This window comes from Saccopteryx bilineata, chromosome 6, assembly GCF_036850765.1.
Source record: "Saccopteryx bilineata isolate mSacBil1 chromosome 6, mSacBil1_pri_phased_curated, whole genome shotgun sequence".
NCBI classification, from domain to species: Eukaryota; Metazoa; Chordata; class Mammalia; order Chiroptera; family Emballonuridae; genus Saccopteryx; species Saccopteryx bilineata.
In genome coordinates, this window is record NC_089495.1 from 72,221,082 (window position 1) to 72,365,260 (window position 144,179).

Consider the following 144,179-nt stretch of genomic DNA (forward strand, 5'->3'; position numbering starts at 1 on the left):
TGTTGTCTTTGCTTGGTTTTGGAATCAGAATTATGCTTGCATCATAAAAGAAGCTTGGAAGTCTTCCTTCCTCTTGAATTTTTTGAAATAGCTTGAGAAGGATAGGAGTTAGTTCTTCTTTGAATAGTTTGTAGAATTCACTTGTGAAGCCATCAGACCCAGGACTTTTCTTTTTTGGGAGTTTTTTGATAACTGTTTCAATCTCATTTGTTGTAATTAGTCTGTTTAGGATTTCTGATTCTTCCAGATTGATTTTTGGAAGATTATATGTTTTAAGGAATTTGTCCATTTTATGTAGGTTGTCTAGTTTTTTGGTATACAGTTCTTCATAGTATTTTCTTACAATCCTTTGTATTTCTGTTTTGTCAGTTGTTTCTCCACTCTCATTTCTAATTTTATTTATTTGAGTCCTCTCTCTTTTTTTCTTGGTGATTCTAGTTAAAGGTTCATCATTCTTGTTTACCTTTTCAAAGAACCAGCTCCTGGTTTCTTTGATCCTCTGTATCATTTCTTTAGCCTCTATGTCATTTATTTCCACTCTGATCTTTATTATTTCCTTCCTTCTACTACATTTGGGCTTTACTTGCTGTTCTTTTTCTAGTTCTTTTAGATGTAGGGTTAAGTTGTTTATTTGAGCTTTTTCTAGTTTCTTAAAGTATGCCTGTAGTGCTATGAACTTCCCTCTCAGTACTGCTTTTGCTGTGTCCCATAAATTTTGAGTTGTTTTAAGCTCATTATCATTTGTTTGTAAAATTTTTTTTATTTCTTCTTTGATCTCATTGTCAATCCATTTGTTATTTAACAACTTGCTATTTATTTTTTATATGTTTGAGAATTTTTTAGTTTTTCTGTTTTGGTTGATTTCTACTTTCATGCCATTGTGATCAGAGAAAGTGCTTGATATGATTTCAATCTTCTTAAATTTGGTGAGACCACTGTTGTGTCCTAACATGTGGTCTGTCCTAGAGAATGTAACATAAGCACTTGAAAAGAATGTATATTCTGCTGCTTTAGGGTGAAAGGTTCTGAAGATATCTATTAAATCCAGTTGTTCTGTGTGTCCTTTAAGTCTGCTGTTTTTTTGTTAATATTCTTTCTTGAGGATCTATCTAGTGATGTTAGTGGGGTATTGAAATCCCCTACTATTATAGTATTGCTGTTGATCTTACCCTTTATATCCACCAAAGTCTGCTTTATATATTTAGGTGCTCCTATCTTAGGTGCATAGATATTTATTATAGTTATATCTTCCTGTTGGATTGCTCTTTTTATCATTATGTAGTGGTCTTTTTTATCTCTTACTATAGCCTTTGTTTTAAAGTCCATTTTGTCTGATATAAGTATTACTACCCCAGCTTTTTTTTTCATTTCCATTTGCATGAAATATTTTTTTTCATCCTTTTACCAGTCTATGTGCATCTTTTGTTTTAAGGTGTGTCTCTTGTAGACAGCATATATATGGGTCCTGTTTTCTTATCCATGCAGCTACCCTATGTCTTTTGATGGGATCATTTAATCCATTTACATTTAAGGTTATTATTGATATGTAGTTGTTTATTTCAATTTTATTCTTTAAAGCTGTATGCCTCTTTTGCTATAATCTTTTCCCACTTTAATGTGTTTACAACAGGTGGCTTTACATTTCCTGCAGCTTTGGTTTGGTTGTAGTGAATTCCTTGAGGTTTTTTTGTTTTTTGTTTTTTTTTTGTCTGGGAAGCTTTTTTTTTCTTTTTCAATTTTATATGATAGCCTTGCTGGATAAAATAGTCTTGGTTGTAGGTTCTTGTTCTGCATTACTTTGGATATTTCTTGCCATTCCCTTCTGGCCTAAGTGTTTCTGTTGAGAAGTCAGATGTCATCCTTATGGGGGCTCCTTTGTAGGTGATAGCCTTTTTTTCTCTAGCAGCTTTTAATATTTTCTCTTTATCACTTAGCTTTGGTATTTTAATTATGATGTGTCTTGGTGTAAATTTCTTTAGGTTTCTCTTTAATGAAGTTCTCTGTGCTTCTTGAACTTGTGAGAGTTATTCTTGCATTAATTTAGGGAAGTTTTCAGCTATGATGTGATTGAACAAAGTCTCTATCCCTTGTTCTCTCTCTTCTTCTTCAGGAACCCCTGTGATACGGATATTATTTCTCTTTATGTTGTCACAGAGCTCTCTAAGAGTTTCCTCAGACTTTTTGAGTCTCTTTTCTTCTTTCTGCTCTGCTTTTATGCCTTCATTCAACTTGTCCTCCAACTCGCTGATTTGATGCTCAGCTTCATCCATCTTGTTTTTAATTCCTTCCATTGTTGTCTTCATTTCTGATATTGTATTTGTCATCTCCAACTGATTCTTTTTTAATATTTCAATGTCCTTTTTTATACTTGCTATTTCTTTATTTAGGTGTTTGTAATGACCATCCATTCTTGTTCTAAGATCCCTAAGCATCCTTACAATCATTATTTTAAACTCTGTATCCAGAAGTTTGGTTATTTCCATATCACTCAGTTCCTTTCCTGGAGATTTCTCTTGTGGTTTCATTTAGATTGAACTTCTCTGTCTTCTCATTATGTCTGTGTGTTTGGGTATATTGTTTGTAGAGCTGATTGAGTCTAGGCTTGGTGTTGTCTGCCTCTCAAAAGTACTTTCTAAGGCAAGAGAAAATAGAGGGAGCAAAAGACCTGGAATAATTGAGACTTGCTATAAATTTTATAGAAAATACTGGTTCTGAGGACCAATATCTCATGTACAGCATGGTGACTACAGTTACTAATACAACATTGTATACTTCAGAGTTTGCTGAAAGTAGATCTTAAACATTCTTAACACACATAGAAAAATAGTTAAGTATTTGAGGTAATAAATGTGTTATCTCAATCTTGAATGTGGTAATCATTCCACAATATACACGTATATCAAATTATCACATTGTATACTTTAAATATAAAAAATATATATATTTGTCAACTAGTTCTCAATAAAGTTAAAAAACATAAATTTTGGTAAGTATTTATTGAAAGAATGAAAGCATTCTGAGGTAAGAGTAGTCACATTAACAATCTAAACCTATATAATACTCTCTAGTTTAAAATCTATGTTCAAATTATCCAACATTGGGAACTCTTCTTAAAAGACCAGGAAAATTTTATAAGTCTTGAAAATTAAGTAGAATTCTGTGATTCAGAAGAAGATTTGGGAATTTCAGGGGGTAGAATTTTACCAGAAGCAATTTCCTGGTAATGTTGCCATTCCACAAGATAACTGGCCTTTTCTTTATCTCTGCTTAACCTTAAATAGAAATACTTTTCTTGGCTTCTTCCTCGAGCTTCCTCTCTTGATAAATACACATTCTCAGTTTCCATATGTTCTTGACAGCGAAATCTATATGTCTAGGGTAAACATCTCTCACTCACATGAATACTTACGAAATGCATCGATTTAATGGTGGATATAAAAACTAGAATGAATATCACTGATTCAAAAAAATCTACAAGAAATATTTTCTGACCTAAAGAAAGATCTGAGAAAATACCTTGCTAGGGCCTTCTGACTGCCAAATAGGAGGAATTGAAAAAGACTACGACTAAACATTTGGGATGTCAGGCTTTCAAAGATGACAATAATCTCTTAAATCTTCCAGAGAGATAAATAATTGTTAATAGAGTAATAAAAATTAAGTTGACATAAAGTTATTGACATAAAAACAATACTTGAGAGTGGAAGAAGAAAAGAACACTTTTCTGCCACTAAAGTTTTGAGAGAAAATGTTTTTGAACCTAGACAGAGTTATGGCCTCTAAAGAAATTCACAGCCTAAGCCCTGGATGGTTGGCTCAGTGGTAGAGTGTTGGGCAGGCGTGTGCAAGTCCCAGGTTTGATTCCATCCAGGACACACAGAAGAAGCAGCTAGCTGCTTCTCTACCCCTTCTGCTCCCCTTTTTTAAATCTCTCTCTTGCTATGTCTCCCTCTCTCTTCTCCCACAGCATGGCTTAAATGGTTTGAACAAATTAGCCCCAGGCACTGAGGATGGCTTCATGGCCTCACCTAAGTCACTAAAATAGCTCTGTTGCTGAGTAATACAGCAACATGGCCCCAAATGGGCAGAACTTCACCTGGTAGGGGGCTTGCGGGGATGGATCCTGGTTGGGCTGCATATGAGTGTCTGTCTCTGCCTCCCTGCCTCTCATTTAATAAAAAAATAAATAAATAAGAAGAAATAAAAAGAAAGAAAGAAAGAAAGAAAGAAAGAAAGAAAGAAAGAAAGAAAGAAATTCACAGCTTAAAATCCCAAACCTGTGAGTGTATTACATTATATCACTTAAGGGACTGTGAAGATGTGATAAGTTTTTAGACCTTGAGATGGGGAGATTATCCTGGAATAGCCACATGTTCACCACTTGTGTAGAAGGACTTTTTCTGGCTGCATCAAAGAGACCTGTGGCAATAGAAGGGTCAGAGAGATGTGATGTGGACATTTGGCCCAACATTGTTGGCTTTGCAGGCGGGCAAAAAGCCAAGGAATATCATGGTCTCTGAACTCTGGAAACAGTTCACAGTTTACAGCCAGGAAAAAAATAAAAGGCAGCTCAGTTTTATCAGTGCAAGGAACTGAATTCTGCCAACAGCCTGAATGAACAGGAAACAAATTCTCCCTGAGATCCTCTGCAAAGGAACATAATCCCAGTGCCTCCTCCAATGAGGTCTGTGTTGGACATATGACCTGCAGAACTGTAAGTTAAGTAAGTTAGTGTTGTTTTAGGCCAAGTTTAATCATTTTCTATAGTTACAAATTAGTACAAATTTTATGCCTAGAGTGTCATTTAGTTTGAAGGACAAGTAAAGTGTTTCCTGACATGTACAGAATTAGGATATTTACCTTCCAATTACCCTTCCGGAAATATTCAGTGGAGAAATACCATAGAAAAAAATACATGGAGACTAATAAGAAGACTTTACAAACAATGGGACTAACTCAACAGATGTGAGAAGTAAAATTTCAGAATGGCAGCTATGCCATTCAGTCCACATGAAAGCATTGACAATGTTTAAATGTTAAGGCAAATAGAATATATTTCTTATGAAGAGGATAAAGGACAACTGAAAGAGTTTAGAAATAGTATGAACCAATGATATGATTTTTCCCACATAAAGAAGTCCGAGCAGTGATAAAAAAAAAAAAAACTGCAAGAAGAAAACACTTCCTAAAAGATGTAATAACATGTTAGAAGTAAATTGAATTTGACATGATATTGAATAATCTATGGTATGTAAGGAAATCCGGACATAACCATATTATTGGCATCCTTCACCTTTAATGAATGCTGATGGTGAGCCAAGGATGCTGATGGTGAATTTGTGAAATCTTTACCCATGACTTGCCTTTTTTTTGTTGTTGTATTTCCCCAGAGGTTAGAAGCAGGAAGGCAATCAGACTCCTGCATGTGCCCGACCGGGATCCACCCAGCATGCCCACCAGGGGGTGATGCTCTGCCCATCTGGGGCATTGCCCTGCTGTGGCCAGAGCCATTCTAGAACCTGAAGAGGTGGCCATGGAGCCATCCTCAACGCCCGGGCCAACTTTGCTCCCATGGAGCCTTGGCTGTGGGAGGAGAAGAGAGAGACAGAGAGGAAGAAAAGGGAGAAGGGTGGAGAAGCAGATGGGTGCTTCTCCTGTGTTCCCTGGTTGGGATCAAATTTGGGACTTCCACACTCCAGGCCGACGCTCTACCGCTGAGCCAACCAGCCAGGGCATGACTTGCCTTTGAAGCTACCATTATTAAATATAATCCTGATAATGTAAATATCTGTAATTGGCTTTTAACTTTTAGAATTAGCTGTAGACTAGGCAGAGGAGACCACATTATGGCCCCAGAATGGCATTTAAATGTTATCCATCTTGACAAATTAGGTTAAATGTATATGTAACAAAACTCAGCAGGTGGGATGTAGGTGGAGAAAAAGGAAGAATAGGAGTGAGTTGATAATGTCCTTTGTCCTACAAATTGGGCAGGGGGGTCAATAAATACTGATGAGTGTATAAATATAATAGAGAAATAGCTAAACAGTTACATCTGCAAAGTGAGATGACTATAAGGAAAAATGAAAAAAAGCCTTTTTTGTTGTTGACAACTTCAGGGCCATTTTATTTATTGTATTATTATGAATAACATTATTACTATTATTTTCTCGTGTGTGTACCAACTCTATATTTTGTAAACCTACTTATTACTGAAAACTTAGCTTAATTCCATCTCCTCTGTGAAGCCTTTCTTACCTGGCCAGAGTAAATATTCCCACCTCTCTACTATAATATTATAATTTGATTTAGCACCTTATGAAATTTTTTTATTTACATAAGTCTTCATTGTAAACTCTAAGCTCCTGGAAGATAAAATACTTTAATAATTAGTTCACAGTCTGAAACATAATAGTCTTTTTTCTTCTTAACTTTTTCTTTCTAAACATCACATTCTCTTTCAAATAAATAAATACATATGTACATAAATTGCATTGGGTGAATAAATGCCAACTGAAGCCTCAGTGTTCATGTCATTTGCAAAATTGCATTCCTGAAAGCATATAAAAAAGATAATATAGTAAATTTGGGGACTGTTTTATTTTTAGTAGTCTGCTATTTAATTGGAAAACCCTAACCTTAGAAGACACTTCAAGCAACTCAGGTCAATTGATTCACTTTATTTCTTTATTTCAGAATTTCAGTCATGTCTAGACCTGATACCAAATATTTACAACCATATGAATATATGTTTCATATTTTTTACAAACCAATTTTAACAAAATGAATCAATTTATATCCTAGTAAAAAGTAGGATTACATTAATCTGAAAGGAGACTATTCTAGTCTGCTATTGCTCTTGACTACATTTAGTTTGTGCATTAATATTCAAATACTAAATTATAAAAAGACTGAAAAGATGGTTGTTCACCTAACAGAACAGAACATGTTATGCATCTTCTACTTCCTGGAAAGTTAGTAGATACAGTTTTTAAGCAAAATGTCAAATCTAATCACAAGGAATAGCTGTACTATAACTCTTTTCTCGTCTATCTTTGTAGTGCATCAATCAAATACTAGATATTGTAGAGAAAGATATATTTCCTTTCTGGGTCTAAAGAGATCGAGAGTTCTCAAGAATAAAAGGGGGGCTAGTAACCCACTAGGTGCTGCATTTTTGAGGCTTCCATCCAACTAATTATCATCTAAGGATTAAAGTATAATCTCACAGAGAAAGCTCTGACATGATGTCACATGACGTGCCACTTCTTATGAAGATCATCTCTAAGTGGGAGAGGTGCCAAGGTACAATCTGCCTTGTGGCATCTGGCTGAGACTTCTTGTTTATTGAATTTTTTTACACCATTTGATAGTGGAGCCAAATTGTATTTTTGACTGGAAATAACTTTCTTTTGGAGAACATCATTGATTTAATGAAGACACACTTGCAAGTGTTCTGCAGTACTGCTGAAATTTCACTTACCTTTTTAGCTTTAGGCCATTGGTTTAAGTCCAAGTTGACAATTTCAGCTTGTTAAATCCCTGGTGGACAGATATCTACAACATGAACACCCTGTACATAATCTTGTAATTCTGCAGTCCATGCATTGGAAGAGCCTGGAAAGAGGACCATGCAGAATACATTACTCCGAACAAAAGGAAAGGCGATGAGTGAGAAAGACATAAACTCTCGATAAGCAAAAAACCACAATGACTCTGATCTCTTTTTTTCCACAGTTACAATACTTTCTTTTTTAATATCCACATTTTTTCATTAAAAGGGAAAAATTTTACTTTAATTCTCATTTTATACCACAAGTAATTACTAATAAATGGATATGAAAGAATGATTACAAAAAAGTCTACACATTATATGCAAACATTTTTAAGACCACTGATGGAAAGTTTGTCTACATAAATTAAAATATAATTTTCACATTAATAACACTTGTCAACAAAATCACATAAAGCCACAAAAATTAACTAAATTACAGATAGGAGGAAATATAAATTTGGCGACAAATGCAGTAGTAAAATCAACAGTAAAAAGTGGTAAAATTAAAGTACAAAGATGTTTATTTTGAATAAATGAATTGTAGATATATCAATAAATTAATATTCATTGAAAAATTAATAAGACTAATAAATTTTCTACTTTAAAATCTAGAAGTCTCATTTAAAAAGAGAGCTGAAAATAGCAATTTTTATTTTTTAGCAAAATATTTTTTAAAAATTTAATGGGAAAACTTTAAGTTTAATGGGAAACAAGTTTAGATCACTACTTTAGTGCAGGACTGGTTTGATAATCAGAAATTCAGCTATTACCAATTGTCAGAGAATCTGCTAACAAACAACTATGTTACACCTTGCGTTGAGATTTGACTGAAAGGTATAATGAAAAGTATCCTGAAGCTCTAGTTGCAAACCAACTTACACACTCCAATCACAGTTTTTTGACAGGTGACCTTGGGCAAATCATTGAAACTCACTGGGTTTCAATCTCTTTAACAGTAATATTCAAGTTTCATGCAAAGTAATGGAAATGTAAGAGCAGGAGCATGCCCATGAATGTAGTCATTATTTACTTTTTTCAAGAGAGAGACTGTGTTTGTGTGTGTGTGTGTGTGTGTGTGTGTGAGAGAGAGAGAGAGAGAGAGAGAGAGAGAGAGTGTCAGGGATGCTGGATACTTCAAAAGCTCTTTGCTGGTCTCTGTATGTGTACCATTGTGTAAACATACATTTTCTCTTCCTTGTTTAATAAAATATAGCTATGATCATTTTAATATTTTCTATCTGCAAACTTTTTTACTAAATATGGAAGAAACCTAAGTATTTTCAGAAGGCATCATAGTTGAGAGGTAAGCTCCTGTCATGCTTCTCTCTTAATTCTTGTAGCCCCTTATGTTACCGCCATGAACAAGCTTTCATTTTTAATGTCTTTTCATGCTTGCTATTTCTTCAGTAGATTTCAGAGAATCTGCTTTTTATGGCAGAGTTATTACCCTAACATTATTATGTTGAAATTGCTAAATGACTTTTTAAATGATGTCTGTGGTTTTAGAAACTTTCAGGGTAGGAATTTTTAATGGCTCTCAGGCTGACTGCAAAACCCAAGTGAATCTAAGTACCAAAGGAATCAGACTCGGAAAACTCCTTTCCTAGGAAAAAGTCCTTCTTTTATAGAACTCGCAGCTTCTTTTTTAAAATCTAACTTAGGTATAATTACCAAACATGAGTAAGCATTTTATTCAAAACAACAACAATAACATATATACCAAAGGTAATTTAACTTATTTTAAGTCATCACCTAATAGAGTTCAAAGGCTTTTATTTGCTTCACTGTCACCTTTGTCAATCATAAGTTATGATTATTACACTTCTGTTTTGCTTATTTTCCTTTGTTTTCTAAATAAGTTTTGTCTCTGTTATAAGAGGTCATTTAATATTTATTAAGTATACAGTGTATTAACATTTGAAGTGACTTAACACTTTATAAATTCTGGTAGGAGAATCTTGCCAAACTTGTTGAAATAACAATGATTTATCATACTTGATGTGTCAACAGTAAAATCTAGTAATCCAGTTGTTGAAATGGAATCTATTTGTAACACTGGAAAACTCCGCATTAAGCCCAAATTGAGTAGACTGTACCTCGTCATCCCTAATTGGATAGAGGTGATTTGAACTTATGCAACTTGTCATATTTACCTCACTAAAGGAGAAATGTCATTGTACCACTTTCCTATTTTAAAAGACTTCATTGCTGTTTCTGTAAAAACACCCAAATTATATTCCGAGAAATAGTCCACATTGGAACAAATGATGCAAAGGATGTAAGGTAAAACTAAAAGTTTTGAGAATAAAAATGGTGAGAAAGGGTAAATTAAATGATTAGATGGCTTTTTTTTAATTTTTTATTTATTTATTCATTTTTTAGAAAGGAGAGAAAGAGAGAGAGAAGGGGGGAGGAGCAGGAAGCATCAACTCCCATATGTGCCTTGACCAGGCAAGCCCAGGGTTTCGAACCGGCAACCTCAGCATTTCCAGGTCGACGCTTTATCCACTGCGCCACCACTGGTCAGGCTAGATGGCATTTTTTAATAGCATATCTTAGAGTTCTTGACAAGCTAATGTGCACAGAAATTTTCAGGAGGGGGCTAGCATTGGCCGGTTTCTTCCAATTATTTAACCAAAGATTTTTATTCCTAATAAGGTTTGGTGTGCAGAGGGGCATTTTGAGAGATGCTGATCTGTAGGAATCAAATCCACAGTTTTTTGTTGGCATTCCATATATGTTACTGTTGCTTCAAAATTAACTTCAGCTACTTCCTTATGGATTCTCCATGAAAGCCAGATCGGCCAACTCACACCTCCTCAAACCTAGCTCATGCTTTGCAACTCAAAGTCTTTGTACATGTTTATCCCTAGCCTAAAATTTAGGCTTCTCTTTTCTCCACTTACCAAATTCTAACTATCTTTCAAAAGTTATCTACTTTCTGACTTCCTCTGGTGATTAGGATATTTATGACGTATTTAATGCAGTTGTATCTTGCTTTTTTATATTTTAATTTGACTGTGTGTATGTATTTTCCTAATAAGATGGTTAATTCTTTGAGGCCAAGGACCATATGCCTTATATTTTCTTTGGAGTTCTACCTGAAGCTGATGCAACATTTTATGAAAATAGCCATTATTTAGTTTGTTTATGAACTGATACTCCTCACAGCTAGGAAGAAGTATAGCCATTCTCTCGAGATGATAGGCAAATTTGAGAGTTTCAGAAATACCATATTTCCCCATGTGTAAGACACATTTTTTTTTAAAAAAACCTGGGTGTGTCTTATACAGTGGTTGTAGTTTTATTTACTTGCATTTCTTGCTTTTTTGCACTTGTTTTTGTGCTCATTGTTGAAGACAGTGATTCATCATCAGACACAGATGAAGACAAACTCATGGATGGGAGTTTTGTCAGTGATGAGGAGTTGTATGAAATTTATGATGAATAAAACTTGAGTTCAATAACTTTATATAATATATTTTTTTTCAAATTTCGGGCCCCAAAATTAAGGTATATCTTATGCATGGGAGCATCTTATACATGGAGAAATATGGTACTATTTATTTAAATTATTTAGATTTGTTTTCTACTCAGAAGGTATCTGAATATTTCTCACTACTTTGTTCAGATTATTTTCTATTTGTTAGAGAATAAAAAAATAGAGTAAAAACAGAGATAAAACAAAACCACAAATTTCAACATGAAAGAAAAGCAAAAAATTATTCATTCACTTTTAACTAATTCATGCTTGGTTTCAAGTGGTTTTACCTTACCTTTAGTCCTGTGCCCTAGTTCCTCAATATACGAAGTCTATCAATGCAGTGGAGTTGAGGGGGAGCTGGGAAGCATGTGTCGGTTCTCTCAGTGTCATCGAAAAGAACAATTGAAATAATAGAACAAATTCTTCTCTGCTAAAAGATTACTTGGAAAATTAATTTTTAAAAATAAATAATAATACGAATTGGTGTAAAAAGAAACATTGAACAAGTGTCAGGATTTGAATTTTGTACAGACACACTTCTTTCTTATTACCTAGGTCAGTGACCTCAGGCAAGTATGAAGGCCACTGAGGCTCAGGTTCCTTTATGATCTCTCAAAGGTTTTCTGGTACTGAAATTTCTGTGATTTCATAAATAAGAGGAATCCTTGCTTCCATATATTAGAGAGTGTGCTCATTTGCATATTAAAATTATTATACTATCATTAAAATTCCAAAGGATAATTAATATGTTCAATCTGATTACAGCATGCAGTCAATAGTGAATAAAATGGGCCCATGGTATGAAAAATCACCCTTTCCACTACCTTCATGCCATACCTGCAGATGGCAAGCCAGAGGAAGGCAGGTATATGTCTGGTCAAGTAGATGCAGAGAAGGAGCTCCACATTATATTTCACAAAATACTCAAATACACTTGAGGAGCTTGGGCATTTCTGCCATGTTCCTATCTCCATTTGTAAATTAATTCTAATTAGTGCTGTTTTGAATTTCACTATTCTTAAACATTTTACAACAATACAAATGAATAGCGACTTTTTAAATTTTAAAATAAACCTTTCATATGTGTTTTTAAAAATCAGCCTGTAGTGTGATCTCAAAGATCAAGGCAAAACCCCACACTCCCCCCTAGTGATCAAAGTTTGATGACCTCCAAATAACAGAAAACACAATAAGTGGACTTTAGATCACAAGAACAAAAAAATGCCCAGAAGCTACACAAGTCACTGCTGGTGTTCTTTACTTAGGATCCTTTTTATGATAGAAGAATAAAGCACAGGCTGTCAAGAGGCAGCAACTTCCAATCCTTGGTCTGAAGCCTCTGTCTGAGTAACCAAACAAATAGGCTATATATACATACTCAGGAGAAAAGATATAAAACCACAGAGGGTGGGGCAAGCCTCAAGGAATAAGATTTGAAGACAAAAATAAAACAACAGGTCAGAAGCCGAGATTCAGACTTAAAATTATTAGCCAAGTAGCTCACCCAATTCAGCTAGCTTGAATAAAGTTGGAGTCATGGAAAAGGTTTTCCCTAATAATTTGGTGTTTCAGTGATATAGACAGAATATTGTTATAGAGAACATAATTGGTGAATTATGAAAGAGTTTTTTATTCTCAGACTTGAAAAAAATCATGTTATTTCCAAATTAACAGGATCAGAACAGATCAAAACAACATACATTAAAGTCCCTTATTCACATTCACTCAAAAACAAAACAAAAAAACACATATATTCACCCCCTTTAGAAAAATCATTACATTTAAATAAAATAAATCCCTCCAGTGAAAGAAATAATGTATCTGTGAGTTATTAATGTTTTGTGTTACTCTTCTTACAAAAATAAAAAGTAAAAAAGGGCTCAGAGAAATAATCTTGTCCTGCTTTGGAAGCATTTTAAGAGTTTTCAGGATAAGATTTGATATAAATCTGGCCTTATTATTGTTATTTTATCCCCTCATGAACTTCCTGTGCTCACATTGAAATATTATAGATGCTAATGGCAAGCCACTAAAATGAAATGTATCCAGGGACCAACTTCTCATTCTGTGCTCTTCTAACAGAAACCTCCTGCCTTCTCATTGAAAGATGAGAACCTTGAGTGTGGAGGTATAATACCAGCTAACACCTTGTCAACAGGGTGATAATGTGAGGTAATATGCAACCAGAAGTGAGAGCTAAACACACTTTCAGCCTCTGCTCTGAAGTGTTATTTACAAACATCCCTTGGGAATAATGAGAATTATATGCATAACCCCTAAAGATACAAATTAATAATTAGTGCTGAATTGTGAAAATGGCACCCATCAATAAACACATACAGAAACCTAATTGCTTACAAAGGTAAAGGGATAATTCTTCTTTTCAAATATATCCTTTGCTTGCAATCAGACAAATGGGACTTGCTTTATTTGTTTTTATATAGAGAGCTATGTATATATCTTTCTATACATATATATGTGTGTATATATATATTATGTTCATGGCTGATAATTTTCTTTGTGACATATGAAGTCACATGAATGTAAAAGTTTGAAAAATAAAAACATATGCATATTTATGCTCATTTTAAGTCAGCATATTTTTGAAGGTAAAATTTGCCTTTGCTTGGTATTTATATGGGATACTAGTTGCCTTTTAACATAAAGGAACAAATACTATTTAAATATCTATAACAAGTTCAATGTAGATTTCTAAGAATTCCTACTTTCCAGCAAATATTTACTATTATTGATGTAATATTTTTTACTGATGTAGAAATTTTAGATTAAAACAACATACCTAAAACATGAATTTACTTATATAAGTAAACTTCGCTTTCTACCATAAAATTCAGAGTACCTAAACCTCTCTCACCTGAGGGATAGGATGTATGTTCTGGATAAAACTGTGAGGCACATTCATTAAGGTTGTTATAAATTTACAACAGTTTATCTAAAGGACTATTGTATTTCAATATGCTATTTTTGTTCTTGTTAATATTATTGTTACCATTACCACCATTATTTATTTCCTAATAACCCTACCTTATGTTTTTACTATACTTTATTTCAAAATAGACAGTACAAAAATTATTAGTTTCATTTCACAGGTAAGAAAATCAAAGTTAAAAGAGGTGAGACTTGCCCAAGTTGGCTCTTACGAAGTGACAGGATTAGGCTTCGAACTCAGCTCTTGTGAGGTCTCATTTCACTCTTTACTTACCTTTTCCACCATTTCCATATTTACTGGGATGGCGAAACAGATTATATCTTTGTCTGATGGGAAAGCCCCAACAGCGGCACACAGTTCTTTCAAGAATAGATTTCTCAGGGTCTTCCTTCCCAGAATAAATATTTAAGCCAGTATCATACTAACATTATTAAAGTATGGCTTAGACCCCTGTATCATTAGCATAGAGGAGTCAGGGCTGACTCTGTGGTTGTGAGCACCCTGTTCTTGGCTTAATGTTCTGCTGTTAGTTTTAATTCTTAGTTGTGTTTGAGCGAGCAACCTTGCATTTTTATTTTGCACTGACCCTCAAAATAATGTAATTAGTTCTGCCAAGAAGCAGTCATCTGTTTCTCTAAAACCGGAAGTAAAATAAGATAGAATACATCAAATGACATAAAACAGTGTTATACTATTCTAATGGTTTTATTAAATTCTTTCAGTGGACAACTTGTTTGAAATGTATCCGTTGTGACTTTCCTGTGACACATGTTCCTTGAAGAGTGACTAAAGCCAATGTTAGTAGGCATCTGAGGGACAGTTTTAGATGATAAACATGTGATTGTACCAGAGCCCTTCTCTAGATTAAGAGAAACTTCATTGTCAGTCACATGACCCTAACATGTATGGATAATCTGTATTATTATTATTTTCTATCACAAAATATATAGTCTAGATAGAAAACTAATTATACAAGGAAACCAGAAGAACAAAAGAGTTTTCCCCTCTCATTTCATAATGGATACTTTACATTTTCTTGGATATTCATGACCAAGTAAAGACCATAAAGAAAACTGGTTATCACCATTTATTAAAAGCTTATGGTTTTATCTTCTTTTTAATGTTTGTGTGACTCCACTTTATCTTCTACATTTTAGAAGAAGATTATTTGTTGTTTGTTAATTTTCAGTACTATAATATTATTTTTTTGTGTCTTTTGAATATATTTTGACTCAGGTAAATATTTTTGGCTATTAAGTCTGAACATCTCAAATTAGATATAAAAATAAAATTCCTGTAAATCGATGGAATATTCTGTGTTATTTCTATTTATCCAATCATAATTTCAATTTATCAGCTCTTTTTTTAGCCTCTATCTGTGGATGCATAATCTTCAGACTTATGTAGAATTTTATGTGCCACTTTATTTTGTACAGTGTCTTTATTGATGACTTTCAGATCATTGAACTACATACTCTATTGTACTCACTCTTCCTTCTGTTGCGATCATCCTTCACTGTCCTGCAGCGTGAACGTCCATCTTGTCCTTTGACTTCCACGTGTTTCTCAGATTTAGGCTCAGTTTAGATGTCAGCATTCCTGAAAGGCATCCTGGACATCAAAGACCAGATTAAGTGTCTCTAAAAACACTGACCTTTCTTTTATCCATTGCACTTACCACACTACACTTAATTATTTGTATAGGTATCTTTCTTCCTACTTATACTCATTTACTTTTGAATTTTTTTTAAACCTACTTTTTTATCTTGTTTAATAGTAAGTATATTTGAGAACACATTTGTTGAATAGGATATAAGTAAATGAGTCTTTAAAACATTTCCCAGAAAACTAGTCCACTGCTTATCATATGATACTATCTAATTAAAAGTTAAATCAACTCTATTTCTCATATAATTGGCTTTGGCTTAATTCTGTATTTATTCATTTATTAATTTATCAAAAACATATTGTCAAAGTGCCTGCTGTTGACTAAGCACCTAGTGTTGCTAAACACTGAATTCAAGAGGTCTGATCCCTACCTACCCTGGGACACTTAAACTGCATGGACCTTTTAAATACTATACAAACTATGATCCATCCACCCAGTTAATAGATCAAGATAAATATTTGAAAAGATTGTTTTAAACTTTGGTAAGATTATATAAACCACTTATGAGCACATATCACAGTTTTGATATCTTGAATTTAACTATTCATACAAATACATTTAAATTTCTTACTCATAAAATATTATCATAGAAAATAGATGCTTTTTGGATGAAATAGTAAGGAAAATTAAGAAATCCTTACGGAGAACAAATAAATAAAATTAGAACTTTCCTTAATCTAATGTGTGCCTGAGGTTTTCGTGACTCATAAGTAGCATTAAATAAAACATAGTTAATGGCATTCGTAGACTATCAAGAAATTCTGTTTATATTAGAATCATTTTTCAGACATTGGAAAAGCAAACAGGACCAGATCGGAGCCCTGCTATGTGGCACATACCTCCATAGATACTCAGGCTCAGTACTGTACATCTAGCTACTCTGCCCTTGTGAACTGCTACTCTAACAACTGGATTAATGTTCATTTTGTGTCCTAAGTTTCTGGTTTTCCTCTATTCTGCATTGAGAACTGAACAAAACTGTTTTTTATATTTTTCACATGTTCCTTGTTATGGCAAGGCAACCTACACTTTGGACAAAAAATATCTAAGACAACTCCAAATGGAAAACAGAATCAAAGTAACTAGTTAATTTATTATTATATTCTTTATAAATGATTATTATTACATAGTTACTTTATTAATTATCCATGAAAATATGCTCAGATATCATGTATACATGTATTCATCTACTAACAATAAATTGAGTGTGTCATAGTAACAAAATAATAGAATTAATAGTAAGAAGACACAGGTTAATTTTGGGTTTCACTCTTTAAAAGTAGCTGGAGTTTTTGTTTAGTTTTGTTTTTGTTTTTTGATTGTGATTAGTAAACATAAAAAAGAACTCTAAACCGCTATGGATATTTTAAATATTACAGATGAACTAATGTCACTTTAGTTCTCACTTTACTCAATACTCAGTCCTCAGTAGTCTTTTGCATTTACTCTTCAACTTTCTTAATTTATCTGTTAATTAATCTAACCCTGTTGTCAATAAATAATGCTACTTATTTTGTTTAAAAGAAACCCTATAGAACATATTTTGTGCAAAAGTGATTGAAGCAATGATAGAGGTTTATCCACTTCTGGATAGAAACGTAGGAGGTATTCAAAAGTACCAGCAACTTGTTATGCAAAATTTAGACCAATAAATGAAGAATGCTAAATCAAAGTGAAACTGAAAAAGAATGGAAGGATACAATTATCCAAACTGGGATACTGATAGGACACCAGTACTCTTTTTAAACCCTTCAAAGTAGCTTTAGCAATTAAAATCTGTCTGTTTGAACATTTCACCCCAACCTAGCATATCCAAAGGGAAGTGCCCCTCCCCACCCAGGGAACTAGACTCAGTAGGCCCTCAAGCCAGGGAAGGAGCGCCATCTGCTGCAACCTCATCAAAGTCCTTTCCATACTGTGAGTTGTTTTTTTTTGTTTGTTTTGTTTTGTTTTTGCGGGGATCTGCTGACCAATTGTGCATTGGAAAAGTACGTTTCCTTTCTATTTTAGCTCCATCATCTTTAGAATATAGCTACAGAGAATGCATAACAGTCGCAAAACAGCAATAGCAAAACTAATATCATATCAGTCACAATATTTAAAGCTTTACAGTACAATAACATGGCAAAAATATATTTTGTTTAATGCTTTTTCCTCCTTGGAGTTCTAGCTTTATCATCCTACATTTCTAACTGACATGAATTTATTTCTCCATATCATCTGAGTAACTTCACCATGTGATTTGTTTGTCTTCTTCCCATCATGAAGAAGCAACTCTTCCTTGGGCTGACTTCATTTTCAGATGTTGGGGACAAAGGGTTTTTTACATTTTGAAGATCGGAGTCTAGTGGATCTTAAATGACATTTGCTCAGCAAATCAATAAAACACATTGTAAAGTGAACTCACATCACCTCCTTGGCTTCTGGTTTGTCCACTTGGAGCTGAACGCAGAATATACACCACCTGACAGCCTGAAGGAGGTTAGCTGTCTTTCCGAAGAGTTGTAGATTAAGGAAGAGGTTAATTGGATATTAGCAGATACCTCAAAATGATGTTTCTCCTTCAGTTTGAGCCTCCAAAGGGTATAGAAGGAAGGATCTGAGTGTCAATTTCTTTTCTGTGAAAGAATGATGTTTGAGTTAGAAAATGTCAGAAGTATCTTCCAATATATAAGGCCTTAAAAATGAAACTACCCTAAAAAGTTCCATGGTGCCTGAGCCTTAGTTAGGGCACTTTTAGGCTAGTGTCACCCATGACTGAAAAATGGAGACAAGAGCACAGAGAAAATTTAACATTTAGCTTTAATTTACACTCTGAGGATTACATTCTTTATGAATGCTGATGTTTCCGGTTGAAAATGAAAATTAAGCATTACCGACCAGCATGTGAACAGATTCATAAAAAGCCTTTTTGATTAGACCTCCTCAAGTTGAGACTTTAGAAAGAGCCCTATTTTGCTCTTGATTTTTGTGACAAAAAATCTGAAAACATGAAATTTAGTGACACCAGTCACATTATGCTATTAACAGTTACACAAAATATCTTTGTTTAGGGACCTAATAAAACTGGTCATATAAAGAGGAAATGAGATTTTTAATGCAAAATGAAGCTGACAGTGCTCTTCTATTACCAGGGTCTTATTAGGGAAAAATTCTCTGACATCTGTTTATCCCCTGCAGCCAACCTTGTATTCAGAATACAGTAATTGATTCACAGCATCCACTGGGGATCTAACTGGCTCACTTTTCCACACCGCACTACACAGGTATCTCTGCAGCTAATTCTGAATGTACATCTACATCGTTATCTCCTGGTGAACTGTGACCCTAAACACTTTGGAGGCCCAGATGAAAGTGCTTCCTCCACCCTCCAGTGCTAGGGGTGTAGCGGATTCTGCAGCATGGCAATTCACACAGGACATCCAATCAGAACCATCCCCTTTGAAGCCCTTCTCAGCTGGGAGACCATGAATGATTCATAGCTTCTCTACACAGACTAAAGAGGAAGAGCAAAGCTAGTGTGTATTATTCAGGACTGCATCCTCAATAAGTCTCCATGTTCAGCAAATTGCTACAATGTTTTCTTGCTTAGTCTTTACTTCCATACAACATCTCTTTTGTGTACAAGTTTTAACAAAGAAGGGTCGTCTGTTTAAACAAACTTGTTGATTGGGTTATTTCCCTCCCCTTTAATGAACATTAGCATGGCCACAGATTTAATGCTTAGGAAAGTGGCTGGTAGGGACCCAGTTTCCAAGGAAGATTCCCAAGATCCCAACTTCACAATTAACTTCGAAAGTATATTTGATGCCAGCTTTCCATTTCTTCATGATTAGGGTCAAAATACTAATTTTGCAGTCTACTCACGTGCAAAACCTAGCTTCATCATGCCACGTGTAACACCAAGTGAAATATTTTACCCACTGGAAAATGCGTCGTGCCAGCCAGGACCGCTGCGCTGCGTAGGAGGCCTGAGCCAGGCTCTCTCCTTCAACAGCCAAACCCAGTGTCCTCACGGTAACGATTACTAAGCATTTTTTCCATCTCGGGATTTTGCCGAGACAATAACTGAATATTACCCCCAAAAGAAACATCAGTTCTGGAAGTTTCACTATTAAGCAAGCAGGATTTTCCTTGTGTCATCATTCACAGAGGATTTATTTTCCAAGCTGAAATATGAGAGCCAGGAGAAAACTGCAGAAATCTTACCTGAAAGGGTAGTGTGTTCAATATCCTGGAGAGCGGGTCTAGAAATAACAGTTTCTTTTACTTGTGACCAAATCTAAGGATCTGATGTTAGTATTCACACCTATAACCTTGATATTTTAAAGCATTTTAAAAAATTAATCCTGAATTTTAGAGTTTTCTAAATATGTTTAATGTTATTGCTTTCACATATATAGGAATGTTTCCAGAAATAATGAATGGTGAGAATTTTTTAAAATCAATTTAACCACAGAGTATTATCTGGTAGTTGGAAGTACGTTAACTGAGCCAGATAACTTGAAGAAAATACACAAAGAATAAAACTAAAGTTCCAAAATTGTATGAGAAAAATTATTAGAAGATGAGAAACTGTATTTGTTTAAACATCTAAGTTGCCAATATTCAAACAACACAATATGCTTTTTTGAAAAATATTGCCTTAAAAATGGAAGGTTTTATCCATCTTAGATCACCTTGCATTTTTTTCTTTGGCCCAAGTTCCCATGTGGGCTACCTGACTTGCTCATTGCTGGAGCTGATTGACAGGTATGGGGACCAAAATGCAAATGATATGCAAATAGACACATTAGGGCAGTTCTTTGTAAATAGAATGGCTGGTTATGTACATAAGATACTTTTTAACAATGGGCTTTTATCTTTGTAAATGCAAAACACTAAATTTCCACAAACTATATAAAATGCTCAAGTTTTGGTCTACTGTTTTGAAAGCAGAATGCAAGGTAACCAGATTTCTAGATATTAATCATGGGAACATCTTCAATATTTAGATTTCCTTATCCATAATTATATACACTTAAAATGTCTTCACTTCTTTTATTGTTTTTTTATTTTTTAATTGAATTTATTGACATTAATTAACATAATTGTACAAGTTTCAGGTGCCCAATTCTACAACACATCTCTGTACACCATATCGTGTGTTCCTTTATTATAACTATGTATTGTGTGTGTGTGTGTGTGTGTGTGTGTGTGTGTATATAGTGCTTATGGCCCTGTCTTAAGAAACAGTTAAATATATGGGCCTGTTAGGATAAATTTATACCTCTGTATACTGCCTATGGAATTGCTTAGTTTTTGTGATTGTATTTCTTGGTTCTAAAATTAAGGGTTGATTCTTCTTGGCATCTTTCATGCCTTTGCTAAATTTCTATTTTTTCATTGGCTTCAACAGTATTCACGATTGCTTGAAGCAATGTTGGTATAACAGCTGCTTTAAAGTCCACGTCAGATCATTTCAACATCCGTGTTTGTCAGCATTGGTGTGTGCTGACTGCCTGGTTCCTGAGATCTGAGATTCTTCTGGTTCTTTATGTGTTGCACAGTTTGGGATTATGCTTGAGATGCTTTGAACATTATTTTATGAGACACTGTTTTAATTAATACTGTGGGTAATTGTAAGGTATTTTTCTCCGCCAAGAAGGAAGGAAGGGGCCAGAGCCACCAAGTGTGGAATAACAAAAGGCTTTATTGAGTACAGCGCATCCTGCCCAGCAAGGTTCCCTGGCCCCGAAGAAAGAAAAATGAAGGAGATGGAGGCCAGGGAAGTTGCAAGGATTAAACCGCGTGGGAGATATTTAAAGGGTCCCTCTAGGGAAGTCGAGCTAATATGACGTGGTGAAATCTCACTGGCTGGCAGACGGTCACTTTTTTCCAAAGGGTTCCTGTGAAGCTTCTTTTGGCGCGCTTGGTTGTGGGCAGTCCTAGCCAAAGTTCAAGGGTCTGTGTTCCCCATGTGACCATCCCCCATTGTTCACCGACCTTATAGTAATGTTGATAGTTTTGTTTCAGAAGGCAGTTGATCTGGTTAGGTTCTGGCTGTAAGTTCCAACCTCCCTTCTATGGGTCACTAGTTCAGTGGTCATGGCCTTTAGAGCGCTATTTTGATCTGGCCTTTAATGTGTCCCACAGTCCACATGTGGAGTTTGGTCTAATTGTTAGCTTAGATTGCAAAGTCTTCAATATGGTGAATAGAATCAGTTCCACACATGTGAGGTCACAAATGAGCCCATAAATTCATAAATAACTTTATGGATCACTTTCCCAAATTCTTCTCTCTTCATCTCTTTAATACTTCTAGTTTCTGGAGCTCATCATTTTGGTCTTCTGGCTATAAAAGTGAGGCTTTACTCAACCTGCTCTGCGATACATGTCTGCAACTGTGTCTGTGTCTAATGCTAGGTGATAGGAATACAGAGGAAAAAAGAGAGAGTTGGTTTATTTCTCTTATACCCATAGGACCACTGAATCTGTAGAGAAAGGCTCTTACCTTAGATTTTGCCTCCCGTAAATAACTGTCACCAGTTATTGCCACTCCCATCACAGGATTGTTTGGGAGTTGGGGTATGGGAGAATGGAGAAAAGAAAGAGGAAAATAAATGGAAGCTTCTCACATTCTCCCTGTGTCGTGAGTTTCCTTTCCTGCTCTTTGAGCCAGAGCTGAGGGCTTCCCTTGTGCTCCTTCAGACTACAACAGTGCCCATTTCCACCTTGGTAGAGAAATACAGGAATAATATTTTTTACTGGTAAACTCATTTCTTAATGGTAAACTCATGCTGGTTTGGTAGTAGTTTAATTCTCGTATTCTTCTGTAAGCTACCGGCTACTACCTAGTTTCAGAATTATCAAGTAGGTATTTTATGTTTCTGTCCAGGTTTTTATAACTTTATTCAGCGGAAGTGTAAGGATATTCTTGGTGTCAAATATGAGAGAAGAAATTGGATTTTCTTATCTAGAAATCAGAACTGAGAAGGAAAATGATGATTCAAGTTATAGTTCAAGATGGAATTCAAGATGGAATAAGCTGCTTTTGGTATTGCCCATAGAGATGACAGGAAGCCTAGGAAAAAATTGCCAGGTGATTGTGTAAGAGATGATGCCTTCCACATGAAATCAGAAATGCAGCCGGGAATGCTTTAGGCAATTCTGGTGCCTATTGCAAGACAGCTGATAGAAGAACCCCAGGGTTTAAACTAGCTTTGAGTGGAGGAATAAATAGAAGGGAATTAATGTACTAATATATATGTTATAAACCTGCCTCTTTATGTTTTATTTTTCTATTTCTTGTTCTATAAGAAATAATAAAATCTTTTAGAATTACAATCTCATTTTGTCTCTGGAAAAGGCAAACAAGGAAAGGAGAATTTAATTCAACATTTATCCCTCAAATAAGTATAAAGAACTTGTGTCAACACTGTTATAGGCATGGGGATAGACTAGTGAAAAATAAAGTTTCTGATTTTATGAGGTTTATATTCTAATTTCTTATTTTCCAGATCTTGTTCCAAAATGTGATAGTCAGGAGTGACATTGTGATGACTAGGGGATAAGTGTGAGGTGGCGATGAAGAGAATAAAAAGACACTAAAAGAATGTGAACCTGAGGTGAACCTTATGAAGTCAGACACCACGCCCATCTGCAGACGGCGTTTCCTCTCTGCACTAAACCTTAGAAGCTCTGGATTCTAACTAAAAAAGTAATAGTCTCATTTTCCAAGAAAACTTACATGTTCACATCTTCATACAAATTCTTTACAATGATTACTTCACTTTGACAATTATATTTCCCAAATCTGCTTAAAAGTTACTTTACAAATGTTTTTGACTCCTTACTTACCTTGTTCAAGAACCAGGATCAGTATTGGAACCAGAGAGATAAGTAAATATGGCTCCAGCACTGAAAGAGAGTGTAACTTAATGGAAGAGATTAAAAGAAATTAATTATTTCAAAACAATACAAATTCTAAAATTATAGGCTTTATTATACATTGAGTGCTTTGAGGAAGAACCCTTTAGATTCTTTTAAGGATCTAACTGATCCTCAAAAAATGGTTGAGCCTGACCAGGTGGTGGCGCAGTGGATAGAGCGTTGGACTGGGATGCAGAGGACCCAGGTTCTAGACCCCGAGGTCACCAGCTTGAGCGCAGGCTCATCTGGTTTGAGCAAAGTTCACCAGCTTGGACCAAGGTTGCTGGTTCGAGCAAGGGGTTATTCGGTCTGCTGAAGACCCATGGTCAAGGCACATATGAGAAAGCAATCAATGAACAAATAAGGTGTCACAACGAAAAACTGATGATTCATGCTTCTCATCTCTCTCCCTTCTTGTTTGTCTGTCCTTATCTATCCCTCTCTCTGACTCTCTCTCTGTCTCTGTAAAAAAAAAAAAAAAAAGAGGTTGAAGATGATTTGTAGACCATTTTATTAGTATCAGCAATATATATATAAAAAAAGCACCCTGGTCGATTAGCTCAATCAGTTAAAAGTGTCGTCCTGAAACAAGGTTGTGGGTTCCATCCCCTGTAGGAGACATAGAGGAAGCAACCAATGAATCCACAACTGAGTAGAACAATAAATGAGTATTTCCCTTCCCCCTCCCTTCTTTCTCTCTCTCTTAGAACAGTGAATCAGTGGCTTGTTGGCTCAGTTGATAGAGCATTGGCCTAGCCTGCGGACATCCGAGTTCAATCCCTGGTCAGGGAACACATGAGAAGCGACCATCTGCTTCTCTCTGCTTCCTTTCCCCCTTCTCTCTCTCTTCTCCTCCCACAGCCAATGGCTCAATTGGTTTGAGCATCAGCCTAGTCACTGACGATAGCTTGGCTGGTTCAAGCGTTGACCTCAGGCATTGAGGATAGCCCAGTACTCAAGCATTGGCCCTAGATGGGGTTACTGGGTGGATCCCAGTCAAGGCACATGCGGTAGTCTGTCTCACTATCTCCCCTCCTCTCACTTAAAAAAAAATTAAGCCCTGGTCAGATATCTCAGTTGGTTGGAGCATCATCCCACAGCATAGAGGTTGCTGGTTAAATTCTCTGGTCAGGGCACATTAAAAAAAAAAAAAGCAAAAAAAAATGCTTGAGACAATATTGTGATTTTATATAAATATAATAATAAGAATTTGGGTAGAGAGAAATCTAGGTTTGGATTTCATCTTGGTCATTACTAGCTTTGTGAACACAGTCAAAGAGTTTTCTTCTTTAAACATCAATACCTGCATCTATAATATGGGAAAGGGGGTAAAATAACATCTACTTCAAGAACTATAAAACGTGAATGAGATGATAAATGTAAAATATTAGTACAGTGATAAGCATCAAGTATATACTATGTTCATAGTTTTTTTCTCTTTTCTTCCTTGTCCCCTTACTTTTCTGCCTCCTTCTCTTCTTCTTTCTCTTCCTTCATATTTTTAATATTAACTATTATAGTTATTATTAAAGTATCTAGTTTAAGATGAGGAGAGTTGCAAAGTAAGGATGGAAAGAAAGATAGAAGCTAGGTCATGGAGGATCTTGTATATCTTTCTAAGAAATATAAAATGTATCCTGTATTTTATGGGGAGAAGTTGAGTCTTTAACAGGGAAGTAGACAGACATGCTACAATCTGCATTTTCTACAAAGGACTGAAGTTTAACTAGGCAGAGGGTGAAAACTGGGAGAGAAAAAGAAACACAAGAAAGTAACTGAGATAATTCAGATAAGGATGAGATCCTCAAAAAAGATACACAGGTAATGAGAAAAGAAATAAAAAAGTAGGACTAATTTAAAAAGTATCCATAAATAAAATTGGCAGTAATTTATGATTGGATATAAGAAAATCTAGGTAGAGGAGAGCAAATAGGATGCTTCCCAGATTTTTGTTTTTGTCTGAGTGGATGAGTGACAGTATTACTTTCTCCAGCTTTATTGAGGTATAATTGACAAAATTATGTATAATTAAAGTATACAACATGATTTGATATAAATATTCACTCAAATATTCATTACAACCAAGTTAACGCATCCATCATCTCATATACTTACTTTTTTGTGTGTGAGATAACTTAAAATTTATACTCTTAGCAAATTAAGTATGTGACACAATATTATTAACTACAGTCACCATGCTGTACATTAGATCATCAGAACTTACTCATCTTTGTAGCTTTGATCAATATCTCCCCATTCCCCCAACCCCAGCCCTGGCAACTACCATTCTATTCTTGTTTTCTATGAGTTCAACACTTTTTAATTTTAGATTCCACATAGAAGTAATATCATATAATATTGTCTTTCTCTGTCTGAAGCAAAGTGTACATTCCAAATGGGAGACAGACAAGAAACACTCAGAAAGACAAGTCAATGGGGGTTAAATGAAAAATAAAGAAACACAGAGAGAAAATTTAAAAATAATTTTCTCAAAATGAATAACTGCTGCTTAGATAAAAACAAAAGAAATTTCAGCTTTTGGGGGTTACTTATTGTTAAGCATTTAGCAGAGCAAACACAGAACAAAGCATTATACTCTTAAAGTTATTTGTAAGGATAGACATGAGTCTACACACTTTTTATTTAAGGACATTGATTTAGAAAGAATATTATTTGTTCATATACTAACTGTGGGCCAGCAGTGTTAGGCTTGCTCACTGGTGTACCAGCTGCAACCACTTTGCCTGAGTGGTATGAGTATGTGGCAGCACCACGTGTGTATGGCCTGTGTAAGGCTATGGGTGCTTCCTCTTGAGAGAGATGGGGGATTGTGGATGGCGGATTGTAGATTGCCTGCCTGCCACTGTGAGGGGCCATTCTTGCTGCCCTAGAAGCAGTTTTCCCCTGACTGTGTGTTCAGCCGCCATTGTGAGACTTTATTAAATAGTAATGGCCCAACGCTTTCCAGCTCTACAGTTTCTCTACCATCTGCCCGAATCCCATGCGGATCTGCCCGGCCTCAGCCACGGGCATCACAGTACTCTACTGGATTGCAAATTTACCAATACAAAGGCTGTGATTCTAATTTTGGGAGTAATTCTAATGGTGCCCAATACATTGCCTTGCAAAAATTAAGTGTTAATAAATGAATATTACATCAAACTAATGTGCTAGGTTAGTAATACTCCAAGTAACCAGTCCTTGAAGAGGTAAGAAGTTTCCTAGGTAAATCAACATGCTGCTTCTTTTATCCAAAAAATCCTGCAATGAAAAATGCGTCAGCTGAGCTAAATAATAGGTTTAATGTTACAGTGGGTTAAGTTCCAAGCCAAGGGACTTATCTTTTCTAGGGTTAATAGCAAACAGTCCATGGATCTGTTACTTTGAATAACACTCCTGTAGGTCTTTGATATCTAAAGTGGAACAGTCACCACTCCTATTTATTTATTTATTTATTTATTTATTTATTTATTTATTTATTATTTTAGAGAGAGAGAGAGAGAGAAAGAGGGAGGAGAAACGGGAAGCTTCAACTCATAGTAATTGTTTCCAATATGTGCCTTGACCAGGCAAGCCCAGGGGTTCGAACTGGCAACCTCAGTGTATCCACTGCGCCGCCACAGGTGAGGGGTGCTTAAAATAGTCCATTGGAGCATATCAAAAAACCAATTATTGTTTTTAATTTATAATTTAATCTAAAAATAATTAAGAAATGTAACTTTATTAGTAATTTATCAATCAGTTTTTAGAAGTACAAGTATAAAATTTATAAATGAATATACTAACATTTCGGGGTCTATCTCATTTGTTATTACTTTATGCATTAATAATCAAGACTTGACAGTAACTATGAGCAAGATACTGTTTTAGATGGATAAGGGGATAAAAAAAATTAGAGACAGCTCTAACCCTCAGTAGATTTACAAATTAGTGTCATAGACAGGATATAACCAAATGAACTGCCAAATACAATACAAATAGAATAAATCTTTAAGGAAGAGTTTAAGACCATAGCAGAATGATTGCCACCAGAAATTGTTTGTTATGTGAACACTGCAGTTTGTACTGTTGTATTTAAGAGGATGAAGGTCACTCCAGATGGAGAGGTATAAAGAAAATGGTTTGTTTTAAAGAATAGGAAGAATTTAGAAAGGTGGAGAAGAGAACATTTCAAGAGCTTGGGACCTGAAGGATATAATTGAGACAGAAATTCTAATGCAAAGAGCTTTAAATTTTCAGGTAAACATTATGGGCCTTTTGAAGATTTTTGATTATGTAAATTATGTAATTAATGGGGCTGCTTTAAGGATTTAGATAGAAAATTTATACATACAGCTCTAATACAATATTTATGGAGAAAAAAATCTATAAAATAAAATGTATATTCATTAAATATATATTCATTAAGAGTTTAAATGTGTGTGGCTCTGTGCCAAACAATTTTGTGTATCTTTTAATTTGCCCAAGATCATTCAGTGAATTAGTAACAGACTTAAAAGTCAACCCAAACACTGAGCCCAAAACCCATCATCACAAATGCTATTCTGAAGTAAAGGATGCTGAGTACAGCCAGGAGTAAGAGGATGAGAGGGAGTTGGGATGGTGATGGGAAGGAGGAGCAAGAAGGCTTTTGGAAATTATTGTGATAAGAGTAATAAATAAAGACCTGAAATCTGTAAGTGGCAACTGGCCTTTAAAAGAAGAAATGGATTTGAGAGATGTGTCAAGTGAAGCATAGAGCCTTTAACAGTGCCTAGACCCCATAACAGTGCCTGGTGCATGGTAGAATGTCAGTGTCCAATAATTGAATGAATTAATTAATGAATTAGTGGAAATAATTTGAAAGCAAGGATAATGGAGCACTAGAGACTGTTGGAACCATTAACAATTGCCTTAGTAATATAGCCTAGAAAAAATAATGTTATCATTGAAATTATTGTCAATTAATTGAATTGGCATATGTAGTGGCAGAAGGACCAATCCAGATTTGTGCAAAGATGGGTGTAAAACAACTGATTTTATTCTAAGGATAGATTTGTTCAATATTTTAAGTATATTGGTATATTAATCAAAGGACAATGATTTTAATGCAGTCATAATGACTTTTACTAGAGGCATTATGACATTTGCTTTTCTTATTTGATAGAAATAGTAACAGGAGTTTGCAGCAACACACCTGTAAAAGAATGACATTTTAATTGGTGGAAAAGAAACATGAAGCAAAATAATATTTTTCTCCCTTGAAATTCTACTTCATTTCTGTTCTTGATGCAAACTAAGAAGAAAGAGCAGAGACTGGGTCGGCATGGCTATAAGACATCAGTTCTCCTTTAACCCCAGGAAAATTTAAGAGTATATGCTTATAGTCTGAAATAAAGCAAGAAATGAGAACCGGTAAAATATTCTGGTGCCACAAAGAAGTGTTACATTGATGCACCAGGCTTTTTATTAGAATGAAAGCCATACTATTAGGGAAAACATTATATTGAATACAAACATCTATTCTAAAATCATAAGCTTATTAAAAATCTCTTGGACTTCATCTAGTCATCAATATTTGTCAAAATTAAAAATATATAACACTGCTAATTTTTTGACATATGTCTAGATCACAAAATTCATAATACAACCTGATTAGGACAATAGACAAGTTAAACAGCATTATTATCATTTAATCTTGAAAAATTATTATAAATTTACAAAGAAAATATGATGCTTTATTTTTACAAGCAGATTCTCATAGTAACTGAATTTTGCACCTGGCTCTCACTTCAGGTAGTGTGCATCCATTTAGATACAGGTTTCTCTAATATTGGTCTGAGACACTTCTTTATAAAGCCTATCTCTGGACCCTACCCCAGAAGTAGAGAATTAGATACCTGAGAAGGGAACCCAGGACTTTGCTTTGCAATGCATAGTCGAAGTGATTTTAATGCACAATAATGATGTTTGAGAATCAGTAGAGAATTTTCTGAGTCCCACGATAAAATAAGTGTTTGCCTCCATCTTCTATCCCAAGCCTGTCCTCATTTCCCTATAAGTGATGAGTTGTGAAAATAATTAGCCTGGCTTGTATTAAAAATTCAATGTTTATTTTTAAACTGTAAATGGGAAATGATGGAAAATTATATCAATTAAAATATATTGTGAAACATTTTTATATATATGGACTACAATAATGTTTATAATAAGGAAATATCTACCATAATTGATTTTTCATTTTTCTATAACGCAGGAAATATAGATATAGTGCCACATTTAGGAAAATTCTTGGCGAACAATGAGGAACATGGCACAAAATCCCCCCAGCCTCTCAGAGTCCCCGTCCCACCAAAAGAGCGTAACAGTGTAAGTGAACACTGTCACAATCATTTGCACTATTTAGTGCTAAAAAGCTGACTTAATAGAAATGTCCAAGTTCCTCTATATAAGCACAAATAAATTTATAATTTAATAAATTTGTATGGATGTGTGTTATGATAGTGAGCAGCTAACTACTTTCTTTTAAACCTCTATTAATAGTCTTCCTATTTCTATCCCAGTCCCAAGAATGAGACAAAAGCTGCATCTGGTGTTTTTTCAATAGCTTCTTCTGTACTGGTAATGACTTAATAAAGAAACCAATGCTATATTGAGTTTTCTAGAATTTATTTGAAATGCATATTTCACTGTGTATTCAATTAAAACAATTATATTTCTCAGTAAAACAGGAATTTTATTATTGTTATGCTTTTGTCTCATATGTAACACAATTTTAGAGAGTCATTTGGATATCCATGTTTTAGAATTTTAAAATTTTATACTTAACTAGGTCATAGTTACATGCTAAAAATGAGCAAATAATGTTTTAAAAACATTTGAAATAAAAGAAATATTAAATATTAATGTGTTTTGTAATACTTTATAAAGTAGTATTTATTTTATCCACCAATGCTACAGAATTAGAAGCAAACTTGAAAGTTCAAAGAATGGAAAGAGAAATAGTTAGAAATAACTCATATATTTAGAAATGTTTTATTTAAAGCCCTAAAGACATGGCCTCTCAAAATGATGATTGTGATCAATTCAAGCTAATCATCAGGGTCTTGACCTTGATGGAATTCTATACTTTGTGCTTCGTGCAAACCACTACTCATCCATATTTTCAGACCATTCTGCCCCTGCTAAACCAGATGGCATGCAAGTAACTTTCAAAGTCTTGCAAGAAAATCTAGAGGAACAAGATTCTTTTCACACCAGAATGATTTCTGAAAACTAGGGTAATTGTATTTTTGTCTAAATGTTGGACAATTTTCAAACTACTTGCAAGTCTAAATCAAACCACCAATAAAAAAGAATAGTCCCAGAGTTTGCTTTATTTATCCAAATACAAGTTCTAAAATGAATTTTCAAACTCATTTTTGCATGTTATATACTAAAGATATCTTCATTTGTACTAAATGTTGGAAGATGACTGCTTGTTTTAAAATTAAGAGCCAACTTACATTGATTTATAAATAATATCTTCTTCATTACAGATCATAATAAAAAAATTCTTAAATGATATTACATATATTTATTAGAATCACTTATATGTGAACAATTTTTCCACCATTTCATAATGCATGTTCAGAAATTAGAATTTCACATGTCATCATAGGCTATTTGCTTTTTTGTAATGGATAGTGGCTAATTAAACTTGCGCTGACCTTGTTCTAGTAGCAAATAAAATAGTGTATAGAGTCATTTACTCAGTTGTCAGTGATGGATGGAAGTGCTTCTCAATAATTAGGTGGTAAACAATGTTAACTGAGCAGTAACTCACAATAGCATTGCTAAGGTATTTTATAGTATCATGGTAAATGGCTCACCACTGTCATCTTTGTAAAATGATGCTAGCCCCCCAGACAAATCATAGCCTTCATTGATACAAGAGATATGAGAAGGCTATAGTTCAAGTAAGCCAAAGAACATATTCTTTTATCAAATTTGTTCTGTGCACAGAAGAGACTTCCTCTTAAAAGCTGTTCTGATTTGCAGTACAAGTTGGCAACTTGTTCAGAGTGGCAAGACAGATGGCGAACATTTTTATTATCCTGACTCCATTGTTGTAGCTAACATGAGAGACACGAGAACACAGTGACAAGAATTCTGATGGTCCAGAAGGGCATTCAGAAAGATAAAATAAACTTGCTGATTAGAACAAATATTGAGCATTTTTAGCATATCCAGTCATTTCTCCCTAGAATAATCATACATAATTTGGCTACCAGGTCTGTTCAGTGGGTATAATTTTTTAATATTATTCAAAGTTTTATTTGACACAGATTTTTCTTCTGTTTTGTAGGTTAAGACACTGTGGTATACAGAGTTAAGTGGAAAACTTTGACAAAGTTAAACAGTTGGTACAGAAAAAATAACCCGAGCCTTTAGATTTCAGATTGAAAGGCAGTGTTTACGTGATGGATTTCAAATTGTGACTTCAATAATAAAATTATGCTTCTTTTTGTCCTTAAGCTGCTTCCGAAATCTGGTTTTCGGGAAGTGTGGCAATAATGAACTTACAATGTACACACCATCAACTCCCATGCTAGAAATGGAAGGCTCTAGGACAGGGGTCCCCAAACTACGGCCTGCGGGCCTCATGCGGCCCCCTGAGGCCATTTATCCAGCCCCCGCTGCACTTCCGGAAGGGGCACCTCTTTCATTGGTGGTCAGTGAGAGGAGCATAGTTCCCATTGAAATACTGGTTAGTTTGTTGATTTAAATTTACTTGTTCTTTATTTTAAATATTGTATTTGTTCCCGTTTTGTTTTTTTACTTTAAAATAAGATATATGCAGTGTGCATAGGAATTTTTTCATAGTTTTTTTTTATAGTCTGGCCCTCCAACGGTCTGAAGGACAGTGAGCTGGCCCCTTGTGTAAAAAGTTTGGGGACCCCTGCTCTAGGAAGATCACTAATCCCTTTATTTTCAGATGAAAATTTTTTCAGTGTTTATTTAATGATTTTAGTGAGAGAGGAAGGGAGAGAGAAAGAGATAGAAACATAGATCTGCCCTGACCGGGGATCAAACTGGCAACCTCTGTGCTTCAGGATGATGTTCTAACCAACTATGCCATCCAGCCAGGAGCAGATGAAGAAATTAAAAGGCGTACCTTTTTGCTTGCCTGAGGACATGCAGGTAGTTGACTGCCAAATTTGAAATCATGTGGAGAGCAATGGAATCCAAGTAGCCAGACAGGTACCTTCATGAGAGGGCTGAGTGTTAGACCGTGTAGGTATGGTGCCCACCTAAAGAGTGCAGACTCAGATTCAATATATTCAATCATAGCCCACAGTGCACCTGCTTAAAATGTTTCACTAGAACTTAGGTTTTCTGACTTCCTGTCTATGGGTATATATATACCTTTCTATCATACCACATGAATTGTCTTAGCCTTCTAAGAATTTTAATAAGCTATTTCACTACTTTCTAAATAATACAATAATAACGTGATCCTTTCTTTTTCTCTACAGAAATATTTCATGAATCACAATAGATGTTGCCAAAGTAAATATAAATATGGGAGAAATTAAGAAAATGTTTTTATTAAAGGGACAGGCATTTTTGTATTTTCCCAAAATAGCAGTTTTAACTCTAGCTACTTATTTTCTTTCTAAATAGACAAATTTATCAAATTTTATTATTTTACATCAGATATGCTCTTCAAATCTCCTCTGGCTTTGTTTCCTCGCAAAATTGTTGCTCCATATTGAGCTGCCTTGGTTCAGGTCCCATCTTTTTTCACAGGGACTGTTACAATAATTTCTTAACTGGCTTCTCTATAAAGTTAGAAACTTACTCTCCTTTTAATTCCCAGACTTTAGCAGTGTGCCTGACGCAGACTAAATATAGAATGAATTGTTGGTTAAGTAAAATTCAAGACTATTCACATGCCAAAATGGATAAGAAAATGTCTATTTTTATATGCAGACCTCAGGATCCAGAAGCCTGATTCTCCTAGACTGAGGAACCAACTCACTATCCCAGTGAAACAACAAAGGAGAGGCCGATTCCATTATTAATAAGTTCTGACTGCAATTTTACCAAGAACCCTTGCCTTAAGAGATTTAAAATTGTAGTTTTATCTATGAAAAAATTAATAAAATCATGAGGAAAAAATCTTGATAATTACAGTGACATTATCACTTAAAATTGATTTTATAGAGATACACGCTGTTCATGGATATAAATGTCAAAGCTATGCTACTCTGTTGTTTGAGCTCTGCTATTCTTTTGGGGTCAAATATCCCTGTGGCCGTAAGAAAAGATTACTGCTTGGTACTCTTTTCTATTTGTAGATTCATAATTTCAGGGTTTAAATACTGTTTTCTTCATGCATACAATTAAGTCTGCTTACTAAACTTTGAATTAATTGAGATTGAAAGAGTACTTCTAAGGGATTTTTCAGGTGTTAGATCTTTTAGGACAAAGGAAGAAGAGTAACTATCTTAAAATAGGATGCTGTCAAAATTATTGGGGCATTTAGCTTTGAACCCAAGACGGAAGTTAAAAAATTACATATCCAATAGAAATCACATCATTTATAAAAATTCTTCAGATCTTTGCTGAGACCAATTTAACATGTTTATAAGAGCTATATTTTTTCAGGTTACTTTTCTCATAAATTTGAAGAAAAATGTGAAATTAGATAAAAGAGGAATACTCACTCTACATTTTACAATTCTTTTTATAAGTATTTTGGAATATGACAATGTTTTAAAGACTGCTAGGGAGCAGTAACTAATCACCTTACAACTTTTAATTGCTGGGGTTATTATAGCACCCGAGATCTACCTGGGATACCTGGGATTTACAAATACATTTCAAGAATAAATGAATAAGCCCTGGCCGGTTGTCTCAGTGATAGAGCATCGGCCTGGTGTGCAGGAATCCTGGGTTTGATTCCCAGCCGGGGCACACAGGAGGGTGCCCATCTGCTTCTCTACCCTTCCCCCTCTCCTTCCTCTCTGTCTCTCTCTTCCCCTCCTGCAGCCAAGGCTCCATTGGAGCAAAGTTGGCCTGGGCGCTGAGGATGGCTCCATGGCCTCTGCCTCAGGCACTAGAATGACTCTGGTCGCAACAGAGCAACGCCCCGGATGGGCAGAGCATCGCCCCCTGGTGGGCATGCTGGGAGGATCCTGGTCGGGCGCATGTGGGAGTCTGTCTGACTGCTTCCCCGTTTCCAACTTCAGAAAAATACAAAAAAAAGAATAAATGAGTAAGTGAATGAAGAAATGGCATTATTCCAGTGTATGTAGGCAACAGCCAGGGATACTGCACTAAAATATATAGCAGGCTCAGTGATACAGTGAGGTATTACCCTCCACGCCAACCCCCAAGACTAAATTATATAACCATGGTTGTATCAAGGGTGTTTTGTTGAATGGTAAAAGAGTGGACCCATGAGAGCTGACAGTTTTCTGTTCCTTTTCTTCTCTGTTTTAAAATGATATAAAAAGTGGTAAGCCTATACATAATTCTCTGACCTAGTGATTTCTTCTCTTCTGTGGCTTCTGATCACTAACTTCAAGTCCATATCCACAAGCAACATAGATGTCCTGGGGACCTCAGTTCCCTCCCACTTCCATGGATCCTGATCATAAATATGCCCTTGGCATAGCTTGTTTGCTAATTTGATAACAAGTAATAAGAATGTACCTTACTCTTATTGGAATTATCATTCTTGACTGTTCTCAAATTTGGACCAAACTTTGTTACGTGGCCAGACTTGATATCAAGAAATCAGGAAGGAGAAATATTAATGTGTGTAAAATATAATTTGAATCTAACTAACTTATAAGTTTTATCAATATTCCAATTGGGACACATTATAGGAACATTCTTCACTTAGATAAATAATAGGCTATCAAGAGATGGCTGAAGCTCAGAACATGTATCATGTATTTATTCTGAGTAATGCTTTTTGTTTTTATTTTTTGTTTTTTTCTGAAGTGAGAAGTGGGGAGGCAGAGAGACAGTCTCCCACTTTTGCCCGACCAGGATCCACCCAGCATACCCACTAGGGGGTGATGCTCTGCCCATCTGGGGAGTTGATCCCTTTCAACTGGAGCCATTCTAGTGCCTAAGGCAGAGGTCATGGAGCCATCCTCAGTGCCTGGGCCAACTTGGCTCCAATGGAGCCTCAGCTGTGGGAGGGAAAGAGAGAGATAAAGAGAAAGGAGAGCAAGTAGGGTGGAGAAGCAGATGGGTGCTCTGCCCTGGCTGGGAATCGAACCCAGGACATTCACATGCAGGCCAATGCTCTACGACTGAGCCAACCAGCCAGGGCCTGAGTAATGTTTATACCATAAATTCTGTAAACTCTATTTTCATTTTTTTATTAAATTTTTAAATTTATTGTGTTAATATTAATTCAAGGGTCCCATTCAATATAACACCCTCACCCCCAACAATGTGCCCATTATACCCCCTTTGCCTCCCTCCCCCTGACTCCCTACCCCCTTCCCTGTGGGATTTGCTGTCTTGTTATATGTATCTGTGTGTTATGCATATATAATTTCACTAATCCCTTCACCTTCTCTGATCCTATTCCTCATCCCCTTCCCTCTGATGGCTATCCCTCTGCTCCCTGTGACCCTGCCTCAGATTCTATTCTATTCCTCAGTTCACCATGTTCATTAGATTCCACATATACATAAAACAGGGGTCCCCAAACTTTTTACACAGGGGGGCAGTTCACTGTCCCTCAGACCATTGGAGGGCCGGACTATAAAAAAAACTATGAACAAATTCCTATGCACACTGCACATATCTTATTTTAAAGTAAAAAAACAAAACGGGAACAAATACAATATTTAAAATAAAGAACAAGTAAATTTAAATCAACAAACTGACCAATATTTCAATGGGAACTATGCTCCTCTCACTGACCACCAATGAAAGAGGTACCCTTCCAGAAGTGCGGCGGGGGCCGGATAAATGGCCTAAGGGGGCCGCATGTGGCCCACGGGCCATAGTTTGGGGACCCCTGACATAAGACCATATGATATTTGTCTTTCTCTGCCTGGCTTCTTTCACTTAGCATAATAATCTCCAGGTCCATTCATGCCATCACAAAAGGTAAGATTTCTTTCTTTTTCAAGGCTGCATAGTATTCCGTTGTGTATATATACCACCGCTTTTTTATCGACTCATCCACTAATGAAGACTTGCACAGTGTCCAGATCTTGGCTATTGTAAACAATGTTGCAATAAACATGGGAGTGCACATCTTGTTTTGAATCAATGTTTTGGGATTCTTAGGATATATTCTTAAAAGTGAGATAGCTGGATCAAAAGGCAGTTCCATTTTTAAATTTTTGAGAAAATGTCATACTGTTTTCCACAGTGGCTGCACAAATCTGCATTCCCCCCAGTAGTGCAGGAGGGTTCCCTTTTCTCCACTCCCTCGCCAGCACTTGTTGTGTGTTGATTTGTTAATGAGCACCATTCTGACAGGTTGGAGGTGGTATCTCATTGTGGTTTTAATTTTCATTTCTCTGATGATTAGTGATGTTGAACATTTTTTCGTATGCCTATTGGCCATCTGTATGTCCTCTTTGGAGAAGTGTCTATTCCTTTGCCCATTTTTTAATTGGAGTGTTTATCTTTCTGGTGTTGAGTTTTAGAAGTGTTTTATAAATTTTTGTTATTAACCCCTTATCAGACGTATTGGCAAATATGTTCTCCCATTGTGTGGGTTGTCTTTTAATTTTGTTTATGGTGTTTTTTGCTGTGCAAAAGTTAGTTTGATATAGTCCCATTTGTTTATTTAGTCCTTTATTTCACTTGCCCATGGATTAATATTGGCAAAAATATTGCTACAAGAGATATTGGAGAGTTTACTGCCTATGTTTTCTTCCAATATTTCTATGGTTTTGCAACTTACATTTAAGTCTTTTTTTCATTTTGAATTTATTTTTGTGAATGGTGTAAGTTGGTGGTCTAGTTTCATATTTTTGCATGTGCCTGTCCAATTTCCCCAACACCATTTATTAAAGAGACTGTCTTTACTCCATGGTTCTCTGCTCTGTTCCATTGATCTTTATGCCTGTTCTTATGTCAAGACAAAGCTGTTTTGATTAAAAAGACCTTGTAGTATAATTTGATATCAGGAAGTGTGATTTTTCTTACTTTTTCTTCATTTTCAAGATTGCCAAGGGTATTTAAATTTGGGAGGGGATTCCATATAAATTTTTTGAATATTAGTTCTAGATCTGTAAAGTATGCCATTGGTACTTTAATGGAAATTACATTGGATCTATGAATTGCTTTGGGTAGTATAGACATTTTAATGATGTTAATTCTTCCTATCCATGAACATGGTATATGTTTTCATTTGTTTGTATCTTCCTTGATTATTTTTTAAGTGGGAGGCATGGAGGCAGAGAGACAGACTCCCAATAATGCCCCAATCAGGATGTACCCAGCAAGCCCTCCATGGGGTGATGTGCCCATCTGGAGCTTGCTCTGTTGCTCAGCAACTAAGCCATTTCAGCACCTAAGGCAAGGCCATGGAACTATCCTCAACAACTGGGACCAACTTGCTTGAGCCATTTGAGCCATGCCTGCAGGAGGGGAAAAGAGAGAGAGAGAGAGAGAGAGAGAATTGGGAGGGGTGTAGAAGCAGATAGTTGCTTCTCCTGTGTGCCCTGACTGGGAATCAAACTCAGGACTTCCACACTCCAGGCTGATGCTCTTCTGCTGAGCCAACCAGTCAGGGCTTAATTTCTTTTTTCAGTGTCTTATAATTTTCTGAGTACAAGTCTTTTACCTCCTTGGTTAAATTTATTCCTAGGTACTTAATTTTTTTTTTTTGTAATAGTGAAGGTGATTGTTTCCTTAATTTCTTTTTCTGAAAGTTTAATGTTGGTGTATAAAAATGCCACTGATTTCTGAATGATAATTTTATATCCTACCACCTTGCTGAATTCATTCATCAGGTCTAGTAGTTTTTTTAACTGAGAGTTCAGGGTTTTCTATGTACAATATCACATCATCAGCTAATAATGACAGCTTTGCTTCTTCTTTTCCAACTTGGATGCCTTTCGTTTCTTCTTCTTGTCTGACTGCTGTGGCTAGGACTTCCAGAACTATATTGAATAAGAGTGGTGAAAGGAGGCACCCCTGTCTTGCTCCCGATCACAAGAGGATTGCTTTTAATTTTTACCCATTGAGTATGGTGTTTGCTGTTGGTTTGTCATAGATGGCTTTTATCATGTTGAGATATGTTCCCTGAAGTCCCACTTTGCTCAGAGTTTTTATTATAAATGGGTGCTGGATTTTATCAAATACTTTTTGCATCTATTGATATTATCATGTGATTTTTATTCTTCATTTTGTTTATGTGATAAATTATATTCATTGATTTGTGAATATTATATTAGCCTTGCCTTTCTGGAATAAATTTCACTTGATCTTGATGTATGATTTTTTAATATATTGCTGGACCTTGTTTGCTAATCTTTTGTTAAGAATTTTAGCATCTATGTTCATCAGGGATATTGGCTTATAGTTTTCTTTCTTTGTTTTGTCATTACCTGGTTTTGTAATAATAATACTTGCCTCATACATTGGGTTTGTAAGTTTTCCCTCCTCTTGAATTTTTTGGAATAACTTGAAAAGAATAGGTGTTACTTCTTCTTTGAATGTTTGGTAAAATTTGTCTGTGAAGTAATCCAGTCCAGGACTTTTGTTTGCTGGGAGTTTTTTGATAACTGTTTTACTTTCAATGTTGTAATTGGTTGGTTTAAGGTTTCTGATTCTTCCAGATAGAGTTTTGGATGATTGTATGTTTCTAGGAATTTATCCATTTCATCTAGGTTGTCCAATTTTTTGGCATGTTGACCTTCATAGTATTTTCTTAAAATTCTTCATAGTTCTGTGGTGTCAGTTGTTACTTCTCCACTTTCATTCCTAATTTTATTTATTTGAGGTCCTCTCCTTTTTCTGGATAAGTCTTGTTTACCTTTTCAAATAAGCAACTTATGATTTTATTGACCTTTTTTATTGTTTTGCTTTTTCAGCCTCTATGTCATGTATTTCCACTATGATCTTTATTTTTTCCTTCCTTCTACGCCCAATGGACTTTATTTGTTGTTCTTTTTCTAGTTCTTTTGGGTATAGGGTTAGGTTGTTTACTTGAGTTTTTTTTCTTGCTTCTTAAGGTATGCCTATAGTGCATGAACTTCCCTCTCAGGACTACTTTTGCTGTGTCCCATAGATTTTGGGTTGTTATATGTTCATTTTCATTTCAAGGAAATTTTTTATTTCTTCCTTGACCTCATTTTTAACTCATTCATTATTTAATAACATGCTATTTAACCTCCAAATATCTGAATGTTTTTCAGTTTTTCTACTGTAGTTGATATCTAGTTTCATGCTTTTGTGATCAGAGAAGATGCTTGGTATAATTTTAATCTTAAATTTATTGCAACTTGTTTTGTGTCCTAACATGTAGTCTATCCTAGAGAATTTACCATAAGCACTTGAAAAGAATGTATATTCTGTTACTTTGGGGTGAAAGATCCTGAAAATATCAATTAAATCCAGTTGATCTAGTGTGTATTTTAAGGCCATTATTTCTTTGTTAATTTTCTGTCTAGAGAATCTATCCATTGATGTTAATGGGGTATTAAAATCCCCTACTATTATAGTATTGCTGTTGATCCCACCCTTTATGTCCATCATAATCCGCTTTATATAGTTAGGTGCTCTTATATTAGGTGCATAAATATTAACAATGGTTATATCCTCTGTTGGATTGCTACATTTGCCATTATGCAGTGACTTTCTTTATCCCTTACAATAGCCTTTGTTTTAGAGGCTATTTTGTCAAATATAAGTGTTATTACGCCTGCTCTTTTTTTGTTTCTATTTGCATGAAATACTTTTTAACATCCCTTCACTTTCAATTTATGTATATCTTTTATTCTGAGGTTAGTCTCTTGTAGACAGCATATACAGTATATGAGTCTTGTTTTCTTATCCATGCAGCTACCCTATGTCTTATGTTTGGAGCACTTAATCTATTCACATTTAAGGTTATTGTTTATATGTACTTATTTATTGCCACTTTATTCTTTAAACATACAATCTTCTTTCTCTCGATTTTTTTTTCCTTTGCTCTTTTGATAGCAGGCCGCTTAACATTTCTTGAAGTACTGGTTTGTTTATAATAAATTCCTTGAACTTTGTTGTTTTTCTCTTTGATCTGGGAAGCTTTTTATTTCTTCTACAATTTTTAATGATAGCTTTGATGGATAAAGTAGTCTTGGTTGTAGGTTCTTGTTTTGCATCACTTTGAATATTTCTTGCCAATCCCTTCTGGCCAAAAGTGTTTCTGTTGAGAAGTCAAATGTCATCATTATGGGGGATCCTCTGTATGTAATTAACTACTTTTCTCTTGCAGCTTTTAGTATTCTTTCTTTGTCTCTTAACTTTGGCATTTTAATTATGATGTGTCTTGGTGTAGGCCTCCTTGGGTTCATCTTTAATGGGACTCTGTGCTTCTTGAACTTGTGTGACTTTTTTTTTATCATTTTAGGGAAATTTTCAGTTATGATTTCTTCAAACAGTTCCCCATCCCTTATTTTTCTCTTCTCCTTCAGAAACCCCTATGATGCAGATGTTGTTTTTCCTCATGTGGTCACAGTGGTCTCTTAGAGTTTCCTCAGTCTTTTTGAGCCTCTTTTCTTTTTGCTGCTCTGCTTCTGTGCTTTTATTTATCTTGTCCTCTAAATCGCTGATTTAATTCTCTGTTTCATTCAGCCTGCTGTTGATTTCTTTTAGTGCGGTCTTCATTTCTGATATTATATTTGTCATTTCTGACTGGTTCTTTTTTATGATTTCAATGTTGGTTTTGGTTCTTGTCATCTCTGTTTAAGTTTTCATTGTGATCATCCATTGTTGCTCTAAGACCCTTGAGCATTCTAAAAAGCATTATTTTAAATTCTGCATCTGGAAGTTTGATTACTTCCATTCCGTTTAGTTCTTTTTCTGGGAACTTCTCTTTTTGATTCACTTGGGTCATATTTCTTTCTCTGCTCATGCTCATTTTGTCTGTGTATTAGGTAGCCCTGTTTTTACTTTGAAATTTGTTGTGGCATCTTTATGAGGAAAAGGAGCCCAGCGGTACTGACCTCCAGGCTACCTGAGTTCCTTGCTCTAGGAATGACTCTTGAGGGAAGAATTTACCCTTCTGTTGTGTGTGAGTATTGAATAAAGTTGTTCCTTTCATGGGTGCAGTTATCCCTTCAGGCTGGCCATCTCTAAGGGTCAACCTTGATCATGTGTATTAGTATCTGTCCTGTTGTGCGTATTTATTCTCCCTAGTGTCTGGTGTCTGCTGAACTCCTCCTTTGGGTTTGTGGCTTGTATAGCTAGCTGAGTCTAAGATTGTTGCTGCCCTGATACCCACTACTGGTTGTGTTGGTTCTAGATCTTCTTGGGTTGGCGTCAGCCATTGTTTGTAACCTGCCGTGGGCTACCTGTCTGGAGCTAATTCTCTCTTTGCTGTTTGTGTTAGTGTTTTCTGTGCCTGGGTAGTGTGGGACAGGCCAACCAGTGTATAAGGATCAGCTTCCTCCTGTTTAGAGATGACAGCAGCTGCATTAAAGACCTAGGCTCCATAAGATTGCATCCACTTTTCAGCTGCTCCACCTTCTCTTGCAGCTGCCTGGTCTTCCCACAGAGTCTTCTGTCAAAAGACTGTAGTGTGGGCTCAAACTGGCTTCCCCTCACTAACCCCTGTACAAGCTTCCAGCTTGATGGGTTAGGGTAGCTGAGGTTGGAAATACAACTTTAGTGAAGCCCCCTACTTCAGGCGTCTCTTGGTCAGGAGCTCAGAATAGGGAAAGTGACCCCTACTCCAGAGCCTAATCTATCAGATTCTGCTGGATACTCTAATTCTATTTTTTTCCAGTGAGGTTAAGTAACAGGTTCAGATTGGCTGGGGCCAAGAGTCCCCTCTACAGAAGTTCTTTCAGCTAGTGAGTCCCTGTTCTCAGAGAGGAAGACTAAGAGAGTCTTCTTCCTCTTCTCTGTCTGACTATGCCCCCAGAAAGTTGGCTAAGCCCTTCAACCGGACCCAACAATAAGCTCACAGGGACCCATACTTTAAATGTCTGTGGCGCAAGCCTCTCTCCCTTCCCCTTATGGAAGCTAACCCAGCAGGGTAGGAGATCCAGCACCTGGGCCAGCTGACTGTGAAGTTTACCCTGTCCAATTCACACAAGCCACTGTGCCAGTGCTGACCACAGAGAGCAGAACTCACCTCAGCTGGTCCCTGTATGATGAGTCCTCCCTTAGGACATGCCACCAGCAAGGGTCGTTAAGTCCTAAACAATTCTCTCCATGGCTGGCCACTAGATGTGCTGGCCCTGTGTCTCCCTGGAGGGAAGCCAGCACAGCCCAGTGGGGAACACTGCTCGTGACTGGTCCTCAACAACCTTCTTGTAGCTACAATCAATCCAGAGTTTGTGGCTGCTTTTGCTGTGCCCGGGTGCACATGGAAATACCAAGCTGCACCCCTAGGCTGGCTTTTACCCACACTGGGCCTGGGGAAAGGTCCACTTAAAAGGCCAAGGTTCCCTGAGTTCCTCTTCCTGCGGCCTCTGTCTGCTGGCTGTTTGTTGCGCTCAGCCACTGAAAAAACCACTGCTGAAGTCTAGCACCTATAGCAATTCAGGGATTAGAAAGGGTGGTGGATATGGCTCTGCCCCTGGGCCCCAAGTGTCAGTGTGTCCAGACTTTTTTTACAGACCTCAGTAGGATGTGGCCTCAGGATAACAGTGGGTGTGGTCTGACCCCCAGAGATTTGGTCTTCCTACAGTCTGGACAGTTTCTACTGAATCTTTCCATATGGAGGAAGCACCAGTCACAGATTCCAGAAAGTGCTGGGGTGGGGGTGTAATTCCAGCCACAATGCCAGGAACCTGACTCACTGACAGGCCCTCTGCTTCGTGGGTGACTTCTCAGAACAGCTCAGTCTCCAGCAGGTGGAACAAGCACTCCTGAGGGCAGGGCAGTTGCTTTTCTCCAGGTTGATGCCGCTCAGAGGGAGTTTCTCCACTCAAGAAAGATGATGACCGGTATTAGAGAATGACTCAGCACAGGGGTTGTGGTTGCCGTCCCCCATGATGTCTCTCCCTGGGCCACCAACTTCACACTCTCCTATCGTAACTACAGTCCTCTCAGCTCTCCCTCCCCTGGAGCCCTGGGTAAGTGGCTGTGAGTGAGGTTTTCTGCACAGGTCCTTTAAGACAGAGTCTGTGTCTCTAAGAGTTCTCTCTTCCTTGCAGACAGAAACCTCAGCTCTTTTCACTGCCAAATGTTGTGTGTGCCTATTCTACGCACTGGGGCTTTAGGCTGGAGCCTGGGTCTTAGGACCCTGCCCTCTCAGGGCGACCCTCCCTGCAATGAGAGTTTTTATGGACGCTCCTCCGCTACTCACTCTTAGGAGCGGGGCAGCCCTTTCCATGTCTCCGCCCTTCCTACCAATCTCCGTGTGGCTTTTTGGTGATCCTTGGTGATAGACTCTTCTTTGTTTAGTCCAAAGTTGGTTTTTCAAGATGATTGTTCTTAAATTAAGTTGTAATCCAATTTGGACCTGGGAGGTAGGAGTTGGAATGTCTGCCTACTCTGTCACCATCTTGGAATACCCTCTATAAATTCTATTTTCTTAGCTTCCTTGTTACTCAGCAACCCATGTTCATACTGACCTCATGGTTGATGGGGTATAGAGTTATAGAATCTTTTCCTTAATATCTTTGCATATCTTTTTAACTTTTTAGGTAGAGTTTAACTTCTACCGAGAGAAGTGCAAAAATCATAATAAATAATTACAAAATCAACACACTCAGGTAACTGCCACTCAGATAAAAAACAGATTACCAGTAAACTAAAATTCCTGCTTGAACCCCTTTTATTTTTGTGCCAGCATCTATTTCTTTTCTCTCTAAAATTAATCACTAGCCTGACCTTTAATACATAGATTACTTTTTTATATGTTAATTTATATAAGTGAAACCATACAATCTATATTATCCTTTTGCATCAGACATTTTTGGGGGTGCGGGGGGCTCAGCTTTATGTTTGTTAGATTAATCTACCTTGTTGCATGCAACTTTAGTTTTTTTCTCCTCCACTTTCATTGTTGTGTAGTATTTCATAAACAGGTTACCATTTATTTAATCTACTGTATGTGTGTTAGAATGAAATTCCTGGGCCATAATATATATTGTTACATAATTACATGTACCAACCAACATTTACATTATATGGAGGATTGGCATCATCTAAGTCATTACTAACACACAATTGTTACTGTTTTTTTCATTTTAGCTCTTCTAGTGGATGTGTAGTTATAGAATCACCTTTAGGGAGTTTACAGTCACTGAGATATTCTCTTTTGTGATAATACCTATTCAAGTTTATTGCCCTTATCTCTACTGGGCTATTTCTCCTATGGAGCTATAGATATTCTACAGATAGTAAACTATCATTTATATCTGTGGCATATATTTTGACCCATATGGCTTGCCTTTTCATAGTAAATAAAAGTTTCATGGGTAAATAAAAGTTTATCAATGTAATATAGTCTATTTTGTAAATTACTTTCTTTATGGGTTTTCCTTTCATATTTAGATCTATCACATACCTAGAATTTTACATGGTGTGAGGAAGAGGCCAAGTTTCATTTTTTTTTCTCCCTATCTGGGTTTCTAATTGACTCAACACCATTTATTTTAAAAGTTACCTTTTTTTTACCACTCTGTAGAGAAAACTTTTTAAAAAAAAAATCAAGTGCCACATACACATGAAGTCTAAACTATTTCTCTGCTAAAGTCTAAGACTTGGATAGGAAGTTACATTTTATCTCTTATCAGTTAGTTGGCTGTAAACATCTAGGACAGCATACCAGGAAAGATTCTGAGGTCACATCTGGGCTCACTGAAAGACACCATGATTGATTATGAACAAAACAGCATCTATTTTAATCTTTGGACTAAGCAATAAGAAAAGGGAAATAAGATAATATAAAGAAAAACAAATTAAACTAAATTTCATAAACCATATCATCCTGAATTTTATTCCTTCCTAATTCTCAACTTTTTTACTATGCTCTAGGTTATATTTGAAAATAGAAATTATATCCCAAGATATAATTTCTATAATGACAAGAGAGAAAGTATAGATTTCATCTTTCACCAACCTAATGTCAACATTGCCTTCTGGGGTAGCCAGTGTCTCAGATGGTCTGCAATTAACACTGTCTCCTGAATCTTTGCTTCTGAGGTTAGGTCATAAAAAGACATGGCTCTGTCTTGGTTGCTCTGACTGTCTTGATTCACTGGCTCTGAGGGAAGCCAGCTGCCCTTACAGAGGTAGTCCTGTGGAGAGGCCATGCCAGCAAGTTTAGAAAATGATCTTCTCAGGTTTGTCAACAGCCAATGGTGGAAGCTGATCATTTTTCATTCAAGCCTTGAAATAACTGTAGCCCCAGACTACAATTTCATTATAGCTTCTTGAGAACCTACAGACAAAACGACCCATTCTGTAAACTGCCCCAGAATACCACTAAAGCAGTGAAATAATAACTGTATGTTGTTTTAAGCTGATAAATTTGTTACACAGCTTTGATAAGCCTTCTTTTTTTCAGTTGTGTTCAGGGCACTTAGTGTCTGTAAAAACTACAACCTTCAGAATTCTGGAATAACAATACATACCAACATTTGTAAAATTATAGAATATAGTCTGAGGTTTTTTTTTATGTAAATGTCTCATTACTGCCTCTTATTTTTAAACATTCTTTTCCACTACCTGGAATGTTCTCACCTTTGTTCTCCATCTATCTATTTGTTAGCCACCCTTCAAACCCTTCTTCAAATGCTACCCCTCAGAACAACTTCCTTTTACTATTAAACAATTACTTCCCAACAATACCTAAAATCCTATGACACATATTCTGCACAGTACCGTTCAGCAGTAAAATAAATGCCTTGTGGTTTTTAGTCAGTATCACCCATTTTTGTCTTATCTTCATAACTAAGCTATTAGCCCTTGGAGAACTATTTGAAGTTAGTTATATTTAAGACCATCTAGTATACAGTGAATATTAGGCATTTAATAAATCATTATTTATTGTCTTATTCAATATTAATATCAAACTATCATAAACTTTATCTTTCTACTGAAGTTTTAAAAAACTTTCATTTTGCTTCATCATTCTCATCTGGGAAGTAGCATTAAAATGTCATTATTGTTGAATCCTAGTAATGTTTGATTAATGAAGGAAATATATATATATATTTTAAATTTTGGTGATATAAGCATGAAAACCCACATAATCAGAAATACCTCAGTATTCCTCTTTATTAAAAATGTGTGTGTGTGTGTGTGTGTGTGTGTGTGTGTGTGTGTGATGTCCAATTGGATTGGATGGGGTGACATTAGAGGGAGGGTCAAGGGAGAGAAACAAACTAGGCTTCACTAAATATGATGCTCCAATTACAAATACAAGTAAAGGTTGTTATTTAGACATAATTTACCGATAGGATAGCTACAGTGAAAACTTCAGTTTAATGATTTATAAAATGCTATTTTTCTCTCTAATTTCCCATGGGTCGTATGGGTATTTTAGTCAAGATTGAAGCAAGTAATAGACATTTCAGTACAGTATGTGTTTTTCCTTGCTTCATGACTTTGTATTACACTTATAAGAGCCAATTTTAGCCCATTTATGCATCTGCATATTCTCCCTTTTATGAGGAAGATGCAGTTCTCTGAGAGTCCTACTGCAATCTGTACAGATTTCCAATTAGAATATTTCTTAATTATTAGAAATATATTATGTACCAAAGAACTACTGGTCAGCCTCACCTGAAACATATCTAAAGATGCAGATTATAAGTATCATTTGGGGAATGAATTAAGAGGAAAATATAACAAGAAGTGTTCTGCAGGGTTCAATTCCCAGTTCAGTGCTATTTAACATTTTTCCAATGAACAGATGGAATATCAAGTATGCTTGTTAAGTCTTCTGATGACATTAGGTAGAAGAAATAGCCGATATCCTGGAGAATAGAATTGGAATTAAAAATAACCAGGGTAAGTATGAACAGTGATCAGAAATGGAAAGAATAAAATTGTGAATGTGTATGCATTCTTGTTGCATATGGAAGGTTGAACATGGAACGTGAAGATACGATAACAAAGGATAAAAGAAATACAAACCAACAAAAAACACTCTTTTAAGGTCAAAGGAAATCTATCAAATACAATAGTATTTCAGTTTTCAGGTCATCTCCCTTTAAAAAGGAGGGAGGGAAAGGAACAATTAAATAGTAGCACAAGAACAACTGGAAGATTTTAGGGATCAATATAACTATATATATATGAATCTATCTGTAACCATATTGGTAAGTCAAAATAGCCACTTCGCACAAAGATTCCCTTTCTTCATATTCTATCATTTTACAAAGTAAATTACCTGCTTAAGATAGTAATAACTTGTGAAAAATATAACAAAGTGAGAGCTTTCTAACAATTTTAAAGAAGTTGTCCATATGTTTTTACTCATGTGAATCATTGTATGTGCAATTTTGACGTTACAAAACATTCTTTGAAGTTTTATGCACATATGCCTTGTCTCACCAACTAGATTGCACAGTTTTGGGGTATAAGCATTGGGTCTTTTAAGCATGCAAACATCATATAAAGTAGGAATGATATTCTTCAGATACTTAATTATTTGAAATAGTGGAATTTTCTAGTTAGATAAGATTGCTCTTTTAAATAATACCTTGATTGTCAAAACCTAACAAGTCACCAAGAAAATGCTAACAGAAAGTATACTGCACATGCCTGACCTGTGGTGGTACAGTGGATAAAGCATCGACCTGGAACACTGAGGTCGCTGGTTCGAAACCCTGCACTTGTCTGGTCAAGGTACATATGGGAGTTGATGCTTCCTGCTCCTCCCCCCTTCTCTCTCTCTGTCTCTCTCTCTCACTCTCTCTCCTATCTAAAATGAATAAATTAAAAAAAAACTTTAAAAAAATTATGTGTTTAAGCATTATTCACAATGGTCAGGACATGGAAACAACCAAAAAACCCTTCAATAGATGACTGGATAAAGAAGATGTGGCACATATAACCTATGGATACTACTCAGCCATAAGAAATGATGACATCGGATCATTTACAGCAAAATGGTGGGATCTTGATAACATTATACGAAGTGAAATAAGTAAATCAGAAAAAACCAAGAACTGCATTATTCCATACATAGGTGGGATATAAAAGCGAGACTAAGAGACATTGATAAGAGTGTGGTGGTTACGGGGGGTTGGGGGAGAGGGAGAGGGAAAGGGGGAGGGCGAGGGGTACAAAGAAAACTAGATAGAAGGTGACGGAGGACAATCTGACTTTGGGTGATGAGTAAGCAACATAATTGATTGACAAGATAACCTGGACATGTTTTCTTTGAACCTATGTACCCTGATTTATTGATGTCACCCTAGTAAAATTAATTTAAAAAAAAGTATACTGCACACAAAAATTAGGAAATATTTTATTGCTTCATATTCATTTTGAAATACCCCCTAATTTTTGTAAGCAGTATATTTCTTTTGTAATTTCAACTGCTTACTTTGTCATAGCCTTTTGTGGATCACAGTGGAAGGGTTTGCTATATTTCTGTTCATCTGTACTGTGGGGGTTACTTTCATTATGCCAGCAGTTCTCAAAATATGATCCAAGGACTTCCTTCAAGACCCTTTCTGGGGCATATAAGGTCAAAAACAATTTTTATATCAATGTGTGTTATCAATATGTGTTGTCGTTAAGTCACTTCCTACTCCTGGTGACTCTGTGAATGAGTGATGTCCACATGTCCGGTTCTCAACAGCCCTGCTCAGCTCCTGTCAACTCATACTTATGGTTTCTTTTATGGAGTCAGTCTGTCTTGTACTCAATCTCCTCTTTTCCTACTACCTTCTCACTTTTCCAGAATTGCTGTCTTCCAGAGAACCTAACCTTCTCTAGATGTGCCTGAGAGGACAGCTTCACTTTTTTATTTTTGCCTCCAGCAATGTTTTTGGTTTAATTTGTCCTAGGACTCACTTGTTTATCTTTCTGGTGGTCCACGGTATTTACTTAGCTCTCCTCTAACATCATATTTCAAATGAATTAATTTCTTTTCTTATCAACCTTCTCCACTATCCACTGCTGCCTGTCTGAATCTCAGCGTTCTCTTAATTTCTTGGCTGCAGTCTTCCTTGAATTGATGACTGAATCAAGGTAAGCAAAGTTGTTACCAATTTTAATGTCTCCACAGTCTATGTTAAAGTTGTCCATTCCATCTGTGGTCCTGATTTTTGTCTTCATGATGTTCAAATGCAGTCTTGTATTTTCTTCTTTCATTTTCTTTCAGAAGTTGTTTTAAATCATTGCTACTTTCTACCATTAAAATGGTATCATCTGCATATTGTAATCCTTTTATTTTTTTCATCAATTTTCACTCCTCCTTTCTTTGAGTCTAGCCCAGTTTTTGTATGATGTACTCAGCATACAGATTAGACAAATAGGGAAACTAAATGCATCCTTGTCTGACACTCTGCCAATAGGAAACCATTCTGCCTCTGAAGACTCTGTTCTAACAGTGGCTTTTTGTTCACAATATAGGTCGTATACACCAGGACCACCAAGAGCTAAGTAACGCCATTTCTTTCAAAAGCAACCCATGGCTTTTCATGATCCGTGCAGTCAAAAGCTTTACTGTAGTCTATAAAACAAAGGCTAACTTTCTTCTGAAATTCTTTGGAGCCAGTATCCAACCAATGTTCTCAATTAGGTCTTGAGTGCCTCTTCTGCATAATAATACTAAAATATTATTTGCCTTTTTAATTTTTCTCTTGTAAGTGCATAGTGCAGTTTTCCAGACTTATGTTTTTGCAATAGATTAAATGCAGAAATGGATAAGAAAATGGAGCTCCTTTTTTTATTAAGCCACACATTAAGGAGATTTGCAAAAGTGTTAAACATTAGTTGTGGTGGAGTGGCTCAGTGGATAGAGTATAGTCCAGGTGCACTGAGGTCTTGGGTTCCATCTCCAATCAAAATATATGTGAGAAGCAACCGATGACAACAAGTTAATACTCCTCTCTCTCTCTCTCTCTCTCTCTCTCAAACCAATGGAAAAAAATTGTATAAGGTGTTAAACATTAGTACTTCTCCCATTGATATTGTTTGTTTTATAAAATATAATGATTATTTTATAAAATTATATTAACATATAATGGGTTCATTGCATTTATTTTTAAAATTAATTACTTAATTAATACTTTAAAATTTTACAGTTTTGATTTGTAATAGAGTAAAAGTCAAGAGATATAACCCACATCAACCAAAGCTCTTCAGGATCTTCAATAATCTGTCATTGTAAAAAGGGTGCCTGGGACAAAAGGCATGAGAACCGTTGAATTAACCTAATGTCTTCTAGTTTGTTAGAAACCTCCAATTCCATAAATCCATTCAAGTTTGGCTTCTAGGTTGCGAGGTGGAGAGGAGGGTTGATAGAGAAATGGAGCTCAAATTTGGCTGCACAGTGGAATCACCTAGAAAGCTTTAAAATACATATTGATGCTTCATTTATTATTATTATTTGGGGGGGGTGAGTTTATACTTAGTCATCAAGATATAAAAAGTCTTCACATGTGTCTGTAATATGCAGACAAGATTGGATATATGTGGGCCAGACCTTCCTTCTTCTATGCTAGTCTGATGGAAGCTTTAGGCTTTTACCGCACAGTATGGTAATGCTTGCCCAAATGGAATAGAGCCCAAAAAGCCTCACTCATTTCCAAAGTCATCACCCTTGAATAACACCTATGATGTCATAAGTTGAAATATACTCTTTTCTTTTAATTTTAAAATTGCTTATGATTTTCAAGTAGTTTCAGATGGTCCATATTTGCCCTTCTGATTCCCAGTATGGTCTTAAATTATAATTATTATATATACTGGTTTAATGATTACATTACAATACCAAAGTTAGATATTTAGCTTCCATTTTCAACAACAACAACAAAAAAACATAGGGAATAATTTGGTGTCTTGTAAAAATATAAATGACTTATAATTTTTCCTTTTTAATATCAAATCTAAGAAGTCAGGATAAAATTACATTTCTGGAAGGCATGTTATTTTCATTATAAATCAAATAACTGGGTGAGTTTCATCTTTCATGTGACATTTGGTGATTAAGGTGTTCAGATATACTGGCTTTCTTATGCAATGGCCAATTCTAAAAAATCGTAAGATTATAATTTCAAATTTTATGGAGAAATTAGAGTAAAATTTCGATTTGAGCTCTACATCTCTCCCTATATATTTTGTCCTGCGACCCTTTTAATATAAATAGTTCATATCGAATTTAGTCACTGTCTGTGAATTTCTTAGTCGTCTTCTTCACATTGACTCTATATTTTTCATATAGTATATATATTATCATTAAATTTTACTAATTTTATAATCTCCAGTACTTAATAGAAAATCATATTTTTAAAAATCAGAAAAAATTAGGATTTTAGAAAATGATCATATATCTTTATGTAGATGGAAATTTGTAACAATACTTATCAAAATCACTTTTTACTAAAAATTCCATGTTTAGCATTCAATATTTGGAACACTCACAGAAATCTGTGCAGGCACTATTTAACTGTCACTAATGTATGCACATGTGGTGTAGTTATTTCCGAAGAAGCATGGGATCTCTTGTGAGGTAATATGTAAAGATCAAAAGATAGTGTTCTATAAACTGTTTTCCATTTGCAATTGAAAAGAAAAAAGTATTAGATTGATTTAATTTTTCCATATTCATGCTCATTTCCAAGTTTCTCTGTATTATGGAAGGATTCTTAAAGACTTGTCATCCCTCAAAATCCAGTTTACTACAAAAGAAGCCCCTTATACAAAAAGATTGTTAATAAAATGTTAAATGCCTATTAAAATATTTAAATGATTTCTCTATATGTGCATTTATGATGGAAATAAAACTTTCCCAATATGCAGTAAATTAGTCCTTTTAAAGTATTAATGCCCGATAGACTGAAGAAAAATATGTTTACCACGCACATAAACTTATAAATATATATTATTAGATATAACCCTTGCATAATTTAAATTTTATGTCAATTTCTAAGCAATTAGTGAGAAAAACAAAGCTCCCACTTTGTGATTAAAACATATTTTTTAAGGTATATCTTGACTTTAGTACACTATATTTTCTCACCTTTTTCTTAATTACATTTTTTGTTATAAAAGATTCTGTACGTCTCAAAACAAAATAAACTAAATTTCTTCTTAGGCTAATTTAACTAACTGTTCATGAACTGTCATCTAATTTTTCTCTGCTTTGGTAAATAAGCATACAATATTAATTATCAACAAGTGAAGCTTCTATATTGTATTGTGCACAATTATATAATAGTCATACAGAAAAACTTTGTCTCACAGTAACATTCCTCTATGTTGATAGAAAAGTACTTATTAACATATGATTCTCTGGCAAAATGAATTTAATTATATAAAGACAAGAAGATAATGAATACTTTAACAATCAATATCCAAGTAAAATATGCTTATTAAATAGAAGTTTATTAATTGTTTGCAATTGAAAGTGTGGATTCAGTTTTTCATTGTTACTTTTTATGTTTCTTCTTCTATGATAATTTTGTCTATTTATTTGTGTACTTTATATTGCACACTGTTTTCAAACATTATTAAAGAGCAATATCAAGCTTATTTCTTCACTTTCTACTTGCTTGTATTTACAAATCCATTTTAGGGATTTCCCTTAACTTTTTGTTGGCTTATGTTTTGATATCACCAACTGTGTTTTTCCCCTTTTATTACTTAAGTAGGAAAAAATACGTTATATTCCTCATGGTTGCTTTTTCCTCACAGAATTCCCCTGGCTCATCACTGACAGATCTTGGTATCCAAGAGGGAGTCAGCTTGCAGGATTAAAGGCAAGAACCTCAATTAGACACTCTGATTTCTTCAGATGTTTTTTCTAATCTTTTAATATGGGATTATAGGCAGCTAGAACCTATGTTGCTGTTATAAAAATAGTGAAGACTCTTTGTTCTAAATCATAAGCACTCAACATTTTTAAAATGTCTATTTTTCTTAATTTGAATTAATTCTGGTCTAGATGAGGATAATGAGCTTTGGTCAGCTCTTTGCGGTTTGCAGTACAAAATAGCTTGATGAGCAACGTGAAGTGCACACACTCTCTTCAGAATCTGCTGGAAAACTCCCTCAGAGACTGATTAGCTCATGCTTGTCACAAATAGGGGAGATAATTATGGGGCTTAACCGTCTATGTGGTGGATCTTTTGAGAGGCAATGGGTAGATCTAAGACTGTCTTTGGATCAACCTTAATTCTTATTATTGCACATATCTTATGAGAGTATTTATTTATTTATTTATTTTGCACAGCCCCAGAGACTAAACATTGTCTCTTCCCACAGGATGACATCACATTTCTTTTCCAGAAGATAAAATTGTTCAAATTAGATTATCTTTAATTAGTCTAATCTTATGAGCCATTCCATAAAGTTTATTGCACCCGCGCTGGCACCATGTTACAAGATTCTTATTGAATAAACTAATCTTTTGCCCTGGAAATGACGCTTATAAACAATGTTGCTGATTCTTTTATTACAATAAAGATTTCCTTCTCTGAAGCCTCAGGTTTCAATGGCTGTTTTATAGTTCTGAGAAATATCAGATGACTTTATTTTAATGAGAATGTTGACTTATTCTAAATTTCACTTGTTACTAAGTTATTCCACTGTAAAATGCTTTCATAGTAACAAAAGGAAAATAAGTAAAGTTTCAGAAGATTTTATTTTTAAAAAGACATTTGGAATAATGTTACTATTTTAACATCAGGGCCATCTCCTTTAAAATGGTCTCAGGTTCAGCCTTGGTTTTTGCTGAAAGAATAGCTCCAGGGGCATTTCCTTACCACATGAAAGGATCCTATTCGTTAACAGGTACTTCTAGATAGAAAGATACAAAAACTACCATCACTAGAAATTATGTCCTGTTTATTAAACCCATTTTCTGTCTCAGTTGCCACCTGTTTAAAACTTTAGAATGTTTCACAAGTATGTGCTTATGTTTTATAAAATCATGAACCGAAATGAATTACAACCTCTAAATTAGAATTGTTGACTAGATGATCTTAATGATATTTCAAATAAGATGAAAATGTCTTTGATTTAAATTTTCAGCTCTTTCTAAGCTGCTTAAAACCTCTTCGTCAGGTTCTTCACTCTCAAAGTTAAGAATTTCAGTTGTTTGTGACCTGGGTCAAGTTCCTTAACTTTTTGGTTTTCTGTTTATGGTCTTTGTAATTAGAGGGTTGCAAAGATGGTTTGAGAATCTCTAAAGCACTCTAATTCTATAATATAAGATGCTGTTGTTCTCTGGGGACTCTCTTTTTTCTAGAAAATGTTGCCCAATTGTTGAGAGTTGAACTTTTTTTGTCAAAGGACACCTCAATTTCTGGCTATAGTACCTTAAGTTGCATAACTTCTAACAGAACTATTTTAATACCAGAGCTAGTTTCTTTGACCTATTTTTAAAAATAATGTTGTCTCAGGGGAAAAAAATCCTCCTTTCAATAGAATATATGTCTGTCACCTTCCTGTATGAACATCTTCAGAATGAAATGAGATCATTATTTTCCCTTACCTCTAACATATATAAGAGAATAAGGGTTATTAATATACTATGCCCTTTTACAATGTAAACAGAGGAGAGAACATGTTGTCGTATCATCATAAACACATTCGTTTTACAGTATCTCTTATGGAATGAACGATGAGAAAGGCCATGTACTTATTTTTCCTTTATAACTAACCTAGAATAAAAAAATATATTTCAAATGGAAAACTTAGTTTGGTGATTTGAATTTGTAAATTTGTTTAATAAAACTAGAAGAAGAAAATAAGAATGAGATGGTATTAATTGGGTATTATGAGTGCTTTTGAAAATGAAGAGACTGTTTCATCAGAGAACTTGAACACTTAGTAAAATGATGAAATCACCTGACTTTGGACACTTTTATATTCCCATTTCTTGATATTTTTGTTGTTATTGCTATCTCTTACTATTTCCTCCTTAATACTTGAATTTAAAAAGAAGGGGGCGCTGCTGGTTTCTGTCTGACTTGGTTTGTGTAAGCAGAGAAGGCCAGCATAAGGCTGTTTTCCACAGAGCAATTGAGACCAGTCAATCAGACTCAGGCCATTGATTTTGGATCTGAGCTGCAATGGCGCCTGTTACTGTTAGCCACCCTGGTGAAGCCGACTAAGGCCTCTAATCCTCTTAAACAGCAGTCAAGAAATTGAGATAAAAGCTGGCAATTCAACTGGTTCAAGTAACAGATTTGACAAATTAGGAGGGTTCAACCTTATGATAAAAAAAAAATTAATCCTGGTGGTTATTATATGCTATGGTGCAACAGCATAGATAAGATGAAAATCAGGTTATTAAAAAGAAACAGACATACTAATAAGAGAAGTAATATACTTTGTTTTGTGCAATGAAAGATAATTATGATATAAATGAAATGGCAATATAATGGAACAATAATGCTCATAATTTCAAGTGTCAAAAATTAAATATTGCACACTGACAATTTCTGCCCTTTCTTGTATTAAAAAAACTAATAAGAAATAAAAGTGAGGTTTAAAGAAATATTAATTTTGCATGTATTTACATTTGGCCTAATGGTATGTTTAATTTAATTCTGGCAATAAATTAAACAAGGACCTGAGCAGTTTTAGTATTTACATAATAAATATCAACAGTGGAAATATTTACCCTGAGTTACCATTCGAATAAACTAATAAATCCAGCTAAATAACTTCTTTAATATTTTTAGTGAATTTAATAAAATTATTGTTGCCTAGTCAAAAAATGTTGAGATTTTTGTTTGAATAGATACAAACAGTGGATTTTTAATGAGAATTGTTTTACCTTTGAAGTTACCTTAGATAACATTCTGAAATAGTTTTTATATTATCCTACCTTGTGTTCACAAGTAGCACAAAATGCCCTTACATGTGTAAGAGAACAAATAAATCTAAATTTTAATTCTACTCAATATTCATTTCATCTCACAAAAAGGCAAAAAAATCCTTATTTTTATGAATTTCATAGTTATTTGATTGCATGTTTATAAATCTGTACTTCCCAAGCGCAATCATTTCAAATATCTTTTATTTTCCTTTGTTTCTGATTTCTTTTCTACATTTTTTTACCCAACACTTAGGATAATGCCTGGCATATAATAAATAATTGAAAATTGTTTTTTGTTTTCTACTGGATAAATAAAGTGAATGAATGAATAAAAAAATATTTGACCTAGTCAAATTTTAAGAAAGAAGGTATTTTTCTGAGGCATTTCATAGTTCCTATTTAGCACTCATAATGCTGTTATTTCTTTGGTACAAGTGATGTTCAACATATATATTCTGTGTCTATATATTTAAATATCAAACTGTCCTTTTATAACTAAAACTTAACATTTGGCACAACCTATGTATCACCATTTTATATGGAGTCACTACTACTGTATGCTCCTTGTGACCAGTCTATCAAATTTGTCCCTACATTTTCAGCACATTACATGTGGCAAGAATACAGTAAGTATTAATTAAATGAATGTATGAATGGATAAATGATTATATGATCAACTAAACACTTCAAATATTGGTTGTATCCACTGCACAAGTGCATTGGAAAACTGCAGCTAATTGGTTCAAATCTGCTGCCTGGGGAGGAAGAGCAGTTGAGAGCAGTCGATGCTTATTCAATTTAATTTTCCATACATTTATTGAGCAGGCATTGAGCATGCGTCCACTCTTTACAGAATTATATAGTTGATACAAAGGAAAGACATACAGCTACGAGGAGTCTATATCAAAGAGACCAAATGAATACAAAAATGTTCTTAAGAATATATCAAACAGATACTCCTAAATAAGCCACCAGATGCACTGTAAAGTGACAAGTATGGCAGCTTGTCTGTCTTAAGTGATTTGAGATACAAAGCTGGCCTCCAACATTCCACATTTGTATTCTTCCTAGTTCATTACTTTATTTGACCATTAATCTTTTCTCACAGACTTATTTCTAAATAAAAATACCTTGAGGAGAGGTAACTGCAAAACTACAATACTTGGGAGCTTTTTTTCCCCCCTTTGTTAGAACCATATTCTCCCCAAAGAGGCTTATGGACTTAGGATGCAGGAAAGAAAAAAGTGCACTAATAAGAGAAAAATACATTTAGCAGAGGAGATGAAAGTCTGCCATGAGTAACTTAATTTCCAGATGTTTGGCCCTAGGTGATAGTAGAAGAGGCTAATCTCATCATTAGGAGCACAAAGCGCTCTAGGTCTAGTTCATAGCTTTTGCAGTATTGAATATCCCTGCCCTGGGGCCATTGAGAGACTGTCACAAATGAAAATAAAATTAATATATGTTTGATGCCTATTATTTATTCACTTACCTAACAAAGTTACTTAATCCAAACTGCTATCATTTTTTTTTCTGATATGGATTAAAAATAATTAAAATCTCAAATAATGGCATGCCCTTTGTCTTTGTTAACCTAAAATACAGAAAGAATGTTTGCTGAATCTAGTATTTTTACCATCTATTGAGACTGATTTCAATAAACAGTCATTAACTTTTCCCAAAGGAGACTTTTCAGGCAAAAGATGCCAATATGCTGATCAAATCAATGCAAATAAGAATACAACACCTAATTATTTCTTTTAGGGAAATATATATTTATACAATTTAATAAGAATAAAATAATTGACCAAAATAATATTCTATTAATGTAGCTCATTATTTGGCATCATAAACAAAACTGCTGAAGTCAAAAGTAATGTTGCCTGAATTTTAAAATAACAAATAAAGCCTGACGTAGAAACTAGCCCTAAATCATTTGAAAAAATTAGTGTTTGGCAAGAAGAAGGAAATTATTTAAATTAGCCAAAGTAGTGTGAAGTTACAAGATCACTAAACAATAACAGAATTTTACTACCTGGAATAAAAATATACGTATGGAGTAGTGCATGTGTGCAGCTCTATAACATAAATATTTTCAGTTAGTCGTAAGAATTGGAGTGTCCCAACTGTCAATCTCCTACTTGCATCTCTTCTGTCTTTTATTGCTCCAATAAAAAGTCAGACCATTTATTGAACAACTAATATATGCCAACTGTTGGCATCCTCACAAGAATCATGCAAGGTGGGTATCATCCATATTTTATAATGTATAAATAGCAGAGCCAGGGGTTGAATATAGATCTGATGCCTAAGTTATATATATATTTTTTAAAATTATTCAATGATTTTTTACAATTAAAATAGAAGTATTTTACTTCATATGAAGCATAAACATTGTGCATTTGAGATCTGGAACTAATAAAAAGAGTAGAATGCCCTTCTTTTTTGCAAGCTATAGCACATAGAATCTGGGTGACCAATATAGGGCAATTCTAATATGCAGTTCCCACATGTCCCAAAAATGATATTAAGTACCTACTGTGCACCAGGTGTGTTTGATGCACTGGGGATACAGCAGTGAATAAAAACAGACAAAAACCTTTGCCTTTGCAGAATATATATTTTAGTAAGAAAGACAATAAAGTAATTTTTTTTTCTAGGTTACAGATCTCTTTAAATTTGGGGGAAAAATTGTTGACAGTTTTTCTAGAAATACGAGGTTTGTCACACAAATAGAAACTTGCATCTCCTTGCCAGGGCAGAGAAAAGGAGGTATTTATAGACTCCATGAAGATATCTGTGGGTTTCTGTTTAGGAAGCCCCCAAAATGGATCTGATACTCACTTCTGCTTGGGAAGGCACATGTCAACAAGCTGGTCTGCATTTTACTTATCTCCGTGGGCCATTTTATGAGATCTTTGGGGTAATATTGAAAAGTTAGTTATATTGCTGACCATCCTATGGCCCTTTTCAGCTTTCCACAAATACATTCTTTAAAAGCAGCAAAAATTCTTCTGTTTATTGGCAAAATTTATTTGAAAATGAATTCCATTACCATAACTTAACACTTGATTAATAATTTCTTGCTAAATTCCCCAATAGGTATAGAATCTGCAATACTCATATAACTTAATTTTTTTTCAAGGGGAAAGACAAAATAAAGTTTGGGGACTATGACAAACATTATTTCTGTTACAAAAATTTACCCTTTCCCTTTCATTTAGGTTTATTTACTCAATGGCAGATGATTACTAAATATACCTAGTAAAACCAGTGTGCTAACTTGGTATGCAAGATAAAGTAAAAAGATGTGAGAAGAATTATATAATCTACTTGAAGAGATAAAACCTAAGTACCCAACATGTTTAATATGAGCTTCCTTGTTGGCTAGGTGGTGAAAGAGTTGTTAAAAGTAACGACAAATAGAAAACTTCAAGTGTGGCAAGCAACCCCCCCAGCATCTTCACCTTCCCTCTTTCGTGAAACTGCTCATTTCTAAGAACAGCACTCCATCTGCCGCTTTCTCAAGTAGAAGCTAGTAATAATATCCTGTTTCCTGAATTTTGTATCCAATTTAGATTTGGCATCTATCCAACTCTTTAGTGCCATTATTTTTCAGCACTGCTATCACATCATATATTTGCCCTAACATAGCACTTTCCTCATAATTTGGAACATTGCATTTCACACACACACACACACACACACACACACACACACACAACCTTATGCCTTTTATAATTGCAAAAAAGTTACATATGAGAACAAAAACATACTAATTCTGCCCACCATTGGCACATGTTGATGGTGGATTGTATTCTCTTTGAAATACTAGCATACCTACTCTTTTTCAATGAGGTTTCTGTTTATTAATTTTTACATTAGTTATAGTCTCATAGATAGAGGTAGAGCTCAGCCCATATATAGGGCATTACTCTATTAAAATAATTCTTGCAGTTGCCTGCCTACCTATTCTTATTATAGGAAAAATCTAAGCTACAGCCCCTAGTGGTCATATGTTGTGCCACATTATCTCACTTCCCTCTCTCACTTGCTAACGGAGACCGTCTGGTAGTACTCTCAGTTTTTGGGGGGGAAAGAGGTGGAAGGTTGATTACCTTAATTTCAGGGCTGAGTTCTAATTGTCTTAAGCAAATAAATTTTTACCCAACTACCTCCAACCCTTACCAAGCCCCTATGATTAGTTTAGGATCTATAATTTTCCCCTAAGCCTGTGAGAGGCAAAGGATTTCTGAGACAGAGAAGTGATTTCTTCTTTGGGATCTACTAGTAGTAGTCATTCTCTTCTCCAGGACTAGTGGGTGTAAGGATCTGAGAACTGGAACAGCAGCAGCCATTGTTACCATAGCGTGAGAATCTGGATTTGCCAGGGGCACCATATGAAGCATAAGAATAAAGCCAACAATAAGCAAGACAAACAGAAGTTCTACCTCACAGAGCTTACTTGTCCACATGGAGTATATAGTATACTATAAATTATGTGAACTAATATATTTTCTTTACTAGTCAGTTTTACTTGGGTTTTCTGTCACTTATAACATAGAGTCCTAAATGATAAAATGTTTTTGTCAATGAATTCTCTTTGCCCTTGTGAGATGACTTGAACAAGTATCTTTTTTTTGAAACTGGAAGACTCTTTACTAAAAAACAATGTTTGTAAAGAATTAAAGGCCATTCTCAGCTGGAAGAGTAAGGAGAGCTTCAAGGAGGGTAGGATTTGATACTGGATTCCAGCAATAGGTTAACAATAGCTCCTACCTATTTATAATCACCTGTATGCTAGCATTTTGTGTTTCTCATCTCTACTCTTGGTTGCTGAAAGGCATTATTAAATCCATGAAAAAAGCTGAGGTTCCAAGAGACTAAATAACTCAAAATAACATAACTAGTAAGTGATACAGCTGTGATTAAAAATTAGGTATCACTAGTGCTAATCATGACTACATAATGCTGACTCTAAATTGAGTTTGATACACATTGTTTCTTTATGTCAATGTTATTGGCATTAAGTGATTGCCGTTTGATATTTGGGATAACTCATTATGCAGGATACTCCCATGCACTGCAAGACATTTAGCATATCTGGACTCATAAGTATATGTTAATAGAGCTGCCTAGTCGTGTTGTAAGAACTAAAAATGTCCTTACACACATCTAGTTGGCAGTACTGCATCAAGGTAAGAAATTCTGGTAGTAGATAAGGACAAGGGAACATATTTCAGATGTGACTGAAGTTTAAATTAAGGGATAGAAATGAGCATGGCAAGTTCAGTAGATGAAAATTTCTTGCTCTAGGTCAAATGCTACATTACAAAATGTAATAGAGGTAGTAGAATACAATACCGAACTGGCAGACTGGCACGGGTTATGTGAGGCTTGCATTTCCACACTGTGAAGACGATAGGAAGCCATGAAGGGTAGCATGGGACTGAGAAATGTTTGAGTTTTGGAGTCACAGAGCTTGGTCTAATTCTAACTTCTTCTCATCCATCTATCCATTATTTAATTCATTCATTCAATCAATATTTTTGAGGACCTACTATGTTCCAGGTACATTGAAAGGTGTAGGAATACAATGAATGACAAGCACAGGTCCTGCCATCATGAAGCTTATAGGCGACCATACATATTAATTATCTACACAGAGTTTACACTCTATTACATATGTAATACAGGCATACCTCATTTTATTGTGTTTCACTTTAGTGTGCTTCACAGGTATTGGATTTTTTATAAATTGAAGGTTTGTGGCAACCCTGATTCTAGCAAGGCTATTGACACCATTTTTCCAACCACATTTACTTTCTTTATGTCTCTGTGTCACATTTTGGTAATTTTGGCAGTATATCCAAATTTTCATTACTATTATATTTGTTATGGTAATCTCTGATGAGTGATCTTTGTTTTTACTTTTATAATTTTGGAGGTGCCACAAAATGTGGTCCTTCAATAAAATGGATAACTTAATAAATATTTTGTGTATTTTTAAAATTTAAGTGAGAGTAGGGGAGAAAGATTCCCACATGTGCCCCAACTAGAATTCAGCCGGCAACCTCTATCTGGGGCCAAGCTCTCAACTGAGCTATTTTTAGCACCTGAGGCAGAGGCTCCATGGAACCATCCTCAGTGCCTGGGACTTACATGCTCAAATCAATTGAGCCATGGCTGCAGGAGGGGAAGAGAAAAAGAGAGAGGAGGGGGAGAGGAAGAGGAGCAGAAGCTGATGGTTGCTTCTTCTGTGTGCCCTGACTGGGAATCGTCCTTGAGACATCCACATGCCCAGTCCGCGCTCTACCACTGAACCAGCCTGCCAGGGCTCTTTTGTGTATTCTGATGCTCCACTTGCTCTATTTTCTTGGCCCCACTATTTCCTGAGACACAATAATGAAATTAGCTCAGTTAGTAACCCTACAATGCCCTCTAAGTGTTCAAGTGAAAGGAAGACTCACACATCTCTCACTTTAAATCAAACAATAGAAGTAATTAAGCTCAATGAAGAAGGCATGACAGAAGCTAAGAAAAACCTAGAGCTAGGCCCCTTGTGCCAAAAAAAAAGTAGCTAAAATTTGAATACAATTAAAACAGTCTTGAAGAAAATTAATAATGTTATTCCAGTAACTGCACTGAAGATAAGAAATCAGAACAGTTTTATTGCTGATATGGAAAGAGTTTTAGTGGTCTGGATAGAAGATCAAACCAGCAACAACAGTTCCTTAAGCCAAAGCTTAATCCAGAACAAGACCCTAGTTCTCTTCAAGTCCATGAGGCTGAGAGAAGTAAGGAAGCTGCAGAAGAAAAGTTAAAGATAGCAGAGGATGGGTCATGAGTTTTAAGGAAAGAAGTTGTCATCATAGCCTAAAAAGGCAAGCAGAAGTTACAAGTGCTGATGTAAAAGCTATACTACGTTATCCAGAGGATTTACTTAAGATAACTAATGAAGGTGGCTACACTCAACAAGATTTTAATGTAGACAAAATAGTTTTATTTTGTAAGGTGATGCCATCTAAAGTTTTCTTAGCTAGAGAGGAGAAATTAATGCCTGCCTTCACAGCTTCAAAGAATAAGCTGACTGTCTTATTAGAGATTAATGCAGCTGGTGATTTTAACTTGAAGCCAATGATCATTTACCATTTTGAAAATTCTAGGATCCTTCAGTATTTTGCAAATAAACTCTTCCCATAATCTTTAAATGGAACAACAAAACCTGGATGACAGCATATCTGTTTATAATATGGTTTACTGAATATTTCAAGCTCACTGTTGAGACCTACTGTTTAGAAGAAAAGATTTCCTTCAAAATATTACTGCTCATTGACAATACACCTAGTCACCCAAGAGTTCTGACGGAGATGGAAAATTAGATTAAAACTGTTTTCTTGCCTGCTAACACAACAGCAATTCTGCAGCCCTTAATTCAAAGAGTAATTTCAATTTTCAAGTGATATTGTTTAAGAAGAGGATTCTGTAAGGCTATGGCTTCCATAGATGGTGATTTCTCTGATGGATCTAGACAAAGTAAATCAAAAAACTTTTGGGGAAGATTCACTATTCTAAACACCATTAAGAAATATTCATAATTCATGAGAAGAGGTAAAAATATCAACATTAATAGGAGTTTGGATGAAGTTGATTCCAGGCCTCATGGATGAATTTGACACATTCAAGACTTCAGTGGGGGAAGTAACTGCAGATGTGGTGGAAGTAACAAGAGAACTAGAGTTAGAAGTGGATGGCAGCATGAGAGATCCCTTTGGCCTCTTCAAATTTTCAACAATTTGAACAGCTACAGGTCAACAAAGGGTTTCCTGATCAATGCAAAAATGTGCCTGAAAAAATCTCTGCATTAAAACTTTTAAAAGTGGGCAAGTGAGGACAAATGGGGCAGGCAAGAGGAGAGAAAAGATGAGACAAGGCACGGATGAAATCCGGGAGCTAGGAGCTCAAGGCACAGCTCAGCTTGGAGAGGGGAAGAATTGGTCTGTAGCTGGCACTCCATTCAGCTAAGAGGAGCAAAGAAATTCAGTAGACATTTCTGCAGGAGTGAACAGTACAAGCTGTGGCTAAGCCCAGAGACCTGGGCAAGGACAGCGCAAGGATGTGGCCACAGCTGTCAGATGGTCAGCGTGGCAAACAGAGAAACAAAGCCACAGAAACTGATCACCCTGTGCCTCCCAGAGCTTGCCTGTCTTTGTGCTTGGTGTCAGGTGGTGGAGCACGTTATCTGCAAACCTGAGAGTAGCTACTACAGAATCAGTTTTTCCCTGAGCAAAGGTGCACTCTGTGACTCGTCCCAGGATCCAGCTACAGGGGAGGCTGCAGAAATCTGAGGTCACTGTGACTGGAAGGGCTAAATAACACAGGAAGTTGCCAGGTACCCCCACCCCACTCTACCCCCATTCTCAGCAGAAACCCTACAACCTAAAAGAGAGTAGAACCAAATATTCAAACTACTGAAATAGATTACCAGCCAAGGATCATATGTATATCGAAGTTATTCTTTAGATATGAAAAAGAAATAAAAACTTTTTACAGATACAGAAGCTGAGGGAATTTATCACCAGAAGATCTCCATTGCAAGAAATATTCAAAGGGGTTATTCTACCTGAAGCAAAGAACAAAAGGTCACAAAACAACAAGCAAGATAAGCAACAAACTTAGAAAATAAACAGGGATAATCTGTGACAATAAAAACATAAAAAAAGAAGGGGTAGTCTCACCAGGCGGTGGCACAGTGGAAAGAGCGTCGGACTGGGATGTGGAGGACCCAGGTTCGGGACCCCAAGGTCTCCATCTTGAGCGTGGCTCATCTGGTTTTAGCAAAGCTCACCAGCTTGGACCCAAGGTCACTGACTTGAGCAAGGGGTCACTCGATCTGCCTGGTCAAGGCACATATGAGAAAGCAGTCAATGAACAACTAAGGTGCAGCAACAAAAAATTGATGCTTTTCATCTCTTTCCCTTCCTGTCTGTCTCTGGCACCAAATAAATAAATAAATAAATAAATAAATAAATAAATAAATAGAAGGGGTGATGGTCTGAATTTGCAAAAGAGGCTAGGGATCAAATGCATTTATAAGAAACAAGACTGCTGAATATATGAAAAATTCTTTTTCAAAAACCTAATGGTAACCACACACAAAAAACCCAAAACTAGCCTTGGCCGGTTGGCTCAGTAGTAGAGCGTCGGCCTGGCATGCAGAAGGCCCGGGTTCGATTCCCGGCCAGGGCACACAGGAGAAGCACCCATCTGCTTCTCCACCCCTCCCCCTCTCCTTCCTCTCTGTCTCTCTCTTCCCCTCCCGCAGCCAAGGCTCCATTGGAGCAAAGATGGCCCGGGTGCTGGGGATGGCTCCTTGGTCTCTGCCCCAGGCGCTAGAGTGGCTCTGGTCGCGACAGAGAGACACCCGGATGGGCAGAGCGTCGCCTCCTGTTGGGCGTGCAGGATGGATCCCGGTCCGGCGCATGCGGGAGTCTGTCTGACTGTCTATCCCCGTTTCCAGCTTCAGAAAAATACAAAAAAAAAAAAACAGAAACAAACGAACAAAAATAAAACCCAAAACTGAGACACATAGCTTAAAAAAGGAGGAAACAGAGGGAAACATATAGAATATCACCAAAAACAACAGACACCGACATAAAGAAAAAGAACCAAAGGAGGTCTAGAGCTACCAGAAAACAAAAGATAAAATGGCTATAGAAAATTCTCATATAGCAACAATTAACCTAAATCTAAATGGACTAAATTCACCAATAAAGAGACACAGAGTAGCAGATTGGATTAAAAAACAAAACCCGAAGATATGCTGTCTTCAGAAAACACACCTAAGCTGTAAAGCAGGGGTCCCCAAACTTTTTACACAGGGGGCCAGTTCACTGTCCCTCAGACCATTGGAGGGCCGGACTATAAAATAATCTATGAACAAATCCCTTTGCACACTGCACATATCTTTTTTTTTTTTCTTTTCTTTTCTGAAGTTGGAAATGGGGAGGCAGTCAGACGGACTACTGCATGCTCCCGACCGGGATCCACCCAGCATGCCCACCAGGGGCTGATGCTCTGCCCATCTTGGGGCGTTGCTCTGCTGCAATCAGAGCCATTCTAGCGCCTGAGGCAGAGGCCACAGAGCCATCCCCAGCGCCCGGGCCATCTTTTGCTCCAATTGAGCCTCGCCTGCAGGAGGGGAAGAGAGAGACAGAGAGGAAGGAGAGGGGGAGGGGTGGAGAAGCAGATGGGTGCCTCTCCTGTGTGCCCTGGCCGGGAATCGAACCAGGGACTCCCGCATGCCAGGCCGACGCTCCACCACCGAGCCAATCAGCCAGGGCCTGCACATATCTTATTTTAAAGTAAAAAAACAAAACGGGAACAAATACAATATTTAAAATAAAGAACAAGTAAATTTGAATCAACAAACTGACCAGTATTTCAATGGGAACTATGCTCCTCTCACTGACCACCATTGAAAGAGGTGCCCCTTCCGGAAGTGCGGCAGGGGCCAGATAAATGGCCTCGGGGGCCGCATGCGGCCCGAGGGCCGTAGTTTGGGGACCCCTGCTGTAAAGACATAGTTAGGCTCAAAGTGAAAGGGTGAAAAATGATTCTCCAAGAAAATACCATCCAAAGAAAAGCAGGTGTTGCCATACTTATATCTGACAAAACATATTTCAAGGTAACAAGACAAAGATGAACATTTTATAATAATAAAGGTGACACTATATTAAGAAGACATAACACTTTTTAATATATATGCACACAATCAGGGAGCATTGAAATGTATAAAGCAACAATCAACAAAACAAACGGGAGCAACACACAAAAACAATACACTTAAAAAAATTATACATCATGATCAAGTGAGATTTATTCCAGGATCACAAGGATAGTTCAAGATATACAAATCAATCAATGTAATACAAAACAAAGGGCAAAAATTATATAATCTTATCAATGGATGCAGAAAAATACATTTGATAAACTATAACATCCATTTATGATTACAATACTAAAAAAAATATATGTATAGAAGAAAAGTACCTCAAAATAATAAAGGTCATAGATGACACACTCTCAGCCATTATTATGCTTAATGGTGAGAAACTGAAAGCTTTTCTTCTATAATTAGGAACAAGATAAAAATGCCCACTCTTACTCAAATCATCATAGTTTTGGAAGTCCTAGTCAGAGCAATTAGGCAAGAGAAGGAAATAAAAGGCTTCCAAATTGAGAATAAAAAAGCAGAAGTGCCACTTTTTTCAGATGACATGATTCTGCACATATAAAGCCCTAAAAACTCCACCAAAGAACTATTAGAAACAATAAACAAAAACTATAAAATTGCAGGATACAAAATCAATGCACCAAAATCCACTGCTTCCCTATAAACTAGCAATGAAACTTTATAAAAAGAAATAGCTGACCTGTGGTGACACAGTGGATAAAGCGTCGACCTGGAAATGCTGAGGTCGCCGGTTCGAAACCCTGGGCTTGCCTGGTCAAGGCACATATGGGAGTTGATGCTTCTAGCTCCTCCCCCTTCTCTCTCTCTCTCTCTCTCTCTCTCTCTTTCCTCTCTCTCCCTCTCTGTCTCTCTCTCCTCTCTAAAAATGAATAAATAAAAGAAAGAAAGAAAGAAAGTTTAAAAAAAAAGAAATAAAATTTTGCAATTGCAACCCAATAAACAAAATACCTAAGAATAAACTTAATAAAGGATGTGAAAACTTATATACTGAAAATTATAAAGCATTATTAAAAGATATTGAAAAATACACAATTAAATGGAAAGATATTTTGTGTTAAATTGGAAAAAATAGCATAATTGAAATGATCATATTACCCAAAGCTTACATAGTTAATGCAATACCCATCAAAATTCCAATGTCACTTGTTAAATGAATAGAACCAAAAATTATCAGATTTTTATGGAACCATGAAAGACCTAGAATAGTCAAAGCCATACTGAAAAAAAAAAGTTGGAGGTGTTACACTTATCTGATTTTAAATTATACTATAGAGCTACAATGATCAAAACAGCATGGTATTGCAGAAAAGCAGACACATAGCCCAATGGAACAGAGTCCAGAAATAAAACCACATGTATATGTGCAAACAATTTTTAACAAAAGAACCACAAAACAGATAATGGAGAAAAGAAAGCCTCTTCAACAAACGGTGCTGGGAAAATTGAAAAGCCACATGCAAAAGAATGAAACTAGATTATTGTTTGTCCCCTTGTACAAAAATTAATTCAAAATGGATTAAAGATCCAACTACAAGATTTGAAACAATAAATTACATAGAAGAAAATATAGGTACAGAACTTATGGACCTTGGTCTTAGAGAATATTTTATGTTTGTCCTCAAAGGCAAGGAATGTAAAGGCAAAAATAAATAAATAGGTCTATACCAAACCAAAAAGCTTATGCAAAACAAACCACCAACAAAGCAAAAAGGCAACCAACCAAATGAGAGATATTTGCAAACAACTCCAACAAATATCCAAAATACATAAAGAATTCATACAACTCATCACCAAACAAACAATCCAATTAAAAAATGGGCAGAGGACTCAAATAGACGCCTCTCTTAATAAGGCATACAAACTGCTCACAAATATATAAAATGATGTTTAATTTTACTTGCTATTAGGGAAATGCAAATCAAAACTACAATGAGATACCACCTCACACCTGTTAGGATAGCTCTTATTAACAAGACAGGTAATTAATTACAAGTGTTGGAAAAGTTATGGAGAAAAAGGAACCTTCATTCACTGCTAGTGGTAATGTAAACTGGTACAGCCACTGTAGAAAACAGTATTACGGTTCCTCAAAAAATTAAGAATAGAGTTACCATATGACTCAGCAATACTTTTTCTAGGTATCTATCAGAAAATTTGAAAACATTTATTTGTAAAATTACGTGCACCCTTAAGTTCATTGCAGCACAGTGGACAAAACATGGAAACAATCAAAGTATTCTTCAATAGAAGATTGGATAAAGAAGATGTGCTACATACATACTATGTATTACTCCTCAATCATAAGAAAGATGAAATAATGTCATTTGTGACAACAGGGATGGACTTTGATATAATTACGCTAAGCAAAATAAGTCAGTCAGAAAAAGCTAAGAACCACATGAATTCATACATATGTGGGTGATATAAAACTGAAACTCATAGACACAGAAAACAGTATGGTGGTTACCAGAGGAAAGGGGGTAGGGGTAATAAAGGGTAAAGGGGGCCAAATATATCATGACAGGAGGTGATTTTGATTTTGGATAGTGGAAACAAAATGGAATATAGAAATCATGTATCCGGCCCTGGCTGGTTGGCCCAGTGGTAGAGCGTCGGCCTGGCGTGCGGGGAACTCGGGTTCGATTCCCGGCCAGGGCAAATAGGAGAAGCGCCCATTTGCTTCTCCAGCCCCCCCTCCTTCCTCTCTGTCTCTCTCTTCCTCTCCCGCAGCCAAGGCTGCATTGGAGCAAAGATGGCCCGGGCGCTGGGGATGGCTCCTTGGCCTCTGCCCCAGGTGGTAGAGTGGCTCTGGTCACAGCAGAGCGACGCCCCGGAGGGGCAGAGCATCGCCCCCTGGTGGGCAGAGCGTTGCCCCTGGTGGGCGTGCCAGGTGGATCCGGGTCGGGCGCATGCGGGCGTCTGTCTGACGGTCTCTCCCCGTTTCCAGTTTCAGAAAAATACAAAAAAAAAAAAAAAAAAAAAAGAAATCATGTATCCTAGAAATGTACAACTGAAACCTATATGACTCTATTAACCAATGTCACCCCAGTAATTTTAATTTAAAATGAACAGAATGAGGTATCACCTCAAAAAGATTATAAATAGATCCTGACTATGTGACTGAATTGCTGCAATCTCATGATAAAACTTGAAGGGATGAGGGGTTACTTCTAATTTACGGGAAAAGAAAGGGACAGACAGACAGGAAGGGAGATGAGAAGTATCAGTTCTTCATTGTGGCACCTTAGTTGTTTATTGATTGCTTTCTCATATGTGCCTTGACCAGAGGCCTACAGCAGGGTGAGTGATCCCACACTCAAGCCAGTGACTCCTCGCTCAAGCTGGTAAACCCATCCTCCAGCTGGATGAACTTGCGTACAAGCCGGTGACCTCAGGGTTTCAAACCTGGGTCCTCTGCATCACAGTTGATGCTCTATCCACTGCACCACCATCTGGTCAGACATCACAGGATTTCTTGTAAAAACCATATTAGTGATTCCTTTGAGAGGGTTTTGCAATCTTCTCACACGCATTCATTGTGAGAAGGATTGTAGGGGTTTTTTTTGTTTATTTGTTTTTAGAGAGTCAGAGAGAGGGATAGATAAGGACAGACAGACAGGAATGGAGAGAGATGAGAAGCATCAATCATCAGTTTTTTGCTGCAACACCTTATTTGTTCATTGATTGCTCTCTCATATGTGCCTTGACCGGGGGCCTTCAGCAGACCAAGTAACTCCTTGCTGGAGCCAGCGACCTTGGGTCCAAGCTGGTGAGCTTTTTGCTCAAGCCAGATGAGCCCGTGCTCAAGCTGGCAACCTCGGGGTCTTGAACCTGGGTCCTTCCGCATCCCAGTCCGACGCTCTATCCACTGCACCACTGCCTGGTCAGGCTGTAGGTTTTTTTATTTTATTTATTTTTTATTTTATTTATTTTATTTTTTTTGTATTTTTCTGAAGCTGGAAACGAGGAGAGACAGTCAGACAGACTCCCGCATGCGCCCGACTGGGATCCACCTGGCACGCCCACCAGGGGTGACGCTCTGCCCACCAGGGGGCGATGCTCTGCCCCTCCGGGGTGTCGCTCTGTTGCAACCAGAGCCATTCTAGCACCTGGGGCAGAGGCCAAGGAGCCATCCCCAGCGCCCAGGCCATCTTTGCTCCAATGTAGCCTTGGCTGCGGGAGGGGAAGAGAGAGACAGAGAGGAAGGAGAGGGAGAGGGGTGGAGAAGCAAATGGGCGCTTCTCCTGTGTGCCCTGGCCGGGAATCGAACCCGGGACCTCTGCACTCCAGGCCGACGCTCTACCACTGAGCCAACCGGCCAGGGCCGCTGTAGGTTTTTTTAGCATAATAATTGGCACATAGTAGGTGTTTAATAAATTTTTCATTGATAAGGAAATTAAAACTTTCTACCAAGTACTAAAATTTCTTAGAAAATTGTGCTGGCAAATATGAGTTCTTAACTATAGGTTTTCTCTAAGAGTAAAACATAGACAGTGACTCAGATGGGACCACTCGTAGTAAGCTCATCCTGTCATTTTGCTCCTTTGGCATTCTTTTTCTCCTTCGATTAGAGACAAAATTAATGAAACAAAACTTAAGTTCAAATATTAGTGTTAAATATTAGAATATTAGTGATTAGCATACTAATAAATAATATAAGCATTAGTACTAAATATTAAAAATGAGTATCCAAACACTACAGGCTCTGGAATAATGTAGTTTTGATCAACACCGTTTTGTTACAATGTTGATGAGATGCTCTAGTAACGTAACTCCTGTTTATATCAATTAGCCTATGACGAAATTAGTTCACATACGTGGTTCCCTCCCAGTTCCAGGAACCTAATGATGAAGGTAAGTGGGAACTCATTCTAGATATCTAACAGCCTTAGAGCAGTGATTTTCAACCTTTTTTGAGCCGCGGCACATTTTTTACATTTACAAAATCCTGGGGTACACCACCCACCAAAATGACACAAAATGACACTCTAACACAGTACATATTATACATATAGTTAATAATATAGTTTCTAAATGTATTTATACTCACACTTGACCATGTCTCATGGCACACTCTGAGAAGGACTGGTGTCCTAAAGCAAAAAATAATTTCAGAAAATACAAACCATTATTTCCTCAGTGGTCATGCATGTGTTCCTTCTTTTCTGTTCGAGAGTAGCCTCTATTTATTCTTTAAATCAAACCACTATAACCCTCAGCATAGTAGTTGGTTTAGGGTGATCAGCTGCTCAATCAGTTGTAGAACCTCCTTCCCGCGCTGGCGTGAGGAAAGCTGGTGGGAGCGCTTGAAGCTGCATTGCAGCATGGAGGAGCACAGAGAGGGAGGAAGGATTGACAGCATTCCAGTCTCTGAGTCTGGGCTTGCCGTTTCACCTTTGCCATTCTGGCAGTTTGATTATAAGAGCTAATATAGTCCGTGTTTTGTCTAATATAATTTTATTTGTAGCTGTGACACTTAACAATCAAGGCATTCGTAGGTACTAATACAGCCAACATTTTAAAATGTATTTTTCTGTGTCTCCTACTAATTCTCCCAAATCAAAAAAGAAAAAAAAGTCAGATGAATAAAGTGAAGTTAGTGGAATTAATTAGACTAGTTGCACCAATTTTCATGTATTAGAAACATCTGAGTATTAATTTAAAAACATATTTGCAAAATCCTAACTATAGAGTTTCTGGTTTAGTGTGAGGGGTGGGGCCTGAATATTTGCATTTCTAATAAGTTCCCAGATATACTGGCCTAGGGCCCAGTTTGAGGATTACTGGATTATACTAAGGTCTGTATGACTCCAAAAACTCGAGCACTACACAACACCATGTTGTCTTCCCAAAATGTGATTCATGAAGCTTCATGGACCAGTAATTAACAGGTGTTATTGCATAAAAAAGAGGGAGCATTGAATTATTTATAAACAGATATTGTCACTGTAGGTCTCTTAAAAGCTTTTACTGTATTAAAGTACAAATCTTCAAGAGGTAGAATATAGTTTGTAGGGTTTTCCTCAAAGTTACCTGACTCTGGAAATCCCCTCTATTATTGCAGAGTATGTCCTAGAACTAGTGTTCTCCAGAATATGCATAGAAAGTACTGGGAAACACGTAGGTTTTAAGGAAGGCAAATGTTGTTAAGGGACTAGTGAGGGGTTTCTGAAATAGAAGGTGGAAACTAATACTAGCAATAAGTATAGCTAATAAATGTGTTAAACTGGCATACACTAAATAGGATCATTGCTAAGATATATGCATAACCCTAAAAAACAAATTTCATAAAATGTAGACCTGGGCATATGAAAAATTTTAAATATGCAGTGGAACATTTTGCTATTCTTATTATAGGCTTTTTCTTCTTTTGAACAGCACAATAGACAATTTCAAATCATCTCCAAATTTAACTGTACTTCTCTGATGGTTAAAGAACAGGAAGAATCTGAATGGAATTGGGGGTTTGGTTATTAGCAACACTCATAAACTGGTATGTAACACAGGTATAATGATGAATGGAGTAGGAGTAGGTTCTGCTAAGCTCCAATAGCTCATATATTCTTCAACATCATGAGACCCAAATTTGAGCCAGATGAAACCAACAGCTTGCAGAAAAAAATGTAAAATTTCCATTAAGTCCAGTTTACCTCTCTAGACAAGATGGGAGAAGAAACAGCTATAATGCATGGCTGGTTTCAAAAGTCCTTAAGAGAAATTGTTTTAAATTAAAATGTTTTACCTGGCCGGTTGGCTCAGTGGTAGAGTGTCGGTCCGGCATGTAGAAGTCCAGGGTTCAATTCCTGGCCAGGGCACACAGGAGAAGTGCCCATCTGCTTCTCCACGTCTCCCCCTCTCCTTTCTCTCTATCACTTTCTTTCCCTCCCACAACCAAGGCTCCATTAGAGTGAAGTTGGCCTGGGTGCTGAGGGTTCCTCCACCTCAGGTGCTAAATTGGCTCTGGTTGCAATGAAGCAATGCCCAAGATGGGCAGAGCATCGCCCCTAGCGGGTTCCCTGGGTAGATCCCAGTCGGGCACTTGCGGGAGTCTGTCTCTCTGCCTCGCTGCTTCTCACTTCAGAAAAATACAAAAATAAATAAATAAATAAATAAATAAATAAATAAATAAATAAAATATTTCAAGGTTTTGATGCTTAAATTTATTTTAAATAAACATTCTTGTACTTTAGCTGTAAGTAGTTCAGTTGGAGGTTATGTTTCCTTATTATGTATTGGTTTAAAGAACAATAATAAGCTCTAGCATATAAAATTTCCTCATTTTTAATCAATATGCATATTGAAACATTTCTGGTAAAGTATAAAGAAAGTTCCTAAGGAATACTGTCTACAAAATAAGAAACAAAATCACATAACAATTAGGTTGATCAAAAATGGTATCATGAATCTGGAGGGGGATCTGAATAGCTCAGATACTGCTTTAGAGATAGAAAGTTCTGGAAGAAGTCTAGGGAGCCCTGCCTCTGGCATTTGAACTTACACCTTTTTCTTCTTGCATCAGAAGTAAAATAGCTGGTCTTGCAGACAAGTCACAGTTCTACCAAACTACCAGCAAGGTTCCATCACAAGATATGAAGGTCTATATATGTTGATTCATACCTTTTATGTTGTTTGGAGGACAAATCCCTAGATATAAGAACCAACCTGAACATTCACTGTGTCTACCCAGAGGCTCCAGCAGTAGAACTGCCTAAAAACCCGATGAAATGAAAATGACAGGAGATAGGAAAATGCAGCAGAGCAGTGGATTTGAGAGACATTCAAACCAGTTTGAAATGTTAAAGATTCATTAAATTGGAAGAAGTGAGTCCAAAGGGAAATTCGAGGTTTCAGTGATGATTTTATTTGTGAATCATTTTCCTGAGTGCTATTGTATCTACAAATGTATATATTTAAAAGACTAGCTAAGGGAAATTTATAGAAATTAAACATAACAGAAATTTAAACATACCTATTACTTGTTTTTATAGCAAAGGTAGCTTTTATGTGTTTTTACCAGAATTATATTTTTAAGAAAGGAAATTAACTACCTTTGGGAGATTCTAGAACATTATTTGAGTCAGAAAAAAAGCCTAGGGTGCAATACACACTACAAATTCTATCTAAATATAAGACTATGTACAATAATAAGCTCTAGCATATGAAATTTTCTTCTTTTTAATCAATATACATATTGAAACACTTCTGGTAGATAAAGTATAAAGTAAAGAAAGTTCCTAAAGAACACTGTCCCCAAAATGAGAAACAAAATCACATAACAATTAGGTTGATCAAGAATATAAAGTATAAAATTATTTAATGTAGTTTTATATTTTGGAATATAAAGTTATAAAAAGTTCATAATGTAAAACATAACAGAAGTAAAAACATTATATAATAAAACTATAAATAGAAAACTGAAATATTTTCTAAATATATACCTCTTGAGAGTTCAATAAAATACAATATGATAAATACCAGAATAAATGTAGGACTAACTCAAAGCCCTGGTCATCAGAGTGTATGCAGAACTATGAAGATAGGAATGCTTGTTACTGAACTGAATCATTTTTATGCGATTACTTCAGGTGGTAGTGCAGTTGTTAAGAACCCATAGTCATTAACATTAATTCATGCTAGAGACGACAACATAATTCAAGATGCCACACTTCCCAGCCCCCAGAGTCTTCAAAGGAGGTGGGAGAATGAGCAAACAAAGCCAACATTTCTCTATGGGTACATATGTAAGCATGTATGTATATGCAGGAGGATAAGCGATGTCTCTCAGCAAGAAGACAACAAGCCCGAGCACACAGTGGTGGAAAACCAAGCTCATATTTCCAAAACAAAGACACACTGGGCAGCAGCAGGAAGCCTGACAGAGAAGCAGCACCACTTTCAAAACTGCGGGTGCACATGCTACTGCTCCCTCCGCAGAGCGATGGCTCTGGCAAGAAATTATGGTGCAAAATATAAACCTTCACAGAAGCCATGTAATCACCGGGTTTTCCCTGGACATGAGCACCTGCAAGGAGTGGAAGCACAGAACCGAGAGAGAGCCCCCAGAAATTCTAGGTGGGAACCAAGGGCTTTTCACTTTCTTCCTTAAAAGAAGAATTTTGTGATTACGTGTGAATATGAGGCTTTAAAAATGATCATCTCCATGCTCGGCTGGAAACGTAATTGCCGCTCATTTTTAACTGCATCTTTGTTTACTCAGAGAATGGGGATGCTAAAGGAAACTCTAAAGGAATTATTTCACTGAAACTTCTTTAATTTACAGATGAGGAACTTGGCACCAAGAAATGTAGAGAAACTTTTCTTTTTAAAGATTATTTAGGTGGAGATCTGGGACCAGAACCTCTTCTCTGGGCACCTTTATCTAGCCCAATACTTCCTTCTCTATACCACTTCATTAAGATATCATCAATGAGCTTCATTAAAATTTAAAAACTTCTTGCTGTCAATATGCTATGCTGTACGGCTAGATTTTTTTTAAGAACTGATTTCTTTTCCCTTTCAGTTCTTACAATGTAAGTCACATAGTACACACAATTTTAAAGACCCAAGGAGAGGATCTGAGCCTGATAACCCTTGAGGGCACACTAACCCCTTTGCAATCTACTCACCACAAGTGATGAAAAGTGGCTGAAACTTGGTCAGGGCAGAAGGCAAGTGGACAAAGAACTTTTGCAGCTTTAGGTGTACACTTCAGATTGATTGTTCAATCAGGAACATAGTTACCACATTATCCTCACAAAAGCATATAAAATATTTATTCCATGTTATGTTCTTTCTTAATGTTACAATAAAGAAAGGTCTTTCACACAATGCCCAGAGCCCACAGGTAACAATGGCAGAGGAAGAAACAGAGCTTTGTGAAAATGAAGCTGAGACTCGGCGGTCATTTCAGGTTTGCATATGGAATCAGAGCGAAACCACAAGGAAATATGCAGCCCAAGGTTATGAGACATCAGTGATTCATTTATCAAGAAAAGGAGAAAAAATAGAAAAATCTCATTGAATATCATCAGTCTCAAATTTTGCCAATAGATTTATGACTCTATGTTAGCAAGGAGGGTAATAACAATGTCACTTATGATGTTATATTTTATATGTGTAAGTATGCCTATAGTTAATAGAATTCATCAGGCAGTAAGTCTGGGCACTATTTAAAACATGGGTCAGAGGGGCATTAATGCTATTCAAAACGTCCATCTGTTGCTGCCCAACTTGCACGGAGGGTTGCATAGCAACCAGTAGAACTGCACGGATCTAGTTGGCCTCCCTCTGTTGCTTTTGTTTGCCCTCTGAGAGAGTTGCCCTTGATGGAGAAACAGTAGGTGTTCTTTTATTTATATATTTATTTATTTTTTTGGCTGAAACTTGGCCTGGTGAGTGGGGGGCTCATTATAGACTGCTGAGCTAGATAACGTTGGGAGGCAATATCTGACATATGAATGTAATTTATCTTCCCAGCATGATTTTTAGTCCCAAATTGATTCACAAATTCCTAAGACTATGAAGGTAAAACAATTAAAAGAAAAATACCAGGACTTTTTATTTTATACCCAGAAAAAGACTCAGCAGGGCTGGCAGAGAAAAGGTTCTAAAAGTTTGATGCAACGTTGTGGCACTTAGTCATAGTTATACTATTCAATCTTAGTATATTTCTGAATTACAGCCTTTTCAACTCAACATACCAGGCAATTTGTTAAATTAGAAGGTTCCTCAGAAAATCAGAGGTTTTTAGATGCCTCTTTCCAACATGTATAAATCCTGAATACCTACATTTTCTTGAGTATTACCAGACTTTTTAGCTGCTTAGTAAAATGTGCAATGAATTTAAGCATCTGTAGTCATACATAAATAATAATTTACCTGTTTTTTTTTTATTTATTCATTTTATAGAGGAGAGGGGGGAACAGAGAGAGAGAGACACGAGAGACAGAGAGAGAGAAGTGGGGGAGAAGCTGGAAGCATCAACTCCCATATGTGCCTTGACCAGGCAAGCCCAGGGTTTCGAACCGGCGACCTCAGCATTTCCAGGTCAACGCTTTATCCACTGTGCCACCACAGGTCTAATTTACCTGTTTTATCCTATTTTCAGTATCATATATAATTTTGGGCTAGATCAAAGAGAGGACTGTTCGGTAGGTATCATGGACATGACTGGGGGCTACTGATAGAAGTTTCCATTTTAACGGATCATTGCATTTCAAAACCATCAATTAAATGCTCTTGATAAAGCAAAATTTTTGACAGAACTTCTCACATCATATTTTGAGAGAAACTGTTACATTGTGCTAATAGAGGTATGTAATCATGACTCCAGAATATTTTCTGTTAATGGTTTTGTAACTTGGCTGAGATGTTTTATTTTATTCATAACACATTTTCAGAAATACCTTTCCTTTATCTCTGATAAATCCATGTATTTCTATTTTAGGCAATTTTAACCCCTACTTTTTTTTCAGTTAATAATCTTTAAACTAACTTTTGATAAAGACCCAGTTGTCAGGGGAACCCTTAAGAGTACTTTCTAGATGTTTTGGTAATGTGAGTAATACACCTTTATTTATTATAAAAAATCTAGTTTTGGGGGGGGGTTCCAAGATGGCCACAGAGTAGGCAGATGCTCCAACACCCACTTCCCAGAACCAAGGTGGATTACAATTTAAATCTGAGGACACTCATCGTGAAAGACAAACTTTGGACTAAACTAAGAGGACCACCAAAGAACCCACACTGAGACTGGTAGGAAAGGCAGAAACGTGGAAAAGGCTGCTCTGCTTCTGGGAGCGAGCGGCGGCCAGAAGGGACTTTCGCAATGGGGAGGGCTGTCCAGAGAGTTGTAGGTCCTTATTCCCAAAACTGGAATCTCAGCCTAGAGCCCTGGAGCCTGGAAGGAGCTTACGGACGATATTTGGCTGAGAGAAAAGCCTAGACATGGTTTGAGAGAAGGAGGCAAGACTCTCAGACCCAGGCTCCGTATTAAAGAAACTGTATGGAGAGCCTCGCTCACAGCCACTTCCCTGGAGCTCCAGGAGGACACCCTAACGCCTGGGCTGAGTCACTCCCCAAATTTAAAGTGAACATTTTTCATGGGAACAGCATCACCAGCAAAGGAAAGAAAGTGCCCCGTCCACCAGAGGCTCCCCTACCCTAGCTAGAACAAAGGCACCTAGAGCCAGGCACCATGATAGGGACACAAATTGGGAGTTCAGAGGTCTAAGCTACAACATTCCCCCCCCCCCCCCGTCCCGCACTGCTGAGTGCTTGCCTGGGGTAGGCAGTCTGGAGGGAGCAGGGGTGTGGCTGTGGAAGTTTGAGCGAGCCCGTGCAATCCGGGCCACGAATCCAGGAACCGCCACTGCCATTGCAGAAGTCTGGGCTCACACACAGTCCTGCTCGCTGAGGCAGAGGCCCCAGCAACAGTGGAGGGAGAATGAGAGGGCGCACGCGAGCCAGCCAGTAAGGGCGGAAGTCACGCTGCTGCTGCAGGGATCTGGGCAGGCATGCAAACCTGCTCAGGGTGTGGGCACGCCCTCAGCGGCAGTGAAAGCACAGGTGACCTCCATGGTGATTCATGCGGGTGTGCGCACCCCCCCTCCCCCGAGGTGGCTGCTGAGGTCTGAGCTGACCAAGGCAGTTCCGGAAGTGGTCCAAGCAGGCATGCATGGCCCCACCACGGGGGTGAAAGCTGGAGCAGATGCCCAAGCTCGTAAGCAAAAGTGCCCACAGCACACATCGGCTCTCAGAGGCAGCGGAGGCTGAGGTAGCCACAGAAGCAGTCCAAATGGGCACACAGGCACATGCAAGCCCAACCAGGGCAGTGGCAGTCATGGAGATGGGCTGGTGCCAGCAGCAGCTGAGCCTAATGCCCTAGGCAGCATCAGCAGTGGTGAACTGGTAAACAGACTACACAAGAGGAGCACAGGATCCACACCCACTGGACCCCTGTGACTACACCCTACTGAGTGCTGAAAAAGAACAAAAAAAGAAAAGAAAAGAAAAGAAATAAATAAAATGTCTGGATAGCATGACACCTGAGGCTAAGGAGTAGGCCACATCTAATATCGTACCTAGTCACTGAATTACAGTACTGAGCCAAACAAGTGTCAAGTAATAAGAGGCAACAGAAAGCGGATTTTAGGGAAACTTGAACTTTTAAAGGAACTTCTCCCAGGTCAAGAGTAGATAAAAGCAAACCTACGAGTACAGCTGATATTTACAACAATACCTGGACCCAGCAGAGGCAGTCACAAGATCTGGATAATCTTTAGCTCCCAAAAGGTGGATAAGAACCAGTCATAGGCAGTGACCCCACTGATCTGTGCCAGGCCCTGGCCAGGGAGGTCCAGGACAAAACAGACAAAATGGGAAGACAGAGAAGTGCAATCCAAATGAATCAACAAGAGAACCCCCCAGAAAATGAACTAAGTGAGATAGAAATAAGCAAACTACCAGATGCAGAGTTTAAAATAATGATTATTAGAATGCTGAAAGATCTTACAACACTAATGATGGACACAGTGAGCACATAAATAAAGAGATAACAAGCATCAAAAAGGACATTGAAATAATAAAGAAGAACCAGTCAGAAATGACAAATACAATATCAGAAATGAAGACTACACTAGAAGCAATTAAAAGTAGGCCGGATGAAGCAGAGGATAGAATCAGTGATTTAGAAGACAACATAAATGAAAACAGAAGCAGAGCAGTAAAAAGAAAAGAGACTGAAAAAATCTGAGGAAACTCTAAGAGAGCTCTGTGACAACCTAAAGAGAAACAACATTTGCATCTTAGGAGTTCCTGGAGAAGAAGAGAAAGAACAAGGGATAGAAACATTGTTCAATCAAACCATAGCTGAAGACTTCCCTAAATTGATGCAGGAAAACATCACACAAGTTCAAGAAGCACAGAAAACTCCATTAAGGAGAAACCTAAAGAAATCCACACCAAGACACATCATAATTAAAATACCAAAGCTAAGAAATAAAGAGAAAATACTAAAAGCTGCTAGAGAAAAAAAATGGCTATCACCTACAAAGGAGCCCCCATAAGGATGACATTCGACTTCTCAACAGAAACACTTGAGCCAGAAGGGAATGGCAAGAAATATTCAAATTAACGCAGAACAAGAGCCTACAATCAAGACTACTATATCTAACAAGGCTATCATTTAAAATTGAAGGAGAAATAGAAAGCTTCCCAGACAAAAAACAAAACAAAAAAACTCAAGGAATTCATTATAACCAATCCAATGCAGCAAGAAATGTTAAGGGGTCTGTTGTAAACAGAACAAAGGAAGAAAAAATATAGTAAAAGAGGAATATAGGTTTAAAAAATAAAATGGCAATAAACAACTACATATCAATAATAACTTTAAATGTAAATGAATTAAATAATCCAATCAAAATTGTACAGTAGCTGCATAGATAAGAAAACAGGACCCCTATATTTGCTGTCTACAAGAGACACCCTCAAAACAAAAAATACATATAGACTAAAGGTAAAAGGATAGAAAAAAATATTTAATGCAAATGGAAATAAAAAAAAAAAAAGCTGGAGTAGCAATTCTTATATCAGACAAAATGGACTTTAAAATAAAGGCTATAGTAAGAGATAAAGAAGATCACTACATAATAATAAAAGGAGCAATCCAACAGGAAGATATATTCATTATAAATATCTATGCACTTAATATAGGAGCACATAAATATATAAAGCAGACTTTGAAGAATATAAAGGGCAAGATCAACAGCAATACTATAATAGTAGGGGATTTCAATACCCCACTAATATCACTAGATAAGATTCTCAAGAAATAAAATTAACAAATAGCAGACTTAAAGGACACACTAGATCAACTGGATTTAATAAATATCTTCAAAACCTTTCACCCTAAAGCAGCGTAATATACATTCTTTTCAAGAGCTCATGGTACATTCTCTAGGATAGACCACATGTTAAGACACAAAAGACGGTCTCAACAAATTTAAAAAGATTGAAATCATATCAAGCATTTTCTCTGATCACAATGTCATTAAATTAGAAATAATCACAACAGAAAAACTAAAAAATACTCAAACACATGAAAACTAAATAGCATATTATTAAATAACGAATGGGTTAACAATGAGATCAAAGAAGAAATAAAATAATTCCTAGAAGCAAATGATAATGAACAAACAACAACTCAAAATTTATGGGACACAGCAAAGGCAGTACTGAGAGGGAAGTTCATAGCATTACAAGCTAGAAGCTAGAAAAAGCTCAAATAAAAAACCTAACCCTGCATCTAAAAGAACTAGAAAAAGAACAGCAAGTAAAGCCCAAAGGTTGTAGAAGAAAGGAAATAATAAAGATCAGAGCAGAAATAAATGACATAGAGGCTAAAGAAACAATATAGGGCATCAATGAAACTAAGAGCTGGTTCTTTGAAAAGGTAAACAAGATCGATGAGCCTTTAACCAGACTCACCAAGAAAAAAAGAGAGAATACTCAAATACATAAAATTAAAAATGAGAGTGGAGAAATAACAACTGAAACAACAGAAATACAAAATATTGTAAGAAAATACTATGAAAAGTTGTATGCCAAAAATTTAAACAACCTAGGTGAAATGGACAAATTCCTTGAAACATGTAATCTTTCAAAAATGAATCTGGAAGAATCAGAAAACATAAACAGACCAATTACAATAAATGAGATTGAAAGAGTTATCAAAAAAAACTCCTAACAAACAAAAGCCCTGGGCCAGATGCCTTCACTGGTGAATTCTAACAAATATTCAAAGAAGAACTAACTCCTATCCTTCTCAAGCTTTTTCAAAAAATTTAAGAGGAATGAAGACTTCCAAGCTCCTTTTATGAGGCAAGCATGTTCTGATTCTAAAACCAGGCAAAGACAACACAAAGAAAGAAAATTATAGGCCAACATTCCTGATGAATTTAGATGCTAAAATTCTCAACATAATATTAGCAAACCGGATCCAGCAATACACGAAAAAAATCATACATCATGATCAAGTGGGATCTATTGTGAGGAGGCAAGAATGGTATAATATTTATAAATCAATCAATGTGAATTATCACATAAACAAAAAGAAGGAGAAAAACCACATAATTTCAATAGATGAAGGAAAAGCATTTGATAAAATCCAGCACCCATTCATGATCAAAACTCTCAGCAAAGTGGGAATACAGGGAACATACCTCAACATGATAAAGGCCATCTATGACAAACCCACAGCCAACATTATACTCAATGGGCAAAAATTAAAAGCAATCCCTTTAAGATCAGGAACAAGGCAGGGGTGCCCCCTTTCACCACTCTTATTCAACATAGTCCTGGAAGTCCTAGCCACAGCAATCAGACAAGAAAAAGAAATAAAAAGCATCCAAAATGGAAAAAAAGAAGTAAAACTATCATTATTTGCAGATGATATGATACTGTATATAGAAAACCCTAAAGTCTCAGTCAAAAAACTACTGGACCTGATAAATGAATTCAGCAAGGTAGAAGGGTATAAAATTAATACACAGAAATCAGAGGCATTTTTACACACCAACAATGAACAATCAGAAAGAGAAATTAAGGAAACAATCCCCTTCACTATTGCAACAAAAAAAATAAAGTACCTAGGAGTAAATTTAACCAAGGAGGTTAAAGACTTGTACTCGGAAAATTATAAAACATTGATTAAAAAAATCAAGGAAAATAAAACAAGTAGAAGCATATACCATGCTCCTGGTTAGGAAGAATAAACATCATTAAAATGTCTATATTACCCAGAGCAATTTATAAAATCAATGCAATACCAATTAAAATACCAATGACATACTTCAAAGATATAGAACACATATTCCAAAAATTTATATGGAACCAAAAAGAACACAAATAGCCTCAGCAATCTTAAAAAAAACAAAAGAATAAAGTGGGAGGTATCACACTTCCTGATATCAAGTTATACTACAAGGCCATTGTACTCAAAACAGCCTGGTACTGGCATAAGAACAGGCATATAGATCAATGGAACAGAATAGAGAACCCAGAAATAAACCCACACCTTTATGGATAGCTGATATATAACAAAGGAGGTAACAGCATGCAATGAAGTAAAGACAGTCTCTTTAACAAATGTTGTTGGGAAAATTGGATAGGTACCTGCAAAGAAATGAAACTAGACCACCAACTTACACCGTTCACAAAAATAAACTCAAAATGGATAAAAGACTTAAATGTAAGTCATGAAACCATAAGCATCTTAGAAGAAAACATAGGCAGTAAGCTCACCGACATTCTTGCAGCAATATATTTGCTGATTTATCTCCACGGGCAAGTGAAATAAAAGACAGGATAAACAAATGAAACTACAGGTATATCAAACTAAAAAGCTTTTGTACAGCTAATGACAAGATAAACAGAATAAAATACAAAACACACAATGTGAGAACCTCTCACCTTAAACAAACAAACAACAAAGCTCCTAGTATACTACTGAGTACCTACTTCTGGTACACCAAGCAAGTTCCAATGGGGTAAACTTTTGACCAATGTGAATTGAAAGCTAGAAAGTAAATTCTTCTTCCCTTCTCTTCCTGAACAGTCTGGCCACAGATGCAGTTTTTCAGATGGTTTCCCAGAAGGCAAGTCTGTGAGACTGGGCGGTCAGTTGCACTAGAGAGCTGAGTAGCATCCTCAGTTCAACTTTGTTTCTGTCTTGTATTAGTTCACGTTTTCCCTTACTCCCACTCTCATGGGATATTTTCTAATAAGTGGATAGCACATCAACTTTGCCTAAAGACATCTGTCCTACTTAAGACACTTCAGTTGTTAAACCCATCATTTCAACTCAACCTTTCTGATCACCTCTCCCAATACTCCTTGCCTTTAAGTTTATGCTCTAATGATATCAAATTGCTTTTGCTTCCCCACAGAAAACCTGCTGTTTCATACCTATAGACCTTGGCGTATGCTCTTTCCTCAGTCAGGAATGCCATCTTTCTTTCCTGTTTAGTTATTTTGTAGTAATCAACTTGGGTGTCACCTCTGTGTATGGTGTTTGTTTGTTTGTTTGTTTGTTTGTTTAGTGGTAAGAGGTATAAAATGCAGCAATCTATCATTTAGATGGTCTGGTGTGCCCCGGACCACTGATGTAGTAGAAATGTCACTAATACAGCAGGACCCTGAATCTTCAGGACATTTCTCTCTCACACTCTGGTATGCATATGTCATTCTGAAAACTCTAGGATAAACTGGATGGTCATTAGAAGATAATGTGAGGGAAAGTATGTCACTTACGATAAAATGTAAAGTATATTTTGAAGCAGTTTGTTAGGTGGCTGTCCCCTAGAATTCAGACTGTTGATTGAAGTAAGAGACACCCATATTCTCTCTCCAACTTTGGGCAAGAAGGCAAAGATCTAACTTGAGAAAAAGTAAGATTCAAGAATATGTGTCCACTCCGGGAAAAAGAAAGGAGGAAGTCTTCAGGTACAGATTTCTGGCCCAGACTTGGAGGACTTAGAAAACTTGACTGAACCTAGTAATCAACGTTACATTTTACAAATCAAATAAATGCTGCTGATTATAGCTCAAGCTATTTATATTTGACTCAAAAAGTCATCACATTAAAAGTAAAATTTTTCATCTTCTTGGGGTGGGATATACTGATTCTTCCTTTAGGTCAAATATTTTTTAATACTTTACCTTTGCTATGTGCTGTGCTGGGCACAGAGGGCACACAGATGAATCACATGGAGTCTTCGCCTGCAGGGAGCTTATTGTTTAATGTGGGACATAGAACTGTCCTGCTACTAATGACTGGATTACATAAGTGCTGTGAGCATGGAGACAAAGCCTGACCCAGTGTTAGCTTGCAGAGAATTCCCGCCATGAACCTTGCTCTCTAATGCACAGAAGGCAAGGTATTATGAATAGTCTTAAAGACTCTGTAGCAAGTAGGATAAATAACAAACAATGAAGTCTAAGTATGTATGTGATCACAGTGTACTCTGCAGCAAAAAACTGACAGATTTTCATTAAAAGTGGACCCATTTTAAATCATTTTCAGTGGTCTTTTCCTCTGATAACATTTGTTCTCTTTCCTGCTCTTTTCTAACTCAATAAATGGCTTCTAGGTATGAGGAGGGTGATTCTATCTCCTGTTAGCTTTGTGTTCCATATATTTAGTCAGGTTTTTTTTTCTTCTAACATTTTAAAATAAGTCCTTTTTTGTGGTCTTAAGAAGGTAGCCTCTTTCAGTGGTATTTTGTAATTAAGCCAACATTTCTTTCTGGTTCAGCATTTGAGAAATTTTTTTATTAAGGTATAGTTGATATATAATATTATTATATATTAGTTACAGTGATTGAACATTTACATATCTTACAACGTGGCAAATTTAGTAATGATCTATTATTGATTATATTTTCTGTGCTGTACACATTACATCCCTATGACTTATTTATTGTATTACTAGACATTTGTACCCTCATTCCTCTTTATCTCTGTCACCTATCTGAAATACCATGCTTTATTTTCCTTCCCCATCCTCCCTCCCTTCTTCTCTGACAGTCATTAGTTTATTCTCTGTATCTATGAGTCTGATTCTATTTTGTTTATTCATTGATTTTTTAGATTCTATCTATAAGTGAAATCATGCAGTATTTGTCTTTGTTTCACTTATTTCACTTAGCATAATACCCTCTAGGTCCATCTATGTCGTTGCAAATGGCAAAATTTCATTCTTTTTTATGCCTGAGTAATATTTCATTGTATGTATGTACCACATCTTATTTATCCACTTATCTGTTGAGAGACACGTAGGTTGTTTCCATAACATTGCTATTATAAATATGCTGCATTGAAATAAGGATGCATATACCTTTTTCAATTCTAGTGTTTTCATTTCTTCAAGTAAACACTAGAAGTGAAATTGTTGGGTCATATGGTGATTCTATTTTTTTAATATTGAGGAACCACCATACTGTTTTCCATAGTGGCTGCACCAATTTATAATTCCTTCAACAGTTTACAAAGGTTCCCTTTTTTCTAAATCCTAACCAACAGTTGTTATTTGTTGCATTTTTTTACAATAGACATTCTGGTGGGTGTGAGATAATATCATGTGGTTTAATTTGCATTATCCTGATGATTGGTGATGTTAAGCATCTTTTCATGTCTGTTGGCCATCTGTATGTATTCTTTGGAGAAATGTCTATTGAAGTCCTCTGCTTATTTTTAAAATATATAATTGATTGATTTTAGAGAAAAAGAGAGAGAGAAACATTAAGCTGTTGTTCCACTTATTTATGCATATATTGGTTGATTCTTATATGTGCCCTGACTGGGGATTGAACTCACAAACTTGGCATATAAGGAAGATACTCTAACCAACTGAGCTATGCAGCCAAGTCTGTCCATTTTTTAATCAAAAAATTTTAATAAGTTCTATGATTTTTTATATTTTTTGGATATTAACCCTTTATCAGATATATAATGTGCAAATACTTTTCTCCATTCAGTAAGTGTCTTTTCATTATGTTAAAGGTTTACATGCTTCTTTTTAAACTCATTGTTTTTTTTTTTCTTTTTTTTTTTTTTAGAAAATGAAATTTAAGAGGGTGACATTGATCAAGAAGAGCACATAGATTTCAGGTAAACATCTCCACATCATTTTGAACAGTCAATTATGTTATGTACCCATCACCCAAAGTCAAATCATCCTCTGTCACCTTATATTTGTCCCACTTAATTTCCTTCCCATGAGAATTAACATCTTAATATTGAGTCTTCTAATCATCGTATTTAGAATTTCTCTTCATGTATGTAGGTCTTCTTTAATTTCTTTCAGCAATGTTTTGTAGTTTTAATATTCTGTAGGGTGCAGATCTTGTCAATCTTTGGTTAAACTTATCCCTAATAAGCCTTCCTGCTGAGTCTGATTCACAATAAAGTTATAGAATCACTTCTTCATCAGCACTGTTACTTATGGTCCTAGAAAAGTAAATGTAAGAACAATATGCAAAAATATTATTGTAATTTATGACATATAGATGTCATAAAACATGATTTATTTTCCCATTTGTTTATATTCTTCTTTCTCTATCTTAGTTTTAATAATATCCTTATTTATATCATAAATAGCATTCATTTAATTGCTTATTTCTTTTCAAAATGAAGGTATCTTTATTTCTTTTTATTCTAAGAATAACACATACTCATTAAAAACATTAATCAATACAAAAAATAAGTCAGTGAAAATCATCTGAAATTCCACCATACATAACTGCTATTATGTGTGATCACCTTTTGAGACATCTCTTTACTTTCTTTTTTTTAATTAATTTTTTAAATTTATTGTGTTAACACGAATTCAACTGTCCCACACTATATAACACCCTCACCCCCCAACAACATGCCCGCATTACACTCCATTTTCTTCCCTCCTCCTAACACCCTCCCCCCATTCCTTCTGGGATTTGATGTCCTGTTATCTGTATCTATGTGCTATGTATATATAATTTCACTAATCCCTTCACTTTCTCTGATCCCATCCCCTCGTCCTCCTTTACTCTGACAGCTGTTTGCTCCCTGTGACTCTGCCTCTGCCTCTATTCTGTTTCTCAGTTCACTGTATTCATTAGATTCCATATATAAGTGAGATTGTGTGATATTTGTTGTTTTCTGCCTGGCTCATTTTACTTAGCACAATAATCTCCAGGTCCATCCATCCTATCACAAAAGGTAAGATTTTCTTCTTTTTCATGGCTGCATAGTAATCCATTGTGTAAATGTACCATAAATTTTTATCAACTTGTCCACTGAGGGATACTTGTGCTGTGTCCAGATATTAGCTGTTATAAATAATGCTTCAGTGAACATAGGGCTATATATGTCCTTTCAAATTAATATTAAAGATTTCTTTGGATATATTCTGAGAAGTGGAATTGCTGAGTCATAAGACAGTTCCATTTTTAATTTTTTTAGGTAATTTCATACCATTTTCTACAATACTATACCAATCTGCATTCCCACTAATAATGCATGAAGGTTCCCTCATCCTTGCCAGTATCTATTGTTGATTTATTGATGATGGCTATTTTGACAGGTATGAGGTGATAACTCATTGTGGTTTTAATTTGCATTTCTTTGATGATTAGTGAGAGCATCTTTTCATATATCTATTGACCATCTGTATGTCCTCTTTGGAGAAGTATCTATGCAGGTCTTTTGTTTATTTTTTAATTGGATTTTTTAATTTGGTGTTAGGATTTATAAGTTTTTTATAATTTTTGGTTATTATCCCTTAACACAGCGGTTCTCAACCTGTGGGTCGCGACCCCAGCGGGGTCGAACAACCAAAACACAGGGGTCGCCCAAAGCCGGGATCACGACCCACAGGTTGAGAACCGCTGCCTTAACAGATGTGTCATTGACAAATATGTTCTTTCATTCAGTAGGTTGTCTTTTCATTTTGTTGATAGTTTTCTTTGCTATGCAAAAAGTTTTTAGTTTGATAGAGTCTCATTTGTTTATCTTTTCTTTTTTTCCCCTTGCCTAAAGAGATATATCAGAAAAATATTGCTAAAAAAAAATGTTTGAGATTTTACTGCTTATACTTTCTTCTAACATTTTTATAATTTTAAGACTTTTTAAATTTTTTTATTGATTTGAGAGAGAGAGAAGAAGGGAGAGAGAAGGAAAAGAAGATTAAGAGAGAGAAACATCAACTCATTATTTCATGTAGTTGTTTTATTTAGTTGTGTACTCATTGATTCCTTCTCAGATGTGCCATGACCAGGGGTCAGACCAGTGACCTTTGATGTGCTGAGTTGATATTTTATCCACTGAGCCACTTGGCCAGGCCTAGTTTTGAATCTTATTTTTCCCTTCCAGAAAACATCTTTTTTTTTTCTTTTATTGCTAATCTCATTTACTTAAAGTCTTACCTATGGCTTCTTCTATGCTATCCTATATACTGAGCAGTAGGGAGAGATCTTTATCTTTGTGAATTTTTGCCCATTTTAGTTTTTTTCTCACAGAATTGAGTACATAATTATTACGATATTTAATAGGATTGTTTGCCCTTCTGTTCTGTAAGTTCACACATCTAAAACTGAACAGTTTAGATAGAGAATTGTATGTGGTTGTAGTCTGAACTGGAGCACATTTGTATGGAGGAAGTATATATCAACTGAATGTAGGTAGCAATAAACACATGTATTCTCAATACAGATGAGCAAATTTACCTCCTTACTTCCTGCTGAATATAAAATCTCTTTTGTCTCAGGTTGTCTTCCAGCAAACAAAGAAACCACTTGGCCACATATAGCTCACTTTTATTTATTTAGTTCCCCCATACTGTTTTCAGACCAAGCTGCCCTACACAAAGGAGTCATGTCTACTTATTAGCAAGGCCAGACTGTTACTTGGGAAGTTTCCTTGTGACCACTGCAACAGATTAATTGGTTGCCATAAGGAAGTCTTTTAACCTTGTGGTATTTCTCTTTACATTCTCCAAACAGAAGACAATAATGCTGGAAAAGAAAAATGACTTGATACCTACAAATTTGAGCATCTCTTCAATGTTTTTGTACATGTAGGCCTCTTATTACAATAATATTTTGGCCCATTTAAAAGAATCCAGGAGAGGTCTAGAACACTGGTCTCTGGATAATAAAAATAACCTTTCATGGTGTTAGCATTGTATCCAAATGTTTTATTTCCTCTGATGAGAAATCCAAGATAAAAAGTAGTTAAAATGTTCTTGCTATTTTAAAGGCATTCAAAAAATAATAATATAATTTTACAAATGGCAGGAGGTTGATAGAGTACAAATGCCATTTTCAAATGGACAATAAATGTAAAGTCCCTAGCAATAGTTTATGTGAGAAATATAAATGATGAATATGTGGAAAACAAAGAAAGAGAGAAAGAAGGAAGGAAGGAAGGAAGGAAGGAAGGAAGGAAGGAAGGAAGGAAGGAAGGAAGGAAGGAAGGAAGGAAGGAAGGAAGGAAGGAAGGATTGTTGGGCAGATAAAATATATTATGCTCACTTTGTTAAAGATGACGCTGCCCACGTGAGGCCGTCGCCCAGATGATATTAATGTGTGTTGGGGGCAGGCAGGATCATTGTAGCCTGAGGCTTGGTTTTGGGATTAAGCCTTTCCCACCCTTTTTGCTGTGGGGTGGTACAATCCAATCATGCCTCAGATAAGTGACTTTGTATTAGAGACTTCCCTATTTTGTATATTGGATTAAGGGTTTGGATTTCTACACTATAAAATGGGGTCGGAGCGGGAGCTTGCTCTCTTGGTTCCTGAGATTATCATTAGAAGAGAGAGCAGAGGAGAGCAGAGAAAGGCCACGTGGAGGAGGCCAGGAGAAGCAGCCAAAATGGTGGAGTGCTGAGTGAGATGCCAGTTTGTGTAGAGTTTGTATTTGGGATAAGGAAGGAGATGGGGAACAGAGGTGAATAAGTCTGGTGAGCTAGAAACCTTTGATTCTAGGAAACTCGGATAAGTCAGTGGCTTTGTGAGCACTGAATGTGAGTGGGTTTTGGAGCCCAGTGTGTATTTTTACTTGCCCGCCGGGTGCAAGCTAGGATTAAAGACTATGGCCCATCAGTTTTTGGCTCCGCTGTTTCTTTACCAACTGTCCGAATCCAATGCGAACCTGCATGGGCCAGGCGGCTGTGATGGTGGCCCTGGCCGTGGATACTGGCTTTACAGAAGGAAAGAAAGAAAGAAGAAAGAAAGAAAGAGAGAGAGAGAGAGAGAGAGAGAAAGAAAGAAAGAAAGAAAGAAAGAAAGAAAGAAAGAAAGAAAGAAAGAAAGAAAGAAAGAAAGAGTAAAGCCAGAAGCCAGGGCCACTATCACAGCAGCCTGGCCTATGCAGGTTCGCATTGGATTCAGACAGTCGGTAAAGAAACAACGGAGCCAAAAACTGGTGGGCCACCATCTTTAATTCTAGCTTGCACCCAGCAGGCAAGTAAAAAGCATACACTGGGCTCCAAAACCTACTCACATTCAGTGCTCACAAAGCTACTGACTTATCCGAGTTTTCTAGAATCAAAGGTTTCTAGTTCACCAGACTTATTCACCTCTGCTCCCCATCTCCTTCCTTCTCCCTGCACAAACTCTGCACTAACTGGCCTCTCACTCAACACTCCGCCATCTTGGCTACTTCTCCTGGCCTCTTCCATGTGGCCTCTCTCTGCTCTCCTCTCTGCTCTCTCTTCTAATGATAATCTCAGGAACCAAGAGAGCAAGCTCCCGTTCTGCCCCTATTTTATAGTGTAGAAATCCAAACCTTTAATCCAATATACAAAATAGGGAAGTCTCTAATACAAAGTCACTTATCTGAGGCATGATGGGATTGTACCACCCCACAGCAAAAAGGGTGGGAAAGGCTGAATCACAAAACCAAGCCCCAGGCTACAAGGATTCTGCCTGCCCACAGCCCACCCCTAACACACGTTAATATCACCTGGGCAATGGCCTCCACGTGGACAGCGCCATCTTTAACAAAGTGATCATAATATATTTTATCTGCCCAACAGAAAGAAAGAAAGAAAGAAAGAAAGAAAGAAAGAAAGAAAGAAAGAAAGAAAGAGAGAAAAGATGGGGCCACAGACTAAACCTGACAAGCTCAGGAGAGCCTTGCATCATGGCCTAACAAATTCAAACTTAAAGTAACCACACAGGATAGTCTGAAATTAAAACTTTCTAACTAAAAGTAATTCATGGTGTGTAGATGACTAGGGTGGTATTTTTCTCTAAACAAAGGTCAGTGCTTACCTTAATCAATCCTGTCTATTGTCTTTTGCATCTACAATAACTTCCCTGATAACATGTCTTTGAAATGTAAAGGTAATCCTGCCCCCTTAGGGCAGGCTTCCCACCTGAGCAGAAACCAATAAACCCCCTCAGTGGTATTGTTATTATGTTAACTGTTAACTCTCTTATTCTTGCCTATGTAAAGAAGTTTTAGTATATGCATTTTTACTTTTTTTCCAATCCCAGAGATGCCCTCAATTTGCTTGCTCCCACCTCCCTAATCTATCACCAAACAATTTCGGTAGCCTGCTTACATCTTTGTGATTCTCATGTATAAAATGAGTAGTGAAACCACCATTTCCTAGAGCACTTTCTCAATCCATTGAGACTTTATGGCCTGGCAATTGTTGACAGACTGGCTCAAATTAACTCATAAAAAATTCTTACAGGTTTGGAAATTTCTTATGTTAACAATTTTAAAGTAGCAGTGTTTGTGATTTGGTCCATGGCTATATCTTATATATAGATAAAGCCAATTATATTTTATATACTATAAAATATAATTAGTATTATAGAAATACTAATTAGAAATAAATGCCAAAACCAGAAAGAAAAGAACCTAGAGAAGGAAGCCAAGTAATTTATTGGTACAGTGTTTGAAAATGTTGGTAACAGTGTCTTCAGAGAAGATATAGAGAAAGATATAGTTTTTTTGTTTGTTTTTATGGCTTTTTTTTTTTTTTAGAGAAATACATAGTTTACAGGAAAAAAGGCTTGCACTCTGTGGTTGGTACAATAAAAGAAGCTGTGCAGAATAAAACTTAGAAGTGTGAAGGAGAGCTGTCGCAGTAAATGAGTGCTGACCAAGGGAGACACCACATAGTGATAAAGCCTCCACAGTGACCATTTATGAGGCCAGTAGTCTCAGCCATCATGGCCATTCAGGTGCAGGTAAAGAGACAGTGTAGCCAAAAAATGGTGGGCCGTTCCTTTATTTTATCTTCGCAACTGGCTGTTGAGTAAACACACAGTAGGAAAACACTTCCCTTTCCATTCAGGGCTCCCAAAGCCACTGACTCATCTGGTTTTCCTTAGAATCAAAAACCCCACCAGTCTCAGTCCTCTCTGGTTCCCCATCTGCCAACATGGCTTCTTACTCTGTGTTGGGCAGATAAAATATATTATGCTCACTTTGTTAAAGATGGCGCTGCCCACGTGGAAGCCCATCGCCCAGGTGATATTAATGTGTGTTGGGGACGGGCTGTGGGCAGGCTGGATCCTTGTAGCCTGGGGCTTGGTTTTAGGACCAAGCCTTTCCCACCTTTTTTGATGTGGGGTGGTACAATTCCATCATGCCCCAGATAAGTGACTTTGTATTAGAGACTTCCCTATTTTGTATATTGGATTAAAGGTTTTGATTTCTACACTATAAAATGGGGGCAGACTGGAAGCTTGCTCTTTTCTCAGTTCCTGAGACTAGCATTAGAGAGGAGAGCAGAGAAAGGCCATGTGGAGGAGGCCAGGGGAAGCAGCCAAGATGGCGGAGTGCTGAAGGACAAGCCAGTATGTGCAGAGTTTGTGCAGGGAGAAGGAAGGAGATGGGGAACAGAGGTGAATAAGTCTGGTGAGCTAGAAGCCTTTGATTCTAGGAAACTCGGATAAGTCAGTGGCTTTGTGAGCACTGAATGTGAGTGGGTTTTGGAGCCCAGTGTGTGTTTTTACTTGCCCGCCAGGTACAAGTTAGGATTAAAGATGATGGCCCACCAGTTTTTGGCTCCATTGTTTCATTATCATCTGTTCGAATCCAATGCAAACCTGCATGGGCCAGGCGGCTGTGATGGTGACCGTGGATACTGGCTTCACACTCTGCAAACCTGGTTTCTCTCTCCTTCCTTTCCACTTTGACTTCTACTTCTACTTCTTCCTCCTTCTAAAAACCTACCTGGGCCCACAAAGACCTCTTCTCCAGCATATATTAGCATAACAATGGCCCTCCCCAAATAGGAAGGTAATTAGCAGTATCACAGACACATGACTGGCATTGCCCAGTGCCATTTTTAACAATAAAAGTGAGCAAACTCAAATAACACAAATTTTACAAATTTATTTGCCCAACACCATTGCATTTGCATGCAATGACACACTTATTTTTAAATGCTTGTTTTACTGATTTGAGAGCAAAAGGAAGGGAGAGAGAGAGAGACAGGAACATCAATATGTTTCTGTATGTGCCCTGACCAGGGATTGAACTGGCAACCTCTAACTAACTGAACTATATATTTGACCAGGGCTGCAATGCCAATTTTAAAATACAAATTTTAATATTAAATATCACTGGTTGTAAATCATTAGAAAACTCTTATTTCTCATTAGAATTTCTTTTTTAAAATTAATTTTTAAAACCAAAACAGTTTGTTTGTTTTTTTTAAAAACCAAAACAGTTTTTATGCCACCTTTTGACAAACTATTATAAGGACACTGTTAGGTCACCAAAGGAGGAATGCACAGGGCCTGATGAATTTTATAAGAAATTTATTTATGCATCTTTGTACAGATGGGCTGAGACCCTAGTGGCGTCAGCACCAAGAGTCTGGGGATTTAAGCTTTTAGAGGGTTAGTGAGCAAGGCTTCGTCAGGAGGTTTGTTTTGTCCTAAGATTTTGGGACAAGGTGAAGGCATCACTGTCTGAGGAAGTTGTCCCAGTGGGAGGCTGGGTGAGGGGACTTGGGATGTCACTCAGGTTTGCTCAGGTAGGGAATTATAGGAACTATCCCTGGTGTCAGATTACTTAAAGTTCAACCTGTCTTAGTAGAAGATTTTGGGTAAGGAGTCTTGGACCCCAACCTAACAGACACCACATTATCATCTTGGATCATACCGTTGGTGGGATGAAATAAAATTTTATCCATCTGTATGAGTTTTTCCTTATATAGAGCATGTCAAATGAAAGCTTCAATTTCATCAATCTCCATATAAATAGGTTTACATTTTATAGTTTTAGTCAATTTTCTTTACTGTTTACACTGCAATGTTACTCTGAGTTGAAGCCATAGCATTATAATCTTTATGACTACATTTATTTTTAAAAACCCATTTCAAACTATCTACCATTGGTGAACTAGCAAAATAATAAAATCATGCAAAATTAATAAATGTTAACAATCACATACAAATGGGATAAAAACCTGTTAGTAAAGATGAACAACACTATTAAATAAATGCAAGTTGGTACAACATGATCATTATAGTTCTTATAGCATATGTGCAAAATTTAAGATGATAAGAATTATTAATACAACATGCATGAAACTTCAGGATATTATGCTAAGTGAAAAAAAAAAAACAATCACAAGAAAACAAATACAATAATCCCCCCACTATCTGAAGTTTCACTTTCTGCAATTTCAGTTACCGGAAGTCAACCGCAGTCTGAAAATATTAAACAGAAATTTCCAGAAATGTCAACTTATTAACATAACAAAAGCCACCATTATCCCTCTAGTCACTTTGGAAATTCCAAAGGTTTTAAAAGCTTCATGCTAGAAACAGCAACAAAGCTCTTATTATAAAACACAATGTCACAGTGGGGGTGAGGTGGCTGGGGTGCAAGTCTTGAGGCTAACCAGAATGTTCTCTCTCAAGCAGTGGGCACACATGGCTTTCCTTGAGCCTCTGCAGGAGGTCAGTTTTACGAGAGGCCAGTTTCTTTCTCTGTGGAAATATAGGGAAATATAGCCTGAAGAAATCAGGATTGGAGGAGTTTACCTCTACTTCTCACTACCTGTTCATCATCTCCCTTATCTGCAGTTTCACTTTCCGGGATTTCAGTTTCCCATAGTAAATGGCAGTTCAAAAATATTAATCGGAAAACTCCAGCAATAAACAATTCATAAATTTTAAATTGCTTGCTGTTCGAAGTAGCATGATGAAATTTCGTGACATCCAGCTTTGTCATGTCTAGGACGTGACACATCCCTACCTCCAGCATCTCCATGCTGCAGACACTACCTTCTGGTAGTCACTTAAGTAGCCATCTTGGTTATCAGACAGACTGTTGAAGTATCACAGTGTTTGTGTTTGAGTAACCCTTATTTTACTGAGAATGACCCCAAAGCATAAGAAAAGTGACATTGGCAATTCCAATATGCCAAAGAGAAGCCGTAAAATGTTTCTGTTAAATGAAGAGGTGAAAGTTCTCAACTTATTAGGAAAAGAAAAAAAAATCATATGCTGAGGTTGCTAAAATTTACAATAAGAACATTTCTTCTATTCATGAAATTGTAAAGAAGGAAATAGAAATTTGTGCTAGTTTTGCTGCTGCACCTCAAACTGCAAAAGTCAGGGCCACGATGAGTGATAAGTGCTTAGTTAAGGTGGAAAAGGGTGGAAGACATAAACAAGAAACATGCTGCTATTGAAAGCAATGTGTCGTTCTAGAATATTGAGCCTATGTGAAGACTTCAGCCAGGGATCCTCTGAAACAAGTGACCCCAAGCCATTCACTGCAAGTATGAGATGGTTGTACAGATCCAGGGATAGACTTGGCGTTGTACCATCTCATGTCATCACAGGAAGATAAGTGAGTACAGTATAATAAGATATTTTGAAAGATAGAGATGACATCCATATTACTTATATTATAGTATTGTTACAATTGTTCTATTTTATTCACTATTGCTATTGATCTCTTACTGTGCCTAAACTATAAATAAAACTTTATATATCTAGTATGTATGGATAGGAAAAAACATAGTATTTAGAGGGTTTGGTACTATCCCCAATTTCAGGCATCTACTTGGCATCTTAGAACCCCAAGGATAAGGAGGACTACTGCACTATTGATTCCACTTATGTGAGGTAGCTAGAGTAATCACATTCATAGAGACAGAAAGTATTGAATAGAATAATCTTTGCCAGGGGCTGCGGTGAGGAGAGGCAGAGTGGGAATGGAGAGTTCTTGTTTAATGGATACAGAGTTTTAGGTTTGTAAGAAGAGCTCTAGAGAAAGATGGTGCTGATGCACAACAACATGCATGTACTTAACGAAACTGACCTGTACATTTAAAAGTGGTTGATCTGCCTGGCCTGTGGTGGTGTAATGGGTAGAGCATTGACCTGGAACACTGAGGTTACTGGTTCAAAACCCTGGGCTTGCCTGGTCAAGGGACATATGACAAGCAATCAATGCACAACTAAAGTGAAACAACTATGACTTGATACTTCTTGCTCTCCTGCCTCTTCTCTCTGTAAAACCAATAAATAAAATCTTAAAAAATAAAGGAAAGTGGTTAATCTGTTACATTTTGTTATATGTATTTTTATAGTGCAAATTTAAACAATGAATTAATAATAATATGAGATTTCCTTTGGCTGGTCGGCTCAATGGTAGAACATCGGCCTGTGTTTGAGTGGATGTGTTGAGTGTGTGTGTGGATGTCCTGGGTTCAATTCTTAGTAAGGGCACACAGAAGAAGTGACCATCTGCTTCTCCTCCTCTCCCCCTCTTTCTTCTATCTCTCTATTCCCCTTCTAAAGCCATGGCTCATTTGGAGCAAGTTAGCCCTGATACTGAGGATGTCCCCATGGCCTCACCTCAGGTGCTAAAATATAGCTTGGTTACTAAGCAACAGAGCAACTGCCCCAGATGGGCAAAGCATCGCCCCATAGTGGGTGTTGGTCAAATAAGTTTGTAAAATATGATTTTTATGTTTGCTTGCTTATAGTTTGCATTGGGGGCTAGGCAGTGCCAGGTATATGTGGTCTGTGAAATTGCACATTACCTTCCTGCTTGAGAAGGGTCATTGTTTTGCTAATGTTTGCTGAAAGAGAGGTTTTTGCACTAGAAAGTTTTGAAAAGAGAGAGATGAAGGAGAAGAGACATAAAGAAGCCATTTTGCAAAGAGCAGAGAAAATACAGAGTGCTGAGAAAGAAGCCATGTTGGCAGGAAAAGAAAAGGTGTGCAGATAGGCAATGAGAGTTGAGGAGCTTTGTAAGTCCTCTGAGGCTGGTGGGTCCTTTGATTCTAGGAGAGACCGGAGAAGATTCTCCTGGTTGTGGAATAGGAGAATGTTTCAGTGGCTCTGGGATCCCTGTGTGTTTGCCTATCGGCCAGTGTAAGATTTTAATAAAGGAATGGCCCACTATTTTTAGTCCCACCGTTACTTTACTATCTGCTCCAATTCAATGAGAACCTGCATGTGAATGGCCGTGACGGCGGCAGCCCCTGGCCTTGTATGGGGCTTGCCGGGTGGATCATGGTTGGGGTGCATGCGAGAGTCTGTCTCTCTGCTTCCCTGCTTCTCATTTAAGAAAATAATAATAATAATAATAATAATAATAATAATAATAATGGATTTCTGTGAAAGTTTTGACATAATTGAAAAAAATGGCTTCCTCTCCTATTCTGGAGGAACCACACACATAATACTCTGTTGACCACCACCTGGTCTGATAGTGGTGGTCCACAGGCCACACTTGGAGATTCACTCATGACGGGAAGCTTTGTGCTGCCAACCCATCCCTGCTCCTTTTCTCCAGGTGAGAAGGAGCTCAGATGTTACAAGGCCTAGGAATTTCAAAGAGCCAGAGAAATGATTAAAAGTTCTATTTTCTCCTTGGAGTGCTTTTTTTTTTCTCTTAGGATAACTTTGCCCTCTTGGAAAGAGCTGTATAGAATTACCAGCTTGGACCTTCTCCTGACTAAAAATAACAAGAGGAAAGAGACTTTCTGTCAGTCTGGCTGCATTTCCTCGATTCTAGCCTTGGGGACAGAGAGGCAGAACAAGCATTAAGCCTCACGCATGCTGCAATATAGCTCTCTATCTGTACAAAGGTAGAGATTCGGGGCCAAAGCCCTAGTTAGTGATACAGAGTAATCCTTTGTACATTTCTCTCATGAACAAATAACTTCATTCATTTGAATTGTATGTCCTAATCCTGGCCATATGTAAATTAGCATCTTCCAAATAACCTTGTTTGCTTATGTGTATGTGAAGTTCTTAATTATCGATGAGAAGATTTTTACTATTGTTCAGAAATCAGTGGGTAAAGAATAAAGCACAAGTATATTATTTTAGTGGTTAAAAAGTCTCTTCCCATCTAGCTTGGTGCATATAGAATTTATTTTAAACATTAAAACCTAAAAAGAATAGTTGACCTCCAGTATTTCCAAATTAATTTGTGCTTCATGGTAATCTTACCTCAAAAAAAAAAAAAAAAAAAGTGCAGCCTGACCAGGCAGTGGCACAATGGATAGAGTGTCAAACTGGGATGCTGAGGCCCCATGTTTGAGACTCTGAGGTTGCCAACTTGAGCGTGGGCTCATCTGGTTTGAGCAAAAGCTCACCAGCTTGAACTCAAGGTCACTGGCTTGAGCAAGAGGTTACTCGGTCTGCTGAAGGCCCATGGTCAAGGCACATATGAGAAAGCAATCAATGAACAACTAAGGTGTCGCAACAAAAACTGGTGATTGCCTGACCTGTGGTGGCGCAATGGATAGGGCGTCGACCTGGAAGTGCTGAGGTCGCCGGTTCGAGGCCCTGGGCTTGCCTGGTCAGGGCACATGTGGGAGTTGATGCTTCCAGCTCCTCCCCCCTTCTCTCTCTCTGTCTCTCTCTCCTCTCTAAAAATGAATAAATAAAATAAAATTAAAAAAAAAAAAAAACAAACAAAAAAAAACTGGTGATTGATGTTTCTCATCTCTCTCCATTCCTATCTGTCTGTCCCTGTCTATCCCTCTCTCTGACTCTCTCTCTCTGTCTCTGTAATATTAAGAAAAAATGCAATATATACAATATCAATAACACACTATAAAGTTCTTTGAACTAAATGTACATGCTCATGATGAATATTATTGAAAAACTGATAATCACTGGAAAATATATTTATAAATAAAACTAAAATTTTTTCCTTAAAATGAAAGAGCCCTCCTGCTTTTAGCCTAGCCATGTTAAGGCTAAGTCAGTTAGCAATACTGATCGGGTACCACTAGTGCAGAACCCTGCAGAAATTCCTTGAATTCAATCAAAATAAAATATATAGCTCTTGCATTTTAGTTCCTTTCTTCATAATTAGTCCCCATTAATACAGAAGCATTAAAACATATTCAGAACCCATAGAGGCTATACTATGGTTTACCCAGTTAGTAGGTAGAAAGTTGGAAGAATGGGAAGAAAGGGAAAGCTCAAAAGGGAGTCAAGAAGTGCTACTTTTGACCTCATCAAAGTATCATACTTCAATTTCCTCTTCTTTAGAAAATTCTCCAGAGTCAACGATAGCTATGAACACGAAGAGCCAGCAAGGAGAACACAACCACAGATGTTCCCATGGGTTTGCTTGTTATCCCTACTCTTGTCAGCTAACAAGAATATGGTTGGAGGGTTTATGAAGGTGAAAGATCAAGAACCAGAAGAATCAAAGAAGTTTCCTTGGAGAGCTCTGGACAGCCCGACCATTTTGAAACTCCTACTTTGAAAAGGGGAAGCCCAGTATATTTCTGATGACTTCCCTGCTTTAATGAATGTTGGGCAGATAAAGTTATTTTTTCTCACCCTTACTGTTAAAGATGGCCGCTGCTCTCACATGTTGATGCTCTCATGTGATACAGCTAGTTGCCCTTCTTGCTTGGGATGGGCTTGATTATGAATAATGTGTATTGGGGGAGGGCTTTCACGCCAAAAGGTTTTAAAAAGTGGAGTTAGGAGGCCATTTTGGAGAGATCATGTTGTTCCAGGAGAGAGTGGCCATGTTCTTGTAAGGAGGAGGAGCCCAGGCTGGAGCAGGGCAGGGAAGCCACGTGGAAGAGGCAGCCAAAATGGCAGAATGGGGAAAGGAGAAGCCAGTTCATGGAGGAGAAAGAGATGAGGAACAGAGGTGAATAAGACTGGTGAGGTAGAAGCCTTTGATTCTAGGAAAACTCAGATGAGTCAGTGGCTTTCGGAGCCCTGAATGGAAAGGGAAGTGTTTCCCGCTGTGTGTATTTTCTCGCCCCCCGGCTGCGAGCTAGGATTAAAGAAAAATGAAACACCAGTTTTTGGCTCTGTTGCTTCATTACCATTGGTCCGAATCAAACCTGAACCTGCGTTGGCCAGGCGGCTGTGATGGTAGCTGTGAATACTGGCTTTACAATGAATACCATCTCTTAGGAGCTCCAGCACACTTGGGGAAATATGGTATTTTAATTCTAATAATACAATTGGCCATTGATTTAAAATAGTATAAAATTGTACCATTATCCTATACTATATTCAAAACCAAATTCCAGGTGAATAAAAGAACTAAGTTTTACATAGTCTGAACAAAATATTTGCAATTCAAGTGATAGAAAAAAAATGAGTAGTATTTAAAATATACAAAGAATTTTAGTTTCTGCACAAATTGGAAATACAGTAAATGCCCATCAGTAAGAAAAATAAGTGAAAATTTATGCTCCATATTTCAAGGATTATCACAAAGTCATTAAACAGGAATTGGAACTATGTTAACTGACCCAGAGGGGTTTTTGCTGTCATGAAGTGAAAACCAACAAGAAAAGAACAAAAACCTAACAGAAAAATGAGTTTATATCTTCATTGAAAGACAGATTACCTCTTTTGAATAGAAGGCATGCAGGAAAAGGTGTGTATTCTTCCATTGGTTGCAATTTCAAGTGTTACACCTTTTGTTGAAAGTGTAATTCAATTGAATCAAAAGGAATCAAGTGCAAGTTCCCCTTCTTTCTGCCTCAGACCTTATTTTACAACTGAAAAGAATCGAATAGAAGTAGATGACTACATGCTACATTTAGAAAGTTTAAAAAGGAGGGCTGAACTTTTTAATATAAATTTCCTGGGTTATTCAGAAATTGCCATATTCAAAAACACATTGAGTACCACATTTTCTTTGATTTAACTTTCTCAGCTTCATAAATAGATAATACCACACATTGTCCTCCAGGAGTCCCTAATATAGCTAACAACTTTGAACCTTGAAGCACCTTGGATGATGGCATCTTATGAACGATGCTTCTATCTATGCCAGCATTACAGATACATTGTATTGTGACAAGGTGCCAAAGAACTATAAAACTTCGCATTAGCAATACCATTTTAAAGAGGAAAAGTCAGGCCTCTTAACCTCTACTTTCTGTGAAGAAAGGAGAGAGAAGAATGCAGGAGCTTCCTGGCTTACAAGGGCAGCTGGGTCATCTAGTCACAGTTTAGCTGATTCCTAGAATTCTCTGAAAGGGTGCCTGGGGCCACTTGCCACACAGAGCAAAGAAGATAGAACTTATCTGAAAACCTTAGAAAACAATGTTTATGTACCTTAATCAAGAAATCTTATACTCAGACTTACCCTAAAGTCATGAGAGTAACATATACCTCTAGACAAAGGGATCACAAGCCCCTCCTTACCCACCCCAACCACTACTTGATTTTGTATAAAAGCTGGCTCAGAACTTATAAGGGCCTACATGATTTGAGATTTGCCCCGTGTAGCTAGCTGGCTAATTAATAAACTCCTCAAAAATTCATCTGGACTTGGTATCTTTATGGAATTTGCAGGTTACATTACAACAGTATCAATTAAATGTTATGTGCTCATTTTAAAATATGTTTTTATTTGATTATTACAGTATACAAAGTTGTGCTGCAGTAACAAAGTAAGCTGGGACTCTCAATTGCTTATCAAAACTAAGGTTTATTTCTTACTCATGCTGCATATTTATCAGGGTCTGCTTCAAAATTTCATTCAGGGACTCTAGTTGTTGGGAGCTTTGTCCAACAACTATCTTGCAAATAACAAGGTAAACTGTCACAGTTTCTTAAATGCTGGGTCAGAGTTGAAGAAGAGTTCATTATCACAGAAATAACTGTAGCTTGGGTATCAGCATTTTTGTATTGCTTCTCTGTGCCCCAGTTCCCCTAAGACAATGTGCAGCAGGCCAGAGAACTTGCACCCACAGAGGGTCGTATTACAGGAGAGGCATTCTGAGTTTACCAAACTCAATTCTTCTATAATTGACAGTAAAAAATAATATCTTTATTACACTGAATAATTAGCATGACTGCTCCTTGTTTCAGAAAGAAACAGTATCTCTATCTTCAAAGGTTATTTCACCTTACACACATCCTTGAAAAGGCAGTCCAGAACAAAAGGCTATAAGCGCTGATGTAAGGCCAAGGTCCTCTACCATCATGCCATTCACATGCAGGTTCCCATTGAATTCGGACAGACAGTAAAGAAACAGTGGAGCTAAGAACTGGTGGGTCATTCCTTTATTAAAGTCTCACCCTGGCCGACTAGCAAACACACAGGGCTACCAAAGCCAATGACACATCCTCCAGTTCTACAACCAGGAGAGTCTTCTCCAGTTCCTCCTAGAATCATAGGACCCACCAGTCTCAGCAGAGCTCGCAGAAGTCCCACAGCTCTAGTTCCCCATCTGCATACTTTCTCCACTCTACACAAACTGGCTTCTTCTTCAGCACTCTGCATTCTCTCTGCTTTCACTCTGAAAACATGGCTTCTTTTCCTCTGCCTCTTCTCTTCTGCTCTCTCTCTTTTCAAAACTTTCTGGCTCCAGCAAACATTAGCAAAAGAATGGCCCTTCCCAAGCAGGAAGGTAATTTGCAATTTCACAGATCACATATACCCGGCACTGCCCAGCCTCCAATGCAAACTATAAACAAGTAAACATAAAAATCAAACTTTATAAACTTATTTGACCAACAGCGCCTCACTTGCAAATACCTGCAGAAAGCAAGAAACCCATGAAAAACTGTCTCCCAACATTATGTTCTTAAACAGGATTCTGAGGTATTATTACTCAAATAAAACTTATTGGTCAGTAATATTTTCCCAGAAAACCCAGATAAGTGCATTTTGTCTAAATAAATTGGTGCATATATTACAGTGGCAGCTCAGGGGACTTGCTTGAATAAAATAATCTTGTAATTAATATAATTATTCTTGGTGTTGTTATAACAGAAGCTGTGAGTTTTCGATAGAAAGCAACCAAACTTAGGAAACACTAGGTAATTTCATTTTTCACTCTGGTCTTTTAACATATCCTACTGCATCAGTAATTTATATTTGAGATAGAACAGGAAGATAGTTGTTCAAAAAATGAGGAATGTACTTGGTAATATGTTTTATTTTAATTCTGAAATAAGAAATACACAGGAAAAACAGGACATAAAATAAACTTCAGTTCTGTAAGGCCAGGGGCCGCGGCCCTCGTGGCCATTCACATGCAGGTTCTCATTGAATTCGGACAAACAGTAAAGAAACAGTGGAACCAAAAAATGGTGGGCCATTCCTTTATTAAAGTCTTGCACCAGCCAACAGGCAAACACACAGGGAAAACACTTCTCTCTTCATTCATTCAGAGCTCACAAAGCCCTGACACATTATCTGGTTCTGGTTCCACAGCCAGGAGAATCTTCTCCAGTTCCTCCTAGAATCAAGCCCCCACCAGTCTAAGTGGAGCTCAGAAAGCCCCTCAGCTCTGGTTCCCCATCTGCACCCCTTCTCTCTCCGCACACGGCTTCTTCCTCAGCACCCTGCGTTCCCTCTGCTCTCACTCTGCAAAACATGGCTTCTCCCTCTTTCTCCTCCTTCTTCTTTCTCTCCTTCACAAAACTTTCTGGCCCGAAAATCTCTCCTCCAGCAAATATTAGTAAAACAATGGCCCTTCCCAAGCAGGGAGGTAATTTGCAATTTCACAGATCACATATACCTGGCACTGTCCAGCCCCCAATGCAAACTATAAGCGAGAAAACAAAAAAAATCATATTTTACAAACTTATTTGACCAACAAGTTCCAAAACAGGCTTCACTGAAATAATGGATCTTTAAGAGGTTTTTGTCTGATGGCCTTTAGCAGAGCCAGGCTACTCTGAGCTTTGATTATTATTGACTCAAGAGTCAGGGAGAAGGAGACATAGCTCAGGGTCCCTGCCAAAGGTGGTGAATTCCTGGGACATGACTCTGTATAAACTCAGGACCCGGTGATTTATAACTTCATAGTATGAATAAACAAAAGGTGCTCCCCCTCTCCCCTTTGCAGGGAACTAAAAAAAATGTCTTGTGAGAAAAGAGGAGCAAATTCTTCTCTGAAGATTTACAACCACAAGCCAGGTTTCAGGGTGTTTCCAGTCCAAACTTATCTTACCTGGTTGGTCAAAAAAAACCCACCACCACCAACAACAAAAAACTTAATCCTGGCCCTGGCCAGTTGGCTCAGTGGTAGAATGTCGGCCGGCTTCGATTCCCGGCCAGGGCACACAGGAGAGGGCCCATCTGCTTCTCCACCCCTCCCCCTCTCCTTCCTCTCTGTCTCTCTCTTCCCCTCCCGCAGCGAGGCTCCATTGGAGCAAAAGATGGCCCGGGCACTGGGGATGGCTCCATGGCCTCTGCCCCAGGCGCTAGAGTGGCTCTGGTTGCAACAGAGCAATACCCCGGATGGGCAGAGCATCGCCCCCTGGTGGGCATGCCGGGTGGATCCCGGTCAGGCGCATGTGGGAGTCTGTCTGACTGCCTCCCTGTTTCCAGCTTCAGAAAAATACAAAAACAAAAAAACAAAAAAAGACCTTAATCCTTAAATTTATTGGAATGGCCCTGAGCTCATATCCCTTCTTAGATACTTGACTAAGGCAAATACAAATTCTCTCTGAAGGAGCCCACCTTCACACTAAGCCACAAAGTTTCAGGAAATATGAGCTCTCAGTTAAAAATCATAAAATACACTATATGAGCTAGAACTAAAAGAAACAAAAGAAATAGATTCAGCTTGACAAATATTGAAAGTAAAAAATATATAAATATATTTAATAGATTCAAAGAAATAAAAAACATAATTCACAAATTTTAAAGTGTAATTAGCCCCAAGAAAGAAAAACTAAAAACTTTATACCTTGGCATATCATAGTAAAATTATAAGACATCTAAGTCAAAGAAAAGACCAGTCTAACCAGAGAGAAGGAGCAGGTTACTTTCAAAGTACTTACAAAAATGTAAAATCAATCTAAAATTGTACGCCCAGCAAAACATCTTTTCAGAATAATAATAAAATAACAGTGTTTTCAGAAAAAAATACAAACAAAGAAGAACCAGTGTTTCACCAACTCATCCTCTCTAAAAGATTCTAAAGAAAATACTTTAGCAGAAAAGTGATCACAAATGGAGGCTCTTAGAAGTCAGCAAAAATGATGTGAAGAGAATGTAATAATACATATAAAAACTTAATAATGTCAATGGGGAAGAAACACACAAAATAGAGCTAATATACACAACAAAAATTTATAGTCAGCTGGGGGTGATTGAGTTGACATGTTCAAATTTTTATGTTGTTTAAGAAAATGGTAAAAATATAGATTGATTTTAGAATTAGACCAAACCCAAAACATGTAGAAGGAGGAAGTAATAATAATAATAAACAGAAATTAATGAGATAGAAAAATAAACATATAATAAAGAGGAGGATCAATAAAGCCAAATGTTAGTTGTTTGAAAGGAATAAAATTGGCTGATCTATTAGAAAATAAGCATACAATAAAGAGGAGATTAATAAACACAAATCTTAGTTGTTTGAAAGGAATATAAAATTGGCTGATCTATAGCAAAACTGTACTAGAGAAAATAAAGTATGTGCAGTAAATATTATTAGCAACAAAAAAGTGACATAAGTATACATACTGCAAAAAGAAATATGAATAGTATATATGTTCATTCATGAACAAAGACATAAAAATCCAAGCCCAAATAATAACAAATTAAATTATACAATATGTAAATAACATACTATACCATGTCAAAATTAGGTTCATTGCAACAGTGCAAGATTAGAAAACAATGTATGTAACCCACCATATTAATATATTAAAAGAAAATAATCAAGTAATCATTTTGGTAGATGCAGGAGAATACATTGAAATTCAATATTCAGTTTTAGCACACCAACAATCACTTAACAACTGATGTCTATCTCTAAAAAAACCCTATAGTAAACACTATTATTTAATTGTAAAACATTAAAAAGTTTCTAAATTCGAGGGAAAAAAAATCAGTGTGTTCATCTTTGTCATTTCTATTAAAGACCATAAAAACTCAGTGTCCCTACCAGAAGAGAAAAGCATGGAAGTCAAAATATGAACGATTTAGAAAGAAAAAAATGGCTCTTATTTTAAAATATGACTATAAACACAAAAGAATCTACAGATGAATTATAAGAATTAGAAAGAGATAGGCTTAACAATTTTTCTTCTTAAAAGCATATACAAAAACAGTTTTATTTTCTATATATCAATAATAAATATTTTAAAATATAATCTAATAAAGGCTATAATTTATAAGAGCATTAAAACTTTTAAAGTACACCATGATAAATCTATCAAAAGATATACAAGATTTCTAATGAGCAAATAAAAAACTTTTAGAAAGACATTATAAAATACCTAAATAAAAAACTAGTATACTATATGCATCAACTAGAAGACTCAAAATAAAAAAGATGTCAAATATTCATCAACTGATCTATGGAGTCAATGCAATTGTAATAAAAAAATCTCAATTTTTGTACAACTTGCTAAGTTTATTCCAAAATATATTAATATTTGGAAGGGAAAAATACCAAGAATCTTCAAGACATTCACAAGTAGAAAAAATAAATGAAGGGATCTGCTTTACCAGATAGCAAGACTTCTTATAAAATCAAATAGTTAAGTTAGAGTGATATTGGTTGAGAGGTAGTTAAGTTGACCAACAAAACAGACCAGAGCTTGAAAATAGTCTATAGAACTAAAAGATTAAACAAACTAAATAGTGCACATGTGATGGCCATTAAAGACCATTGAGGCCCTGGCCGGTTGGCTCAGCGGTAGAGCGTCGGCCTGGCATGCAAGAGTCCCGGGTTCGATTCCTGGCCAGGGCACACAGGAGAAGCACCCATCTGCTTCTCCACCCCTCCCCCTCTCCTTCCTCTCTGTCTTTCTCTTCCCCTCCCACAGCCAAGGCTCCATGGGAGCAAAGATGGCCCAGGCACTGGGGATGGCTCTGTGGCCTCTGCCTCAGGCGCTAGAATGGCTCTGGATGCAACAAAGCGACGCCCCAGAGGGGCAGAACATCGCCTTCTGGTGGGCATGCCGGGTGGATCCTGGTCGGGCGCATGCGGGAGTCTGTCTGACTGCCTCCCCGTTTCCAGCTTCGGAAAAATGAAAATAAATAAATAAATAAATAAATAAATAAATAAAAGACCATTGAGAAAAGGATGAATATTCAAAACATGAGAATGGAATACTGAGTATCCATATTTACTGAGATATTACTGAGAAACCAAAAATTAAACATTACTTCCAATTGGACTACTGACATAAGTGATTTTATCAAAATTGCATACCTGTTTTTTAGCCAATAGATTAATAAATACCTTTATAGCCTTGGGGCCAGAAATTAATTCCTAAATAAGACAAAGGGTTAGACAAACAATAAAGGAAACAAATGGATAAATACCAATACATTAAAATTGAGAACTTTTTTCATCCAAAGTCACCATAAAGAAAGTAAAGACATAAACTACTGACAGGGAGATGGTATTTATTGCACCTAGTGCATTCTGGTTAGAATATATAAAGAGCTCCCACAAATCAACAAGAAATGACAAATAACCCAATATAAAAATATGCAAAAATCTTAAACACTTCACAGAAAGAAATATCCAAATGGCCTTTAGCACCGGAAAAGATTTTTTGACTAGTAATCAGGAAAATGCAAATTCTGACCACAGTAACACAACATTTTACACTCACCACACTGGTAAGAACTGTGAAGTTTACAGCTTCAAACATTGCAGAAACAAGCACCTTATCCATTGCTGGGGGAGTATGTCCATTAGCTTAGGCTAACAGCATAACACACAAACTGAATAATATATAATGGCTCAGAAATGATAGAAATGTATTTCTTGTTTACATAAAAACCAAAATATAATAGATATCCTGACTTTTAAGTGGCAGAAATCCATCTCCTTTCATCTTATATCTCTGTCATCAATATGTGGCTTCTGAGACCACCTTGGAGAGGTCTCCTGTCAGCCAGTAAGAAGAGGAAAAGAATTTAGGGGATTACATGTGTAAGGATTTTAAGGGCCATGAGTAGGAGTGGCACAATCCCTCCTGATTAAATCTCATCATATAACATTCAGTCACCTGGGCTCCTCGAACTAAAAGGAAGGCTGCCAGATGTAGTTTACTTATGTACACAGGAATAAGAGCAAACACATAGCTGATCTCCATTTCAGTGTGTAAGTTGTTAGAGCTACTTCGACAAAACCATTTGGCATCATCTAGTAAAGCTGAATGTGTATACGTTTGACTCCCTCTTTCATATATGTGTGTTCACCAGCAGACATGGACAAGAATGTTATATATTTATATTATGATACTATAAGCCTTAATAGAAAATAACCTAAATGTCCATCAACATTAATAGATAATTTAAAGTATAGTCTTAAAATTGAATATTACACAGCAGTGAAAATTAATAAATTCCTGCTGTTTTTAGCAATATGGATGAATCTCAGGACAGCACATTTATAAACAGAGCAAAACAGAGCAAATTATTCATCTTACAAAGTGATTAATATTCAAAACAAGTTTTAACCATAAAATTTAATATGATTCAGGGATACAGATATAAATGGAAAAACCACAACATAAACACTAAGTTCCGAATAGTAATTATTTCTGAGGAAGGAAGGAATGGGATGAGATGGATGAGAGAGGAAAGCAAAGTATTTTTTGTAAACAGGGAACAGTAGTGTCATTTTCCTTAACCAGGGTGCTGGGTATATATGTATATTATAGCAAGATTCTTTAATTTTTATATTGTACATATATCTTAAAATCTTTGCAACTATTCAGTATTTAATATCTAAAAACAATGTTTAATAAAAATAGTTACAATTCTTAAAAACCATGTTTAGTAAAAGACCAAACAAATGAAGCGTCTTCATTTGCAAATCTATGGAGTTGAGCCCTTTCTGACCTCTTCAGTAAATGTTTTATACACTCACAGCATCTCTGTTCTGAAGGTTAATAACTACTGTTAATTTAGCCATCATGGTTTAATTTAATGCAATTACTCTTACACAAGGTAGCATCACGTTACCTTGCTATTAGAACTGTGTCCTTGTTGACCATGGACTGCATTTTGATTAAAATTATACCCTTATTACATTAAGCCAACAGCACAACCTTTATTTCCCTCACTTCATATTGATTTACTTCATTGGCAAACAGCATTTTTTCTAGCCAATTGTTTTTATGTTTCCACTAAACATTTTCCCTGTTTCCCCTCATTTTAATACTTATATTGGCAAAATTCTAATTACTGTTTCCAGGACCAGAATATTAGGAAACTTAATCTAAATCAATTCAAATTTTAATATATTTTGATGTCTGTACTTTATAAAATTTAATATGATGTCTTAGTATTTAATAGCCTGTTACTATATTATTTCTCTCACAAAATGGCATCATTCCTTCCATACAGTCTCTCATTTATCATGGTGAAATATTTTCCCTTCGATTAATTATTTATGCAATTTTAGCATGAAGAGATCTTGCTTTATATCACATGATTTTTATAATAATTGCATTCTCATGAAAATCTCAGAAAACTGAAAGTATTTTAGTGCATAGTAAATTATGCAGTCTTCCTTATTCTTGGAAACTGTTTAGAAAATATATTAAAGAAAATTTTAAATTAGCAACATTTTTCTTAAATAGATAAAAATTCCCCATTTTTAAACTTCTTTTAGTCTTAGTTTAGATAGCTAAAAAATATGTATGTATATATATATGAGAATTTAATTTAAAATTCTTTACTTATATAAACAAAAAGGGGATGAGTTCTGCTAATATTTTAATATTTTCTGGGTGATTTGTGACCATGAGAACTCCTTAAATTAAAGTTAACCTAAGACATTCCTAAGAAGACATTATGTTATATGGGGGTAGGCAGAAGAAGGAGAGATGTGTGAGAGGATAGTGAGAGGATAGATAGATATTATAGATAGATAGATAGATAGATAGATAGATAGATAGATGATAGATGATATAGAAATACACTGCTATATCATCTTAGGGGATGATACTTTATTAAAAAAAATTAGGGGATACTTTATTACTTCATATTCATTTTGAAATATCCCCTAATTTTTGTGAGTAGTGTATTTTTTTCATTTTTCTTACTTTGATCTTAGCATCTGCTAGTATGTGAAGGAATCTAGTGACCAGAGGATTTACTGGTTACAAGACGTTCCATAATAAAATCCACGCGCCAATTTCTCACTCCTAAATACCAGCCCTATGTCCAATATCATTGGGCTACAGGATGATGAAACGATACTCTAATGTTAAAGCAAAAAAAAAAAAGAGAGAGAGAAAGAGAGAGAGACAGACCCAGTTAGCTCTGTCAATAGCCCGTTAACATCCAGAAACAGCCTTGGGGAAACTATAAAGTTGCTTTGATCGAGCATCTCCTGCATGACCATGCCAGACTAATTCTGAACATATTTATTCATGTCTCTTAATTGCAAAGTCAAATCAGTTTTCTATGGGCATTTCTTTATTGCATACACCTTAGAACAGCCAGGTGACCAAGGTTAGCCTTTGAAACCTAGGCAGCCCAGAGTCCCTTAATAGACTGTAGAATATAACTAGGTTAATGTCGAGGGAGGGAAGTCAAGGCTGGCACTTCATTTTCTGTGGCCCTTATGTGGAACACTGTCCTTGAGCCAGACTTTGACCCAATGTCTTATATTCTAGAGGAAATCTATTGTAAAGACAATGTACCGTGCTCTGAGAGTTCCTCCACAGGACACTCACCACCACGTTCCAAGTGCCTCTCTTCCTCAGATTGCTGCAACTCCACCATTATCTCAAGACAACGTCATGGAGGCTCTGTTCCTTGGCTAGGTTGGCTCTAAAGAATTTAACTTAGGATATTTTCTGAGCAATGTAAATGGTCTGAAGAGATTCAGAAACCAACATTACGACTAACATCCCTCCTATCAGTTGTTTTTCTCTGACATTGGTCCAGAAAACAAATCCCTATATTTACTGTGAGTCTTCGTTCTTCTGGATCAATCTTGAGAAAACACAAAGAAAAGGTGGACTTGCCTGCAGCTAAGCATTGTCTTGCTTTCTGAGGTATATAGTCCTATAGGTCAGCTTTATTTAACAAAGACATGAGATGATCATTTTTATTTTCCTTATTCTGTCCTTCCCACTCCAAAAACCAGAATCCCAGGCACACATAGTTCTAGATAAGGAGCAGGAGATTTCAAGAGTCAAACGGAAAGAAGCTCTGTGTCCTTGTCTTCCTCTACTTTCAATGCTGTGGTGCTCTGACTCCTGACTATTCCAAAGTTCATTTCCACCCTCTCCAATGCCTCGGGGTATAGGACATATTTTCAGCAAAGGAATATTTGCATGATTATTTAGACACGTGTCATTTCCCTCATTGTGTATTGAAAATAATTAAAATGCCTCAGAAAGGTATGGCCCAAGGCACTAACTCCCTGATTATCACATTCACCTGCCTTTAAGAGACCAGTTCAGGCTTCTCTGGCCATGGAGGAAGGCTAAGCTGTTATAAATGATTTTAATAAATGCAAACTACAAGCAGAGGTTTTAGGCTTTCTAAAGTTGGCCCTTTAAGTTGATTATGAGTTTATAAGTTATTTTGTAAACTGAATACATGAATTTTATATAAGTAATGCTATTATGTGTATCAACTCTCATTCATCAGTGAGATGGCACATGACCCAGTACTTAACTTTTATGACTCAAGAAATGCTAAAGGTTTTAACTAGTTGGAAACTAAAAAATAAAATGAAATTCAACCCTGATTTGACCAAATAGACACTGAGTAGCAGCATTTCATTACAGTTGCTAGATATGTATCAATTTCATCCTTTTCGTAGAAGGATTGGTAAAGGTCACTTCCATCTACATACCTCCTGTACAGCAACCCTGTGGTTTTGTGATACTCCTTTATAGGAACTGGAAGCTCTATTTATAGATTTCCTTAATTGCACTTTTGACTCTGTTCACATTTCTTCTTGCACATATGCCGTTAAATTTGTGAGGTTCTTGTTCAAGTGCTCACATTTTTTTTTCTTGATTAAAAGAAATGGTTAATTTTGCATTATGGCTGATTTTCATGTGAAGAGAGTTGCCTAAAAAAAAATTTATGAGCCTGACCAGGCGGTGGTGCAGTGGAAAGAGCAATGGACTGGGACGCGGAGGACCCAGGTTTGAGACCCCTAGGTCACCAGCTTGAGCCCAAGGTCGCTGGCTCAAGCAAGGAGTCACTCGGTCTGCTGTAGCCCCTCCCCCCCTCCCGTTAAGGCCCATATGAGAAAGCAATCAATGAACAACTAAGGAACTGCAACGAAGAATTGATGTTTCTCATCTCTCTCCTTTCCTGTCTGTCTGTTCCTCTCTCTGACTGTCTCTGCCAAAAAAAAAAAAAAAATTATGAACAATTATGTGCAAAAATGTGCATGTTCATTATAGTTATAGATGGTACCTGAGGCAAAGATTAAAGTGCATATGCTCAATTATGTTTTACTCTGTATAAGGCATTCCAAATTATCTGTTTATTATTGATAATGACTAGGCCCACTTGAATTTCTCTACTTTTATTTCAAGAGTAACATATCAATAAAGGATTGTTAAATATTGTATATGATCATTTACATATGTGAATTAAAAGTTGAAGTGTGAAGATATCAAACAGTCTTAAAATGGTTAACTTCTCCTTTTAAAGCTTTTATTTCTTTTACTGCTCTGGTTAAGAATGTCACAAAGAAAATTTCTTATTAAAATTTATGTTGTTGATAACACATTGAAAATATACAAAATCTTCAATTGGTGAAAGAAAAGCAATTTTAAGTTCTGCTTCTGTGTTGGTCTCCCATTCTTCATGCTTGGGAGGAGGTAGCTAAGAGAACACATACACGTAAGTCTTTTTGGTGTTAATAGTCTAGATATCTGAATTCTTTGGCATGTCTTCGTATATTTAAGTCAGATTGTAACAAAATTATGTACTTGTTCACTTTGCAAAGGTGTACTGGGACGATAAAATGGCAATAACTTATTTTATCTGTAAGGTTTGAGGTTAAGCAATATTAATGGTTGGTTAATGGCTTAATGAGTGGGATACAAACCATTTAAGCATGCAATGAACCTTGGCTTTTCAATGACTTTCCTAATGAAAGATCTATATGACTGCATGTCTTGTGTCACAATAGAGATAGTAGGAAAGGTACCTAATCAATTGTGATGGTAAATCAATTGATCTGTAACCCTGTTTTCATACAGCTAGAAAGATATGGAGAGAGCATTTTACTATTGTCTTATATCTATCTGAAGGTCAATAAATAAAAGAGACAGCTCACTATTTGAAAATGTTCTTTTTTACTGTGCTTCAAAAGCCAAGGCAAGCAGATTGATATCCTATTTCATAGATATGCCGGTTTCCTTTGACACTTCTTAAAGATTTAAAGTTCTTCAAAATTAAATATATGATAGAGAATATCTGTGAGTCTAGACTTTATTGTCATGATTAAGATTCAGATTGAAGATAAAACTATGGCATGATAAAAATTTGCTATTTGGCTTTATAATATTCATGGATGTCATTTTTAAATTGTCCATCAAAAAAGGTTCTATTATTCCCATTTTCTTTTATAAAAATATAGAGAATAATACTGTCAGCATTTCAAATTATGATAACTTGAGATATTGTTAAGGAAATAAAAGGTGAGCCAAACTGGGAGGAAATATTTTCAGAACACTTGTACTTACATCCAAAAATACACAAAGAATATACAAAGAATACTGAAAAGAATTAAAAAACCCTATTTTAAAATGAGAAAAAGATCTGAACAAACTTTTTACAAAAAATTATATAGATGGATAGGTAGATAGATAGATAACAAATAAGCACATGAAAATACATTCAACAATATTATTCATTAGGGAAATCAAATTAAAACCTCAGTGAGATATTACTACCCATCTATTGAAAAGGTTAAAATAAAAAACAACCCTGACAATACCAAGTGCTGACAAGGATTTGGAGCAATTGGAATGTGCACACATTGCTGGTAGGAATTTAGTGGTTTAGCTCTTTGCTAAACAGTTTGGCAGTTCCTTATAATATTAGACAAATACCATACAACCCAGTGACATCACACCTAAGTATTAATCCAAGAGAAGTATAATTTTATATTTAAATAAGAACTAATACACAAATATTTATAATGGCTTTATTCATCAATCCAAATAGCCTTTAATTGGTAAGTGAAGAAACTTGAAAAAAGAAAACTATGCAATGGAAAAAAGTAACAAAGAGGCATAAACTACTGATACAGATGATATCTTGTATAAATCTCAAATGCATTATGCTAAATGAAAGAAGCCATACTCAAAAGGCCACACAGTGTAAGCTTTCATTTATAGGACATTCTTGAAAAAGAAAAACAAAGGGGACAGAAAATATATCAGTTGTTTGTAGGGTTGGGACTTCAGGGAGAAGTTAACTATTAAGGAGCATGAGGGAAATTTTGGAAAGACAGAAATTTTCTATGTATAAAATCTTGTAATCCACTTGTCCACTGACAGACACTTGGGCTGTTTCCAGATCTTGGCTATTGTAAACAACACTGCCATAAACATGGGGGTGCATTTCTTCTTTTGAATCAGTGATGTGATGTTCTTGGGATATATTCCTAAGAATGAGATGGCTGAATCAAAAGGCAGTTTCATTTTTAATTTTTTGAGGAATGTCTATACTGTTTTCCACAGTGCCTGCACCAGTCTGCATTCCCACCAGCAGTGCAGGAGGGTTCCCTTTTCTCCACATTCTGGCCAGCACTTATTATGTATTGTTCTGTTAACGAGAACCATTCTGACTGGTGTGAAGTGGTATCTCATTGTGGTTTTAATTTGCATTTCTCTACTGACTAGTGATGTTGAACATTTTTTCATCTGTGTATTGGCCATTTGTATGTCCTCTTTGGAGAAAGGTTTATTCACTTCTTTTGCTCTTTTTTTGATTGGATTGTTTATCTTCCTGGTGTTGAGTTTTACAAGTGTATTAAAAAGCTGTGGTACATATACACAATGGAGTTCTATGGGGCCATGAAAAAGAAGGAAATCTTACCTCTTGCTATGACATGGATGGACCTGGAAACTATTATGTTAAGTGAAATAAGCCAGGCAAAGAAAGAAAAATATCATATGACCTCACTCATTTGAGGAATCCAATGAACAATGTGAACTGAGGAACGGAATAGAGACAGAGGTGGGATCAAAGGGACCAGAGAGAAAGTGGACAGAGGGAAAGGGGATGATAGGATGGGATCAGAAAAGGGAAAGAGATTGGTGAAATTATATACACATAACATAGCGTTACAGAGAGCAGGAAAGCAAATCCTAGAGGAAAGAGGAAGGGTGTTGAGGGGAGGGGGGCAAGGGGGTTGTTTAGGGGGATACAGGGGAGGGGGATGTATTCGAGGGACACTAGAATCTATGTAAACACAATAAATTAAAATAAATTAATTAATTAAAAATTTTAAATGTAGTAATGTTTATACAGCTGTCTGCATTTGAACTCATAGTGTTTTACACTAAATAGGGTAAATTTTATTATATTTAAATTATACTTCAATAAACCTGAAATTGCAATAGTATGGAATTAACATTAAAAGTTACCAAGAATTATGGTCTTTCAAAAATATGAATTTTTAAATACTTTAACTTTAGATGAGATGGTTAACCTCTGATTGGCCGAGGGCAGAGATTGGCCAAATCTGTTTGATTGCTTATTTTTATAAATAAAGTTTTATTGAAACATAGTCAAACTTTGTTAATGGACACTTTCACACTACAATGTAAAAGTTAAGTGTTTATGGTAGAGAGTATATGTCCCAAAAGTCTCAAATACTTATAATATGGCTCTTTGCAGAAGGTTTTTGATTTCTGATCTATGGCTAAATACTATACTCATTAAAACCCCAGATCTTCCTATAAAATTTAGTACTTTATTAAAGACACCTACATTTAAACAAATGCAGATAAAGGAAATGTCATGATTAATAAATTCATTCTGTGCTCATGGCCTCTAGATTGGGTATTTATATTGGGTGTCCTTCACCTCACTCTTAGCATTAAGGTTTCTGGGGCCCAAAATGGACAAAACTAGATATGACAGACTTCTTTATTATGTTGCTTTAAAAAGAGACTTATCTTAATTTCTGGATGTTGCTCATTACCTTTGTTACCTTTTACTTTGTGCTCTAAGTATGTGTCACATTATATTTAATTAGTTATTTGTGTATCTGGATATCTAGCATATCAAGTAATCCTTTAAGGTCCAGTATCTATTTTTTTTTTTTTTTTTGGCACTTCTAGCATTGGCTGTCTTTTAGTAAGTTCTCAATATGTCTTAATAACTAAATAAAAGGCATTTTAAAAATTCTAAGTGTAGCTCAATCTTCAGAGGTTCTCCAGCTCTTCTTAAGCTTCAGATGAACGCTAAAGCTTCATTCCTCAATAGCTAAAATGAAAGGGTTGGATATGTAAGTATTCCAGAGGGAGAAGTTTTGAAACTTGTAATTAAATAGAATCATATAAAATAAATTACTATGAATTCATATAAAATACTCAATTGTAATCCAGCAAGCTATTACATGGTCTACTAATTACTTTCTGCACTACACAATACTGAAAGTATTAGCACATTTTATAAGAGCACTTTCAAAATATTTTCACTTTAAATAAAGCCATGTTACTGTGTATCTCTAAAATTCTTAAATCCATTGTTTTTCCAGTGTTTCTTTCTTTATTTTTTTTTGTTAACAAATACTCATACTCTCACAAATATTCTTCCTAGCCTCTCTCATCTCCCCCAAATTTCTATATATGGTACTATGATATATTCTTTTTTTTTTTTTTTTTTTGTATTTTTCTGAAGCTAGAAACGGGGAGAGACAGTCAGACAGACCCCCGCATTCGCCCGACCGGGATCCACCCGGCATGCCCACTAGGGGCGACGCTCTGCCCACCAGGGGGCGATGCTCTGCCCCTCCGGGGCATCGCTTTGCCGCGACCAGAGCCACTCTAGCGCCTGGGGCAGAGGCCAAGGAGCCATCCCCAGCGCCCGGGCCATCTTTGCTCCAATGGAGCCTTGGCTGCAGGAGGGGAAGAGAGAGACAAAGAGGAAGGAGGGGGGGTGGAGAAGCAAGTGGGCGCCTCTCCCATGTGCCCCGGCCGGGAATTGAACCCAGGTCCCCCGCACGACAGGCTGACGCTCTACCGCCGAGCCAACTGGCCAGGGCACTATGATATATTCTTATTCTTTCTTGTGTTCATTTACCAAAGGTAGCATTCTACCTGTTCTGGACCAAGTATGTGTCATATTATATTTATTTATTTTATTTTTATCAATTTTTTACAGAGAGAGTCAGAGAGAGGGATAGACAAAGACAGACAGGAACAGAGAGAGATGAGAAGCATCAATCATCAGTTTATTGTTGTGATGCCTTAGTTGTTCATTGATTGCTTTCTCATATGTGCCTTGACCGTGGGCCTTCAGCAAACCGAGTAACCCCTTGCTTGAGCCAGTGACCTTGGGTCCAAGATGGTGAGCTTTGCTCAAACCAGGTGAGCCCATGCTCAAACTGGCAACCTCGAGGTCTAGAACCTGGGTCCTCCGCATCCCAGTCTGATACTCTATCCACTGTGCCACCGCCTGGTCAGGCAACATTATATTTAATTACTTATTATGCATCTTGCTTTTTCACCTAAGAATGTATTCTGTATCTCTGTCTTTCCATACAGAGACACTCTTATCTGTTCTTTACAACTGCATAATATTCCAATTTGTATACATATTATAGTCTATACAAGCTTATTTCCAATATTTTATTACTAGCTGTACCCGGCTATGCGTTCCTGTGGCTCAGTCTGGTTAAATGGAAAAGAAAGAAAAGAGAAAGTGCACGTTTCTAATATGTTTAATTTCACAATGCTTGTGGGTATACAGTATTTTTTGTTGTTCCATTGTCTGTGCAGATATAGAGATGGTCTGGTTTGACGACTCAAGACACGCAACATATAATTGTCCATGTGAGAAGCAATTCGTGTGTAGATCTAAAGCGCACAATTCTAAAGATTGGCCCTGAGCTTTGCTGATGGTGATTGCAAATGCTAATTGAATTGGAAATTGCAATGTCTTAAATTGAAATGGCATATCCATTGGAATCATAGAAATGTGAGGAATGAGGATATCTTCACCTTTGAAAGGTCCTGTCAGGATTGTTGCTTCTACAACATTGCTCATTATATTTTTACAGCGCACAGACCCAAACACTTCATGTTTTACCATGAAATCCATCAGCGATTTCAGCTTCTGTCTGAAACATGTGCTGTGATGTCACCGGCGATTGGCCAGGAAGTAAGAGCTGTTGTATATCGTCCCAAGCTGTATTGCATGTGAATGTAATGAATAGGTCTGGATGGTCATAGTGACGAACATATGCAATTTCATCTTGGGCACACTCATGCATATGACGTGGACTGCCTGTGTATGAAGATGGCAAATCGTTAGTCTTCCAACGTTAGTTGTATTACCGTCATTTACAATTGCATCTCATAAATGAACATATTCTTCAAAGCAAAGCTTGGTCTGATTCAAACGGATAAATATCAAATATTCAGTTTTGATTTTTGCATACATATCTACGATGTATAAGTAAAACAATTGACAGCACTTCAAAATGTAATTGTCTTCATTCTCTCAAATCATTAATTAGTATGAATAATAGTTCATTGTGCTGCATTTCATATTTGTTTCTTCACCACTGACTGGATTTATCATCTTATAGTTGAAGTGATATCCATCGGCACCATCCCAAAAAATGATTGGATATTGCAGGACACCGTAGCATCAATGAGTTTCTGCAACTTTTGTCAATTGTTTCTCTGATGAAGAACAGTATCTCTAGGTTGGAAATGATCTCCAACTATAACAATTGCCACTTCGTCTATAGTTGGAGCATTGAATCTTCACAAATGTTCTCCAGCAGCTATTTTGTCAGCATGAATAACAATCTTTTGTGTATCAGATGGCATCATATCAATTGCTCTTTTGAACAAATGCACTAAATTGTTTTGTTTTTTTTTTCATGAAGAAGCTCTTGCAGTTGGGGAACAATGGACCTTTTTATGCCGGTAGAAATCCTGCAGCATGCATTCAATTCATCATTGCCATCACCGGTGAAGTACATTTGTAGGAATTTATGTTGACCATCTGGGAACAGAAGCAGGAAGCCAGCTTTATGATAAATTTGTCCTTTCTTTTTGAAAGTTGGCATAAATTGAGCTGTTACGATTTCTGCACTGAATGACGTCACTTGGAAGCATGAGTTCTATTTCCTGATGTTAGATAGGAAATGCTTTGATTTGGTGGTATATCTGGCAAGCAAAGTTTTTAATGGCTCTGGCGGTTCTCCAAGTTGAGGCAGTTTAATTTTTCCAGCGGTGTAACACATTCCTTTTGTTTCTCCATTAAATTTCAGAGCATTGCAATAAGGACACACTTCAGTCATAGTGCCGATGAGAACATGCCAGCTCAAACTATAATCATCAGTTGGGTTGTACTTGCATCCTCAAGTCTGGCTACATGTAAATGAATTGTAAATTGGAAACATTAAAATGGAATTGTAAAAATTTAGTATAGCGTGTGTTACTTTTACATCCAACAGATGGCACTGTTTTTCAAAAAAAAGCATGTTTTTACCTGTCACAGGTATGACATCTATATCTATATAATAGTACATATATAAAAAAGAGCATGTATTTGAATGCAATGTTGTGTCAATATTTCAAAGCAATTGGTGAAGAAATTTCAGAGATTTAAGATTTTGAACAAACATTTACATTTATATAGATAAGTGATATCACAGTGTGATATTGTAATTGGGCCATTTGAATCATGCAGTATATCTGTAGACTAAGTGACCAAAACAGGATTTTTGGATTAAAAAGTAACTGCACTTGCTGTTCCAGTGTGGGGGAATGGTAGTTGAGTGAAGAAGGTAGAGTAAAAAAAGACAAAAAAACTCTGGACATGATTAACAGTGTGGTGATGGTTTGGGGAGAAGTGGAGGAGGATAAAGGGGGTTAAATTATGATAGACAAAGACTTCACTTGGGGGGCTGAACACACAGTACAGTGTACAGATATGTGTTGAAGGACTGAGCACCTGAAACCTGTATTGTTATGCTAACCAACATTGCCCAATAAAATTCAATTTTAAAAAAAGTAGGTTCATTTGTAAATTTGATAACCATTGTTGAGTTTGCCACAGTAAAGGTTTCATCTTTCTACACTCTTTCCAGAAATGCATGAGAGTTCCTGTTTCTCCCAGCCTCATCAGTAAAACATGTTAACAACTTTTTGATTTTTTGTCAGTCTGATAGGTGAGAAATGATTTCTAGTTTTATTTCAAAAATCTCTTATTATGATTAAGGTTTATCTTAATATTTTAATGCCAATTGTATTTTTATGAATTCTTGCTTATTATATTTTATAGAGAGTTATTGGTCTATTTTAACTTAATTTCTAGTAGCTCTTTAAGTATTATGTAGATTAACCTTATTTATATTCTAATTCATAGATATTTTTCCTTAATTTGACATTTGTTGTTTGACTTTGCTTATAGTAAATTTTTATTTTGTTTTGTTTTTGTCTTGGTGATATATTTTTTATTCTTATGCAGAAAAAGTTGTCAATCCTTTCTTCTATGGCTTCTGGACTTTAGATCATAGTTACAATTTTTTTGTTTCCAATCCAAGGTTATAAAAGAATAAACCCATGCTTTCTTCTAATAGTTTCACTTTTTTTACTTTCAAATCTCATATTTATTTACCTTGATGTATAATAGTAGGACATTAAGAATCCAAGTGTCTGTCAGTGGACAAGTGGATTAAAAGGCTGTTGTACAGGCCTGACCTGTGGTGGCGCAGTGGATAAGGCATTGACCTGGAAATGCTGAGGTCACCGATTCGAAACCCTCGGCTTGCCTGGTCAAGGCACATATGGGAGTTGATGCTTCCAGCTCCTCCCCACCTTCTCTCTCTGTCTCTCTCTCTCCCTTTCTCTCTCCTCTCTAAAATGAATAAATAAAATTAAAAAAGAAAAAGCTGTGGTACATATATACAATGGAATACTATGGGGCTATGAAAAAGAAGGAAATACTACCTTTTGCAACAATATGGAGGGACCTGGAAACTATTATGTTGAGTGAAATAAGCCAGACAGAGAAAGAAAAATATCATATGACTTCACTCATTTGAGGAATCCAAGGAATAATGAGAACTGAGGAATGGAATTGAGACAGAAGAGGGATCAAAGGGACCAGAGAAAAAGAGGACAGAGGGAAAGGGGATGATAGGATGGAATAAACCTGAAGGGAAGGGGGGAGGGTGCTGTAGGGAGGGGAGCAAGGGAGATGTTGAGGGAAATATGGGGGAGGGGGGATGCATTCGGGGTGACCCTAGAATCTATGTAAACACAATTAATTAAATAAAAAATATTTAAAAAGTAATAAAATTAAAAAATAAAATAAAATAGGCCCTGGCCGGTTGGCTCAGCGGTAGAGCATCGGCCTGGTGTGCGGGGGACCCGGGTTCGATTCCCGGCCAGGGCACATAGGAGAAGCACCCATTTGCTTCTCCACCCCCACCCCCTCCTTCCTCTCTGTCTCTCTCTTCCCCTCCCGCAGCCAAGGCTCCATTGGAGCAAAGATGGCCCGGGCGCTGGGGATGGCTCCTTGGCCTCTCCCAGGCGCTAGAGTGGCTCTGGTCGCAACATGGCGATGCCCCAGAGGGGCAGAGCATCGCCTCCTGGTGGGCAGAGCGTCGCCCCTGGTGGGCATGCCGGGTGGATCCCGGTCGGGCGCATGCGGGAGTCTGTCTGACTGTCTATCCCCGTTTCCAGCTTCAGAAAAATACAAAAAAAAAAAATAATAATAATAAAAAAATAAAAAAAAATAAGCAAAATAAAATAAAAGAATCCAACTTTGTCTCTCTCCCACATAGTTACCCACCTTGTTCCAATGACATTTATTAAAATAGTTGATCTGAGTTGGCACCTTTATTATAACCTTCATTTCCATGTATATTTGTGTCTATTTCTATACTTTCTATTCTGTTTCTTCATTGGTCTATTATGTACTCTAATCACATTTTAATAGTATGCTTTCCATAATTAAAAGAAGAAATGTCAGTTGATGCAAGGGATATGGCTTGCATTTCAAATTAACAAGTATGACAATTATTTGTCACTGTGTCTCCATCTCTTCCTAAAGTTTAGATTACTACTCGGATCTCATTTTCTAGTTTTTAGTTTCACAAATATATCATTATAGATCACATTGCAATATAAACATTCTTTTGGAGCTTTAAGCTTTGTATCACCTTTAGAGATCTTTAAGCCTGTATAGAGTTTCTCTAGAGCAAGCTGATGCATAAGCTCAACCTTCAGAAGTCAGATTGTGGGCCGGTAGCCCGTGCTGACAGTGCAATAGAGTCAACAATATATTTCGTGTTATCTTATGTGTACTAGAAGGCTGGAAACTTAATCTTTCCTCAGACCACTGGAGATATAGAACAAATCACACAAAATACCATCAACACAACATAACACAACTAGCTATACCTCTCACATTCCCAGCAAGCTCAGCCTAGCTGATGAATATCAACCTCTAGGTAAAAGGAAGCCTACCAACTGTCTGAATATTGCCTCATAATGACAGAAAAAAAAATGCTTTAGTCATTTTAATGACCTAATATAGATGCTTGGAGGCTGTTGCCAGCATTGAACATTTGACTAAAATACTGTTCAAATACAGCAGTTTTACCATAATAATACTTAGTATCACATTGTTAGGCTGATTTCCATATAAAGTTTTTGATACAAAGAACTTGCAGGTAGTATTTTCAGGCAATAAAGAAGTACTAAAGTGATCAAATAGGACATTTTTCACGTAATTTTTTTTCTATTAACGGTAATCATGGTGGCTTTTTAAAAATAGGCCTTTAGGAACATGCCTAATAATAATAACGGGAGTTGCTATTTATCTTCTGTCACATATCAGGCCCATTTTTACTCATCAATATTGACTGAATACTGACAAAACTGTTCTGCATTGTGCTTAAATCTTAAAATTATGGATGTCTGTATTTCTTAATGTTTGTTTAAACTTCTTTGATTTGCCAATAAGAATGGCAGATTATCAACTTTGTGTTAAAACATGTTGCCTTCCAGGTTCTTATGTTGAGAACTTACTGAGTTATCTTCAGTCTAAATACTTGGGTATCTAAAAAGTTTTCTGACTTTGAAGCTCTCAAGATTTAGAAGAGTTTACTATAGTATGTTAACTATATGTTCTAATGTCAAAGCATTATAATTTGCCACAAAACTAAAATCAGTTTTATGACTTCAAAAATTTCTTACTTAAAACATCAAATTCCATATGTGTCTTAGCACTATCTAAGACAGTGATTTGTGTATTTGTGGGAGGCAGTAAATGACTAAGAGGTAATTTATTTTCCTCTTTAGAAGTTTACAATCTAACGTCTTCATGATTGTGTGTAGCTTGTTCCTTACTCCATGGTAAGGATATGGCTCTACTACCATACCATAATTAACTGTGTGTTTTGACAACCCCAAAAGATATACTTTTTTAAGTGTTGACTGCTAATAGTGTCAGAAACAAGTTAGATTAGTTTTCAGAATAACTAATAATATATTCTTAGAATATATATTTTATATATATAATATATTCTATATAAATAGATATAGATATATTCCAAATTAAGGAGCTATTTATATGTAAATTCATTTTTTAAAGGCAATTATGGATCAGACTAAATACAGTATAAAGAGACTGGAATTTTAACCCATGTGTCCTGCAGCCCCTGTCCTGTTATGAACAAAAGATAACATGATTTACAACAGGTAATTGTTGAACTCTGTGAATGTATCGTCTGTAAAATGTAGGTGGAAAATCCTCCAATATTTCAGTACTATATATTTCAAGTTCTTCATGATGGCTGTAAGTGTCCAAAAGCAATAGTCTTAGGAAGAACTAACCTGGAAGAGTGAGTAGCTAAGATCTGATTCATCAATCATGGACTGTAGAGAAGTGACTACCTACTTTTAAATGATGGTCACAGAATTTTATTTAAAATAGAAGTTTACCTCTTTCTTCTGCAATCAGGTGGAGATGTGATCATTCTCATTTTACAGATGTGTAAACAAACCTAGAAAGGGTAAGAAATATACCTAACAAACCAAGGTAGTGTGGCAAGTTAAAAATAAAAAAAAAATCACTGGGGAATGAGAAAGGTGGTGAAGGAACAATTGGGAAATAATAGAGTTAAATATTAAATGAAAACATATCACTTTCACAACCCAATATTGTAGCAAAATACTTATAGAAATTACTTCTAGAAATATAAATATTTTCTAATATTTACTATGTAGGGAAGTGGAGATTTTTCCATTCCATAATTCTTCTTAAATTTAATCTTTATATTAAGCTTTTACTGATATGATTGCAATATGGAAAATTCACATTAAAACTCTTTCTTCTTTCTTTTAGAGAGGAACAACATTCAGTGTTCAGGTGACTTATCTAAAGAATACAAGCAATAGACTTCCTGGCCAGATAGCTTGGGTGGTTAAAGCATCATCCTAAAGCACAGAAGTTGCCAGTTTGATCTGGGTCAGGGCACATACATGAACAAATTAATGTTACTATCTCTCTCTCTCCCTTCTCCTCTCTCTATAATCAATAAAATAAACATAAAAATAAAAGGAATACAGGCAATAGAAGAATTATATTACATTACCAAGTACATCTGATTTACAAAAGAAAAGAATATTAGAACTATTCTTTAAATGCTACATAATCTAAGTTACCCATTGTACAGGTAGAGAATCAAGTGCTCAAAGAAATAAATTTATTAATATAGATCTGGGTTTTATTCAATGTGTCATGATTATAGTATCTGATTTCTTTTTTAAAATATTTTTTATATCTTCTTATTAGGCCACTTTTCTTAGTAGCTCCTACTTTTCAGATGACACATTTTATAATTAAATATGATTAACTAAAAATTTTTACCTAGACAGAAGGTCCTATAAAGAAAAAATGTTCCCAGTTAACATTGTCTATGCAACCAGTAAAGGTACAAAATAGACAATGTAAAAATCGACATAAAGACTGACCATTTGAAGAAATAGTGAAAGCAACCAAAGGTCCTCTTTTGCTACCTATCTAAGAAATGTGATTTTTTATCTTTCTGAGCCTAGAAACCCTTTGACAGTTATCAACACTTTTTGTAAAATTTCTGTTCAGGTTGTTGTAAACAAATTAATAGACAATGAAGGAATGGCTGATTTAAATGTGTATCTCCCTTCATGTATATATATATTTTTTCCTGAAGTTGGAAACGGGGAGGCAGTCAGACAGACTCCTGCATGTGACCGACCGGGATCCACCCAGCATGCCCACCAGGGGGTGATGCTCTGCCCATCTGGAGCGTCGCTCTGTTGCAACCAGAGCCATTCTAGCGCCTGAGGCAGAGGCCACAGAGCCATCCTCAGCGCCCAGGCCAACTTTGCTCCAATGGAGCCTTGGCTGTGGGAGGGGAAGAGAGAGACAGAGAGGAAGGAGAGGGGGAGGAGTGGAGAAGCAGATGGGTGCTTCTCCTGTGTGCCCTGGCCGGGGATCGAACCCGGTACTCCTGCACGCCAGGCCGATGCTCTACCACTGAGCCAACCAGCCAGGGCCATGTATACCATGTATATTTTTATTCCAGTCATTGACCCTTTAGGGCCCAAAACTGCCTACCATTGAAATAAATACAACTAAAATGAAGTGTCAAGCCTGACCAGGCAGTGGCGCAGTGGCTAAAGCAATGGCCTGGGCTCTGAGAATCCATGTTCAAAGGCCCAAGGTTGCCAGGTTGAATGCAGGCTCATCCAGCTTGAGTGTGGGATAATAGACATGACCTGAGGGCTGGCTTGAGCCCAAAGCTCACTGGTTTGAAGCCCAAAGTTGCTGGCTTGAAGCCAAGGCTTGGGCAAGGGGTCACTGATTCAGTCGGAGCCCCTAGTGAAGGCACATATGAGAAAGTAATCAATAAACAACTAAGATGACACAACTATGAGTTCATGCTTCTCCTCTCCCTTCCTGTCTCTCTATTCCTATCTGTTTGTCTGTCTGTGTCTGTCTCTCTGTCACTATAAACAAACATTCAAACAAACAAATAAATAAATAAAATGAAGTATCAAGCAATATGATTTGGTGTGGATCCACAAATATTTATGAAAGACTTGGTGTGTTTCAAGTTAGATACACAAAGATAAAAAAGATATTAGTGTTTTTTTTGGGAAAAGTTCCCCCATTTGTTTACCTCTAATTGGTGACAAGAAAAATCACTAAAATCTACTGGGAGGAAGTAGTAAAAAAGTTTAGGTCCTAAAGTCATGAAAACAAATTCTGACTCTGGCACTTTCCTGCTGAGTTATCTTCGTAAAATTTTTAAATTTTGATGAGTCTCTTACCTAAGGTGACTATACTTTCTGCTGCCAGGATAGTCTCGATTCATATTTGCTGAGCAAGATTAATTAATAAGAGCTTCTTTTCTCCCTCTCAAAAGTTTTTTTATTTTGTATAACCAATTACATTACTGCTCACATCTTATTTATTTCATCTTTAAAACTTTGATTGATCATGAAACATCAGAAGTGGTTATAGAAGTTAAGTGTATATAAATTTGTTTAAATGTATATAAATAAAATTTTTAAAATATCAATTCAACAAATAAATATAAAATTAATAAAGAATGGCAATTTCATTGCTATTTTAAGATCTATGCTCTTCAGTATAGATACAAGCTTATTTCTTGATCCTGGATTTATTTCCATAGCATGAATATATGTTAAATGTTTTTGCCAAAATCTCTACATGGCAGAAATAAATCCCATGTCCAAATAAATATATCTCAAATATTCAAAGATATTGATTTATTTTTATATATTTTAAAGTAATTTAAGATACAAAGAAATACAACAATTTTTTTTTTGCAATCTAACAGACTTTGTGATTATTTCTTTCTCCCCCTCTAAAGGTGGGTAGCATGTAATATTCTCTCTGAATCACATATGAAAAAGCATAGGTCTTGCTCTGCAAGCTGTAAAACCCTAGAGGATTATTCTGCTAGAATAACAGTTTGTGAAAATATCTCCACAAGATAATGTAACTTAGAAAGTAAGACCCAAGATGACCTTTTAATTACCCACATTAGATCTCAAAGCTCATGGAGACTTAGGGGTTTTTCACTTCAATACTTAGTTAAATAGGTTAATATTATGAAGTAGCATAAACAAACTCAGTATTGATGTTGTTTGTTTTTAAAAAATGGAAAAACAAGTGTAAAATTAGTAAGCGTGGGTCTAAAGAGATGGCCTTAAAATATTGACTTAGGTGAAAGTCAAAATGGGCCCCTCATTTTTATGACCTGTGTAGCAATAACCTAGGTTTATGGCTTACTTACTCACATCAGGAAGTGGTAATAACAGCCATTATTTTCTGTGGAAGCAATGCCTGCAACCATGTCATCCTCTGATAAATCATACCAATTGCATCTTATTATCACACCAATGGTTCAATTAACTCACATCACCATTCAATTTATCAAATTAAAAAGGAAGGGTTTTGTGTGTTCTAATAATTGTTTCATTAACATAAAACTAGTTAAGAATCATGAAGCTTCAGTTCTAGATTCATATTGTCTTTATGCAGTTTTGTTTTGATTTGCTCTGATAGTCATACACTGACATGACTCTTATATTCTATTAGTTGTCATGATTATTCTTTCATTAACATACGTATGGCTATTGAATGTGGCAGGTTTTCACAGAAGACAAACACAATATTATGGAACAAAATGGTAACCATAATTCTGAAAGTCTAGGCATGGTTTTAAGCATTCTAAAGGCTTTAAAATAAGCATTGCCATGAGTTTTGTATGGGAGTGTGATCTTTATGAAAGAGCTATATTAGCATAATATATTCAAGGAACCTTAAGACTGGAGATCAAGGAGTTCCCTAATAGATTTTAAATGATCCTTAAAACTTTTTGTCTCACTAGAATAGAGAAGTCTGTTGCTTCATTTTGCACTAATAAATCAAGTGGATGAAGTAGTTGAGAGGTTTTTGTCCAATAAAAATTAATTTTGAAAAATTTAAGTCAGAAGATGAAAGAATATCCACCATACTTCAATCTTTTCATAGCTACTGCTTCCAAGTGGAGCTGTATCAAATGTAGTGCACGCACAATGTGGTGCGTGTTCAAAGCAGTGTGCTGACCACCACGCACTGATGATAACTACTATATTCCAGTATAAAACAATGTACACGTTTCTTCACATTTTTTTAATCTTACAACAGCCATATTATAAGTTAAATGTTATCCTTTCCACCTTATAGATTTAGAAACAGAGGTACAGAGGAATTATATTGCCCAGGATGAGTTAATTGCTCAAGTATGTTTAGAAAAAGGGTACAGGTGATACTTTAAAGATGCTGGCCTTGGAATCAGGAAACCAGCTCTGTTGCTTATTATTTGAGAAACTTTAATTTACTTAAAATCTCTGGTTGCCATTTTCTCACTTCTAAGATGAGGATCTTACCATCTAGTATAATGATTTTATTAAATGAGACGTGGCGGTGAAAGAACTTGGTGTGTTGCATCCACATGCCACAAATCCTTTTTAATAATTTCTCTTTGTGTGATGCCTTGTTGCCTTCCTTATTTATCTAACCCTCTAACAGATGGAGCTGGGCATTTGGATCTTGTTTCTGGTCATGTGCACAGCTGATTCTATATTGGCTTCTGTTCTTTTTATTACTAATCGTGGATTTTTTGTGTTTATACCCATGGAGGTAATTGAGAACAGCAGGCACTTTTGGCTATCTCCACTTAAGTAATCATACACTTAAGATTTTTTTGTATTGAATTCATTACCTCTTCATGTTATTGGTTATTATTTAGACTTCCTCTTCTCATGACAACCCTGTGATACAGGTATCCTTGTTCTCAGTTTGAATTCATTTTACCACCATTGTCTCAGTCTTGAAGATGCAGAAGGTTCATGTTCTTTTCTACTCTCCTCCTTACTCATTCCCTAAATCCAGTTAGGTACAAAGTCTTGTCTTGCAATTTTAGCTTTGAATTGCTTCTCACATCCTTCACTCCCCTTATAATTCTAATTCTTCCCACTTTGGTTTAGACTTTTTGGCTACAAAATTGGATGGCTCCAATTTGTTATCCAGGCTCTAATTAACCTTTGTATCAAACTTATCATATTTATTTCTAAATTATCCTTCTAAAATTGTACTTTAATCATGTCATCCTTATGTTTAAAACTTGTGTCTTCCCAACACTTTCAAAACCAAGTCTAAACTTTTTAGCATGGCACTAAATGTCTACCCTCACTTTTGTCATTTTATTTCCCCATGTGGCCAGATAAAGTAGGGCACATTATTCCCAAGGAGCATTTGACAGTAAAGTAGTTATGGAATTTTATTCTCACCATATTGTCCTCTTGAAATTATTTTGATTCTTCTTCAAGGCTTTCTAAAACCAGCCTGTTCTTCGAAGTCCTGTACAAATTTCATGCCTTCCATGAAGCTTTGTAATTAGTATTAAGTACTTCTCTCCTCACCAGTTAAGTTGATCTCCGTAATCTTTCCTGTTGACTATGTGTATTTCTAGAGGACTCTTTTCCATTTTCTATCCAGAGCCTTTAAACTAGACTTTCTGAAATTCTTTCTTCAGCTCCTTGTTCTGTAATTAGCTGCTGCATATTCATACTCAGTTATCTTTATCTAGTAGACCTTGTAATGGGGGGAGGCAGGGGTAGGAGAAGATGTCCATTGAATTTTTTATCCTTTCCAAATTCCAAACTGAAATTAACTAGAACAGAACCTAGATTATCATCCTTGACCCACTGATTTTCTGTCTAATTAAAAATCTTTCTTTGCTGAGTACAGAAATCACTTAGGCTCACAAAATCCTTCTGCTTTTGGACATATCTTAGAATTTTCCTGTTTAATTTATTGTATATATAATTAGTTGTCAGATGCAAAAGGAGAAAGATATTGAGACTTATGAAGACCTTGCACTGGAATTATACAGCTTGGTAGAGAAGTTACCCTCTAATCCAAGTCTTAATAAAATATGTGGCTCTTCTAGACATAAGCTTTTGTGATCTCAGAAACACACGTATGGAATATGGAAACACCAACTATATACATGAGCCAGTTACAACTAAGCAAAATAACAACTCATAGTATATGGTGTTTTTCATCTTCCCCTATTTTATTTATTTTTCTTAACTTTCTTCTACTTCCTTTTGCCTGCAACTATATACTAAAAAACTTAAGGACTATGAGTTTTACTACTCCCAACCCCCCGCACTGCATAGTGTTGCAAAGAAAGTGTCCAAGAAATGCATGTGAATTAGATTGCGAACAGCAATGCCTATATCTAAAACAACACAGAATAGATGCTTAATATATATTTTCAACTTAATTTAAAATAACATATAACTTCTTTACAAAGGACAAAAAAGCAAATTTTACTTCTGTAATATAAATTACAAGATGGAGTAATCAGCTTCAAGATCTGCTATCAGCCTCTTAATTTGTACCAGAAGTTAGCCCAACACTGAGCATTCTGTATTGTAAAGGGATATAATGGATGGTTCAAACTGTAGTTAAGGTAGCTATTCACAAGTAAAAGAGAAAAGTCAATAAAATTATCTAGTCAATTTGAGGGAAAAAACCCACAACTTTATGTCACTTAGTTCTTATCTCTGTCTTGAGCCATAAAAGAACCCTTGATAATTGTGACCGAAGTGGTTAAAAATGTCAGAGAAGACCTACCAGATGAATCACAATGCTACCATATGCACTGCCAAATCAGATACTTGATGGAAATATTTCCAATAGTTTTGGCAAGATAATTCTTAGCATAATTTTAAGCCTGTATGTTAGAAAGTATTTTGACAAGTTGCTAAGCCTTTCCTGTGAGTCTGAATGTGCCATTTTCTTCACATCTCTCAAGTGGGAAATCACCAGAGATCTAACCGGTGATTTAGAGCACATCTGTGCTGCAGAGAGGCTTCAATGGTTCATTAACGGAGGCTGAGTCCCACTCCGCTGCCTTTGATTCTGGTTTTAATATAAGCTTCCTTCCTATCACTCTGACTGTAGCAGGCATAACCCAAGCAGAGAGACGACAGCTAAGAAACCAGAAAGTTATTTTTTAATCATATACAGGCAGCCTCATTAGTTATTCCAAAAAAAGTGATGATAATAATAATAAATGTAACCTTTTCATGTCATCCAAGTGACTGTCTTGAGTATATTGTTTGTAAGTGATTGTCAGCATGTAAAAATCTCTCCTGTTGCATACAGAATGAAAAGTGATTTATCCTGAAATCCCTTTCAGAAATTTATATTAATTCTGTGTTATTCTTTTTTGTTCTGTATTACTCTTTTTCCAGCTAGCAATTATTTTGTATGACTAAGAGAACACTGTAATGCTTTTTGTTGTATTGACATTAAATGACTCGTGATATTGGAAAAACTAGCAAGAAAACAAAATAAGATGACCAAAGCAAGGATGCCTGGATTTTATATACCAAAAACTCTTGAGAGTTAAAAAAAACTTCTTTAGTATTCTTTCCAAAGAAGCAGTAATCCACTCATTAGCTAAACTAAGCAATAATGTAAAGGAATAGTGTCAATAGATGCTTTAAAAATCTATTTGTATCTCCTTCATGGCAAAGTACTATCTAGAGATCTTTCTTTTCTTTTCTTTTTATTTTAACAGATGGAATGAAAAGGTCTCTTTTTAAAGTAGCTCATTGAGGTAGGGGAGCAGAGAAGTTGGGATAATCTTAAGGCACTAATACAATCTGAAGTGTCTCAAACCTAGGTTCTCTTAAGCTGGGTTCCCACTTGACCCAACACCCATGAGATTTACATTAAATATCTAGGCTTTAAAGTGGTTCACATCAAAGCAATCAGGCAGTGGAAGATAGAAGGGATGATGCTACCTCACATTTCAGTACTAATTAGGTAAAAAGAGGAGGACACAAAATGAATCATGGTGTCACTTACCAACAATATACTCAAGACATCAAATCCTGGAACAAAGGAAGGACAGTATTGGAAAAGCCATTGTAATCTGAATAAACTTTGAAGCTTAGTTACTAGTATTTTACCAAAGTTAAAATCTTAGTTTTGACAATTGTACTGTGCTAAGTAACAAGTTAAAGTGAGAGAAAACTAGATGAATGGCCGACAGAAACTCTTGTACAATCTTTGGAACTATAATCTAAAATTATTCCAAAATAAAAAGTTAACAAAAAAAGAGATAGCTAAATTGATAGTTCTTAATTTCTCTTCAGCTTTTGAGATGTTGTTATAGGGGAAATATAAGATGTAAAATAAGTTATCATCCAATAACATCCTATCGATACATACAGACATTATAATTGCAATAATTTCCCTAACTGCAAAAAAGACAACTATTATTAAACTGGACTCACATTACTATTCATGCCAGTGTCTTTCTCCTTGCTAAGCTTTTATAAAAATTGATTTTAGAGCAGAAAGAAGGAAAGAAAGAAAGGGAAACATCAATTTATTGTTCCACTTATTTAAATGCATTCAACATTTAATTCTTATATGATATATGCCCTGACCAGGGATAGAATCTACAACCTTGGGATTCCAGGACAATGTTTTAACCAACTGAAGTATCAGCCAGAGCTTCTTCCTCAGCTTTGTATATGTACAGTCTAACTCATCGTTCTACATTTGTATAGAAAGTACAAACTCTATGTTCTAAATCTCAATTAATTAAAATAATTGAAAGCCCACCATGTATGCTACCCTTTATTCAGAACATGCATAAGGTTCAGTGACTGCTTATTTACAAGTAAGGGAAAATTATGAAATTGTCTTATAAGCAACCATTAAACAAAGGTGTAATTTTTATCATGTTCCAATTGAACTAAAAAAATGAATGAAATTTATACATTCCAAAAGGACATCCCTTCTGTATGATCTTTGCAAATTTCTTAAGTGCTCTAGGCTTCAGTCTTGGAGGTCACCCCTTCTCAAATTAAAGCCTTTAGAGGTATCTTTTACTTCCAGTGACAGAGCATCCCAAAGAGTTTAACACCACCAATCTGCGATGTCACTCCCTAAAGTGCCACTTCCTTGTGGAATGTAAAGGCAGAGTGGCCACGATTGGCTCAGCACCTGGGGTGGTTCGGTGCCGTATGGGGAAACGCGGAGGCATCCGCTCTCAGAGCGCTTTCTTCCGTACTGTTTTTGTTCCCTGAGCTCACAGCCTTAACAAACTATCTGCTTGATCAAGTCTGCCATCTAGTGGGTCCTTTCCATCTTACTACTTTCCTTTCGGCTTTTCCTGTCTAATATAATTCATGCTCAAAGCGTGGGCACCACTGTGGTAGTGGGTGGGAAAGTGTGGGAGGGAAAGCCATAACCCTCCCGGAAGAAAATTAATCGTTGCGTGGAAAATAAAAGACAAGTTCCTGAAGCCTTACCTCCAGAAAACCAAGCAGGTAGGAGTCGTGCTGAGCTGTGTGTCTTCAGATCAGCAGAGACTGCAGCAGGCACAGAGACCACCTGTTAAGTGAAAATCCAAAAATCTTCAAAGGCTTTTCCGTTCCGAAAACCTGTGATGAAAATCCCCGTGGGTTTCAACCATCTCTGAAGGCAACCCCTCGTTAGCCCCGGCCCCTCCTCTCACTGAGGGCTTAGTGTGTGCCACCCTCTGGGCTCCATGCTGAGTTTTTTGAAGAAAAAGAAAGGTTATTTGTACTTCTGCAGACATAACAGGGAAAAATATATGATTTCTTCTAGCTCAACACACTTTACTTTCTAATGTAATTTACCTACCTTATGTCTGAAAACTCTAATATTAATGAATTACCATACATTTTAATCATCAAATTAAGACAGTTAAGTAATAAAAATATCATCTCATAATTGAGACTGCCATACTCTTCTTATTGCTGGCAGAGTCCAGGTATTGAGGTCTTTGGGATATAATATTGAGTTAGGAAAGTAATTATTTCCATGATTACTGAAGCATTTCCAGAAGATTGATTTAAAAAACAAGCAATGGAAGGGTTATTCAAGATAAAAATAAAATTCTATTACAAACCAAAATATTACAATGTTTGCAGCGTTTCAGATAAACAAAATTCAACTGGAAATTTTTACATTCGCGTTACCATTGACCTGAGAGAAACTTGAAAGATTTCCCCCAAAATTAGTATGTTGAATCCTGCAAAACAAGAACCTTCACAATATTTGTTTTTGTTATGAAGTAAATACAAGTTACTAGTGGACATTTCATAAACTAGAAAAACAAATTAGAAAATAATAATTATTTGTATTCTGATTAAAATGTTGTTGACATGCACATATTTTGTGCCAAACATCTGATTGCTCTTTATTGAGGCAGTTGTTGATTTTTCTGCGGACTTTTCCTTATGGTTTTCCTCTCCTTATGTAGTTTATAATTTTTTGTGAGCTTATCTTCAGTGAGTATTTCATTGTTGTTGCTTTTGTTTTTACTGTTTCCTTGTTTATTGTTCCCTGTGGAGATCTTGTACATTCTGCTTTATGGAAGAGTCCCTCTATTTGCTTTCACATAATCCCCCGGAGATTTTGTTAGGCTAGGACTAGATAATCCATTGATTTGGTTTTTTTTTATTCATTTTAGATAAGAGAGAGAAGGAGAGAGAGAGAGAGAGAGAGAGAGAAGGGAGCATCAGCTCCCATATGTGCCTTGACCGGACAAGCCCAGGTTTTTGAACTGGCGACCTCAGCGCTCCAGGTTGACCTTGATCCACTGTGCCACCACAGGTCAGGCTCCATTGATTTTTCTACTTCAGAATCATACACAACATGGATGTATAAATTTGAACTCTGCATTCCAAGTTTTCATTTATATGGGGACTTATTTATTTGTCTACAGACAAGCATTCTTACCTCTTCCCAGGATGTCCTTTAAGAAAGGGGCAGTGTTTCCAGGCTCCTGGTTTTATCCTCCATGCTGGATCTGTAAGCCTGAGGCACACTGTCTTTTGTCCTCTTGGACTTATACAAGATTGTTAGTGTCCCAAAACCAAAGCCCAAATGTATACGATTACACTCTGCCAATGGTTATGCTCTTTGACTCTGTAATTACGAATTTTCTGTCTTTCTAAGTCATCTTTGTACTTCCACTTAAACAATACTCTAATATTTTTATACAATATATTAAGTTTTAGTTAAGGGAAAGTGATTCGTAGTAGGTCAGTCTGTCTCATTGTTGGAACTCAATTATTTCTTCTCTGTATATTGTTTCACATAGTTGAAATGGTGCTCTTTGTCCTTACTCCAAATTAGAGAGAAAAATATCACACGTCTTGTCATTCAACACGTTCTAAGCTTCCAGGGTTAAAATGTAAGTCCTGCTCCATCTGTCCTTCTACTTAGATACATCCAGCACAGCCATCTGTTTCTAACTGTTTTATGTTATGGTGTTGTGACCATTGCTTTTTGATATTTATTGAAAACCACTATGATATGAAAGTATCAAAATGTACAAATAACAGATCATATTCTTATAAAGCAAGACATTCACCACATAATTATAGGGTTTTACCTTAAAATCCATGGAGTCAGTATTTTAGGTCTGAAAAGGACCATAGAAGTCATCTCATCATAACTAACCCTTAAATTTGAGAAAACCAGGGCCCTGAGAGTTCAAGGACAATGTCGTAGGGTCTTTGCAATACTTCTACCAAAATAGCCCTAAAGGCACCCAACATTCTAATGTTAAAATAAATATCTAGACAGTCTCTTCATTAAACTTATTAATATATCTTAAAAACAATTATCTGGGGGTATGGAAAATTGTTTATGCAACTTTTAACCTTTTTTTTTTTTTTTTGTATTTTTTCTGAAGCTGGAAACGGGGAGAGACAGTCAGACAGACTCCCGCATGTGCCCGACCGGGATCCACCCAGCACGCCCACCAGGGGGCAACGCTCTGCCCACCAGGGGGCGATGCTCTGCCCCTCCCGGGCGTCACTCTGTTGCGACCAGAGCCACTCTAGCGCCTGGGGCAGAGGCCAAGGAGCCATCCCCAGCGCCTGGGCCATCTTTGCTCCAATGGAGCCTCGCTGCGGGAGGGGAAGAGAGAGACAGAGAGGAAGGAGAGGGGGAGGGGTGAAGAAGCAGATGGGCGCTTCTCCTGTGTGCCCTGGCCGGGAATCGAACCTGGGACTTCTGCACGCCAGGCCGACACTCTACCACTGAGCCAACCGGCCAGGGCAACTTTTAACCTTTTTGTTTTAATTTTCTAATATTTTAAAGTTTATTCATGTTGTAGTTCAGTTTCATAATTTATTTTTTAAAATTTCAACACAATGGAATTATGACTAAGGGCCAACTAAGCTTTTATAAATCAATATAAGCCATTATATATATATTTGTAAATGTTTTACCAACATTTTACAATATTCTTAAACTCTGAATAAATATATGAATCACATAAATGGGCTTTTCTCATTTTATTCTCAGTTTTACTTTTGTGAACTCTGTGTTCCTTTTTTATTTTCTGTTTGTTCAGATGTGGATTTTATGGGAAAATAGAATTCTATGAAAATGACATGACAAGACCAGTCCATTCTGCTAGAACAGTTACCTTAACCCTTATGGTTCTGCCTTGAAGAGAACATGGGTCTCGGTGGGAGAGTTTTAGTTCACAGAAAATTCATGATAATATTTTATCTTTTCCCTCAAGTGATTCAATGTGTTTTTTCCTGAGAACTTGTAGATACTTTGTTTAAAACTTTTAATTACTAACTTTATTTCATGGACAAAGTAATAATTCTATACACATTTTTCTAATATGCCAGAAATGCAAATGTAATATCAGCAACAAGGTTTAAATAGATTGATTCTTATTTCCGGGTAACTGAAAAGAATACATAAGCAATGATTTTCCCAAGGGCCAATGCTAATTCTGGGTTGAATAGCAATCCAAAATTCATTTGGTATTCAGATTAGGACAGATATTAGTTCCCACCCCCAAACACATAACCACTGGCAGGCATTTTGAATTCACACTCATTCAAGAAGTGATATTTAGGATGTGGTATTTTCAAAAATTGGTACAAACATTAGGTAACTAATATGTGAAAAGGCGCATTGATATTAAAATGCTACAGGAGGTCTGGCTCTCCAAGGTTTATAAAGTAGTGCATGCCAGGTGTTTCAAAGGAAAGCATAAAATCTACATTATGTGCCTAATTGTACTGTATTACATCACAAAAAAGGGGATTTTTCCCCTTGACCACAGCTGGTGATAACAATCTGCCCTGGAGCATGAAAGAATCAGTGACCCTGTATACAGAGCATATCCTTACTGGGGGTTTTTCCTAGGAAAGTGGAGACATTTTTTAGTTTTAAAAATCTCTATATACACGAACAATAACTCTCTCAAGTTAGCAAAGTCTATGGATTTAGGCTAAAATAGTAAACTAACAGACTAGATCATTATTGTGGAGAATGATCTGGAAAAGGAAGAACCTGACAGTAAAATGTACACTATTGCAGATCTGAGTACTGAATAAACCATGTTTATAAGAGGGTATCACTGGGGCTCCAAAAAGTCGCTAGCATTAATGAGAACCATGCCTTGTTAAACATATCACAGAATTGAGCTGGTCCCAATAGGCTACTTTTCTCTCATTATGTCAAGAGCTGGCCATACAAAGGAGAGAGAAGAATGAAAAGTGTTTAAAAAATGGAGTAGTTTCGTTGTGCCCTTCAAAATTTACATTCAGTATTGATCAATTAAGGCAACAGAGCTTTTCAGCTTTACAACTGTCAATTACCTATCTAGAAATATAGTGTTTCTATATCAGCAAAGAATATTGCCTAGGCATGGTGTCTATTGTACTTTACACAAAATAATTTTCAAGTGAATAAAACGTTTAGAGTTACTCTCTAACTGTTTTCTTCCTGTTAACACTTATGATACCGCCATCTATAAGGCACACCAAAGCTTTAGAGTAAGTTGCATTTCATAACTATTTTCAAATTTTGTACAAGATAATGCCTGTCTCCAAAAACAATTGAATTATTTTTAAAACAATTTTATTAAACCTAATTCTTCTTTTTAAAAAGAATTTTTATATGCTAAATCATTATCACACAAAATTCTCCGAAAGTAAATACCCAATTCTTAGGAACTGAAATTATTGATCTCTACACATCTAATGATGGAAGAAATATGGATTCTTCTTCTTTTTTTTTTTTTTTTAAGTTAGAGACAGCACCACAGAGTGATTAAATGACTTTTCTTTTAGTTTTTTAAATAAAATAATTTGGTCGAAAGCATTTACCAAACGTTGCAATGTTGGTATCACACAGTTAATAAGCCAGCGTGGTAGCAGAGTTCTGTCTTCCTGGAATCCATGCTCTCTGACATTGGCTCCCATGCTCTGAATGCTCTTCCCCAGTCATTTCTTCCCCTTTCTCTCTATCAGTTCTGCCTCATTCTCCTGGATCAGAGCACAATGTGGATGTGAATGTAAACTGACTCTAAACTTTTAATAGAAAGAATAATTTTGTGTCATACTGCCATCTAATGGTGTCCATGACCCCTTCTATAATTAATTCTACATTCTAATGTAGAACAAGTTATTAATTAATACATAATTTTCAGTTTTTAAAATTCTTAGAAAAATATTTTGTTTAATTCCAAGGATGAACACATTTGGAAACAGTCTTAACAGTTTAAGTGATTTGCATATTTGGAGAGTGCATTCTTTATCGCTAATTTAAATATCAAACAGATTAGTCCAGGACTTTTACTTTGTAGCTTGTATTCTCATCATTTCTTTCTCTCTGAATTTTAGCAAAAGACTCTCAATAACAATCAACCTACCTACTTTTATAATTCACAAGGAACATGAAAATTTATTCATTTATGTACATTTTACATTGGAGCTGGCCATAATCCCTAGATATTTCCTCTTAAAAGAACAAGGCTATGTGGCTTTCAGTGCTCCTATCATATCCAGAACAAGTAGTAATCTTTATGCTGGGAGAACAGAACACTGACTAGCTGCTATAGTTCTAGTTCCGTAGTTGCCACTAACACTTTGTATTACTTTGACTAATGGATTTATTTCTCTGAACCTCAATGATCTCATCTCTAAGTTGAAAGTGTACAGTAGTTGATTTCTAAGTTGCCCTATAGCTTCCTTCCAAAGTATGTTGTTTTATGGCATATCCAACTAAGATGCTTGAAAGATCACAGTTCAATCCAACCTCATGGACCAGAACAGAAGTCTTTACAGTCATAGGTCTGTTCTCAAAACCATTTGATACAGCTAAAAGTAGAAAACAGTGATTATTTATCAAGTATGTATACTCTACCTGGTTATTAAAAACAATATTATATCAATATTGCTAATCTAGTCTATCATAAGATCTGAAAAGTAAACAATTATAAAATAATCTTAAGTAATATTCAAGATTATGTATTTCATATGTGCATGTGTATGCTCTGTTTACATAATATGCATGGAGAAACAAAGCAGCATGCTAATTATTATTATTATTATTATTATTATTACAGGTAATAGTTTAGGTTTTGTAGAGCGTTACTGTAAGTCATCATCAATATAAAATATCAGAAAGAAGAATAAAAAAAGATTAAGTAAAAAACAAGACTACAATAATAACAATTCAAATTTAGGATTACAGAAGATTGTTAAATCTGAGGGAGACAGGTAGATACCTAATTCATGAGGAAAAGCAGAGTTTAGAACACCATTGATCAAACTGTTCAATTTTACTTAAACTCTTAATTAAAAGGCTTCTCAGAGGAACTACAATGAAACTGATACTTCTGTATCCATCTGAAGAGGTTTGTGATTTCAGAAGTCTTAAACATATATAGTTTTCTCTTAAAGCAATATACAGGTCTTCAATTGATCACTCTACTTGCTAAGAAGGCAAAAAGGAGGAAATGTGATTATGTAGCTATAAAAATTTTCACCCAGGGAGAATCCAGGTTTTTTCTTTTTTTAAAAAAAAGGGGGCCTTGGCTGTACAGACAATAGAAACCAACAGGGAAAGTTTGAGTTCAAGATTACAAACAAGTTCGTCCCTCCATCTTTTATCTCTTCTTTTCTCTATCCCTCACTTTCTCTTCTTTTCTTTACTTTTTTTTAAAATTTTTTTAAAAATTTTATTTATTCATTTTAGAGAGGAGAGAGAAAGGGAGAGAGAGAGACAGAGAGGGAGAGAGAGAGAGGAGAGAGAGACAGAGAGAGAAAGTGGGGAGGAGCTGGAAGCATCAACTCCCATATGTACCTTGACCAGGCAAACCCAGGGTTTTGAACCGGCGACCTCAGCATTTCCAGGTTGACACTTTATCCACTGCGCCACCACAGGTCAGGACTTTTTGGTGAATTACAGTTATGTTAAACAAGTCTTAAAGAAAATATGAAGTGAGAAAGGCCCATTTATTTGGTTTTCTCTGCCAGGAGATAGCTAAGAATCAGCTGGGGGAAAAATAATCATTCTAGAGTCATGTATACATCAGAAACTCTCAAATATTTATAGTGAAATAAAAATGTTTACTGCCTGTCTGGATGTATTTCCCAGACACCGAGAAACTAACGTCCATTTCGGAGTGCTGAGAGCGGTATCTAATACGGCAGAGAAAAGGCAATATGTTTTGCAAGTACACACGTAATAAAATACAGGAGTGAGTTTGGAAGGAAGAAAAGAGAGTTGCAGGAAAGAAGCAGGGGCTAGAAATCATTAAAAAGATTTAGGTAATGAACCAAAGCCCAAGCTGTACACCAAAAGAAGATGAAAGAATTTCAGCCTTTGGCAGTCATTAAAAGCACAATTTTGAGTTCTTTGGGAGTTTGTATGTCCTGTTGTGTTTTCCTGACCTAGATTATTAGTCTAGTTACTCAGAACACAGCAGTATAGCTTTGCAGTAACGTTGTCCCATGGCTTAATTTTCCAATTAAACTTAAATTTCTCAAATGCTCATAAAACCCTTGGTGGCAAGATCAGTGCACCTGAATATTTAATTATTTGAATGTCAGTCTGAGACATAGATAATTGGCAGCTAATAGAAAATGCCCAAGACCCAAAAACAAAAGATTATTCTATGGTTGATGGGGGAATAAGTGAATAAATTTACTGAAAGAGTTACTTTTTTGTTGTTGTTTTTATCTTAAAGGAGTAGAAAGATACTAGAAAACTGGAAAAATATTTAAAATAAATAAGATAGAAGAAAAAAAGGCCATTTAATCATAATTATATTCTTGATGCTGAACTTTGGCTGCAGTTAATGATAGAACTAATATTAAGAAACAATTTGAGCCCTGGCCGGTTGGCTCAGTGGGAGAGCATCGGCCTAGCATGCAGAGGACCCGGGTTCGATTCCCGGCCAGGGCACACAGGAGAAGCGCCCATTTGCTTCTCCACCCCTCCGCCGCGCTTTCTTCTCTGCCTCTCTCTTCCCCTCCTGCAGCCAAGGCTCCATTGGAGCAAAGATGGCCCGGGCGCTGGGGATGGCTCCTTGGCCTCCGCCCCAGGCGCTAGAGTGGCTCTGGTCGCAACATGGCGACGCCCCGGAGGGGCAGAGCATCGCCCCCTGGTGGGCAGAG

At 36.4% G+C, this 144,179-nt stretch overlaps 1 non-coding gene across 1 annotated transcript; it reads right to left on the reverse strand.

The window, feature by feature from the left end:
* Window positions 1-71,701: 71,701 nt before the first annotated feature.
* On the reverse strand, window positions 71,702-71,777 carry TRNAS-GGA (transfer RNA serine (anticodon GGA)). Its single transcript has one exon. It is a non-coding gene; the product is annotated as a tRNA-Ser (tRNA).
* Between the last annotated feature and the right edge of the window lie 72,402 nt (window positions 71,778-144,179).